At 55.0% G+C, this 141,392-nt stretch overlaps 1 protein-coding gene across 1 annotated transcript; it reads right to left on the bottom strand.

The window, feature by feature from the left end:
* Window positions 1-37,619: 37,619 nt before the first annotated feature.
* Sez6l (seizure related 6 homolog like) lies at window positions 37,620-96,649 on the bottom strand. The gene is made up of 17 exons (XM_077110105.1): window positions 96,614-96,649; window positions 89,935-90,679; window positions 88,645-88,778; window positions 86,039-86,231; window positions 84,099-84,284; window positions 78,161-78,326; window positions 75,498-75,664; window positions 74,560-74,754; window positions 73,597-73,735; window positions 61,650-61,846; window positions 56,319-56,513; window positions 53,944-54,135; window positions 43,587-43,781; window positions 42,235-42,267; window positions 40,103-40,214; window positions 39,093-39,195; window positions 37,620-37,649 (listed from the first exon to the last, which is right to left on the bottom strand). The coding sequence occupies exons 1-17, from the start codon at window positions 96,647-96,649 to the stop codon at window positions 37,620-37,622; spliced, it is 3,018 nt and encodes a 1,005-aa protein (XP_076966220.1).
* Window positions 96,650-141,392: the final 44,743 nt, after the last annotated feature.

Below are 141,392 nucleotides of genomic sequence, written 5' to 3'. Positions count from 1 at the left end.
CTTTTTATTTTTTATTTAGAGACAGGGTCTCACTGAGTTGCTTAGGTGCTCTCTAAGTTGCTGAGGCTGGCCTCCAACTTTTGATCCTTCTACCTCAGCCTCCCGAGCTGCTGGAATTACAGGTGTGCACCACTACACTCAGCTTTACCATTTGCTTTTGAGCTTCCCTGCAGCCCAAGCAAAAATGGAAGTATAAGCAGTCATATGATTGACCACTTCCCCAGGTAGAAACAAACCAGATGCTCAGGAATCAAGGGAGGAAATGTGCTCTTAGGACACTGGAGCTTCCACTCCTGCAGAAGCCCATCTCTACCCGTGCCGCAGTCTGGCTGGGCCCCAAATCACCGAGCCACCACAAAGCCTTGTAGATTCAAACAGCAACTCTTTATTCCCCAACTCTCACCGACACTCTACCCACACTTCCTGTGAACACCCTGCCTCCACCCGGCTCTGCGCACCAATTCTCTCAGAACCCCGCGAGAACTCAAAGGAGCAGGCGCCTGAGGCAGAGGATATGCCCTAATCCCGGCAGGATCCAGGTACTAAGAAAACAATTTTCTGAACAATTTACATTATCCTGAACAGAATTATTAAATATAATGAAAAGGAAAGGTGAAAGTAAACAAACAGATCTGTTAACCTCCTTATTTGTTCCCATATTAAAACAATCTTCAACAGCTGTTTACCCAATTAAAATTAAGCCATTAAAATCATGTGAATAAAAAAAATATTTGGATCCATTTTTTCATGAGCACTCCTCATATATGATATATGGACATACGCACACACAGACATACAACACAAAACACAAGTGTGTACACAAACGTACAACACATAAGACAATAGTAAAGACCTTGTTGCTTTACACAGGTGAAATCTCCATTGCAATGTTTAAAAATTCCATAGTCAAAAAATAAAACTGATCAGAAAAACATTAGCCTAGGTCTGTATGAGCTCAAAAAATAAAATAGAACTTTATGATGTGGGAAAAGGCAATAATAAAATAGATATTAAAAAAAGCATCCTGGTTAATCACTGTCGCAGATGTAAGAATAGCCAAGCTGGAGCTCTGGATATCAGCTGTTATGGATTTGAGTCAAATCATCTTCTTTTTGGTCTGTAGAAATTGCTTTGGTTAGTCTCTCTGGAATCCAAATCGGCTGCTGTTCTTCCTGTGGAAACACACAAACAGAACCCCGACTCCAGACAATCACTGGGTCAGGACCTTTCCATTGTCCTGTTAGAATGTCTTTCCAAAGTACCTTAGGCTTATGTACATTTTTTTGGACACATATGCCTTTCCGCAGCACTAAGTCCTGATGAATCCAAATTTAAAAAGTTTAGAGCAAAAAGGGTTATTTTAAGTTTATCTTTGGGGGATATATACCCCTTTCCAATTCCCTCTTTTTGTTTTAATAAGTACATTTTAATAATTTGATGAGCTCTTTCAACTATGCCTTGTCCCTGTGGATTGTATGGGATTCCTGTTAAGTAAAACATTAACTGATTTTTCTTTAGGGATGATGTTCCAAAATATCCTATATGCATCCTTTGGAAATTTAAAGATCCTTTTAAATTCAAGTCTTCCAAAAGCATTTTGCCTTAGTTTTTAGAATTACTTTAGTCCTTTTAATTTTTTGATGTGGTTTTAAACCAATTTCCTTCTAGTTTAATGTTTTCTAAATTGGCTCTTGTCTATAAATTTTAACACCCTCATCTGAGACTTCTAATGTCTGCACCACCAGAAATTAAAGTTGTTCGGCTTTTTGAAAAAATTACTAATAATTTTCTTGTTCTTCTATTTTATCCAATATTTGACTTTAAACTTCTCTCTTCTACCTTTTTTTATCTTGAACATCTGTATCTAATAGTTGTCTTAGCTTTTTGCATTTTTTATCTGAAATACCTTTATTTGACATTTTTAACCATTTTATCTTGTTTTTATCTTCTAGTTTTCTTTTAAGGTTTTATATTTACCCTTAGTTGATTTTTTTCCTTCTAATTATTTTTTCTTCCTATTTTGTGGGTTTAAAATTCTTGTCTTCCTACATCTTTTTTTATTTTCCTATATCTTCTCTATCTTTTTTAACCTTTCTGTACTTTTGTCTTTAAAGTTTTCCACTTTAAATTTTTAATTTTCTTTATCCAAATTGCTTTTATCCTATTATCTTTCCATTTTCATGGGGTTTTTTAAGTAATGTTTTTAAGATTAACTAGGCTTCAAATGATGCAATCTTTCCTCCTCCATGAAGGCATCTTAACCACCTTTAATTTAACCTTTTAAAGCCTTTTGCAACTTACTTAGACATTTTACAACTTTTTACTTTATCACACAAAGATTATCTCATCTAAAAACATTTCTTTTTTCTTCAGCTTTCATATTAAAACATATTTCCACATCTTGAATCTTTTTATATATCTCTTTTTTAGCTGTTAACCCTTTTTTTAAATTCACGTTCTGAAACAACCCTTATAAAATTTCTGAATTTAGACAAATTACTTCACTTTAATAAGATGAAATACTTTCATGTTTTTTATGGTACTATAATACTATAATTGAAACCCAACTGAAACTTCTTCTGCTCTTTGTATATAAATTACACCTGATAGAATCTTAACTCTTAGTATCCTTGTTTCAGCAAAGACACAGACACAAAGCAATATTAAACTTTTTTTTTTTTCATTTACCAATTTATGAAAACACACATAATGTTTAAATATATTACCTTATGGAACTTAATAAGTAAAGAGTACTTGATTTTATATTTAGTGGTTGATGTTTCAACACTTTAGCTTTGTAAATTAATCAGATGTCTGTAAAAACCAAGATCTTAGACAAGTATAGTAAACAGAATTAGCCATCTTTTTCTTGTTGAAGAAAAATCTTTCTACAGGATTGCATGATGGTCCCATTGTGATATTTTTAACAACTCCTCTTTAAAAAGCCATGGGCTACATTTTTGTATTGTACCAACATATGTCCTAACTGTTCTTGGTCTTACTGGGGTGCCTCCTTCCTCTAACAATTTCTCTTCCTCGAAGGCAAATAACTTCAAACCTTGAGTCAATCATTTTCCCCAGTTTGCCTGAGAAAGTTCTAGGGACAGGCAACTTGAAATAAAAACAAAATAAATCAAAACAAGAACACATTGTTTTTTGAAATGGTCACCCATTCTTTCGCTCTTCCTCAGGGGCGAGCAATTTCACTTACCTCCAAGCTTCAGGCGTTCCCTGTACGGGCCACCAAATGCCGCAGTCTGGCTGGGCTCAAAATAACCGAGCCACCACAAAGCCTTGTAGATTCAAACAGCAACTCTTTATTCCCGAACTCTCACCGACACTCTACCCACATTTCCCGTGAACACCCTGCCTCCACCTGGCTCTGCGCACCAATTCTCTCAGAACCCCGAGAGAACTCAACGGGAACTCCAAAGGAGCGGGCGCCTGAGGCAGCAGGATCCGCCCTAATCCTGGAGCCACCCTATTCCCAGCAGGATCCACCCTAAACCCGGAGCCACCCTAGTCCCTGAGCAGGGTCACCTTTCAACCCAAAATGCCATGCGTCATTCCTACTTGGCTATGGCTCTCAGCATACCCACTCAGAGTCCCCCGGGCAGAAGCCAGGCATCTGCATTGGCCAGCTGCTCAGCTGGCTCTGGTGCAGATGTTTTGAGAACAGGACCTTTCTGGGGAAGTGGCGGCTTCTCCTGATACTGTCTCCCTTCTCTCTGGACTTCTCCTTGTACCTCAGGGTCACATTGTCACACCTCAGCACACCATCTCTGGCTCTTCACGTCCTCATAGGTCCCCTTGGCGAGCTCCCCCAAACACAGTGATGGAAAGAAAGAGAGAAACTTCTCCAAACATCTCCAACCAAAAAATGACTCTCTGGGCCTCCCAGAACACTCCTTCCAGAACATTCTACCTGCCTGCACACCGTAAAAATATTTTTTTGCCTTAAGGTATGTGTCGTTCATGGTCTAAAAGTCTCTTGCCTCTTATTTCTAAATGATCCTCTGTGTTTGCGTAGCTCACTTTAGAGAGTAAACTTCAGGGACAGGGACCGTGACTTCTATTTTGGGGCCAGCTGTTCTATGAAGGGTCTTAACTCATTGACTAATTAACAGCCCCAGCTGGGCCCGTGTAGGTGCTTGACGTGGGGAAATGATTCAACTAGATAGCCACAGCGGCTTGTTGGAAATGCAGCCTCAGGTTTCCCCCCTCTCCAAGACCCAGGCCTGTAGAGAGAGGAGTTCTCCTAGTTGTGTGGCTCTCACTTTCCTTCCACTCTTGTCTTCTTTCCTTATCTGTCAGCATTGTCTGTGCTTGAAGGAACTGATTCAGCTCAACTCGTGATGGGCTGGCCACTGTCCCTGCTCAGGTGCACACAGAGGTGGGGGGACTGCAGGGGGAGCAAAAGGAGGAGCAGACACTATCCAATCCAGTGAACCTCGCTCCTCCCTCTACTCCTCCCTCCCCCCATCCACCTATTGTGAATCAGCATCTGCATGTCAAGGAGGACATTCAGCCTTGGTTCTCTGGGGATTGACTTATTTCACTTATCATGATATTCTTCAGTTCCATCCATTTACTGGCAAATGGCATAATTTCATTCTTCTTTATGGCTCAGTAATATTCCACTGTGTATATGTACTACATTTTCTTGATCCGTTCATCTGCTGAAGGGCACCTAGGTTGGTTCCATAGCTTAGCTATAATGAATTGAGCTGCTATAAACACTGACGTGGCTACAATCACTATAGTATGCTGAGGTATATACTGAGGAGCGGGATAGCTAGGTCAAATGGTGGTCCAATTCCAAGTTTTCTGAGGAATCCCCATACTGCTTTCCAGAGTGGTTGCACCAATTTGCAGTCCCACCGGCAATGGATGAGTGTGCCTTTTCCCCACATCTTCGCCAACACTCATTGCTAATTGTATTGACAATTGCCATTCTGACTGGAGTGAGAGAATCTCAGTGTAGTTTTGATTCTCTTTTCTCTAATTGCTAGAGATGATGAACATTTTCTCATATATTTGTTGACCGATTGTATTTCTTCTTCTTTGAGGTGTCTGTTCAGTTCCTTGGCACACTTACTGACTGGGCCACTTATTCTTTGGGGGTTGGGTTTTCTGAGGTCTTTATACATCTGGGGATCAGCGCTCTCTCTGAGGTGCAGGAGGCAGAGGCTCTCCCCACGCGGATGGCTCTCTCTTCCCGTCTATGAACCAGCCCAACCCAGTCCTGTGCCGTGGTGCTCACCCAAGTCTAGACTTGACGAGGAGGAGCAGAGCCTTCATGCCTCTGGTGTGGTCATGAACTTGGGGCCAAGACGCCCCAGCTCCTGAGGAGGCAGGACAGAGAAGGCTGTGCCTGGACCCAGCCTGACCTGGGGTGGGGAGGCCAGCAGTGAAGCAGTAGAGGCCTTGGCTCTAAAGTGGTGTCCGGGATTTCCAGGGGGGAGAGCGTCCATTGTGACGGACACAGTCCACCCCTTGAGCTCCCCAGCTATCTCTGTGGCTTCACATGGTGTCCAGCTTCCGTACTGTAACACCTGGCCTCGTCTTTTTACATGGAGGATGGACCTGAGGAAGGTCAGTTCAGCAGCCGAGAGATTAGCTACTGCAATGGTCTTTGCAGGAGTGATGACCGTCCTCCTAGGACAGTGGTAGTGGCAAAGGAAAGGAGCCGGAGAACTTGAGAGACATCTGGGGGGTAAACCAGCAAGGTCCGGTGACTGACAGATGCTGAAGTTTAGAAACGGTTTGTCTCCCAAGTTCCTGTTGATCTTCCGTCCCCATGGTTGACTATTCGGAGGGTAAAAACTTGATCTTATTCTGGTGTCTAGAGGTGGGCCTTTGGAGATGATGAGGGTTAGACAAGGTCATTAGGGTGGAGCCCCCAGGATCAAATCCTGTGTTTGTATAAGGAGAGAAAGACCAGACAGACAGACATACTCATGGGCACCTGCTCTCTCTTGCCATGAGCATTCTCTACCGTCTCAGGATGCTGACAGAAAGAAGCCCATCACCAGATGAGGTCTCTAGACTTTGTACCTCCAGAACCACATGCAAGAATAAACCTCTTTAAAAAAATAAACTAGCCTGCCTCAGGTATTTTGTCATAGTAACAAAAATGAGCTAATACAATAGAGCTAAGATTGATGCCCAGATTTCTAGCCTGGAAGGGAGGATGGGATTTCAACAACTGAAAACACAAATCAGAGGTTTTGCACCAACTCTCTGCATCATGGCAAGACCCCACAGATAAGGCCACAGTTTTCTAATGGCCCAAACAGAACTCATAGCCGAGGCCAGAAGAGAAGGATGTAGCGGACACGTTTTTACATCGTAACAGAAACTTTTTTTTTTTTTTAAATCACATTTGTCTATTTTTTGAATCCACTCTTTAAAAATAGAGCATCTTCTTTAGTTGTCTTTTAAAATTCCTTCTTATGATATGCTAATCTGACAGCCCTTAGACGAAGCTATTATTTTTCACTTTGCATTACTGCCTTACAGAGGAGATTGGATAAAAAAAAAACACATATATAATCAGATGAGCTGAGCAGCGCTTTTCAACCTGGCGAGTAGGAGTGTGACTGTCACGCGGGGGGCTCGGGGCATACAGTAAGCGCATTAGCAGTTGGTTGCTGTGATGTCCTGTCAAGGTTTGAATACTGGGGACAGCACTGTGTCCGAGGACCTGCTTTCCCAGCTGTGTCCCTGGAGCTTAGTTTGACAGGACGGAATCCGGACGGGAGGCTGGGACCTGGGATCATGTTAAGCTGCCCGAGGGCTATGCGTCCCTTTATCCTCTCTGCGACCTTGGGCTCCTGTTTCCCTTTCAAATCAGGTCTCGGAAATCGCTGCATGAGTCCTTTTGGACATCTTGACTTGAATTTTCCAGCAGCTCTTCCAGAAAGAGCTTTTCAGTTCCCATGGAAACCGGCGATGTTTTGAGGAGGGCTCAGCACAGAGGCGCGGCCCGGGGAGCGCACGTCCTTCTGTCTGTCTGTTGAGGTGACTGGTGCCATCGCCCCGTTCTGGGTCTTTCTCTGACAGGGACCACTTGACCTTGTAAAGGAAGAGAAGCAGATCGGGGTGACAGTCCCTCCGTCTCCCGGCTGCCAGCCCTCGGAGTCCGCGTCCTGACCTTCTGCACGTCACCAAGTCATTGCTCCAAGTTGGGTTTGGCATTTGTGCTTTGAGGCCACCACTGGGACGTGGCTAAGTGGCTCCTGGGATCCTGGGCCAGGGGGCAGATTGGGCAAGGGAGGCCACTTCCCCATTGTCCTGTCTCCTGTCTTGTAGGAGTTTTTCTCAGTGGGATTGATTCTCAGGAGCTCCATCTTTTTTGCTAGAACAGTTTGGGTAGGGAGTTGCTTTGGAATTGTGACCTCTCTTCCTTCGAGTGTGAGGGGACAGGACAGCATGTGCGTTTCATAACCCTGGGGCTCTGCTGGGAGGCCTTCCTGGTTGACCCAGGGGGTGGGACGGACCTGCTTATCTTGTGGACCAGGAATGGGCCACCAGCAGCCGGGCAGCCCTGACTGTGCACTCTGCCACCTAAAGAGCTGGGTGTGGCGTATATTTAAAAAAGACACAAACCAAACACTTTGACACTGCTTTTTTTTTTTTTTTTTTTTTGGTACTGGGAATTGTGAGAAATATGAAGTTGAATGGTCTGTTTTCAGAATACAGCATCTGGGTTTAAATGTAAAATTCCTGGGAATATAAGACAAACAGCTAGATGGGAAATACAGCCGAGCGGTTGTCAGCCCTTAACTCACCCAGTAGCACGGCAGCCTGCCGAGGTGGTGGAGCGGAGTTCATGCTCCTGAACAGCCCTGGACAGACAGGAGGGAAGGGGCCAGCCCGATCAACAGGCAGAAATATCTGTTAAGAAATAGTACACCAGCGAGCTGGTGCACACCTGTCATCCCAGCGGCTGGGGAGGCTGAGGCAGGAGGATCATGAGTTCAAAGCCAGCCTCAGCAACAGCGGGGCCCTAAGCAACTCAGTGAGACCCTGTCTCTAGATAAAATGCAAAACAGGGCTGGGGATGGGGCTCAGGGGTCGAGGGCCCCTGAGTTCAATCCCTGGTACAACCCCATGCCCCCAAATAGTAAGAAGCCCTGGTGCTCTGCTGGGCTACCCACAAGCTCCAGTACACTCTCCCCAGGGGGTGTCCCCTCCCCCACAAGGGGGATAACCTGATGCTGCAGTCTGGCTGGGCACAAATCACCAGCCACTGAAGCAGGAACAAACTTTATTTCTGAACTCCACTAGCACACTCCATGCACGCTCCCCGGGAACTCTCCCGCAAGCCACGCGGCTCCTCCAGGAACCACCAACCGGAAATCCCTCCTCTGGAAATCCCTCCTGTCGCACTTCCCCAACCAATGGGAACTCTCCGGGAGTCCTGCAGAGCTCCAAAGTAGCAGGCCAGGCGGACAGCAGGGGTCTAATATCCAGTTGAATGCAGATCTCAACATAATCATTATCATCTCAATGGCTTGCTGGGGTCACCTTTCAACCAAAAATGCCATGCGTGTTCCTACTCTGGCTATGGCTCTTAGCAACCTGATAGGGGACAGTAAGACCTAGGTGATGTCAGGGAAGACCACTACCCCACAGTGCTCAGCCAGCAAGGAACTGGGAGGGACCTTGTGCTCTGGGGCATAAAGTACTGATGGCAGCCACTCTGGGTGTCCTGAGCACCAGATTCCAGATCTTGCAAGACTGTCATTAGGCGCCACACCCGCTGCAGTCCATTCTTTGGACTTGGGCAGGTGAGCGTGTTTCTCACAGGATGGAATCCAGAGGGACTGACCACTAAGCCGCACCCCCAGCCGGTGTGTACCCACATATATATTTATCTAGCAGGGTCTTGCTGAGTTGCTGAGGCTGGTCTTGAACTCATGATCCTCCTGCCTCTGACTCCTGAGCCCCTGGGATGACAGACGTGCACCTGGAACTTTGCTGCTGCTCTAAGGGTGACAGGAATTGCCCCTCCACCCTCCAACGGTCGGACCATTGATTATTAAGTCGGCAGAAATAACCTGACAATAGGCAGATTAACAGGAGAAAAAGCTCCGAGTTTATTACAGTCATGGGGTGTCCATGAAGGAAGTGAGTCCCCAATCACCCCGGGAGTTTTGGAAACTATGTACCTGCTTCACAGGGAGGAGGGAGGTGGGCAGTGGAGGCGATTTTAGAGGAACAGTAAGTGATTTAGGGGGTGGGAAGGAAAGACCCAAAGGACAGCCAGTAGCCCAGGGCACAGTTCCTCTGAGCTCTGGCCTTGGGGTCCCCTTTAGAGCTCATCTCTTTGGGTTGATGAGATTATAAGGAGGGGGCTCAAGAAAATGTCCTCCTGCAGGAACTTGCCTGAGGCAGAAAGGAGAACGGGAGACCCTGGGCCTCGGGCCGTCCTGAGCAGGCGAGGCCCTGGGCCCTGGTGTCTTGCTCTCTGAGCCCACAGTTCTCACAAGTGCCAGAGGAGACCCTCAGCTCCCACGGTCCAGGTCACATGGCTGCAGAAGAAGGACCTGTGTCCTGCCCTGTGCTCTCACTGGGATCTGCACGGGGCCACTGTCCTCCTGCCCTGGGTCCCTGCCCTGGAGGACTGGTCAGAATTGTCAGGGAGGAAACGCACTCTGGGCCCAGTCCTTATCCACCTATTGACGGGGACGCAGGGACAAACATCTCCACCCTCGCTGCTTGGAACGGGGAGGCTGGGCTGGGCATTCCACTCTGGCTCTCAGGGATCCCCAGGAGTAAGTTACTTCCTGTACATTTCATCGCTTGGCTCCCCTGCCCTCGTGGTGACGGGCATATTTTTTTTGTTGTTGTTGTTCTGGGGATTGAAACTAGGGGTGCTTAACCACGGAGCCACATCCTCAGCCCTTTTATTTGTATTTCTAAAATTTTGAGATATTGTTTTGCTAAGTTACCTAGAGCCTCACTAAGATGCTGAGGCAGGCCTTGAACTTGAGATCCTCCTGCCTCAGCCTCCTGAGCTGCTGGGATGACAGATAGGTGCCACCACATGGGGAGGGCTTTTTATATTTATCTTTATTTCATTTTCCATTTTTTTTATTGGTGTGAAATTCATGTACATAAAGCCACCCACCATGCATGGACAATTTAGCAGCATTTACTATATCTGTGATATTGGACACTCCTTTCCCTGTTGATACCAAAATATTTTCATCACCTCAAAAGGAAACCTGTACCACTGAGCAGTCACCCCTCTTCTCTCCTCCCTCCATCCTGGCAACTAGCTCTGGGCTTCCTGTTCTGTGGACTGATCTGTTCTGAGCAATGTATTCAAGTGGAGCCATAACACTGTGGGGACTTTTAACTCTGGATTCTTTAGCTCAGGATAATGTTTTCAAGGTCGTCCATGTTGACCATGAGTTAAAGCTTCATGCTTTTTATAACTGAATACTAGTCCACTGAATGGATATACCACAACTTATCCATTTGTCTATTAATAGATATTTGGGTTATTTCCACATTTTAGCAATTATAAAATAGTGCTGCCTTGAATATCTGTGCACAATTATTTAATTATCTATTTCTGCAATTCATTTGATTAACTACATGGAAGAGGAATCACAGCATCCTAGGGCAATTTAATCTCCTTGAAGAATCATCCATTTGCACAGTAGCAATGCTAGTTCTCCAGCTTCTTCTCATCATTGGGTTCATAGCTTCTCAAACTTGGCAAGACACTGTCTCAGGGGCACTTAAGCACTGAGCTGTATCCCCAGCACTTTTTTTAAAAAATATTTTATATATTTTATATTTTATTTAGAAACAAGGCCTCTCTAAGTTGCTGAGGCTGGCTTTGAACTTGTAATCCTCCTGCCTCAGCCTCCCTAGCTGCTGGGATGACAAGTGTGCACCACCAGGCCCAGCTTCTTGCACTATGGATTAGTGATGTTTAGCATCAATATCTTTGCTTGTTCTAATATTTTTTATTTTGAAAAAATTCAAATACAGTGAAAAGTAAAAAAAAAAAAAAAAAAAAAAAAAAAAAAAAAAAAAAAAGACACAGAATAATGCCAGCATTCCCTCCACTTGGATTTGTCTGTGTGGTTCCTGGTAGGCATCATTTAACCTGTTCTTTGAATTAGGTATTTCCTGTAAATTGGAAATTTGGTCTGGAGATTCAAATACATTCAGGTGAAACTTTTCAACTTAACATCTATTATGCTAATAGCAGGTGAGATACTGAGGGCTTTCTGTGGGCCACTGTCTCACACGTAATCTCATCAAATCTCACAATGACCCTGGTAGAGGGTGAAGCAATCGTGTCCGTCTGCCCAGAATCCACAGCCTTCTCTTCTGGTAATATCTCTTTGATTCTCTTCTTAGAAACCACCAGTCCCGTGGCCAGTCACCTGCTTAGGCAAGGCTCACCCCCACTGCCAACCCCAGAGGTGCGTGTGACTAAGGCATTACAATCAGAGCCACAGTGATTGGTCAGGGAGAGACACGTGGTCCAAGCTGTGGTCCAATAAGAGCCAGCCCTGCCGCTGCCACAGGTCGTTGCACAGAAGGCTCCGTCTTCTTTTACGAACACTAAAGAAAGTACTACCAAGTCAAAAAGTAGCTCAGAATACTGATTTAAGAATTTCTCACGTGAAAAGAGAAGCAGCGGCTTAGGTTGCTGGAGGCCCCTCCCCTGACCTGGGGGCGAGCCCCTCTGGAGAGGGCAGCGGGTTTCCTGGGAGATTTCTCCAGCTCCACACCTTCCGGCCTCTTCTCCAGGGCCCAGACCCAGGCGCCCGGAGGCCCTGGCCGGAGCTCAGGGTGCTCGGCAAGCCGACCCAGCCTGCCCCACGACTTCCTGAAGGTGGCCCGCCCTCACTTACCCCGGTTCCCCCACAACCAGGTCTTCTGGTTTCTTGAATTTGCACAACGGTGGAGCTCCATTGCGCAGTCAGCTCCCGAGGTAGCTCCACCATCCCCAGAGGTGGCTCTGTGAGGGGTGAGAAATTCCCCTGAGTATCAAAGGCGGTGAGGGCACTGGCCGCGAGGTCCCAGGAAACAGCACCTCACGCCCCCAAACTCCAGGCATGGGGCTCAGACCTGGGACTGATTGAAGGGTAACTCCTTAGCTGTGTGGTACTGGGTGGATTGCTCAGCCTCTCTGAGCCCCAGCTTCCTTATCTATACGGGTTTGTTCTTCCAAGGGCTTGTTTCCAAGGGCTTCTCATAGGGCCCTGCACACGTGAGCACTAGGTAGGGGTCACTCTGCCCACAGTTAGCCAGTCCTGAAGTGTCCAGGGGGTCTCCGACTCCTGCTGTGCTCTCACCCCGCCCCCAAGATCTTTTTACAGCTGCATCCCCTCCCCACCCCCACTGTCACTCTCTGCAGCTCACAGCTAAGTGGTGACACAGGAAGGATTTGTGACAGGGCTCCGCAGGATTAGGAAGCCACAGCTGCTGCAGGCCCCAGAGCCAGTCTCCTCAGCCCCACTCACTCCGGGGTCGGGGTGGGGCTGCAGGGCCCCCTGGGGACACCCTGAGGGCCACAGCCTCCCACTGGGTGTCCCAGGTGCTGCTGTTCCCTGAGGCCATTCTCCGTCCTTTTTATTTGACTCTCAAAGGTCAAAAGATTTTTCTTTTTTTTTTCCAAAGACTTTTTTCTTTTCTTCTTTCTTTCTTTTCTTTTCTTTTTTCTTTTTTTTTTTTTAGCAGAGGTGGATGTGGGAGAAACCCAGCCACGGGGATGTGTGGCCGCCTGTGAGCAGCCTGATAACGCAGAGGGGGCTGGTGGGGGTGAGGGGTGGTGGGGGCACAGACAGAGCCCCAAAGAGCCAGAGGAGGATGGCCCAGGGGGAAACAGACCCAGAGCGTGTGAGAGAGAGGCCAAGAGACAGAGCACCAGGGCGGGTCTGCTATGGTGCTGCACACTTGGAGGCCCGGCTCCTGGGGAGGCTGAGGCAAGAGGGCCACCTGAGCACAGGAGTTAAAGGCCAGTCCAGGCCACACAGCGAGCCCCATGGTGGGGGGGAGCAGACTCTATAATCAGCCAGAATTCAGAAAGGGGCATCTCATTTGCAGGGTAAAGGAAAATCCACCACCCCATGTTCAAAAGCATTAAGAATACCAAGGCAAACTGGGAGCAGGGTGCAGGCCTGCGATCCCAGAAGCTCTGGAGGCTGAGGCAGGAGGATCGCAAGTCCGAGGCTGGCCTCAGCAACTTAGCGAGGCCCTGGGCAATTAGTGAGACCCTGTCTCAAAAAAAAAAAAAAAAAAAAAAAAATAATAATAATAATAAAAAGGGCTGGGGATGTGGCTCAGTTGTTAAGCGCCTCTGGGATCAATCCCTGGTACCAAATCAATCAATAATCAATCAATCAAGACAAGGCAGACTTTAAGCCGAGAGGGGGCGTCTTTGGCACCACCCTACTTTTCTGTTGCTCTTGTTCATTTCCTCTCATTCAGCAAGTGCCTTAGGTGGCATCGAAGACCTCCTTGTCCCAAGCCTTTCCCCTGGCACTGCTCGAAGCACGGACCTGTGCCATTGCCCTTCGTCGTCATTACTGTCCCCTTGGAGCCATGGATGGGGTTGCCAGCCTCACTTTACAGACGAGGAGGCTGAGGCGATTCCTCCTGCCGGCCTCAGAGAGGGAAGGGAGGCAGGGAGGCCGGGAGGCCGGGCCCTGCTTCAGGCCCTCTTCTCCTGCCGGGAGGTCAGAGGGAGCCCGAGGCCAAGTAAGACTTGGGGAGGCCGGTCCACACCAGTAGAGGACTTGGGACCCCTGGGCAGGGGCAGAACCAGCAGGACAGTAAACCATGCTCCTGAAGGCGCAGGTGGCCGCGGCCCAGGATTGGAGACCCCTTCATGCCGTGGGACCTCAGGCCGGGAGGTTACGGGGTTCCAGGTAAGAAGCTTGCATCCTAGCAGCCGTCCAGTCCCCTCGTCAGGCGGCTTTGCAGTGAGTGCGGTGGGCGGATGGGGTCCCCTGGAATAGGGCTTCTCCATCGGGAGCTCAGGCTCTGGTGGCCTGGGCCGTCCTGAGCCTGGGCGTGGCTTTCCTGGTCCCAGTTCCCTGAAAGCAGAGCTCAAGGCCAGGATCCTGCGGGAGGCCGTCTGCTGGGAGGTGGACCCAGGTGGCTGGGCTGGGCTCGGAAAGGAAGGCGGACAGCAAGAAGGGGTTGTTCAGGGGGTGGGCAGTGGGGTTCAGTCCTGGGGCGCTGACCCGGGCTGTCCTCCAGGGAGTTGACCCCACATGGGAAGGGCGCTGGGTAAGTCCCCAACCCCAGCCCTCTGGGGCTGAAGGTGCTCCCAGGCATCTCGTCTGGGGCTTTCAAATGCCCTGTGGGCCACCAACATGGACAATGTAGTTCCTGCCTGTGGGCCTTGACTCATTAGGGCACCAGGGGAGACGGCGCATTACACAAACAGTGCTGCCTTCCACCTGGATTCAGTAGCCCCGTCATCCTGGGGGATATGTTCTAAGATGTTCCACAGATGCCTGAACCCTATGTATACAGTCTTGTGTCACCTAACAACAGGACAGATTCCGAGAGAAGCATCCCTAGGTGACGTCGTCACCGTGTGAACACCGTAGAGTGTGCTTTCACAAACCAAGATGACCTTGGTGTCACTAGGGGCCACCATTGAACGCGTAATCCATTGTCAACCAAAATGTCTTCTCCTTTTTTAATTTGTTCTTTTTAGTTACACATGACGCTAGAGTATATTTTGACTTATTTATGCAAGCATGGATTACATTTTATGCTAATTAGGATTGCAGTCTTGTGGTTGTATGTGATGTGGAGATGCACTGTGGTGTATTCATGTATGAACACAGGAAAGTCAGGTCAGAATCATTCCACCGTCTCTCCTATACCCACCCCCCACTTCCCTTCATCGACCTTTGTCTGATCTCTGAACTTCTATTCTTTCCTCCCCACTTCATTGTGTGTTCATATCCACATATCAGAGAGAGAACATTTGACCTTTGTTTTTTTGAGATTGGCTTATTTGGCTTAGCATAATAATCTGCCATTTTCCGGCAGATGTCATAAAGTTGTTCTTTTTCATGGCTGAATAATATTTTAAATGTTTTTATTCAGCACCTGACCTGCTGTAGTCTCCTATACAATGATAAAGTTTAAATTATAAATCATAAATTAAGCATAGTAAGAGATTAGCAATAATAACTAATAATAACAAATAATAAGATAGAATAATTAAAACAATATGCTGTAATAAAAGTTGTTTAAACTTATGAGTAGTTTATTTCTGTAGTTTTCCACTTAATATTTTTGGACCATGGTTGACCACGGGCAGATAAGGGAGTGCCACCACATAGATGTTTTGTGAGAAAGACTATTGTTTCCTTCCCTCCCTCCTTCCCTTTCTTCTGGGCATTGAATCTGCTACCATATGCAAGTTAGGCCAGTGCTCTCCCAGGGAGCTACATCTCCATGTGCAGAAAGACTAAATTCTTTTTTGGGGGGCAGGGGCAGTACCAGGGATTGAACTCAGGGCACTGGACCCCTGAGCCCCATCCCCAGCCCTGTTTGGTATTTCATTTAGAGACAGGGACTCACGGATTTGCTTAGGGCCTCGCCTTTGCTGAGGCTGGCTTTGAACTCGGGATCCTCCTGCCTCAGCCTCCGGAGCCGCTGGGATGACAGGTTGGCGCCACTGCGCCTGGACAGACTGAGTTCCGAACAGCTCTGCGTTGTGTGAGGCTGGGGCGAGGCTGCGTCTTCTCATTACTGAATGGTGTTCTATTTCCGAGGCCTCTTTTCCTTTCAGGGGACAGAAACGTCACACACTTTGTCCTCAAGAACACGCTTCGTCCACGGGATGGAAAGTGAGAGGTGGAGTGCTCGGATTTTCAGCGCGGCCGGTTCTGAGAGCCTCCCAAGTCCCCCGGATCTGTCTGTCCCCCTTGCTGGGCTCTGTCTGTCCCAGCCTCTGTCGGCAGGCAGCTCGCCCCAGCTGCAGCGCAGCGCCCCCTGCGGAGCTGGGCCGCGCCCACGGAAGGGAGGAGTCAGCTCCCCATTGGCCTAGCCCAGGTCACGTGGCCTCCTCCAAGCACATCACGGCACTTCTGATTGGCTGGACCGCGGAGGGTACTGTGACGTCTGCCCGCGAGCTCCTCCAGAGCACGTGCGCTGAGAGGGCTGCTCTGTGCCGAGGCCCCAGCTACCGAGGGCCCCCAAGAGCAGGGAGCCTGGGTCTCCTTTGTCACTGGCCTGTGGGTCCCCACATGAAAAAGGAGCCCCTGGTGTGGGCAATGGCGGAATCGAGGCCCCATTGTGGAGATCCAAGCCAACATGTACCAGGGTCCTCCTGAAGAATGATACGGTCACTTGGCCGTGACGTCTGTCCTTTCATGATTTGGTGAAATCATTTGGATTCCATAAATCTCTCCGAAAATTCTCCCATAGAAAATGGCCGCAAGTCAGGACGGAGGTACTGCGTGTGGGCCGGAGGCTGGGAGGCTGGAGAGGAGGCCCAGGTGGAGGCAGAAGTCCCCTCCAGGTGGCCTCCAGGACTGCGCGGCTGGTGAGGAAGGAAAACATTCCAGAGTCACCGGGGACCCTGTGAGGTCAACAAGCAGGCGACGCCCTACTGGCTGCCCTTCACGATCTTTTTAGCTTTTTGACGCTATGCTCAAGAGAACAACTTGGAACAAAAATCTTAACCCCAAGTGCTTTGTATCTCTGCGCAATAAGGGGAAGAAACTATGAGGCTGCACGGAAGGACCGTGACCAGCTGTCAGAACGGCGAGCTGAGCCTGGAGCAGGCGACTGCAGGCATTTCATCTGTTATAGGTGTCCTGCCCCGTCCCCCCATAAATTCCAGATAGGTAGCTATAGATGGGTAGAATGGCCACAGGTATGCCAGCGGAAAACACAAGGGGCATAGTGGCTTCTTTCCACACGGCAGAGTCACACAGATGTGGTTTTAAGAGTGAGGGAAGAGATGTGGAGGGCTGTACCCAAACGCTACTGGGACCAGGTCGCAGGTGGGGCACTTAACCGGGCGCACCTGTCATCCCAGAGGCTCAGGAGGCTGAGGCAGGAGGATTGGAGTTTAAAGCCAGCCTCAGCCACAGGCTGTATCTAAAATACAAAATAGGGCTGGGGATGTGGCTCACTGGTCGAGTGCCCCTGAGTTCAATCCCTGGCGCAAAAAAAAAAAAAAAAAAAAAAGAAAAAAAAAAAAAAGAAAAAAAAAAAAAAGAATTGGTTTACAAGTCCTATGTGCTGTTTGAATCATTGTAATCAGCCCGTGGGATCCTTATAGATGTATTTCATACATTAAAAAATGTAAAGAAGGAGTAAAAAACACATCTCATTGGTGAACAACCTCAAGATCCTAAACTTGATGGATTCATACCTTCTGTTGGCTCTGTTCTGAGAAGGGGTGGCTAGGAAGACAGGATGGGGAAGAGAGGAAGATGGGAGGCCAGGGGTCCCCCTGCGCAGGGCGCAAAGCAGATAGCACCAGGGAGGACGAGGGTGGGGTAGGGGCATTTCCAGTCCTCCGGCGATCCCACCCACACCAAACCTGTCACATTAATGACATTAGGAAATTTGCATATCAAATGGTTCATCAGGGTAGCAGGATACTACACTTGGGAGTAAGATCCTACACAGGATGAATAGTAATTTTTTTTTCTTTTAAAAAACTTTGAATGGGGTTGCCCTCTTCACATTTTCAAGGGTGCAAGACACTTGGCATCCAGAGGCACAGGGCTCTGTGGAAGAGCTCTGGAGCTCCTTGGTCTTGACCTTGCATTTACAGAAGAAGGCGGGAGGTGGTCAGGTTGCAGGTGAACTGCGGGCACCCAGAGAATGTGAGTGGGTTCCTTCCCTCCCTCCCGCACCGGGGGTTGAACCCAGGGGTGCTCTGCCTCCGAGCTACAACCCCAGTCCTTGCTATTTTTTATTTTTATCTTGAGACAAGCATCCCCTAAGTGGCTCAGGCTGAACGTGAACTTGAGATCCTCCTGCCCCAGCCTCCTGAGACGCTGAGATTACAGTGGTCACCTTACCAGGCTTACATGTGAGTTCTAGGTAAATAAGAAATAATCGTTTAGTGTTGGTTTATCCCCGATGCTGTCTTTTCTCATGAACCCAGCTTGGGTGGTGTGACCGCCTCTGGGCTAACTGTGAGAACCTGACGGACCAGACCTGGCCAGGTGCCCCATCGATTCAGCGTTCATCCTAAAGATTTGAGTGTTTTTAAAAAATGGATTTTCAAATTTAACTGGCATCACAGAGTTTTGGTTTGGGATGAGGGGTTTAGGGAGAGTTTCAAGGAACATGGCTCTGTGTCTAGGAATGAATCTGAATTTGGGGTGGGGGAGAGGTTGGGACAAGTCCCCAAAATGTGTGACTCTTGGGGAAAGAAACGGTTACAGAAGATTTTGAAGCAATTTCCCTGTGAGATGTACCTGGTCCTGTGCCTCCCACGTGGTCCCCCTTAGAACATCCGTGGAAGATTGTTTTAACATGTCTTGTGGACTTGCAGTGGAGCCCTGGGTCCAAGGGGACCCCGTGTTTGAAGTCCCCAGTACTCAGCCTTGGGCCCAGTTCTTGGGCAACAGTGAGATAACAGTGGCGTGGGTTTCACTTTCTTGAGTGAAGGGCGCTGGGTAATTCTCCAAAGCGAGCCTGGTGCGCAACGGTTTCTGCAGGATGCTGGATGCCTTCAGCTAGTCAGGCGGAGGATGCCATCTGCTGGCTCCCAGGGACTCGGCTCACCAGTAACCCTGCCCACACTTGGGGCTTCTTCAAAAACATTTAAGAGCACCTGTTAAGTGCCAGCTGCGGTGATAGCCCCTCAGCAGTAGTAAGAACAGCATCACCTTAAGATGGTCATTTTTTTGGGGGGGGAGGGGTGGAACTGAGGAGGGAACCCAGGGGCTCCCAGGGGCTCTACCACTAAGCTGCATCCCAAGCCCCTCGAAGGTCATGTCTTCATTGAGTGTGATTAAAAGTGTATATTGGAAATGTAAGGAAGTACAAAGTAGGTTTTTTTTGGAAACTAAGAAAAATTTATTTTTCCGTGTTCACCCTGTTCACATTCACCTCGTTTACTCGTTCTTATCCATCCTGTCTAAATGCTCAAGGAAAGATTAGGAGTATTGAATCAGGGTGGCCAGCCACGATCGAGGTGTCCCTGCTCACCATGTTCACAGCAGGTGGATGTCAGTTATCACATACGCCCAAACCATGAAGCTCACACATAAGAATTCAGACAGAAGCAAAGTTCATAGGACTTTTCTTTTAAGCTCTTCACTTCCTAGCTTCAAAAAACCCTCGGTAGTTAAAGATGTGAAGCCATGGAGACAATGTCAGGCTGAGTTCTTCTACATACGTCGACTTTCAGTGCAAAGGATTGGTCCATCTTGGAGCATATGGACAGGGAGAGAAAGGAGGGATGGGGAGAGAGGGACTTGGTCCAAGATCTGAAAAGTTGGTACAACTTTCTGGAAATTGCATCTGTGTGTTAAGATTTGGACCTTCAGTGGTGCACGCCTGTCATCTCAGTGGCTCAGAAGGCTGAGGCAGGAGGATTGCAAGTTCAAGGCCAGCCTCAGCAAATTAGTGAGGCCCTAAGCAACTTAGCAAGACCCTGTCTCTAAATAAAACATTAAAAAAGGCTGGGGATGGGGCTCAGTGGTTAAGCACCCCTGGGTTCAATCCCTAATAACCGCCCCCCAAACAAAAGTCCTCCAGACATTCATGTATTGAAATCTTGGTGAGCAGCTCAGCAATGTTCAGAGGTGGGGCTCCAACTGGATTATGAGGCTCTGACCTCCTCCATGGATTGATCTATTGATGGGCTTGTAGCTCATGGCATTGGGGGAAGTGGTGGAAACTAGGAGGTGGGACCTAGTTGAAGGACTTGGGTCCTCAGGGGCATGCTTTTGGGGACCGTATCTTGTCCCCAGCTTCCTTTGCTCTCTCTTCTGCTTCCCTGCTGCCCTTGGCTGAGCAGCTGTCCTCCCCAACACCCTTCCGCCATGATGTCCTGTCTTACCCCACACCCACCGTGGCCAAGAAACTGTGGACTGAAACCTCTGAAGCTGTGAACCAAAATGAACCTTTCCTCCTTAAAGTTGCTTTTCTCAGGCATTTTGTCATAGCAACACAAAGCTGACTTACACACTGTGTTCTTAGGTTCCACTTGGGTGGGATGTTTTCTCTGTTTACGCGGTTGCAAGACACATAGATTTCACACGTGACGTGGCTGGTTTAATGAATCGTTTTGCTTTATGCTGGTGTCAAGAGGCAGCCTCAGAGACCCAGGGGAGATGGGTTTCTTGTATCCTCAGGCCAATCACCTCCACTACCAAATGATGACTGCGGTCGTCCTGACTGGGTTCAAGGTTGGAAGAGAGGGTGATAGGGCTGGAGCAGCTGTGCTGTCCCCTTAATCAGGAGAGCAGACACTTTCTTTGACCAGAGCCCGTCCCCCACCCTCTAAGTCAATGCCTTCTGAGGCCCTTTGACCACAGGACCAACCCCAGCATCAGGGGAGGCTGGGGCATGAGCAGCAGGTTATTGTAAGTGAAACAATGATCTGTCATCTGAGGCTGGGCTCATTATGGGCCCAAAATGAGATTGGGGCAGGGCACTGTGGCACACGCCTATAATTCCAGCAGCCCTGGCGGCTGAGGCAGGAGGATCGTGAGTTCAAAGCCAGCCTCAGCAACTTGGTGAGGCCTCAGCAGCTCAGTGAGACCCTGTCTCTAAATAAAATACAAAATAGGGCTGGGGATGGGGCTCAGGTTTAAGGTGTCACTGGGTTCAATCCCCAGTACCAACAAACAACAACAACCCCCCCCCCAAAAAAAACAAAAAACCCACCACCACATCAACCAATGAGACTGGGATTCTGTTGGTAAACACAAGGGGCAGACAGTTTTAGGGGCCGTCCCAGCATTCTCTCCTTCTCATTGCTACTTAGGGTGGGTAGCAACTCTCCCTCTCCCTCTGTGTTGGGAGGTCCAGGCTCCATCTACAGGAGCTCTGCGGTGATGAAGGCATCTGTCCCCACCAGGTGTCCTCTCCCCCAAAAGTGTTCATCATTTGCTATATTTTGGGTCTTTAAAGGCCTAAGTATTAAAGGCTGGATCCCCTGGGTAGTACTGCAGGGAGGAGATGGGGCCAATTGAATGTGGACTGGAACCACTCAAACTGCAGCCAAAACAAACCTTTTATCTTTATAAGTTGTTATCCCAGGCATTTTGTTATAGCAACAGTAATCTAATACATCACTGATTGATCTAAGATTCAACTCTGAGTTCCAGCTCTTAGCAGCTGCCCACCTAACCCCTTCTGAGCACCTCCTGGGACAGAAGCTAAATAGGGCAGGGCCCTGTATTCAGGGGATTCAGGTGTTAACAGAGCCTGCCTTGGTTCTGAGTACTCTGGGAGGAAGTGGCTATGCCATGGCTGGCTGCCAGTTATTTCTGCCTTGGACATCAACCAGGAGCCCCTGGGTCCCGTTTCCTTGTGTTATCAGCTGTGTGAATGTAGGCAAGTCACTTAGCCTCTCTGAGCCTTGTAAGGCAAGATTCCACATCTGTAAAAGAAGGCTAAGGATAATTTTTTTTACTCCACAGGAATAAATGGGGTATTAAAGTACTTCGAATAACTCAGACATCTAAAGACTAATCTAAAATAAAAAAGTGTACTTAAACATAAGACACAAAAGAAGAAAGAACTAGCAAGCAGTGAACAAGTACCAGATGTTATAACGGTCACTGCCATTGTCATGACCACAATCCCCTTATCCAAGGGGACTTTCTAAGACTCCCAGGGGGTGCCTGAAGCCGCGGGCAGGGCCTCCCGTAGACTGTGCTTTCCCGCTCATACCTGTGATAGAGTCTGACTTACAAATTGGGCAAGTGAGAGATTGACAAGAGATAACAAAATAAAGACTAATAGTAATATACTGTAATACAGGTTTAAAAAAACTACGGATCGTTTACTTTTGGAATTTTCCATTTAATTTTTGGACTGTGGTCAACTGCAGGTGGCTGAAACTGCTGGTCGTGAGGGATGGTCGTGGGGGACTGCCGTGTGTTCTCCTGGCAGGGATCTCCTTGGGTCCCATCTCTCCTGGCTTGGGTCCCCCTCCTGAGGCACAGGTGACCCTAGGGGACCTGTGCTTCTCCACTACTGTTGTAACCCGGGAGGGCAGCCGGGCAGGGCAGGCAGAGTCTCAGGTTCTGACTGCATCCGGGGCACACTCTGACCTTTCCATCTTCTTTTTATTATATAATTTTAAAAACATTGGTGCATTATAATCACACACAACCGAGAGCGTCACTGTAGCGTACCTGTACACGCTCAGAACATGACTTGCTCCATCTCATTATCTGGTACCTCTCCTTCTCTGGGTGGTATCCCTTCTGCCACTGTCTCTCCCGCCTTGTTCTCCTCCTGGGATCCAGAGCCTGGCAGGTGGCAGGCGAGTGTCCTACCACTAAGCTACATCCCCTGCCCGTCCTCTTTTCCACTTTGAAACAGGGTCTCCCTAAGTCACGGAGGCTGGCCTTGAACTTGGTATCCTCCTGCCTCAGCCTCCTGAGGAGCTGGGATTATAGGCATGCCACACCACATCGGGCTTCCGCTTCCATATTCTTTCTGTACCCCATTTGCCGGACCTTGGAAACCCAGTTCCTGCGCCGATTGAGTGACAGGCCCATCAGGATGCTTCCCGCTTCCTCCCCGACTTCTGCAAGAGTCCACCAGGAGGCGAACCTGGAGCATGGCAGCGGCTGAGAACCAGCGACTCAGGTGGAATTCCCCCCGTGGCCGCCAGAGGGCGCACTGCGCACGGAGTCCTCGTCTCCTCCCCACTTCCCCGTGGAGAGCCTCTGCGGGCCAGCCCCTCTCCCACGCTGCCACCCCTGTCCCCACCCTCCAGCCCCGCGCTGTACCTTGGGCTCCTGCCGTGCTCCTTCCATAGACTCCCTCTGCCTTGAAACTTGCTTCTTTCCTGCTAAACCCACATTTAATAACATCAGAATTATGAACCTAAGTGGTCTGGCTGGGGAATCTGTGCTTGGCGCACACACACACACACACACGCACGCACACACACACACACACACACACACGCACACACGCACACACACACACACGCGCGCGCACACACACACACGCGCGCGCACACACACGCACACACGCACACACGCGCGCGCGCGCACACACACACACGCGCACACACACACAGAGTCATCTCTGGTCATCCGTGGGCCGTTGGCTCAAGGACCCCTCATGACTGACGTCCTTCCTCTATAAGGACATAGCATTTGCAGAGGACCCACATCTCCAGACTCCACGGGATACCGTGTCGATGGGTGTCAATAGTCACACTATGGTTTGGGAATAACAACAAACAAATAAAGCTCTGAACATACTTGGAACAAATATGATTTTGTTTTCTTTCCAAAAATGAAAAGATGAAATTGAAGAGTTGAAAAATCAAGAAAAAAAACCCCCGTTTTCTTTCCAGGAGCTTTTGGTCTGAGGTTGGTTGAGCCCTGGGGTGTGGCAGCTGTATGTGTGTGTGTGAGCTCTGAGGCTCATTGAAGGTCTGACCTTGAACAAGTGCCTCAGACTCAGGCTGCTTGTGTCCTGGTCTGTAAGGTGGGGACACGGGGGCTGTGGTGGGCATGTGATGAGCTCACCTCCATCCTGGCTTCAGACAGCCAGCTACTTTCTCAACGTTCGTAGTGTTTTGCTTTGCTCCTGGAGATTGAACCCAGGGCTGCTAACTAACACTGAGCCACATCCCAGCCCTTTTTATTTTTTATTTTGAGATAGGGTCTGGCTGAGTTGTTCAGGGACTCGCTATGTTGCTGAGGCTGGCCTTGAACTTGAGATCCTCCTGCCTCAGCCTCCTAAGCGGCTGGGAATACAGACATGCACCACGGTGCCCAGCACTTCCTGGGATTGTTAAGGTCACCTCAGTCCACAAGTAGCCATTAAAACACTGGGGAATAAAAGCCGCTGTTCATCTGACCCTCCAGAGGTCGACCGCCATGAAGCCGTGAGACCAACTCTTCTCCCAGGAAGGACTCATTTCATTCTGAAATTTAAACAGTCTGGGTATTTTTGTGCCCCCAGATCTCTGATGGTTTGGGGTTTAAAAGAAATGCTGTGCTTTTGTTTCTTTTAACTTAACCACCTTGTTCTCCTTGTTAGGTTGAGCTCCTTGATCTCTCGGGCCTTTCGACCTGAAGTGGCTGTAGATGTCCAGTAAGCAGTCGCTGAGTGAATCCGTGTGATCTAGACTGTGATCTCTACTCACGGGAGCCTGACGTCGCCCAGCTTCCGACGGAGAACTTAATATCTTTTCTGATCTCTGTTTCATAACCGATTCAGCTACAGGACCTAACCGTTTTCCCACTTGTTTTGCTACATGTACTCAATATTTTCTGACATCTCGGGTCAGAGGAAAAACGTGCGGAGATGGAGCCCTCTTCCTGTGTCCATTCCCCGGCCCCCGGCCTTCTGCCTAATCACTGGGCCAAGAGAGGGAAGGAGGGATCCAGAAACAGCCATCTTGTTGCCACAGTTTGGTCAACTTGCCTGCTTTGGGCTGAATTTCCCATCAGTAAACATTTTCTCTTTCCCTGCGGGCTCCGTCTGGAGACTCGTTTGGTCAACGGGGACAGGCCTAGGGCCTAGGTGGAGGCTGAAAGGACACCCCATTTCACTCTCTTCATCCTGATCTCCAGAAATGCCCCAAGGTGACACTTTGGATGGCCGGCTCTAAATCCTGTTATGTGCAGGGAACATTTTATGGTACACAGAGACTCCAGGACCAGGGACGGTGGCCCCAAAGGCACTGGCTCTTGCCCAAGGACAGCACTGCTCTGAAAAACCTTGCTTTAGTCGGTCGATGCATTTTTTTTTTAAGACTTGGAAAACAATCTCTGACGAAGCCGGTGTAGAGGATGAATCATCCTGCAAAACTGCTGCACAAGAGCATGCATTTATGTGGCACCGCGGATTTGCCTGGGTCATGTGAGCAAACAGAGACTCTCACTCATGATGGGGAGGTAAAAGGAGCAGCTCCAACTTCTTAGGGACCTTGTGGAACACTCTCCGCTACATAGAATTACAAGAGAAAGAGGTGCCTGGCGTAGACGCTCTCTGGGCCCAGATGAAGGGTTGCTTAGCAACAAAAAATTCAAGTACCGTTAAAATCCTTAGAATGCACCATTTTTTTCCTCGCCAATCTCACGGATGACCATAGTTTTGCCACTTCAAGTTTTCAAACTTCGGGACAGTTCAACACCGATGCTCTTCACTGTTAACTTGCCCACTTGCCTAACTGAAGGGGGACATTAACAGAAGGTGGACCACCAACCTCACCAAGGCTGAAGAAGACCGTCACCGTGTGTGGCCCCGTTCTCCGTCCTTCCCCAGGCTCCTGACATGCCCCTTCTTCTCGTAACCTCTCTTCCTAGACATCATTTTTTTTTTTTTTTTTTTAGTATTTGGATCTGGAATGTTCCTGAAAGGCCCGTGTTGAGGCACGGACACTTAGTTTGGTGCTTTTGGGACGTGGTGGAATAGTAAGAGGTGAAACGTAGAGGGAGGAAATGAATCATTGGGCGTGGGTCCTGGAACAGCACTTGGGACCCAGACTCCTTCCTGTCTCTCCCTTTCCTTCCCATGGCCACAAAGTGAGCAGTTTCCTCTGCCACGTGCTCCCGCCATGACCCTGTGCTTTGCTACAGGCCCAAAGAAAACAGCATCCAGTGATGATGGGCTGATATCTCTGAAGCCATGAGCTGAAATACAACTTTCCTCTTTTTAGGTTGATTTTCTCAGGTGTTTTGTCACAGTGCTGGAGAACAGACTGATACAGTACTAGAGGTGATATATTTAAGCTTGAAGGAGAATCAAGCAGAATTTTGTCACCCAGATTTGAGGAACCATCCAATGCTCAAATATATTTCTGCATCCCCTGGGTGACAGAGGAAACCTACTGGATTCAGACATATTAATTAGCTGAACGTTTTATAATCTTTAGAAACCTTTTCAAAAAAGAAATGATCTAGTTGTGCCTTCTTTTGAAAACACTGCTTGCACCCGCATGTTACCTGAGTGGACTGTTATCCTCAGTAGGAGAAGGTGTTATCTTCATGGAGATCTATTTTCAGTCTTTAGTCTTTTAAGTTTCTGCCCCCCTTCCTTCAGTTCTGTTTTCTAGGCTTCCTTTTCTGACTTTGATCAAGTTCCAAGGTGTGGACGGCACCATGAGCTTCACAGAGTGGATGTGAGCCGTCTGCTATGAGCTGATGGGAGGCTGACTTGGGCAAGGGCAGTTACTAGGGGAAGGCACCCGCTCTACCTGGATGGTTTCCACCTGCAGCAGATACCACCCGCAGTGGTGGGGGAGGGCCAGGGGTCAGGCCTCCCGGGAACTCTTGATCAACAACACCTGGGAATCGGTGGTGGCCACGGCTCCCTCATCCCCCAGGAGGAAGCGCTCTGAGGGATGTAGAGTCCCCCATGGGCCTGCACCCAGAGGCCTCAGACGCCCTTCTTGGCCGACGCTGCTCCTCCTCCTCCTCAGTGCTGATGGCGGAACCGGTGCCCACACGCGCTGGGTGAGCTCCGCCCCTGAGCCCCTCCCGAGTCCCCAGACAGTGCCCTGGGCCTTGGCACATTGCCCCTCCAGTCCCTCTCTCCCCCGCCTACTGGAACGCTGTGGAGTCACCCAGACAATGACCCACGTGCCCTTGAGCCCTTGTTTCTAGTGTTCCTTGGGGATCACAGCCTGGGAACCTGGGAGGTTAAATCGTCTTCCCCTGAGGACGTCTGAAGAGTCCTTGGGTCTCTCTCTGAGAAGTGATGCAGTCACCACGAGACTGCAGGATGGAGGTCACAGCTCCCCACTCCCAGAGGGGTCCCCCGTGTCGACAGGGCTTCCAGAAGTGTGACGTCAGCTTTAGAGAACTCGCGTGGGCCACGGGATGCCCAGATGTTTGCCCAGACGTTCTGCATAAAGTCTCAGCGTGTGTGTGTATGGGTATGTGTGTGTGTGTGTGTGTGTATGGGTGTGTACATGGGTGGTATGGGGGTGTGTGGGGGAGTATGAGTATGTTGTGGGGGTATGTGTGTGTGTGTATGTATGGGTGTGTGTGTATAGGTGTGTGTGTATGTGTGTGTGTATGACTGTGTGTGTGGATGTGTGTATGACTGTGTGTGTGTGGGTGTGTGTATGACTGTGTGTGTGGATGTGTGTATGACTGTGTGTGTGTGGGTGTGTGTGTGGGTGTGTGTATGGCTGTGTGTGTGTATGTGTGTATGACTGTGTGTGTGTGGGTGTGTGTGTGTGTTATGGGTGTGTATGAGTGTGGGTGTATATGTGTGTATTGTTGTGTGTGTGTGTGTGTGTGGGTGTATGTATATGGCTCTGTGTGTGTGTATGATTCTGTGTGTGGATGTGTGTATGACTGTGTGTGTATGGGTCTGTGTGTGGGTGTGTATGTGAGTGTATGTATATGGCTCTGTGTGTGTGAGTGTATGTATATGGCTCTGTGTGTGTGTATGACTGTGTTTGTGGGTGTGTGTATGACTGTGTGTGTGTGGGTGTGTGTATGACTGTGTGTGTGTATGACTGTGTGTGTGTGGGTGTGTTTATGACTGTGTGTGTGTATGACTGTGTGTGTGTATGTGTGTATGACTGTGTGTGTGTGGGTGTGTGTATGACTGTTTTTTTTTGTGTGTGTATGACTGTGTGTGTGGCTGTGTGTGTGGGTGTGTGTATGGCTGTGTGTGTGTATGTGTGTGTATATTGCTGTGTGTGTGTATGACTGTGTGTGTATGGGTATGTGTGTGTGTTATGGGTGTGTATGAGTGTGGGTGTATATGTGTGTATTGTTGTGTGTGTGGGTGTGTGTGTGGGTGTATGTATATGGCTCTGTGTGTGTGTATGACTGTGTGTGTGTATGTGTGTATGACTGTGTGTGTGTGGGTGTGTGTATGACTGTTTTTTTTTTGTGTGTGTATGACTGTGTGTGTGGCTGTGTGTGTGGGTGTGTGTATGGCTGTGTGTGTGTATGTGTGTGTATATTGCTGTGTGTGTGTATGACTGTGTGTGTATGGGTATGTGTGTGTGTTATGGGTGTGTATGAGTGTGGGTGTATATGTGTGTATTGTTGTGTGTGTGGGTGTATGTATATGGCTCTGTGTGTGTATGACTGTGTGTGTGTGGGTGTGTGTATGACTGTGTGTGTGGATGTGTGTATGACTGTGTGTGTGTGGGTGTGTGTGTGGGTGTGTGTATGGCTGTGTGTGTGTATGTGTGTATGACTGTGTGTGTGTGGGTGTGTGTATGTGTGTATGACTGTGTGTGTATGGGTATGTGTGTGTGTTATGGGTGTGTATGAGTGTGGGTGTATATGTGTGTATTGTTGTGTGTGTGTGTGTGTGTGGGTGTATGTATATGGCTCTGTGTGTGTGTATGATTCTGTGTGTGGATGTGTGTATGACTGTGTGTGTATGGGTCTGTGTGTGGGTGTGTATGTGAGTGTATGTATATGGCTCTGTGTGTGTGAGTGTATGTATATGGCTCTGTGTGTGTGTATGACTGTGTTTGTGGGTGTGTGTATGACTGTGTGTGTGTGGGTGTGTGTATGACTGTGTGTGTGTATGACTGTGTGTGTGTGGGTGTGTTTATGACTGTGTGTGTGTATGACTGTGTGTGTGTATGTGTGTATGACTGTGTGTGTGGGTGTGTGTATGACTGTTTTTTTTGTGTGTGTGTATGACTGTGTGTGTGGCTGTGTGTGTGGGTGTGTGTATGGCTGTGTGTGTGTATGTGTGTGTATATTGCTGTGTGTGTGTATGACTGTGTGTGTATGGGTATGTGTGTGTGTTATGGGTGTGTATGAGTGTGGGTGTATATGTGTGTATTGTTGTGTGTGTGGGTGTGTGTGTGGGTGTATGTATATGGCTCTGTGTGTGTGTATGACTGTGTGTGTGTATGTGTGTATGACTGTGTGTGTGTGGGTGTGTGTATGACTGTGTGTGTGTATGACTGTGTGTGTGTGGGTGTGTTTATGACTGTGTGTGTGTATGACTGTGTGTGTGTATGTGTGTATGACTGTGTGTGTGGGTGTGTGTATGACTGTTTTTTTTGTGTGTGTGTATGACTGTGTGTGTGGCTGTGTGTGTGGGTGTGTGTATGGCTGTGTGTGTGTATGTGTGTGTATATTGCTGTGTGTGTGTATGACTGTGTGTGTATGGGTATGTGTGTGTGTTATGGGTGTGTATGAGTGTGGGTGTATATGTGTGTATTGTTGTGTGTGTGTGTGTGTGTGTGTGTATGGGTGTGTACATGGGTGGTATGGGGGTGTGTGGGGGAGTATGAGTATGTTGTGGGGGTATGTGTGTGTGTGTATGTATGGGTGTGTGTGTATAGGTGTGTGTGTATGTGTGTGTGTATGACTGTGTGTGTGGATGTGTGTATGACTGTGTGTGTGTGGGTGTGTGTATGACTGTGTGTGTGGATGTGTGTATGACTGTGTGTGTGTGGGTGTGTGTGTGGGTGTGTGTATGGCTGTGTGTGTGTGGGTGTGTGTATGTGTGTATGACTGTGTGTGTATGGGTATGTGTGTGTGTTATGGGTGTGTATGAGTGTGGGTGTATATGTGTGTATTGTTGTGTGTGTGTGTGTGTGTGGGTGTATGTATATGGCTCTGTGTGTGTGTATGATTCTGTGTGTGGATGTGTGTATGACTGTGTGTGTATGGGTCTGTGTGTGGGTGTGTATGTGAGTGTATGTATATGGCTCTGTGTGTGTGAGTGTATGTATATGGCTCTGTGTGTGTGTATGACTGTGTTTGTGGGTGTGTGTATGACTGTGTGTGTGTGGGTGTGTGTATGACTGTGTGTGTGTATGACTGTGTGTGTGTGGGTGTGTTTATGACTGTGTGTGTGTATGACTGTGTGTGTGTATGTGTGTATGACTGTGTGTGTGTGGGTGTGTGTATGACTGTTTTTTTTTGTGTGTGTATGACTGTGTGTGTGGCTGTGTGTGTGGGTGTGTGTATGGCTGTGTGTGTGTATGTGTGTGTATATTGCTGTGTGTGTGTATGACTGTGTGTGTATGGGTATGTGTGTGTGTTATGGGTGTGTATGAGTGTGGGTGTATATGTGTGTATTGTTGTGTGTGTGGGTGTGTGTGTGGGTGTATGTATATGGCTCTGTGTGTGTGTATGACTGTGTGTGTGTATGTGTGTATGACTGTGTGTGTGTGGGTGTGTGTATGACTGTTTTTTTTTTGTGTGTGTATGACTGTGTGTGTGGCTGTGTGTGTGGGTGTGTGTATGGCTGTGTGTGTGTATGTGTGTGTATATTGCTGTGTGTGTGTATGACTGTGTGTGTATGGGTATGTGTGTGTGTTATGGGTGTGTATGAGTGTGGGTGTATATGTGTGTATTGTTGTGTGTGTGGGTGTATGTATATGGCTCTGTGTGTGTATGACTGTGTGTGTGTGGGTGTGTGTATGACTGTGTGTGTGGATGTGTGTATGACTGTGTGTGTGTGGGTGTGTGTGTGGGTGTGTGTATGGCTGTGTGTGTGTATGTGTGTATGACTGTGTGTGTGTGGGTGTGTGTATGTGTGTATGACTGTGTGTGTATGGGTATGTGTGTGTGTTATGGGTGTGTATGAGTGTGGGTGTATATGTGTGTATTGTTGTGTGTGTGTGTGTGTGTGGGTGTATGTATATGGCTCTGTGTGTGTGTATGATTCTGTGTGTGGATGTGTGTATGACTGTGTGTGTATGGGTCTGTGTGTGGGTGTGTATGTGAGTGTATGTATATGGCTCTGTGTGTGTGAGTGTATGTATATGGCTCTGTGTGTGTGTATGACTGTGTTTGTGGGTGTGTGTATGACTGTGTGTGTGTGGGTGTGTGTATGACTGTGTGTGTGTATGACTGTGTGTGTGTGGGTGTGTTTATGACTGTGTGTGTGTATGACTGTGTGTGTGTATGTGTGTATGACTGTGTGTGTGGGTGTGTGTATGACTGTTTTTTTTGTGTGTGTGTATGACTGTGTGTGTGGCTGTGTGTGTGGGTGTGTGTATGGCTGTGTGTGTGTATGTGTGTGTATATTGCTGTGTGTGTGTATGACTGTGTGTGTATGGGTATGTGTGTGTGTTATGGGTGTGTATGAGTGTGGGTGTATATGTGTGTATTGTTGTGTGTGTGGGTGTATGTATATGGCTCTGTGTGTGTATGACTGTGTGTGTGTGGGTGTGTGTATGACTGTGTTTTTTTTGTGTGTGTGTATGACTGTGTGTGTATGGCTCTGTGTGTGTGTTAATGAGGTGAATGTGGCTGACAGAGTTGGGCAAAGCAGATGTGAGTGGCCCTCACAGTCCACGGAAGGCCCAGGCGGAGTGGGAAGCCTGACCCCCCTGGAGGAGGGCGCCTCCCGCGAGGCTGTTTTGAGCTAGGACCTTGGTCCTTTATGGTCTTTGAACTGGAGCTGGACTGTCTGTTCCCACTGTCCCCAGTCTCAAGCCACCCAGCTTTCAGCCGGGGACTCACACCACGGCTTCTCCTGGGTCTCAGGCCTGGGCACTTGGCCTGGAGCCATGCATCAGCTCTGCAGCAGGCCAAGGGCAAATCTCGGGACTCTTCAGCCTCCATAATGACACGATCCAACTCCTTATTTTATTTTATTTTTGTACCAGGGATTGAATCAGGGACACTCGGCCCACTGAGCCCCATCCCCAGCCCTATTTTGTATTTTATTTGGAGACAGGGTCTCACTGAGTTGCTGAGGGCCTTGCTTCTGCTGAGGCTGGCTTTGAATCTGCAATCCTCCTGCCTTAGCCTCCCAAACTGCTGGGATGACAGGTGGGTGCCATTTAATCCAGCTCCTATTCCTTGTGATCGATTCTGGTGTGTTCCAGCTGCAAGGGTGACCCTGTGTGGTGCCTCAGACACACCCCTACCTACACCCCTACAGATTTATGATAGGAGGTTGGTTCAGGCAGTGCGTACATACATGCACTTCACACACACACACACACACACACACACACACACACACACACATTTTTATTTCTGTTCCTCGGGAGAATTCTGACCAACATTGGAACTGAGAGATGGGTTGGTGCTGCTGTGGCTGGTGCCCAGCAATGTGGAAGTGGCTTTGGAGCGGGGTCATGTCTGACGGCTGGAAGGGCTCCGAGAGGTCCATTCAACCTCCCTGGCCGTGAACCTGAAGGCTGGTAGGCCACGGGCGCTGAAGGCCATCCTGAGGAACTCTCAGACAGAAATGAGGGATACGCCTTGGATACTGGAGGAAAGGAGTCCCGATCATAAGTGGAAAGGAACCCAGCGGGACTTCTCCTAGTGCCTTTGGAAGGTAGAACTCGAGGGAGGTGACGTGGATATTCTGCTGGGGAGATTTCTAAGCCAAAAGTTGGAGGAGTGGCCTGTGAGGTCCAACGTGAAAGGAGAGAGGTGGACAGAAGAAGGAATTGTTAAGGGAAAGGAGCTAGAACCTGAAGATCTGGGGAGTTCACAGCCTTTCCATATTGAAAAAAAAAAAATGAGTCCATCTCAGTGGCCCCCGCCTGTCATCCCAGTGTCTGAGGAGGCTGAGGCAGGAGGGTCTCAAGTTCAAGGCCAGCCTCAGCCACAGCGAGGTCCTAAGCAGCTCAGTGAGACCCTGTCTCTAAATAAAACACAACATGGGGCTGGGGTGGGGCTCAGGGGTCGAGGGCCCTGAGTTCAATCCCTGATACCTCCCACCCCCGGAAAGAGGAACATTGCTTCGTAGGGCCTGCCTGAACCACCTTGTGATAGCGAGACGGCGGGCTCTTCGAGGACTTCTGCGGCCTTCTTAGCAGATGCAGGAGCAGAGATGCCATCACAGCGTCTCTAGACAGGACGGAGGGGAGGAGGGCTGTCCAGCCTTCCCGGACTCCCGGGACCACAGACCTCTCCAGCCGTGGACGTGAGCTGTTCTTTAAGGAAGGGGAAGAGTGACCTCAGAGGAGACCGGGAGTCCATCAGAGCTGTCCCACCACAGGCCCGTGGCCAAGGCTGCTTCCTCCTCTGTTCCCAGGGGATGCATCTCCAGTCGGCCAGGCTCAGGGAGGGCAGGTGGGACAGCCCTGAGGAATCTGAAGGGCTGCTCCTGAGGCTCACGAGCTCATTTGTCAGTGCCTGAGGACCTGGTCCCCTTCTTTCTGGGTTCTCCCCTGGAGTGGGAGCGCCTGACCTCCGCCTGGGGCACCGTTGTGTTTTGGAAGCTCCTGAAGGTGACAGGTGAGTTTCACAGATGGAGGTTCACAGGTCACAGGTTCACAGGTCAAGGTTCACAGGTCACAGGTCAAGGTTCACAGGTCAAGGTTCACAGGTCACAGGTTCACAGGTCACAGGTTCACAGACCGGGAGAGATTCTGCCTCGGGAAGAGTCACACCTACAGCCTTACCCATTTCCGATTTCAGTGATGTTGAGGTGGGACTTTGGGTGTCGGACTTCAGAGTGGATGTGGGGATGGGCTCACTCTTTGGGACTCTTGGGGGTGGAACAAGTGTATTTTGCGTTCGAGAATGACATGGATTGCTGGTGGGGCCAGGGAAGAACGCTATGGATCGAATTGTGTCTCTTCAAAATCTGCAGGTTGAAAGCCTAGCCTCCGTGGAGACTGTGGGTCCTTGGTAGGTAATTAAGGTTCAAGAGGCTCAGAGGGTGGGACCCGAGTCTGATATGACTGTGACCTTTTTGGGGGTGGTACCGGGGATTGAACTCAGGGGCCCTCCACACTGAGCCCCACCCCCAGCCCTATTCTGTATTTAGAGACAGGGTCTCACTGAGCTGCTTAGGGCCTTGCTGTTGTTGAAGCTGGCTTTGAACTCACGATCCTCCTGCCTCAGCCTCTGGAGTGGCCAGGATGGCAGGCGTGGGCCACCCTGCTGGCTGACTGTGGCCCTTGAAGAGAGGGAGCTGTTTACTTTCTCTTTCCGCGTCCCCTCTGCTGAGCCGAGACCCTGCGGGACCGCCATCTACAAGCCTGAGGAGCCCCTCCAGGAGCTGAACTGTCCGGCAGGCTGACTGTGGACTTCTAAGCCTCTAGAACTTTGAACACAAATCTGTTGGAGTAGCCCCGGATCTTTGGTTAGGACAGCCTGAGCCTGGGGGTGTGGGGGGTGAGGGGTGCATGTCTGATGCTGGGAGACCCCTGACAACTGTCCTGCTCCAGACATTCCTTTAGCGATCCCAGGACCATTCCAGAGTGGGACAGTCCTGTCCTGGCCTTAAAAACACCAGCCGGTGTTACGCCACCTGGATCCCCAGAAACTGGAAATATCCCCCACCATGCCATCCCGGGGCTCTGGTACAGAAATCCCAGAGCTCTTGTTTTTTTTCACTTGTTTTATTAGCATCAATATATACAAAGTGGAAAATGACTTCATCTCATTATTCTAGCTTACAAAGTTGGTTTCGATTTTTTTATTCTGTTTGATGATAAAATGAAAATGAAAATCTCCCGGGAGAAAGCCCACCTCTGAGGGTCCCAAACACTCTCAACAGCTGACCTCAAGTGACCCCATGTCTCCTCAAGGACATAGGAAGGTCAGGCCCTTTGACTGTGTCCCCCATGGAAACACTGTCTGAGCCCAAGGCTCCTGTCTCTGCCTAAACCTACCCCATCCCCCTCCCAAAGTGCCCCCCTTTTATCACCATCCCGAAGTCACCGCCACTGCTCTCCCTTTTGGGCTGCTTGGCAGTCTTTAGAGCCATGGGCCTGACGCTCTGTAAGCTCTCCAAGGAGCTGACTTCAAAGGGTCCCACTTGTAACACATCATGGCATCAAGGAAAGACGGAGGCTCGTCGGAATGCTTGTGTCGGTTCAATAATCCTATCAAAAAACCAAAACCCAACACCGGGAAAGGTCTGCTGTAAGCTGCAGAGGGCGGAGGGTGGGCATTTGAAAGCACAGGGTATTAGCGGCCAGAGACAGGGACGGCCTGCACGGATCAGCTGGTCATCGATGCCGCCACGTGCATCCGCAGAAGCTGGCGGGCTCCGTCAACGTGTGGCCCCACTGGGAAGAAGCCTCAGTGGGTCCTCGAGTTTCCCAAGAGCGTACCCTGGTCAGAAGTATTTAATCCCAATGGGTTTTTAGTTTTGATCTTATAAAAACAGACGTAGGCGAACGGCGAATGAGCGGCCTGGTGCGCATTTGGCACCGTGAGTGACGTCTCCCCCCACAGGACAGGGACACGTTCACATGTTTCCAAAAGAGAAAAAAGAAGACATCAACCTGTCTTTTTGGTCGTGCTGGACATGGTGGAGCTCACAGGACCCACCTCTGGGCTAAGCTAAGAGGAACTGGGGACCTGGTGACAGAGGCTGAACGAATCCAGGGCAAAGACATTGGCCTTCTGGACGGAAAGGGTCAGCGTCTTCTCTACCCTCCAACAGCCAAGAGGAGACCTGCCTGCTCCCGGGGCAGGAGCAGCCTAGAAGTTTATAGGTAGTCCATCTTTACAGAAGGCGGATGTCCAGCTCTGGCCCAGCCGTGGTCTGCTCTGAAGTCAGTCAGCCCGTTCTTTACTGCCGGGTCCCGGGGCTCAGGTTAGAATAAGCATCAGATCGAAAGACGAGCAAGGACTGGACTCTGCCTCTTTAAAAAGGGGACACCAGTTGTATTGCTGTCTTTCTCCAAAGGGGACACTGCTCACTACAAGTCTGGATGGTCTCCTGGGGGTCTTTCGCAGTCAGGGTGGGCCCTGGGCTTGGGCAGGGGCTGTGGTCTCTCGCAGGCGTCCACTGTGGGGAGCACCTAGGCAGGATTCTCTTCTGGCAGAAGGAAAACCTTGCCACCTCCGATCCCCACCCTGTCCCCCTGGATGAAGGTCTGGGCTCCTGCTGGGGGAGGACCAGCCCGCTCAGACCCGGCTCCCGTCCCCCTCCGGACGTCTCCAAAGCAACTGTCCAAAGATGGACTCCCAGCTGTTCTCTGTGGGGCGCGGCAGCCGGGAAGGACTTTTTCTTTCCTTGTTTGAAAACCAGCAGATTTAAGAGAGCATGGGAGGGCGTCAAAGCCACCGAGCCGCGGGCTGCCTGTCGGAGTCACATGATCACCGCCTGGTGCCCAGGAGCTGGCTGCTTCTGGGTGGTTCCTTCCGGGCTGCAGCACAAAGACCGGATTCGACTCAGTGGCACGACCTGAACGTCCTCCTCCCGTCCTCCTGGACGTCCAGATGGGTCCGGGCCGAAGTCGTCCTTCCCTCTGTGCACTTGGCCCTGGCTCCTGTTCCCACGCTCCAGGCCCCTCCACCCTGCGGCGATACTTAAGAGCCAGCGCGTCCTCCAGGTAGCTCCTTCTGTCCTTCGCAGAGCTATGCAGTCCGCCCTCTCCCGTTTCAAAGGCCGAGATGCTGCAGCACCCCCACAAGAGAAGCGCTCCCCCTGGATTTCCAGCTGCCCGCCCCCCCCCCCCCCCCCTGCAGACTCTGCCTGTCCTCCTGAGCCCGTGGATTTATTATCACAGCCTGAGACTGGCCCTGCCAAACAAGGTGATCGATTCTGGCACTTGTAGTGTAAATGACCTGCTCTTTTATCATTGAAGGAGTGTCAAAGGAAAGGACATTTTATTAACTCAGTTCCCTCGCTCAATCTTCCCCTCACCCAGTGTTTCATTGGGGCTCTCAAATCTCACGTCTTCTCTGAAAATTTTCCTCCGTCATTTATCACCTTTCTAGAAAGAAAACATTTTCTTATTTTGCCAGTGCCCAGTAAGGCCAGGGTGGCACAAGAGGATACTTAGGTGACATCTTTATTTTATTTTTTTGGTGCCAGGGATTGAACTCGGGATCTTGGACCACTGAGCCCCACCCCAGCCCTATTTTGCATTTAGAGACAGGGTCTCACTGAGTTGCTTAGGGCCTCCCTGTGGCTGAGGCTGGCTTTGAACTCACGATCCTCCTGCCTTAGCCTCCCCTGAGCTGCTGGGATGGCAGGCGTGGGCCGCTGTGCCTGGCTTAGGGGACATCTTTGCTGCCTTCCGAAGGCCCGTGGGAGGCAGGTGATGAGGGCGAGAGCATTAGAAGCTGGTAAGATGGGAAGAGACGAGCAAACCCAGAATGGGTGTCAGCCCCGTGCTAAAGTCCAAGGCGAGGTAACCCAAGGAGAAAGACCCTTTTTGGACTGATCTTGGGACTTGGGTTTGGAGCCCACCTCTGTGGGCGTGGGTGTCCGAGACGCATGCAGTCCGATGCAGCCGTAGCATTTTTGATTGGGGGGGGTTACTTTTCCTTCTTCTGCTGCCCTTGGCCGCCCTGCAAACCTCCCACCGGACTTCAGGGTCGAGCCGGTCACTTGAACTCGGCTGCAGCTGCGAGACCTGGAACCACACCTATTTCAATTTTAAATATAATAAATACAGTGAAGAAAACAGTAAATCTCCAATGAAGAGTCTAAAGAAAAGACAGCGGGCGCGTGGGGGGAGGGGCTTCCATCAAATGCCACGTGGTCTCTGGATGGGCCACTCCGGGGGGGCGCGGCTGAGGCGACGTCCGCAGGCTCCCTTCTCAGGTGCGGCTCCTTCAGATAGAAACCTCGTACTCTCTGGTCTCCTGCAAGAGGGAGAGAGCGGCACAGGTTTGAGAAGCCCTGGGTGGGAGAGTGAGACCTGATGGTGCCAGTTCTTAGGAATTCCTGTGTCCGTGCCCTTGACCTCGTGACCCCCACTTGCTTCTTGGGAAGGATCATCAGCCCAAGGCCCGCAGCAGGCGCGCGGACTGTGCTGTGTGCGTCTGCTCGTGTCTCCTCCTCTGCCCTTACCGGGGACGGGGCATGTCCCGGAGGCCTCTGGACCCCACTGGCTGATAAAGGACATGGGCAGCAGAATGAGCCCCGCAGAGGACAAGCAGCCCCTCCTAGGGTCGCCAGCCAGCTGGGACCAGCCTGAAACCCTGCTGAGCAAATCCATGTTGGTGGCTTTGAGCCACCGAGTTGGGGGTGGTTTTCTGCTGAGTATCCTGTTCGCTCCACAGGTCGGCGATACACCCTGCTCATCCATATGCGGGATCCAGTCTCTAAAACGCCGTGTCCAGGGTGGCGTCAGTCTCAAAAGCTTCTTCCCAGCAGAGGAAGCAAACAGGAAGGTGCGAGGGAGCCTTCAGCTTTGCCCCCTGCACCTCAGACGGAGCACTGATCTCCAGGGGGTACAAAGGCCTCAAGAAACTTCACACCCCACACCAAATAACCCCACCCAGAAATGGGCCAAGGAACTGAACAGGCACCTCACAGAAGAAGAAATACAACCGGTCAACATGGAAGCCACACTCCACGTCTGTCTGATGTGTCAGAACACACTCTACTGTCGTGTGTAACCAACCAGAGCAAATAAGAAAATCATCAACACCTAAAAACCAGTCAACTAAAGTGCCACTGGCACGGGCCTGGCCTTTCTCTGGGATCTGGAAGAAGATGCAGAGGGTCCAAATCAGCCTCTGCCCCTTCTTGGTGGGATGGGGATGTGCCCATCTGGGATGGCTGCAGCCTGGGGTAGCAACCAAGTCAATCTCTCCAATGTTCATGGAGCGTGCGGAGCGGATCCCAGGCCCCGGTGAGGAGCAGGGGGCTGGAAGTCACAGGCTCAGCTTGGCAGTGGTCACGGCGTTGGTGGAAGCCTCTGGTCCCTGCTGGGCCCACACTAGTGAACACCACATCTACACTTGGGGCAGGATCTAAGGTGGCCCCCACTGTGCCCACCTGGTGGTGTTCGTGCCCCTGTGTGGTCCCCTTCTCTGCCGGTGGGTGGTCTTCCCTCCTGTGTTGACAGTGGGCAGGACTGTGACTCCGTCGTGGTAGGAGGGACACTCCTGCTGTGAGCTGCTGGAGGGGAGCCCTCCCCCCATGCCTGTCCCTCCCCAGGCCTCTCTTTGGCTCTGGTCACTTGCAGACAGAGCTGGTCAGCTCAGCAGGGGACTTGGCGGGAACGGGACAAGGCCACTGGATGTGCCTCTGCCAGTTTCAGGTGCGGGGACAGGAGGCGGGAAGGACGAGCAACTCACCCCGGTCTCATAAATGGGGTTGTCAAACTCGGTCTCCACGGTGATCTGGCTGTAGGGGTGGGAGTACATGAGAGGCAGGCGGAGGCTCGAGTAATAGCGGCACCTGCGGAGGAGACGGCGGTCACTTCTCTCCCGCGGAGACCCAGACACGGAACAGCTGGCGCCCCTCTGCGACTGACAAGGGGTGTGTGGAAACCGCCTCTCCCAGGTGGCTCACCTTAGCTGTCATTTATTTGTCTGCAGTCTCCCCCCATCCCCACCTTGAGCTCCGCTTGGGTGGGCACGGTGCACCTTAGACGCTGGCTCGCTGCGTGGCTGCCTCGGGGCCTTTGCACGTGCCGCTCTCTCTGCCTGCATCCGCCCCTCCCACAGACCGGCTGGTCTGCTCCTGATCACACCCTCAAATTCTTGGTCAAGTGCCCTCTCAGTGGGGCCTCTGCTGCCGACTCCTTAAAAACCATCTCGACCCCAGAGCCCTTTTCTCCCTTCCCAGTTCCTCTTCTGTCCCAACGCACTGCATGCTTCTCTGATGCGCTCCGCCTGCTGTCCCCCTCGCCCGCTCGCCGAGGACCCTGATCCCAGAAGGCAAAGACTCTGCTTTGTGCCGCCCAGAGGCTGCCTGGCACAGACTAGGCGCGCCCCGGCTTGATGACTGGACCACGTGCGGGGGAATATCTTCCCTCTCCACCAAGTGCAGGTAGCGGCCACCAGCACCAGGGACAATGGCTGGTCCCGATCTGATGACCACTGTGTCATTGTGGAATAAGCGAGCGAGCGAGTGGATGGTGGGAAGGGTGAGTCAGTGCACCGCGGTGGTACTGTCCATGTCCCCTAAGTCCCTGAGTTCTCTGGTGTCAGGGATGGTGTCTGTCCCCTTTGCTGCCCATCTGGAGGCTGGGCAGGTGCCCGGGAGGCTATGTCTGCCTCAGGGTTGCACCCGCTCTGCCACCGCAGGTGCCTCTGCCCCCAGCAGCAGGTGGGATGCGGAGCGCCGCCCCTCCCCCTCTTACCTGGTGACGTAGATGTAGGCTCCGCCCAGCAGCAAGGAGATGAGGAGGACCGGGATGAAGATGGCCAGGGCCACGTTCCCGCCTTCCAGCGACGACTCTGCTGCCGCTTCTGCTACTGAACAAGGAAGCCACTGAGGCCCGTCTCACGCCCCCCACCCCGGGTGCCCGCTCTCGGGCGACCCCGTCCTCCCGGTGCTGCGGTCCCCAAGAGGCCGACGCCCCAGAGCCCCAGACCCCGGAGGGCAGAGGCAGACACCAGGGGCCCCGGAGCCCAGGCTCGTTCTGCGGTGGCAGGGCCAGAAGGGCCACCAGAATGGCAGCTGGGATCCCGATCATCTCCGTGCCATTGGGGGCTGGCCACAGGTGCACTTGGGCTAGAATCCGATGCAAGGGAAATCAGAGAAGTGGAAAAAATCCCAGAGGCGATGGACAGGAGGGCAGGCTCCCTGGACAGTCCATGGGGTGCAGAGGAGAGAAAAGATGGGCTGGCTGTGACCCTGGGTTCAACCTCATGTGACAAAAAGACAAAAGCCAAACCCGTGCCCGGGGTCAGCCACGGGGTCTCTCCCGGGAGCTTCCAACCCTGGAGCCAGCCCGGGACCTCGTCACCCCCAGCTGGGGTCCCTGCCAGCACCACTCAGGGACATTTCAGCCCAGGGAGGGTGGGAGCTGCAGGTGGAGGACACCCCGACTGTGAAGACCCTGGGCTTCCTCCAGAACCTCCGCTGCCCATTCCTGGGCCATCCTCTGGGTGTCACCTGGGGGCTCCCACAGCGAGGGTGGTGGCCATGGCAAGGACCAGGGCAGCTCTTTGGGGCATTTCCCAGCACGGCTTGGCGGGGACCCAGGTGGCTTGAGAGCCTAGGCTGCAGGGCCTCTCCGCCTGCTGCACGTCACGTCCAGCAGAGCCGAGCTGTCCTCCAATCTATAACCCATTAACTGCCACTTTACAGGGTCTGAAAAAATCAATCCTAATACAACAAGAAGTGCGCGAGCACAGAACGTTACAAGGTGCTCACCCCCGGGGACTGTCACGGTTCGCTGGCTGGCGAAAGGCAGGCCCGGAGCCCCGCCCGGGAATAACAGCGAGACGTGCCCCTTATTTTCCAGGTGGAGGGACCCACACACCCTCCTCCCGTCCCTTATGGTGGAACCCTGGCTCTGCCTGCTTGGATCAGGATGGGGTCTGTTGCAAGGAACAGCAGCTCATGACACGGCATCCGCAGAGCCCCAGACACTAGGTGACCTCATTATTGTCCCAGAGCAAACGGTGGCTCCAGAAAGAACAGCAGCAGCCGCGTAACTGGTGGAGACATCTACAGAAATGCGACAACAGAGGTTTTCCTAGGGCTGGAGTGGGAGGTGTTTGTACCCAGTTGAACAGAGGCAGAGGAAAGAGAGGGACCGCAAGGGAAAAGGGCCCAGCACCCTGCACGGTTCTCGACATCTGCTCCACATTAACAAAGCTCACTTGGGGATTTGTAATGAAAGGACAGGGAGAGGGAGGGGAGTGTTGGGGAAGAGACAGAATGAAAGGGAGAACAGACCCTGGGTCTGTCCCTGAGCTTCCCCCTCCCTGCCGAGGGCAGGGGGTGCTTGGCTCAGCAGGCAACAGGGCTGACAGGTCATAACGGGGGCTTAGGGCTGGGGTCGCTCAGTGTGGAATTGAATTTAATATCTTTGCCTTGTTATTGTCACGCTGAGAACTGACAATAGGTCCCTCCAGGTTGCGTTCAGGCTAAGTTGCAATTCTAATATTTGCTTTACTTTATACATTTTTTCTATTTTTTTTGGTACTGGGGATTGAACCCCGGGGTGCTTAAGCCACCAGCAGTTTTTTAAACTATTTTATTTAGAGACAGGGTCGGAGTTGCTCAGGGCCTCCCTGTGGCTGAGGCTGGCTTTGAACTCGAGATCCTCTGGCCTCAGCCTCCCGAGCCGCTGGGATGACAGGCGGGCCCCACGGCCCCGGTTCCTGTTTCGGAATCACCTTTGGCAGAGTGAAGGCGGAATCAGTGATCACGTTTGTAAGTATCCGGATAGAGATATTCACAGACCTGCCCCGGTTTTCTGCTATTAGCTTGACGTATTGAGTGTTTTTTTTTTCTTTCTCATACTGGAATTGAACTCACCTTCTAAAGCGTGTTCAAAACTGTCTTGATTAACTGCAAGAGAAATTGGGAGGCATCAGTCAACGTCAGGCAGATTGGCTCTGATTGCATAAAAGGAAACCAAAAAAAATCAGACATGAGAGTCTGCTCTCATCTATCTTGGGCTTCTGCACGCAGGGGAGCACTTCCTTAATTTCCAAGGGAAGACGAGACAGAGCAAAGACATTAGCCCGATAATAGTGATAATGAACAATTACTCCTCGCCCTGTGTCTGGTATTGTGCCAAGAGCTGTCCACACGGTGCCTAAGTTGACCCTTACAGCGGCCCCACTAGGTAGATAACTGCTACGCCACCATCTTACACGAGAGTCGAGTTTCAGAGATGTGCAGTGATTTCTCTGACGTCACACAGCGTCTAAGAGATGGTGGTGTGATTTCAACCTGGACTGCTGGGCTGTCTCTTCCCTGTGCTCTCAACTACGTGGTGAGGGCTCTTGCATGGCTTTCATGAGACGTGGTGAGCTTGAGGCCCTTAGGTGACAGCCAGCGGCCGTTTCCCTGCTTGACATGCTCATCTGAGTCAGCCCAGCCCACCTCCTTTTCATCCCGCGTGTAGGGAGGAGGCTTGGCCAGCCATGGAGACTGCTTCCAGCTGCTTTATTCCTAGAGCACCTGGCGGCCCAGGAGGCGGAGACGGCCCCCACGTGCCCTAGCCTAAAGGAACGTGGGAGCTGAGCCCCCCAATTCTCCATCCAGGGTGCAGCACCCCAGAGGTGAGGGGCTTCAGGGTTCAAGACTGCAGTGGTAGGGGACGGCAGGCCAGCAGAGGCCGCGGGCTGGGTGACAGGCACGTCCTACCGGATCCCGGGACCCCCCGAGGAGGGGTGGGCCAGAGTCCTCATTCCACGGCAGCCCCAAGACCAGCGGAAAAGCTGACTGGTAACTGGCCAGCGCTCTGACTTGGGTGTGTCCCAGCAGCTCACTTGGTTGAAAGCCAGTCCTCATGCCTGTCTCCTGGTGTATTGGGGGTGGCCTTTGGAGATAATTAGGTTAGTTGAGGCCTAGAGGGTGGCCCTCCCTGTGGCATTGTGGCTTTGTGGGAAGAGGAGGAGAGACCGGAGCTGGCACACATCCCTATCTCACCACGGGATGCTCTGGCCAGAGGCTGAGCAGATGTGGTACCAAGCTCACGGACCTCCCAGCATCAGAACCACAAGCCAAATAATAGATTTCTATTCTTAATAAGGTTCCCTGCCTCAGGCCTCTTGTTACAGCAACAGAAAACGGATGAAAACAGGTGGCCTGCTGGATTTCACCAGGGACAGCTGCCCGCCCCTTCAGAGCAGCTTCAGGGCCCCAGGACTCTTCTTTACCTTTACAGACAGGCAGGGGCCCGTTCCAGTGGGATGGCTGTCCCAGGATGCACCGGATGGTCACTTCGCCCATGAGCTCAAAGCCTTCGTAGCACATGAAGGTGAGGGACTCTCCGGGCAGGTAGAGTCGCTTGTACAGGATCTGGTATCCATTTTCAGGCAACCCTGGGTTGTCACATGCCAGGGACTCCTCCGCTGAAACGCAAGCCACGGGGGGCGCTGATGAAACGGTGTGAAACAAAGGTGGGGACACCCACCCCGAGCCCCCAGGGCCCAGCTTCCACCTGGTGGCAGGCCCTCTCCAGTCCACCTCACATTGAACGGTCACTCGTTCCTCAGGCTTATCCTTCTCTCTCCCACCTCTGGGAACAAACTAAGCATGGGCACGGGGTTGTGAGTCTGGATTGAACTCTGGTTCTTTTTCTTATTAGCTGTGTGACCTGCAGCAAGTGGCATAACCTCTCTGATCCTCAGTTTCCTTATCAGCTCAACTGGGAATAATAGTACCCATCTCATAGGGGTTTGGAGGATTAAATGAGATGTAAAGTGCTCGGGATGTTCGCCATTCAGTAAGCAGCAGGTGGCAGTGGTGGGTAATGAAGGGATTATCTTGCTTCTCCTCTTACACCTGACCCACCCACCTAGAGCATCCAGGTCTTGTCTTTCAATACTCAGTCCTCATTGCTCCTCCTCTAGGAAACCTTCCTTCCTCCCTCCACCTAGTCTCCGGTATTAACGATTGATTATGGTATTGATTATTGATTATGGTATTGATTATTGATCATGGTATTGATCATTGATTATACTGTTGATTATCCAGTGAAGTGTCTGCTTCCCTTCCTGGACACGAGTTTGTCACACTGTGTTGGAAGCTCAAGGCTGGGATACAGTAGGAGTTCAATAATGGCCTCAGCTAACAAGCTCCCGCTAGCGCCTGTGTCTGTTCTCTCCAGCTGCAGACACGCGGTCCCGGGTGGCCCGAGAGTTGAGCCTGCAGGTGTCGCCCACCCCAGGCCCAGCAGGGGACGCACTCCTTCTTTACCCCCAGGTGGGTGGACGATCAGCAAACCCGCCCCATGCCTAGGACTACAGGACGTTTCAGTCACAGCAAAATCCCCACAGCATGAGAGTCACCATCTTGGCCACTGAGTGTTGGGGACATTCTCAGTGACGCATGAGCCATCTCCAGAGCTTTCATCCTGCACACCTGGAGCTCTGCATCCGACGACTCCCGGCTCCCCTCCCGGCCCCGGCCCCTCCCTTCCGCTTTCTTCTCTGTGGACTTGACGGCCTCAGGGACTGCAGGGACAAGGTGTCACACGGCAGTTGTCTTTTGGGGACTGGCTTACTTCTCTGAGCGTCATGTCCTCAGGTTCGTCCATTCTGTAGCCCATGTCACAGTTTTCATCTTTTTGGGGGGGTCCTGGGGGCCCTCCACCACTGAGCCCCATCCCCAGCCCTATTTGGGATTTTACTTAACGGCAGGGGCTCACTGAGTTCTTCAGCATCTCACTGTGGCTGAGGCTGCCTTTGAACTCCATCCTCCTGCCTCAGCCTCCCCCGAGCTGCTGGAATGACAGGCGTGCACCACGGTGCCTGGCTGGCCAGGTTCTGTCCTTTTAAAGGCTGAATACCGCTCCGCTCCGTGTGTGGATGGCCCACATGTGGTGTGTCCCCCAGCCTGGGGACCCTGGGTGCTTCCTCTCGGCTCACGTGAACGATGCTGCTGCTGAAAGACCTGTGTGTCCTGCCTTCTTGTATGCACCCACAGTAGACCTGTTGGTCCATGTGGATCCCACTCTTACTCTTCCCGAGGACCTGCCGGATCCACCCCCACGGGGGTCCCATGCTCTACCTCCCCAGCCTGTGCTCCGGGGTCCTGGTCTCTCCACGCCGGATCCTGCGCAGCTCCTCCTTGGCGGGGGCCTTGCTCTGACTCGGGACCTGCCATCTAGCGGCACCTGGCACCTGCCATCACCGATTCGGAAAGATGAGGCGGAAAGGTCTCCCACCAGTGCCTTCGGATCGCCCCTGGTAGCGCCACTCAAGAGAGAAGGTTCTAGAAGTCTCCTGCAGCGTCTGAGTGATTTGTAGGCAATTCCTGGGGTCTCACCCCTGCAGACGCCCGGTGCAGATGGAGCAGGGGCCATTCCCACCCCACCTGATGACCCTGCAGGTTCAGCCCCTCCTCCTCCCACCTCCTGCTCTGCGTCTCCTGGAACCAGTTGCGTTTTGCCTACTGGATGCGCCACCTACCCCTGAGCGTAGCCTGGGGGGCCCCCTCCCTGGCGCGCCCTCTCTCCTCCTATGCACAGGTGACATGGGGGACCCACGCCTAGACAGCCCTGCAGGTCCCCGTCTCCTGTAACATCTCCATCTCTTTAAGGGTGGGTAGGACCCGGACCTGCTTTTAACCCAAAGAACATGTCGGAGGCTCTGGGATATCATTGCACGCCGTGGCTGTGAGACGGTCACTCTGCCTAGGAGGTCCTTTCTACTGTCCTGGGTGAAGCACCTGGCTGTGCAGGTGGCCTCTGGCCAACAGCTTGTAAGGAAGGGAATCCTTCATCCCCAGAGGACGGAGGTGGGGCCCTCCCTGCTCCACCCTTGGGGGAGACCCCAGCCCCAGGGACCGTCCTGTGAGAGATTCCGAACCCCAAGACCTGGTTCAGCCATTCCAGGCTCCTCGTCCCCAGGACCGTAAGATCTCACACGTGCGTTGCTTGAGGCGACTTATTTGGCAAGATGAATCTCAAGGATCCCCTCGAGACCCAGGTCTGTCCACCACGGCACAGATCCCAGCGTCCTTGGAGCTCTGCCCTGTAATGGGCACAGGCCTCCATCTGTCTGTTCCCACAGTCTTTGGCCCTCTCTGCGCCTCTTTCCCGTGTTCACGCCAGGAGTCCCAGGGCCCAGGACAACATCGGCTCACAGCAAGCTCTCATCCGCCCAGTCAGCAGGTGTTTACTGAGCAGCTGTTACTTGCCGCCAGCCCGTGGGGCCGACCAGAGCACGGAGGGGCACAGAGGGACTTAACCCAGGGCCCTGGAACCTGTGGGTGGGAGACGCGCTGTACACAGGCCCGATGGGATCTTCTCCCTGTGACTGTGACCTGCACGCTCACTCTTCAACGTGTGGGATATAAATCCAGTAGTTACGGAGCTTTTGCAAACCAGGATGTTTCACGTGATAACCCAGATCTCTGGCTTCTTCTGAAGCGTCAGGGGATCAGGCGATCCTGGGCACGCACGGCCTCTGGCAGTGGTTGGCTGGGGCTGAGGAGCGGCCCCCTGTTGCCCCCTGTTGATCCTGATGGACACTCAGCCCATCCCCTTCCAAAGGAGGAGTCGACAAACGGGCGGGTGTTGTAACAGCAGTCGTCACCACTAAGGAAGGATTTGGGCTTTGCTCTCCTGGGTGGGTGGGGCTGGGGCCTGCTTGCACCCTGACCTGATAGGTTTTCTTTTCTACTCCGAAGACTGGCGCCACCGGGAGCCAGGAGGTATTTTATTCTCACTCTCAAGATCCAGGATCCTGGGCTGCTGGAGGTGTGTCCGGCATGATACGGAGGATGGGCCCCTCAGGGATTCATGCGCTGATGCAGAATGTATTTCACACACACTGACCGCAGGCCGGGAAGTCCTGTAGAGGGGCTGAGGTCAGAACGCTCCTGTCCTGTGGAGCGCAGGGTCCAATCAATGTGCAAACAATTTGATTAAAAAAGCAAAAGGCTTGTGCTGTTGGCCAGACTCAGGAGACCCTGGTGTCAGCAGGAGACCCCTGGCTTAGCTGGGGGAGTGGCTAAGGGAGGGGAGGCGAGCAAGGGTCAGGATGTTGCAGGTCCTCTTTGGATAAGACTCCTGGGCCTGCAGGGCCTGGCAAGGGGTCAGCAGCCCTGCAGAGTGCACCTGGGCCACGGGTTGTGGGATGGAAGAAAAGTTTTCTTATGGCCTCCCATAGAGTCCTGATACGCCATTTCATAAGCAGGTGGGCTGTGTCCTTTTATACTGAACGACGGCAGGATCGGGCCAGCTCCTGTCCTAATGATTCCCCTACAAATCCTCTGGGAAAACCCCTGAGCCCCAGACCAGCTGGGCTCACTGCTGTATCTTCAGCAGCCTGGCATACAGTAGGTGCCACATCAATGTCTTTTTTTTTTTCTTTTTGGTACCAGGGTTGAACCCGTGGCACATCCCAGTCCTTTTTATTTAGAGAGAGGGTCTCACTAAGTTGCACAGGGCTTTGTTAAGTTGCTGAGGCTGGCCTCAAACTTTCGATCCTCCTGCTTCAGCCTCTCGAGCTGCTGGGATTACAGGTGTGGGCCACTGCGCCCGGCTCCAATCAGTGTTTCTTGAATGATCTTATGTGAACTCAATTCAAGGAGGGTTCTAGAGTAAACGTGCTTCAGATCCAGTGTCCATGACCCACTGGGCAGTATGCACCGCAGTGTTGAGGAGTCAGAGTCCCTGCATGACACTATCAAGTGCATAGATCTATGAAGTCAAGGATTATCTTTCTGGGTTTCTTTTTCAGTCCTACTATGACTCTGCACCTACTATGTGCCAGACCTGCGCTGGGAGCCCGGTGGAGAGTGGGGAGTCGGAGAAGGAAGGTTTCTGTTATCCCAGAACTCAGCCTAATGGAGAAGAGCCAGCAGTCATCATTGCGATCCAGTGTGGTGGCATCTCTGCTGAGGGGCCGGCACAGGGGTGCCTCCTCCTCCTCTTCCTCCCTCTGGGCTGCAGGATGCTTCCTCTTGAGACCCCCGGAGAAGGAGAATCCTGTAGCACCTGCAGTGCGGAGAGTGACCAGCAGGTGGCAGTGTGACCCAGCAGATTTCCAGGCACCTTTCCCTGGAATTCTCTTTCGTGAAGTCACGGAGATTAATGAACACAGCAAATATTTATTGAGCACCTTCTATGTGCCAGGCACTGTTCTTGTCCCAGAGCATGCGATGATGAGCGAGGCAGACATGGCTGCACCTTTATGTAATTTTAACAAAAATTCATTCGCGAATGTATTGTATGAGTTGATCCCGGGTGTGACGAAGGGTGAGTGATCAGTCCTGGATGTGGAGGGGGAAATGGTAGTAGGCCCAGGCGAGGCGAGGCCGTGGGTCCCACGGCTCCCCTGGCTGAGCGCCAGAATCTCCCGACTTACCCAGGACCCGGCTCTGCCCCCGAGGTCAATTAACCAGGCCCCAGGGCTCAGAACTGCGGCTTTGTGTCTGGGCCTGGCGGATCCATTCATTAATCATTTAATGAATTCATTTCTGAAACATCGGGACATCCATCCCGTGTGCGATGACTCGCGGAGATCACCTCTCACCCCCCTCGCCTCCCCAGAGGTGGGGACAGTCCTGGCCAGAGTAGCCACGCTCACCGAGAGCGTCCTAGGGACCAGACACCATTGGGAATCTCCCATCGAGGCCCTCAATTCATGATCACAGGGACCCCGAGACAAGGCCGATACCTCATCCTCGTCTTAGACCGGAGGACACGAAGCTCAGAACCGCTGGTCATCTGCCAGAGGCCCGGACCAGTGACTGGCCGAGCCAGGTTTACGGGCACCTGGAATCTGTTGTTCCTGCACCGTGCACCCATTTGACAGACGAGGCTACTGAGGTTCTGGGGACCCATGTGTGAAGTCTCCAAGAAGGTGGTGACTCAGCTGTGAGTCCAGGATTCCGGGCCTCTCAAGTCAGTCTGATTCAGCTTGGATCCCAGTGCAAGTGAGAGTGTGAGAAGAGCTTCAAGTGGACTCACTCCCGGGTAGAAGCAGCTCTCTCTGAGTGTGCACCTTCAGAGCCCCGGAGGTGGCAGGAGAGGGATCCAGAAAGTGGCCTGAATTTAAAACTGGAGACCTGGATCTGCTGTGTGACCTTGGATGAGTCACTTTCTGTCTCTGGTCTCCGTTTTTCCCATGGGTTCAGTAGACGGAGCTGGGCCAACACCCGGAGCTTAGCAGAATCGTGGGTGGGCAGTAGTATGTCCCCACACCCTGAAATGAGGTCATCCCAGGTGGGTTTTCTCCATCTTGACATGATTGGCATTTGGGGCCGGGTCCTTCTTTGTGGTGGGGGCTGTGACCCCCCTTTTCCACCACCAAGGATTCTCTAGAAATTGCAGGACCAGGGTTCTCTGAACACCACGGTCTAAGGGTCTGACACCTCTACTGTAACGGGAGTGACGTCATCCTGCGCTCTCTGGGGAACCCGCTGATGTCTGGCAGACAGAAGCTCCAGCCGGCCCCCTTCTTCTGCTTTTCCTGCAGTTTCCCTCTCTGTAGCGAACAGATGCTCCTCTTTAGAGGACACTGGAACAAATGCTCAAGATGAAGCCGAGACTGTCACGACTGGTTTGTAGAAGACCCCGTGAGTCGTGCAGCACTGGAACTCAGTGGGAACGGGCACCCAGCGTTCATTGAGCATCTACTGCATGCTGGGCATGCCGCTGTGAGCTTTCAGGCCGGTGCTGGCCATGCTCAGCTCTTAATCCTCTGGAGGAGGAAACCGGCTTGTCTGAAGCCACATAACACCACCGGTAAGCAGCAGGGCTGGGATGTCACCGGGACCCGCTGTGCTCTGTGTCCTGTGTGAGTAACGGTTTTCTCTAATGAGGAGCCCGTCTTGTGCTTAACCCCCCCAGGGTCTTCCCGAGATTCTCTGGGCTTTGCTTTCTCAGAGCCCAGTATTTTTCTAAATGAAGATTGACGTTCAGCAGCCTCCACTTGCTGGCCAAGGGAGGCCGATGGGGGAAGCTTGTCCATGAGCCCTGACCGCGGCCGCAGTCTGGCCACTGCAGATGGGGGATCGGCCCAGATGTGACATCCTTATACCCTGAGTTCAGGGCGCTCTGTGAAGGGCCTGGGAAGTTTGAATGTCATCCCAGTAAGTGACTTGAGCTCTCAACAGATGGCTGCGATAAGCCATAGCATGTGCCGTGAGAGATGATCTCTAGGTTCTGTGGGAAACACGGTCCAGTCCTGGGGTCAAGGAGGACTTCCTGGAGGAGATGGGTTGCTATTTCCCTCCTAGGCCTGTTTCTCCTCCCTGGTTCCCGCAGGTTCTGGCTCCGTGACAGTGTGGATCATGTCTGCTTGGCCATTGCCGTGTGTCCAGGGGCTAGCACCGAGGTTTCCAAACTTTTCCCCAGGGCACCCTGGGGTGCCACCAGGCACTCACAGGAGGGCGATGAGGGCTTTCAAAACTTTTGAGGGAACACAGGGACATCCGTCAGACCCTTGGGAACTGCTCCACGAGCCCAAGGTCATCTCCAAAGTTCACCCAGGGACAGACTCCGGGCAGAGAGGAGGGGCCCAGGAGGACGCATCCCTCCAGACCACCCCCACCAACCTCGCCAGCCTTGCCCACCTGCCCCCGTCACCCCCCAGGCCGTGCCAACCAGGAAGAACAGCTGCGGTCACAGCTCTCAGGACCCGTCCTGTACCTCTGGACGTTCCTGCGGGAGCCCAGGAGCCTCTGGGCACCTCAGATCCCAGGTGTAGCACCACCAACACGCAGGAGGTCGCGATGTTGTTCGCACCAACTGCCACCGGGTGTGTGGGCCCGGGACTCGGGTCACCAGGGCGTCAAGCGTGGGGGCCTCGGTTTTGATGTGGCTGCATACAGGAGGCGCCTATTGAGCAAAGGAGCTGCTGCCATTATCCACTGTGTATCTCAAGGGTTCCCGGAAGCCCACAGTCAGGGCTTGGTCCCACCTTGGTGCTGTTGGGGGGCGGGAACCGTGAAGAGGCGGGGCTTGGCAGGAGGCTTTAGGTCATGGGGGCGTGCCCCTGGAAGGGGGCGTGCCCCTGGAAGGGGGCGTGCCCCTGGAAGGGGGCGTGCCCCTGGAAGGGGGCGTGCCCCTGGAAGGGGGCGTGCCCCTGGAAGGGGCGTGCCCCTGGAAGGGGCGTGCCCCTGGAAGGGGCGTGCCCCTGGAAGGGGCGTGCCCCTGGAAGGGGCGTGCCCCTGGAAGGGGCGGGCCCACAGCCTCCTTTGCTCTCGCGTCCTCGTGCTGGGGTAAGGAGTTTTGTTCCACCAGGTAATGCTGCTGGAATGTGCTGCCACAGGCTCCCAATGAGGGGGCCAATCCATCATGGACAGGGTCATCCAAGACCCTAACATAACGGAAGCATACCCTGCTCTACAGTCAGTATGACTTCTTTTCACAAAGGCTCTGAGGCCAGAGAGTTCAAGTTACTTGCCCAAAGTCACCCAGCAGAGCTGGGGGTGTGTCCAAAAACCTGTCACAGGCCCCTGTCATCCCCCGTCACCCTCACCTGCTGCCTGCAACCCAGCTGCCACCACAGGGCAGCTTCTCCCCGCCCCTGGGAGCCCAGCGAGCCTCCTGACACCCTTGGCTGGCGGGCTCGTTAGCGTCTTTTTTTGTCGGGGAGCCTCTAAGTGCCTGCAGATGGGGCCCCAGGGAGGAAGGCCGGGCAGCCCGGGAGGGTCTGGGGAGGCTGCGACTCATGAGCGGAATCCCTTTTCCTTTTTAATCAAGGGCAGCTCCGCTTGCTGTGCTCCAAACACTCTTTTGTGTTTAGCGGCTCATCCCTGGGCTCTGACGCTGAGCTGCTACTGCGGCTTCTGGGGACTCTTGGGGTGGCCATGGGGAAGGGAGAACGTCATCCCCTTCCTGATGCGGCTCAGAACCACAGCTGCTGGTGGGCTCTGGAGGACGGAAGGCAGAAATCAAGGTGGCAACAGGACCGTGCCCTGAGACCCGTGGGGAGCGACCTTCCCGGCCTCTCTGCTTCCAGTAGAGGCCAGCAAGGTCTGGAGCTCCTGTCTCTGTCTCTGTCCCTGCGTGGCCTGGCCCAGGCTGAGTCTTCACGTGCACACAGTTTCCCAGCCCCTTCCCCTGCCTCCTTTTGGGACAGGGCCTTACTAGGTTGCCCAGGCTGACCTCAAACTCCTGTGCTCAAGTGATCCTCCTGCCTCAGCCTCCCCAGCAGCTGAAACCACAGGCCCCACCCCAGTGCTTGGGTCTCTCATAAGACACCCCTCACTGGATTAGCACCCCCCCCAATATAATAGGACCACATCTTAATTTGTCACACCTGCAAAGAAATGCCCCCCTCTTTTTGGACCCAGTATTGAACTCAGGGGCCCTCCACCACTGAGCCCCGTCCCCAGCCCTATTTTGTATTTAGAGACAGGGTCTGAATGAGTTGCTTAGCGCCTTGCTTTGGCTGAGGCTGGCTTTGAACTCGCTATCCTCCTGCCTCACCCTCCCGGGCTGCTGGGATGACAGGCGTGGGCCACCGCGCCCAGCAGGCCCTGATCTTGATAAAGGTCACAGTTAGGGGGTCAGGACCCTAACCCAGCTCTTTTGAGGAATACCACTCAACCCATAACAGAGCCGAAGGGTGTGGATTCCCTTCCAAGGTTGGGACTGCGGAAGGAGGTGTGGCCGAGGCTCAGGGGCAGGGTCACAGGCTGAAGTCTCACTGGGATGCCGCCTGTGAGTTTGTGCCCAGCCGTCAGCCAAGGCAAAGCGAGGTCGGGTTAGGGCTGGCGTGAGCGGTGGTGGGCGTGGAGGGGAGAGTCCCAAGTCTGAATCTGAGGGAGCTTTGTGACCTCCACCACGTCCCCCTGGGCCTCAGATGCTTTCACAGATGCGCACACGCACACGCACACACACACACACGACATCTACGCACACACATGCACAATCACAGCATATGGGTGACACGTGTCCCATGCTTTCTGTGCACGGTGACTGTCATGATCTGCCTTCCTCTCTGTCACAGCTTGGAGGCTGACTGTGCCCCCAAGGCCCAGGTGATGTGGGCTGGTCCCCAGGGGCTGCTGTGGGCGGGGAGGGTCCCTGTGCAGTCACTTGACTGTGACCTGGCTGTGTCTATAGTGGGGCTGTTCGCAGCACCCTATGTAAAAATAGCAGCATCACTGGCAATGTCTACCCCACGACTACTGGGGGAGCCCCGCCCCTTCTACATGACCCGGTGCTTTCTTCAAGCAATGTCGTGACTCCTGAGAGCCCAGCAGGGTCCCTAGGAAAAGCTTTAAAGAGCTCTGAGTTTATATCTGACCTCCACTGGTAACTCGCTGTGTGACCCCAGGTAGACAATCACCCTCTCTGAACTTCAGCATCCTATTCTTCAAATGAAGACAGCAGTGCTACTTGAGGAAGAAGAGAGGGGGACTGGGTGGGTACTCTGTATCTTTACCATAAATGTCACAGTCCAAGGTCCCCGGTCCCCATTGGCCACGGTGGGGTGGTGGCCATGAGGATAAAGACCCTCCCTACAGCAGAATGCCACCCCCCAGCCCTTGGTGAGAAGCAGCCAGTCTGCAGCTGCGCAGGAGGCGGCAGGAGCCCCCGGGACTCACAGACGCAGTGGGGCAGGCGGGAGGTCCAGATGGGCGTCCCGGTCTCGCGGCTGTAGCAGGTGAGGAGCGAGCTGCCGTCCAGCACGAAGCCCGGGTTGCAGGTGTACTGGATGGTGGTGCCCACCAGCAGCACGGGGTCCGAGATCAGGCGGGTCGAGTGGTCCACCTCCCCCGGGTCGGTGCAGTACATGACTGCGCGAGAGCACATCAGACCGAGAGGCGTCAGATCGCGGCTTGCCCAGAGTTACAGAATGTTCTAGAAAATTTCCGAAAGGGGCATCTCTCGTTGAGCTAAAGGAGGCTGGAGGCTGGGCCAGGAGGAGGGAGACCAGGGTGTAAGGCCTCTTTTAGGAACCTGTCTTAGGATCTGCACGGGCCTCAAAGGTCTATGGGTAAGGTCATATGTCCCCCCATTACTTGTTTAAAAAGGAGGTGAAGCAAATCTTTTATTTTTGTACCAGGGATTGAACCCAGATGCTTAACCACTGAGCCACTCCTCCAACCTCTTTTAAAAATATATATATATATTTTTAGATACAGGGTCTCACAAAGTTGCTTAGGGCCTCACTAAGTTGCTGAGGCTGGCCTCAAACTTGCCATCCTCCCACCTCAGCCTCCGGAGCCACTGGGATCCTAGATGTGCCCCATCTTGCCTGGCAGCCGTGCAGATCTTTTAACAAGGGAAGTGCTAAATATGGGCAGCCACCTCAGGAGGTCCTGGGCCACCACTGACGGGAACAAAGCAGGGTAACTCCTCTTCCCAGGGTTGGATTAAGATAAAGCAAGAATCCAGTACTTCTTTAATCAAAGAATCAATACAGAGGAAAGTAAAACAATAAACCAATTAAGAAGGAATGAGGTAGGCAGTAGGTACGGTGTGGAAATATCTCCATTTTTCTGAGTTAAAAAAAAGAAAACCCAGGACAGTTGCTGGGCAGTTGGTACAAATCCCTCCACAATAGAATGTCTTTGTAGCTATTGATTCTCTCTCTCTGTCCCCTTTCTCTTTCTCTGTTTTCCTTCCTTCCTTCCCTCTTCTCTACCCGCCCCATCCATTGCCAGAGAGCCAGGTCATAAGGGACCATCCCCTTCTCTTTGTGACCACCCCACCTGTCCAGCCTGCTTTGCCAGTGGGTGCCCACCGTGTGGCTCTGGGCACTGCCAACGTCAGGAGGGTCGCTGGCCCCAGAAGGCCTTCCTAGGGGCGCCCACTGTTCCGGGGGCTCCCTGGGCCTCATTTCTCTGGAAGGGAGGCGGGCTCAGGCCACTTGGTGGGTGTCCTCCGCTCGGGTGGGACCTGGAGGGCTGGCAGAACCACTCAAATACAGACTCCAGGATTTTAGAAATGAAAAATCTTAGATTTCAAGTAATTTAAAAATTTCTTGACTCGGACTGGGGACTTTTCTCAGCAAAGAGGAAGGCGAGGAAGAAGGTGCTTCTACCGAGGGCTGGTCAGGTGCTTCGGGGGGCGGCGGGGCCGTGGACCTCGCTCACGAGCTGGTCCAGGGGAGCTCGTTCCTCACTGCTTTAACTTTTGTCCACATGCACACGCGTGTGCGCGCACGCACACACACACACACACACACACACAGTTACAGGACACCCAGAACGACCCACCACTCGCTGGTTCTGTGGCCTCCCGCAGCGTGGGCTCTGCCCCTGCAGTAAGGACACTTTCTGGAAGCGTCTATGATAGGGAGTTTATAGGGGACCCCACGTCCCTTCCCGATACCCTTTCCCTCTGCCAACCCCATTTCTAGGGTGCTCCTCTGATTCCAGTCAGGTCCAAGACATGCTGCTCTATCTGTGTCCCCAGGAGTCCCGGCAGGAGGGCTGGGGACCAGAGCTTGACTGAGGAGGTGGGAAGCCAGTGGCAGGGGAGGGGCTCCCCCAGTCTAGCTCCCCCCTCTGCGAACCAGACATTAAGGCAGAGGCCAGGAGCCCTATCTTTTCCTAAGCCCCCCCCCTTCCAGACCCCAGAGTCAGCCACGGTCACCTGCCTGGTCACTGTCCTGCGGAGGCAGGGATGGTGAGTGGGGGAAGGAGTCAGGAGCCCCGGAGCCCGGGAGTCAGGCTCTGGAGGCAGTCAGCTCCATGAGACGCGGGGTTAGGACGGGGGGCCCCTGACCTGTGTTTGGGTGCTGGTTCTGAACAGGCCACATGCTCCTCTCACCGCAGTCCCCACCACTCCCTACTGCCTCACCTCCAACCCATTCCACTCATTTGCACATCTTCCAGGCTTCTGAGGGCCGAGCCTGAGCGCTCACCAGGACCCACAGATCAGCATTAGTGGAGGGGAGGGGGCGGCTGAGCCCATAAACAGGGCAGGACTCGCCACCCACCGACTTAGGGGAAGGAGACGAGGGGATTCTTACTTTTTTCACAGAATGGGGGGTCACTGCTCCAGCTGAGGTCCCACTGACAGATGAGGGTGTCGCTGCCCACAATGTCGTAGCCCGGGTCACACTGGTACGTGATTCTGGCCCCCCTCACCAGCTCCGTGTGGGACGTGGTCTTCCAGCCGTTCTGAATCTCGGGCAGGTCTGAGCAGGAGTCGTTCCTTGAGACCTCTTCAAAACAGAAACAGCATCCTGAGAGGGGACGGGGCCTTTCCGGCTCGGGATACCCGTGTCAGTGTTGGAAGAAAGAGCAGATCGAAGGGAAACCCTCACGAAAGCAGCAACACCTGTCCCAATCCCCAGAGAGGCGGCCACTCTTTTCCTAGGGAGATTTCACCACGATCCCTCCCACAGGCCCCAGGACTGGCTGGTGTAAGCTCTTGGTTTGATAAAACCAGCTCAGGATGCGGAGCCACGCCGAGCCTAGTGCTGCCGCTCCTCCCCGGGTGCCCAGTTCCCACAGCCACCAGGGAGCAGCCGGGCAGAGGCCGGGATTCCAGGACTGCTCCTTCCCAGAATGCATTCTCTGTGGTCCCCACCTGAACTGAACGGCCCATTGCAAAGGTGACCAGGTGGGGCTGGGACATTCACAGAGGACCCCTGGCTCTGGAGCGAGCAGCTGCCCCGTGAAGGTGCCCAAGCAGCCCTCTGGAGCAGTCCCCATGGGAGCAACTGAGGCCTCGCACCCACTGGCCCGTCACGTGTCTGAGCCATTGGGAAGCAGGTCATCCGGCCCCTCTGGAATGACCAGGACCCTTCCTGACCTCACGAAGACCTCCAGGCAGGGCCAGCCAGCTCAGACTGCTCTTCATTCCACAGACTTTTTGAGATCATGCCTCTTGAGGGCTAATTTGGGGTAGAATCTATTACACAGAAATTGATTAGCAATACATTCAACTTCTTCCTCTCTGGCAATCGGTGCATTTGGCGAATCACTAAGACCTGTACTGAGGGTTTTTTTTGGGGGGGTACTGGGAATTGAACCCAGTGGTGCTCACCCACTGAGCCACATCCCCAGCCCTTTTTATTATTTTTTTTTTAGAGACAGGGTCTCGCTGAGTTGCTGAGGCTGGCTTTGAACTTGCGATCCTCTGGCCTCAGCCTCCTGAGTTGCTGGGATGACAGGCGAGCACCACCGTGCCCAGCTACCTTAAGATAATACACATTAAGATAAATGCTCATCTATGCAAACAGAAAGGATTATTAGTATATTCTTCATGTCACATTGCATGTCACCAGGGAGCACTAACCATGCTCTGGGAAATGCCACCGAGAGCTTATCCGTTCTCGTCCTCCCTTGAACCCTTGTTCCTACGGTAGCGGTCCAGAGCCCATTATTACTATCCTTGCGTCATCGCGCACACCGCCAGCCTCGGAGAAGGGAGCCGTTATGCCGTGTAATTAATCTGAAGTTTCTCTGTGCTTCTGGGGCAAGCGAGGCGTCCCCATTGTCTGTGGAGAGCCGTCCCGAGGAGCGGGCTGTTCCTGGGATTTCATCACGGCTGCATTTGGAGAGCGGAGATCTGGATCTCGTGGGTGTCTGCTGGAGGGAGGGGCAGGGAAATGGCTTCTAGAATGGCCTGGTGGGGGGACAGGGGCCTCTATTTTTAGGCCTTTGAAGAATCAGCGGAGCCCTGCATTTGGAACACAGCTGCAGAGGCTGGGTGACGCGGAAGGAGACCCGGGCAGAGACAGGGACGTGCCTTTCCTTGGATCAGATGCTTTGCGGCCGGGAAACCTGGGCTTCTCTGGCGTCTCAGCGTGAGCCCTGTGCCCACGCCCTCTGCAGGCCCCCCTCCTCCTCCCTGGCCTTTGTCACATAGGTCACTTATGCAGTTGCTGCCACCGTAATGCAGAGCTGGGACCCGAATCTCGGCTCCTCTGTTTACTAACTGGGTGGCCTGGGTTTGGACACTTCCCTTTCTTTGGTTCCCAGATGGTAGCCAGGGACCCGGGTTCAGGAATCTGCTGGTTACTCCACCCACCCACCTTCCATGGAGGTTCTAGAAAGATCCGTCCCTGGTTATAAGAATGAGAAATGGAAACCCTCTCTCTCGGTCCTCTTTCCTTGAGAAGCTGCGTGGCTCCTGCCACATCCATCACCCGCTGTGGGCGTCACTGTTGTCATCGGTAGGGCAAGAGCCACGACCCGTCTACCCCAAGGACAAGGTGAGCTGGCTCCGGGGACAGGCACGACTGTGCAGTGTGTGCCCTAAGGTGAGCCTTGTGTCTCCATCTACCTGTCGGACTAAGGTCCTGTGGGCACCTTAACATGGTCAAGATGAGCACCGAGAAGCGGTGGCCCAGTCACCACATACGCACCACTGCACCCCTGCCCCCAGCCCCTTGTTCCTGGCAGACATCACTAATTGATCCTCTGTTAGCGTCAGACCCAGACCCGCCCATCTTCAGTCCCGCGCTCCAGACAGCGGCTGCCGTGTGGTCGCAGTTGGCCGACAGCATAGGGCTGGTTTCTCCCCCGATGGTTTGAGGAATCAACAGGTCCCAAGTGACCAACGTCTCCTTAAAGAGCACTGCTCCTTCCTCCGCGCTTTTGTATTCCTTGGCCACAGGCACTGGGCAGAGATCCGTCTGCGCCAGGGAGGATTGGGAGGTCAGAGCACGCAGCCCCGGGGTCTTTCTGGAAGCATCCATAGCAGATTAAGTCTTGGCCACCTCCCAGAGCTGGGGTTAGGACTTTAGGTAAGACGGGGGGCTTCAGTACTCTCTAGAGCCCCCAGATCCCTAGAGGCCGCCAGACCCCTCCCCTGGTTGCGAGCTGTGTCCATGTTGGTTAGATCTAGACCCAGGGAGCAGAGGCCTCTCCCGCCCCGTGACAGGCATCACCAATCCATTGCGGCATCCTTTCCCCTGGCTTCAGAGGGGACTCTTCGGAGGGCTTCTCAACAGGGTCTTCAACTGAAGCAGTCACTGATCAGCATGAGAACGGGACAGAGCTCTGTAGACCATTCCTGGGAGGTTAATGGTGTTTCTTTAACAGAAACAAGAACCGTGGAAACTCTTCTCTCTCCACCCGCCCCCTCTCGGGTTACCCGTCAGGCTGTGTCTCCTGGGAAGCATCCCCACCCTCCGTGCTAGCCCCTTCTGTGCTTGACCTTGACATTGGGGTTAATGGGACCACCTCTCCTTCGGGGCAGGAGAGGATCCTACTCATTCCCAGATCCGGGTGCCCAGCGAGGAGCCAGCATACGGGAGGTTTCAAGAGATTTTGATGAGCAAAACTCTCAGGAAATCAGAGACACCACATGTCCTGTGAAATAAAACTGTGTGTCTGCGTGTGTGTCCAGTTGTCAACTGTACAATGTCACACAAGTCTAAGTTTCAAGTTCAGCCAGACTGCCTCCTTGACTTCCATCAGCCTGCGATAGAGGGGACGTGTGCCATCAGGCTGACCGTGGTTCCAGAGGGTGGACTCCGCACCCCAGGGGAGGTGGGCACAGACACCAGCGCATCTTTCAGCCGGTCGGGGGGAGCTCTAAGGAGGCAGCCTGAACCCAGCCTCCAGCTGCCCCCCCAGCTGGCCCGAGGGCACCTGGCCCGACAGCCACGTGAGCCCTCCCCTGATGCGCCGGAGCGGGGACTCACAGGGCTAGTTGCAGTAGCACTCTGACAATATTTAGCAGCGCAATCAAGGCCAACAGGACCCTGGAGAAGCGTCACAAAGGATCGATACTTGTGTTAGCGTCTTTGAGTCGGGACATGTAGCAGGCGAGAATGAAAAATGTCTCCCAGCCGGGAAGGATGAAAGCAGGGACCTTATTTTAGCGCACACGAGGCTTTGAGGTGGTCAGGGGAGCGGCTTGTACTTCAGAGGCCAGGAATGGTGCAGGGGAGGCCACATAGGTGAGAGAGGGTGGGCGAGTCCCCAGGCCAAGGGGGCGAAGGAACTCCAGACGTGGACACTCGCTCCAGCCAGAGGGTCCCTGGTGACGGTGGTGGTGGACGGGGCAAGGTGGGAAGGACCCTCCTCTCCCATGCACTCTGGGAATGACCATGCCACTGTGGTTCTGGGAGGGACCAGCCCTAGCTCTGGTCACTGGCTGGATCCTGCCTGCTGAAACCTGCAGGTGCGACCCACCGCCCTCCGGGTGTCCACGGAGGTCAGGTTCTGATTAACCCCGTGGCCCAGGTTTGCAGCTGTGCCTGGATGGGGGAGTCCCTCGTCCTCCCCGCTCCGGGGCTGTGTGACACCACACTCTTGGGCCAGATCTTCTGTGCTCCTCCAAGTCCCTCCCAGGGCCAGGCTCACTGGGACCTCGTGGAGACTCAGCTTCCACTGCCGGGAGGAGGGCAGGCGGTAGGTGGGAGCCGTGGAGAGGTGTGGGGTGGCGCCTGGGTCTGAGCCACATTGAGGAGTTGAGCAGTGGGTGGACGTGGGGGACAGGAAGAGGAGCCAGCCCAAGAAGCAAGGTCCCCTCTCCCGGAATGGGAACGCCGTGCCTGGTGGTGGTGGTGGTGGGTAAGGAGCGAAACCCTTCCCTCCGGCCACCTTAGGTCTGAGCCCAGGAGACGTTGGAGAGATTAGGTCACAGGGAGCCGTTTGGTCAAGTTCACAGTCAAGGCAGGAAGTGCCAACCACAGGTCCCTGGAACATGGTGCTGTTTACACCTGGGGGCAGCACAGACAGGAGAGGACGGAGGCCAGGATGGAGCCCGGGTTTAGAGGCTGAGCTGGGATTGAGGATGGAGTCACTGAGGAGGGAGGGCGGGTGACGGGGGACGGACAAGGGTGGTCCCATGGCACATAGCTTGAATGGTACGGCAGAGGGCTTCTTGGCTTTGATTCAAGATGAGCAGGAGAGGAAGGGCAGGCAGCCCCGCTGAGGATCAAGGCAGACGCCTCCCGCATCTCTAGGGCCCAAAGTACATGAAGTGGGAGACATAGAACTGTCCCTGTCTGACAGGGTGGCAGGGGAGAAAAATCCTAGGGGGAGCTGAGCCTCAAATTCCGGCAAGAAGCTGAAGCGTGTGTTTTGAGAAGGTACAGATATGGGAGCAGGGCTGTTGAGATGCACAATCTCAGCTGACTACAGACGAAACCCGGTAACCACTCTTCCCATGTTCCCAGATGACAAAAAGGGGGGGCTCAGAGAGGGTCAGTAACTTGCCCATGGTCACACAGCCATTGACGACAGTACTGAGACTCAAACCCTAGCCCAGATTCTTAAAAAGCATACATATTGACCGTACCAATATAGTGACAATCTCCTTGGCACAAAACTTTCTAACAGGTATATCTAGGGAAACCATTATTAAAGGAAAAAAAAAAAAAACCCGAGACACCTACCTATGTAGTTCATGATAAATCCCTGGCCCTTTCCAAAGATGAGGCCGGCAGGGTCCGAGTGGAACTGGATGGTCAGATCCGGTGTGGAGGAGTAGAGTTTCTGGGGGCCAGTGTTCCCAAGGTACTGCCCCAGGATGTGGGGCGTGACCTCGTCGCCATCGTAGATGGTCAGGATGTCACTGTTGCTGAGGTTCAGGCTGCGAGGGCAGAGACGGGGCAGTCCATGAGCACTCGGTTGATTTTTTAAGGGAACAGGTAATTTCTTAAGATGTGCTCCACGTCAGGCCCCAGACTGCGAGGCGGGGGTGACACAGGCGCAGACCGCAGAGGGGACCAGGACATGCAATTCCCTCCCCCAACCCCGCCCACAGATCTGTGGGTTCCTTTCTTTTTACTCTGCTTTTTCTGTTCTCTCTTCCATCATTCTTCTCTCCCTGTCCCCTCCTTAACATTCTCTGAGCACCTACTACGTGCTAGGCACCGTGTGCTGCCCCCAGAGGCATCCTGGGTATATCTCAACTTATAAGCCCGGGATTCCGGGCAGGAGTTAGGATCCCTGGGAGAGCAGAGGAGGGCGGCTAATTGGGATTGGGGGCATCCCGGGGGCCTTCCTGGGGGAGGCGATGCTTGCTCCAAACCTACAAGAGAAGAAGAAGAGAGCTGGGGGTTGGGAGCCTGTGGGCGGGAGAAGCCCAAGCAGCGGGCAGGGAGGAGCCGGCCGGGTGAGGGTCCTGGTGGAGCTTGCCCGGGGTGGGGCGCAGCGCGGAGCCCGCAGGGTTCCGCGGAGCTCAGATGGCAGGCAAAGGGTTTCCGGAGCCCCGCTCGGGCCCTTGGGGCTGAAGGGATCTAGAAGGGGTGAGCGTGGCCACGCAGTTCCCTGCAGGCTCCCGGGACAGGCGCAGGGAGACAGACAGACAGCCGCTGAGCCCCGCCACCCTGCTTCATGGCAGGGTTTGCCTCCAGGCTGGGACGGGGAGGAGGGCGACAGGCACCTGCGCTGGTGCTGCAAGTGGCCGGAAGACAGCAGAAACCCAAGGACCCTGCCAAAGGTCTGCTTTGGGGAGCAGGGGTGTGTTTTTCTCACCCCAAACCCTCCTCTAGCACCTCAGAATCCCTCAGGAGGACTTCCCCCAGCCCGGGGAACGCTCTCTGTCCTTTGTTCTGTGCCCCCGCCAGGGCGACCTCCTGTAAGAGCCCTCTGTCGGCCTCGGAACTCCGCCCCTGGACCCCGCTGGCCCAGCCCGTGTTCACCTAGACGGCAGCCCCTGACCCTGCTGTGTTGAAATGCTGGAGTCACCACCTTCCGGCACACAGTAGGTGCTCAAGAAATGCCTTGATAGGAAAGAGCTGAGGGCAGAACTGTGGCTCCGGGCACCACGAGCACCCAGTCCCGGGGAGATGCTGGATTCGGCCAGGGCCGCCGGCGATGGGAGAGGCTCTCCTCTAAGCCGACAGCAGCCGATGGTGGCTAGCAGTGCGGTCAGGGGTGTCCTTGGCTCCATTCTGTCATCCCTTCAATGACCTAAATGCAGCAGCGCACCCTCAAGGGTGCCAGTGGCTTGCATTGAGGCCCTACTACCGCTCCGTCTCCTCCACCAAAGAGGAAGGGGCAGCGGGCTGGAGGGCACCTGGCTCGGGGACCAGGAGGCCCGGGTGGACCCTCCGCTTCCTCACTGTGATGGCGGCATGCGGCCTTCCCAAAGTTCCCTTCATATGATGGGCCTTTCCACTGCTAGGTGGGGAGGAGGAAAGGAGCCAGAGGGTCGTGGGTCAAGTTCCAGGTTCCCTGTTAGCACCTGGGCCTGTGTGACCAGGTCATCTGAGTGTTAGGTCATTACGTTCTAGTTCCCTTATGGACACCTTTATCACAATCACCTCCACCATCATTATCACCACTGTCACCGCCATCACCGCCACCATCATTACCACCACCACCATCACCATCACCATCACCACCACCATCATTACCACCACCATCACCATCACCATCATCATCACCATCACCACCACCATCATTACCACCACCATCATCACCATCACCACCACCATCACCATCACCATCACCACCACCATCACCACCACCATCACCACCACCATCACCATCACCACCACCATCACCACCATCATCATTACCATCACCACCATCATCATTACCATCACCACCACCATCACCATCACCATCACCACCACCATCACCACCATCATCATCACCATCACCACCACCATCACCACCACCATCACCATCATCACCACCACCACCACCATTATCATCACCATCACTAACATGACTATGATCATCATCACCATGACCAGGACCATCACCATCACCATCATCCCCATCACTACCATCATCATCATTGCTTTCACCACCATCACCACCATGACCATCACCATACCCATCATCACTATCACCATGACCATCACTATCACCATGGTTATCATCACCATCACTACCATGACCATCACCATGACCATGACCATCACCATCATCACTGTCACCACCACCATCCCCATTGCATTCCCATCCTCCTCATCACCATCACATGACCACTATCACCATCACCACCGCCATCACCACCACTATTCTTCCCTCTTTAGATCACTGTTTATGTCGAGTGACATCAGATGAGTCATGTCAGTGTCGTCACGTGGAGTAGTTTTTTCCCCAGGAGACACTTGGTGATGTCTGGAGACACGGTGTCCTTACAGATGGGCACCGTTGCTGAGTTGAGCCCAGGGACATCATTAAACATCCTCCAATGCACAGGACCGTCCCCTACTGTCATACAGAATGAGCTAATCCAGGAGGTCAATAGAGAGACCCGACCCATGCGAATGCCCTCCGTCCACAGCAGCGTCCAACTGCGTGGCGATGTGCTCCTGCCGTCCCGGAGCTCAGCAGTGGTGCCTCAGCCAAGAGCAGGCTGCGGGGGTGAGCATCTCCACCTCCTAAGGAGCAACTTGGCTGTGGATTTTCCTGGGGGCAGAATCCGAGCCAAGACTTGTGCTCCCTGGGCCTTGGCTGATCCTGGAGCCACGCGGGAGGAGCCGCTGCCCAGTGCCTGAACGGGCAGTTCCCACCCGTGCACGGGGCTCCGTCCTGCAGGAATTTGGGAGGTGGAGAGGACACAGCCGGGGAGGGGGCGCTGGGGTGTCACCCTCCCTCTCCATCCCTGGCTGGGTCCCGAGTCCCCAGCACGCTGACTTGTCCCTGTGGTGCCAGAGAAAGCCTCAGGAGGTGACAGGGATGGGGACATCACTAGGAGGTCATCATGGGACATGGTGGCCAGGTCCACAGGGCTTGGAAGGGCAGCAATGGCCTCCTTTACCACCATTCAGGCTTCTCTTCAGTGACAGCCTCCCCCGTCACTAGCTTCCGAAGGGGAAGCCGGAGAATTCGCTGGTCCACTGAAGGGACAGGCTGCTGGGCTACATCCACGTCCCCCGGGTCTAGCTGAGCACCCTCGACCCCCTCACAGCAGAGGGAGAAGCCCCAGCGCCCCCATCCCTCAGACTAACAGCCCGTCAAGAGAGCGCCTGTCCCCTCCCCTGGGAAGAGAGCCGCCGGCCTTCCTCATGTCCAGTTGGAGAACCCCTGCCGAGGAGGGGGATTCTAAAGATGAGTCACACTTGCCGTCACACCATTATTAGACTCAGTGGCACTTAGGGTGGCCAGAAGATCTACAGAAACGCAGCGCTGTCCCCCGGAGGTAAGGGAGAGCGCCCACCCAGCGGCCGCGGAGGGAGGAGCTGGGCTCTGCTGTTGGCTTCCGCACCTTTCCCACAGGGGCCCTCACCACTGCGCCACGTCCCCAGCCCTATGTTGTGTTTTATTTAGAGACGGGGTCTCACTGAGCTGCTTAGGGCCTCCCTTTTGCTGAGGCTGGCCTTGAACTCACGATCCTCCTGCCTCAGCCTCCCCTGCCCCTGGGATGACCGGTGTGCACCCCCACGCCTGGCTAATTTAATGATTTTTGTCTGGTTTATATTCTTATCTTGGGTGTGCCTAGGAATGGATAAAGTCAGTATTAAACTTGTTCTCTGTCTAGGTGACTTTATTTTGGTGGACAAGCGATTCTTCTGTTTTTTGAACCGTTTGAAAAAGAGTCGGGGAAAGACACATAAGAAATTAGCTGGGTGGGCGCCTCCAGGGAGGGGAACCGCAGAGGGGGGCTTTGGTTGGGGGAGAGTGGAAAACTGAATTTTTACACAAGACTCTTTTGTACCTTTGAATTTGGAATCGTGTGGATGCATTACCTCTTCAAAGACGATAGGAACAGCCCAAGGGACCTTCATTATTGCTTGCACTGCGGTCTCCAGCGCGGCAAGATGAGAATCGAATGCAAATCGACATCGGCCAGACCCCTCTCCAGTGACGCAATGCTCCACGTTGCCTGCAGAGGGCAGTGTGCGCCCGGCGCCCCACAGACCCACCTGCCCCGCAGCAGGTGGAACAGCGCCTGTCACCAACCAGGAGCCTGGAGCTGGGGCCAGGCGGCAGGCGAGGTTCCTTAACCAGGAGCTGGACTCGTTAGTCCACGGAGAGCGTGGAGGAAACCAGGATCAGACCCGCCTGCCTTTCTTGACTCCTTCCAAACACACCTTGACCCCTGCTTGGCGCTCTTGCCTGTAAAAGGTCTTGGCGGTGGACTCACGGTCGGGCTCCGTGCAGACCATCACGTTCTAGAACATCCGATGGGTCTGCATTCGTTTGAATGCGAATGCACAAAACGTATAAATAGCTGCCTTTCACATCAAACTTATAATTTCATGGACATTATTTTGCTCAGAGTAAGCCGAGCGTAAAAGGCAAACCAATTTATTTGCAGTTTTTTTTTTTAAGGGGCAGGGGAATTAGTCGGTAATAGAATTTGGACTGTGGACCGAGGGAGAGTCCGCCCACAGAATCGCGCCCAGCGTCTGGGCCTTCTCTCCCAGGAGGTCACAGCGGGGTCGGCCCCTTCCCAGACATCTGCAGATCGGGCAGCTCCTGGCTCTGGCTCTGGGCGTCTATGCCCAATGCAGGCCCCTCTCCCTGGGGCGCTGTCTCCCCACTTCTCCACTTGAGAGGTCTTCCTATTTTTTCAGGGTCACTCTGGGCCCCCCCGCCCCACCCTGCATCGGCAGCCAGAGACTAACCAGCCACAGTCTTCCCAAATCCAAGGCTCCTGGAACACCAGCGTGAGGCCACGGTGGACAATCCCACTCAGGTGATGATGAGTCACGGCCAAAATCCAGATAAAGTATAAAGATGCGATATGAACCCCCTCAGCCCACGTGTGAGAGTGTGCATGAAACAAACGGGTGTCCCCTAAGACATCTCTCCATGTCCGCCTTCAGATACTCCGAAACCTGATTCCGCGAGACTCTCAGGTGAGGGAGGCCTATTGCCACCCCCCACAGGCACACAGAAGCACTCCTGAATGTGCCAGAATTTTTCTGAGTTCTAGCAAAGCCAGAGCAACCAACCACCAGACCCCATCTGCCTGTGTTAGCGTCCACAGAGGCCCTTCACCCCGTGCCCCGGGAGCAGCTCAGGGCTTGGCACCGGGGAGAGAAATGCCATTTAAATGAATGAAGATGGGTGGATTTATCTCCATTTTCCAGAAGAAGAGACTGAGGTTCAGAGAACTTGAATAATTTTCTTACCAACACCATCTTGCACTGCAGGCAGGATCTCTATGGGGCTGCGGAGACGATGATCAAATAACTTTCAGATTTAAGTTAGGGGGAAAAAGAGAACCCAAACACATGAATGAAGACCTTCACAGATCTGTTTAGGGTTCCTTTGTGTCTACTTTCTCCTCGCCAATGGGGTGAGGGGTGATGAGTGGCGTGGGCACCGCATCACACAGCCGGGAGCCGTCCACCCCTGGAGATCACCCAGCAGTGGACCCCCATAGGCTGTTCCCGTATTGACCCGTAGGAGGTGATGTCCTCTCCTGGCCTGATGTCGCCGCCCGGTGCCTGCCCCTCCGTGGGGTCTCAGAGATCCCGGGGCCAGTCAGCGCACGCGGCTCAGGAAACCAGCGGCGACAGCTGCCGATACCGCAGGTGTCAGTGCGTCCGGGTGCCTTGGACGATTAAATTATTGGGTGGGTAGAAGGCATCAGGCCTTGCAGGCGCTTCTGCATTTGGTTGTCATTACCTCCTTTCAGGGACTCTCAGATAAGAACCTGAGGCTCAGAGAAGTCAAGTGACTTATCCAAGGTCACACAGTCAGTAAAAGTATTGGAACATGAACCAGGACTTCCATGGGCAAAGGCCTTTTCTTCTCTCTGGATCTTCCCAGAGTGTTCCCAACGTGTTCAAAGCATCATGTACGTGATGAGCCCCGTCTGAGCCTTCTGTATACGAGCTCCCAGGCCCTGGGCGCATCTTGCCTCCCTCATTTCCTAGCCGTGGGTAGTAGTCCAGCCCTTGGGCTCTCTGAGCCTCAGTCCTCATCCACACCCGGGGGATCATGGGGCCTGATTTGTAGGGCCATTGTAGGCGGCGATGCCATCCAAGCTTGATGAGAGCCAGGGGTCCGAGTCCTGAGCCCTACTCCCCATTCTTCAGTGGCTCATGGTGTCTTGCGGAGGCACAGCCCACGGCCGGCCCCTGTCTGTCGTGAGAGGTGGGTGCTCCCCGGGCAGCTGGCTGGCCCTGGCCTTTGGACGTGCTGCAGGGGCGGCAGACCCCGTGCTGGGCCAGTGCCTGGTCCAGGCCGCAGAGGCCTTGACCGCTTCCGCGTGCTCCTCTGGAGACTCGTGTACCACAGGGGCCACCGGCTCCTGGGCCAGCTTAGACCATCTGGACGTCAGCTCCCCTCCAGGCTCCTGGGAAAGGCCAGCCCAAACTAACCCCCCGGCCAACCAGTCGCTGCCCCCAGAGCGAAGCCAAGGACCCCCTGCTGACCTGTGGGCTCATGAGCAATGGCACACACTTGCTATTCTAGGGCCCTGACTCTGGGGCCGCTTGTTACGTGGGGAGAGGGAGAAGGCCACTTGTCAGCCAGGGAGAAGTCACAGTGGCATGACATAGACACCGTCCAGGGTACTGGCACCATGTGGGAGCGTTGAATGAGATAATGCAGGGAACTCACGTAGTGACTGGCACATGGCACACCCTTGGGGCACGCGAGGCCCTGATTTTTGTGGCCATCATTCCCATGAATGGCGTAACGCATGCTGAGTATTAGCATAAATCCCGCAGAGGGGGGGTGAAGACAGTGGCTGTGCTTATTATCTGCCTGCTTTATGCCTCCAAACAGAACCGCCATCTCTCTTGTTCAACAGGTGTTCACGGTGGGCTGCCAGTCATGGGGTCAGTTGGATAAGATATCCCACTGGGAGGAGGACAGCGGCTCCGTCTGCAGAACCTGCCCAAGGCCACAAAGCCAGTGGGCAGCAGGATCGAGACTCAAAGGCAGCTCTTTTGACTCTAGTAACTTGGTCTCCCTAGCCATGTGGCTTCTCCGAGCTTGGGGCCCCTATGCTGAGCTTTTGCAGCCACATCAGGTTGTCTTTCTGGTCCTAACTCTAACTTGCTGTGTGATGCTTGGGGAGTTACCTCCCCTCTCTGGGCACTTCCCAGATTTTCCATTCTATGATGTTTTTACCAATAATTCCTTAGTTCCTTATTCTCCTTCCTTTGTTTGAGAGAGAGAGAGAGAGAGAGAGAGAGAGAGAGAGAGAGAAGAGAGAGAATGAATTATGAAATCCTTCAGTATTGGCAAGGTTCAGGTCCCCTTTGGGCAACAGACATCTTCCTGATGGAGCTGGGAGGTCCATGATGGGGTAGGGAGGTGTGAGGAGGGTCTATCCTGGGGGGCTCTGGCTTATCCAAGACCATGAACCCCCTTCCCACCTCCAACACTAATCGGAGGCAGGTGATTCTAATAAACGCTGCCACTCAGGGCACCTGCCCCACGCTGTGGTCTGTGTCTGGCTTTACCTCTTTCCTGAACTCTGAATTCCTTGCAGGCCAAGAACCTACCTGCATCACCCCTGGAACAGGGTGCTAGGCCCCCGACAGCCTGTCTGGTCTGAATGCAAAGGCCATGGTGTGCACTGCCTTTCCTAGCTGTGTGACCCACAGGAGTCACTTCACCTCTCTGTGCTATCATTGCCCAACCCATAAAGTGATAAAGATAATATCTGCCGTTCTCCAGGGTCCTCCACATTCAGTCTCCAGAGACGACACGCCGAGAACTTGCCGGAGGCGGTAGGACATGCTGCTCAGACTCCACGTCTGACTTGGGAAATCAGCCTCTGCAGTTAGCTGCACTCACATCAGCTCTGATCCACGGAATTGCCACCTCTACGGGTTGGCGTTCCCGTTCACCACAGCTCACGGACGTAAAGCGTGCATCTCGGGGCCTCGCGCATGGTAGGTCCTTGATAAATAGTGACGGATCATGACTGAAGTACAGGCACTGATGGCCACTGTCCACGACCAGGGGGGCCACCTGGGCCCCGTCCCCTGTCCCCTGTGGCGTGCATCCTCTGACGGGGACCCTCCCCGGCTCTGTCTGCAGCTCTCTCTCCCCCACCCCTCGTCCATGTGATAAATGAAGACTGCAGATCTCAGGGGTGTGGAGGCCCGAGGACAGCACATCTTTTCTCTCAGATCCAGCTGGTTCACCAAGACGTCAGCAGGAGCCAAGCGAAGAGGTCGGCCCGGCGCCCGGCCCGCGGAGCTGGCGGGGGAGCTGCTGTTTTGCTCCCTGTGAGGAGGGAGGAGGTGCGTGTCCAGATGCCCCCCCACCAAGAGGGGGCCCGACGGGCCAGAGAGAGCCTGGGCTGGCTACCTGAGGACCCGGGTCCCTTCTGCATGGGGTTGATCCCTTTAATGCTTGAAACTCTTCCCTGCCGCCCAATTAGGGGAAGTCGGACTCCTTAGCGCAGCCTTCAAACCCCTGCTTGATCCCAGCGGCCTCCTGGAGGCCCTACTTCGTACGCCTCGCTGAGTTCCAGACACGCTGGGCTCCCTTCAGCTCCATTTAAGGCCCTGGGGACATGGCCAAAGTGGGGGTTCAAATCCAAGCCCTACCAGTTCCTAGCTATGTGATCACAGTCACCTCTTCAGTCTCTCCGAGCTGCAGTTTACTCATCTGTGAAATGGAGATGATAACAGAATCTTCTGCCTGTGCCAGCTGTGAAGATATTTGGGATGTACTGAGCACTCAGCACCTGGGATGTACTAAGGGCTCAGCACCCGGGATGTACTAAGGGCTCAGCACCTGGGATGTACCAAGCATTCAGCACCTGAGGTGTACTGAGGACTCAGCACCTGGGATGTACTGATTGCTTAACAAAGTTCAACATCATGACATATAAGAATAGCATATGCTATTTTAGGGTGGAGCACTGTTCTCCTTTGTCTTTGCTCCTCTTGCCTCTGTCCTGCAAGACTCAGCACATCCAAGGATTTCTCAACTTCAGCACTTGTGGACATTTTGGGTCAGCTCATTCTTTGCGGTGGGGACTGTCCCGTGCAGTGCAGGATGCTGAGCAGCATCCCTGGTCTCCACCCCCTGGAAGCCGGGGGCATCTCCCAATATCATGACTGGGAGCCTCCAGGCCTTGGCCAGGGTGCCATGGGTGAATCTGGAGCCCTGAGGGCGCAGGTCAGGTCCCGAGTTGAGGAGGACACGGGATCAGGACGTCGAGGGAGGGGCTCGGGGTGCTTTCTCCCAGCCAATGCTCACGTCCAGGGTTGCCCGGATAATCCAGAGAGAAGGTCTGCAAGGGGTTGGTGCGGCTCTGCCCGTGGCTGGCTTTGGAGAGGACCCCGGCTGCAATGCTCAAGGCCCCCGTGGTGCACGTGCGCAGTGGACATAAACCCACCCGGGGTCGAGCCGAAGGTTAACTGAACGTTTGATGCCCAGCCGGGCTGAAGGTGGGATTCCCATTTTCCTGTTTCCCCATTCAGGCCTCCAACACGTGAGCCAGTCTGAATTAGGGAAAACCACGCATCTGGGAGGCCTCCTGAGGGACAGTGTGGCCGAACCAAGCAGAAAGGACAGGCTTCCGAGAGTTCCTGGGGCGGGGTGGGATCCTCTTCAAGGAAACCTAAGAACCCGGGAACTGAGTAGAGCTCTTCTGTCTGAAGACCTGGGTGGCTCACCCAGGAACTTCCCAGGACAGGGAGAAGTTCATAAACCAGAACCATAAATTCATAGTCACCATGAGGGCAATAGGGAGCCACAGCAGGCTCTTGAGAGAAAGCAGCTTTAGATTGCTGTTTTCTATCTGGATCTTCGGCTAAGAAGACCCCGGGGCTTTCCTTGGATGCTTTCTCTCTGTAACCGCCACCAACTTCCAGAGTCACTACGTGGCCACACCCTTTCTCACTTCTGGCCTTTGCAGATGTCCCTGGCATCTGGGGGACATTTCCTTTCCCTCACCACCTGCCAGGTCGACCTGTCACACAGCCGCCAGCATCCAGTCCCCTCGCGCCCAGAGAGACAGTCCAGCCCACTCTGCTCAACGGAAGCCTTCCTGCTGAAGGGACAACCGCGGGGACCGTCTTGGCACCTGCTGTTGTGGTGGTTCCGAGCAGACACAGAACGTGCCTCAGCTGGGTGGGTGGGCGTCCCGTTCCAGACCCTCGAGCCCGGGGACGAGGTGGGGCTGGCCTGGAGCCGTGGGCTCTGATAGCCACAGCCCGAGGTCCCAAGGTCCCCACGACGGCGGGAAGCACAGAGGCGCAGGGAGGGCCCAGGGTCTTGCGGTGGGAAGTGAAGGACGGGGATTCGCCCCCGGGTTGCCCCGGCCCCAGGTCCATGGGGGTCAACTTCGCGGGTCTTTGCCTCGGCTGGAGTCGGAGGTCCAGAGACGGCCCCGGGGACCCGTCTACAGCCTCCAAGAGCGGCTTCCAGACAGTCGACGGTGATCTGCCCACCAGTGTCCCCTCCTCCTGCCCCTGCTCTGCGAGACAGTGCCCCCCCGGCCCCCGCCGTCCCCCACCTGGCCTGTCGGGAGGTCTTCCTCTTGGGCTTCCTGTGGACACGGCCGTCTGGGCCTGTCCCCCCACAGGGCAGTGGGAAGCGCAGGGCCGAGAATCCACCAGAGCTTGGCTCTCAGCTCTGCTCCTTGCCAGCTCGGGGCTCCCTGGACTCAGGAGCCTGGTCCAGCAACGGGCTGGGCATCTCCAGGCAGGTTTCTTTGTGAGACCGAGAGCTATCTCTAGAGCCATTGCCAACTGTGTCTTCACAGGGTGGGGGTTTCCTGGCTCCCCGCAGGGGTGGGGACAACATTCTGGATGGAGCATCTAGTGGTCACCCCATGGAGTCTAGGAAGTGGACTCGAGGTCAAGAAGCCCATTCAGTAAACACTCTTCTACTCAGCAATCGTTTCCTGAGCACCTATTACATAGCCAGTCCTGCATTAGACTCTAGAAACAGAGAGAAGTCAGACCAGACCCCTGACAGAGAGGATCTGGAAGGAGACAGACAGGAAATTAAAGCACGGAAGGACACTGAACATGTGGTATAGTGTCCTCCTCTCTCTGCCCACACAGACCATTTAGTCCTTTGAACATAATAGGCCTGATCCTGCCACAGGGCCTTTGCACAGTCTGTTTCCTTCCTATTCATCCTTCAGTTCTGAGTTTTCCTGTCGGATCCCTGGGGAAGCTTTTTCTGACCTTCATCTTTATATCAACTCCCAACATAGACCCTCATAGAACCTTTCCTTATGTCGCTTATGAGGGTCACAGTGTGCAATTTTTTGTGCCTGGTTCACTTAAAGTATCTGTTTCCTTGGTAGCCTGACCTTCCTGGGGACAGGGACTCCGCATGCGCACACTGCTGTTCCTGTCAGGGGAGTCTCCCCGTGGGGACGCCTGTCCTTCGCACAGTCCCCGGCGCATGACAGATACTTCGTTAGTAAGGGTTGAAAGCGCTCGCTCCCCAGCTCCCCCATTTGGCTGGATGGGTCCCCGTCACCGTGACACTCACAACTGGATGTCCAGGAAGACGCGCTTCTCTTCCCCCACGTGGATCTTCCAGACACAGTCTTCGCCCTCCGCGTAGGGCTCTGGCCAGTTTGGAGACAGCACCACCCCAGCCATGGCTGAGAGCTCCCCACCACACATGGCTGCAAAGACAGACGGACGGACTGTGTGAGGAGCCAGCGCGGTGGGGCGCTGTAGAGTGGGGGCTAGCGGGTCACCCAGCGGGGGGTTTGTCCCTCACAGCCCGGCTCCAGCTGTCCCCCGACGTGGGTGGAGTGACGCAGTGACAGCTGCCTCCGCCTCCTCTTTGCTGGAGGCTGGTGCGCATCAGGCCAGCAGTGCAGGGGCCCCTTCAGCACCAAGGACAGAGCTAGAAGGCCCTGGTGCATCATAGCTCCTCCCCCTAAGCACCGGGAGGAGCAAGATGGAGCAGTCTGTCATCCCAGCAGCTCGGGAGGCTGAGGAAGGAGGATGGTGAGTTCAAAGCCAGCCTCAGCAAAAGTGAGGCCCTAAGCAAGTCAGTGAGACCCTGTCTCTAAATGAAACACAAAATAGGGCTGGGAATGGGGCTCAGGGGTTAAGTACTCTCCTGGGGCTCCGGTCTTATGGGATCATAGTGCACATGCAGCCCTTGGCAGAGCACCTGTGACATGACTGCTGCACACCAACTATCATTATCGTTATTATTGAGATTCTGGGTTGCCCTGTACTGTTGGTGGGCTGTGCACTGCACAAGCAGAGAGAGTTCTTGGAGCTCAGATCCATGCAGCAATGTGCCCAGCACACCATGAGCTGTGGGTCCTGTGCCTGGAGGGAGGGGCACTCTCCCTGAATGTATTCATCTTGTAATTTTCCAAGGACTAGCAGCAAAGACCAGTGGGCTCCGGAAAGGATTTCGATCCTGAAATTGGTACGGAATCAAGGCCATGCCTCTGAGCCGGGGCCTGGGTCTCCGGGCCCCCCTCACCTCGGCACAGGGGCTCCGTGTCATTCCAGTAGGGGTCTCGCACGTTGATGCACTCGATGATGGCGGGCCCCTGCTCCAGGGAGTGGCCAGGGTCGCAGCTGAACTCCACCACGGTGCCGATGTTGTAGGTGGGGTCGGACGTGGTGAAGTTCCCGTTCTGCAGGTAGGGCTCGTAGCAGTGGCCCTTCTCGAAGGCTGGGTGGGGCACAAGGGGGCCGCTCGGGTGAGCTGGGGCCACCCCACACTCGGGGATGGTCCCCTGCTGCTGATGAGGGCCCGAGCGCACGTGGGCGCCCTTCCAGCCGCCTGCTCGGAGCCCCGCAGTGAACTCGGGCTCCCCGGCTGCCTTCGCTTCCCACGTGAAACCCAAGCGAGAACGCTGCCCTCCGGGTCCCACGAGCCCCTCCCTGGGCCCCAGAGTCTCCTTCCCAGGGCCCGTCACATCTGCATCCTGATTTCTGCCATCAGAGACCATAAAGAGGGCCCCACGACCAAGACCAGGGCTGGGGGACACCGGGTGGGCAGGGGCCGCAGGGCACGGGACGGCCCAGAGCATCCTGCGCCCCGGGGCCGGGCGCCCTGGCTAGCTCTTCCCGGAGGAGCGGGTGGCTGGATTCTAAGAGGTCCCACTGGGTGGGACAGAGCCATGTTTAAGGACAAAATTCTCAGCTGCAGTCTTCCTAGGTGCTGGCCTCGGGAAGAGTCCCCCGAGTTCCTGGGGCGAGTGGAGACCTCTCATCTGCAGCGGAGGTGAGACCCGTGCACTCAGGGGGCGGGACCGCCCGGGAACGCACCTGCGCAAGGGGCCGGCCTCCGGGAACCCCAGGGGAGGCTGGCCTCCGGGTCCGGACTTCTCCCTCCCAGATCCTCCGCCCCAGCGCCCTGCCCTGGTCCCAGGCCGCCACCCGGGGGAAGGGGAGGCCCCCGGGGAGGCTCACCCTCAAAGCGGATGTTGAAGGCGGTGGCCGCGGGTCCCCGGTGGGACGTGAACTCGATGCGGATGCTGTTGGCGAGGCTCAGCAAGCCCTCGAAGGGGACGCTCTCGCTGCGCAGGGAGTCGAAGAGGAGGGCCGAGGCGTTGGTTGGCCCGCTGTAGACGGTCATCCTGGGGGCGAGAAGGGACGGGGGAGCCCGCCCTGAAGGACCAAGCCATGCTCCCTGGGCACTCGGTCCCCGCGGAGCTCCGCCTGGGCCTCACTTCCTCAGGTGGGGGCTCAGGGGTCCCCAGCGCCAGTCAGCAGCTGTGGAGGGAGGGGTCCCAGAGTCCCTCCCAGACCCCCTTACAGGTGGGCTGTGAGGATAGGCCAACAGAGAGTGCCCCCAACAGAGCGGGTTCGGACAAAAAGTCGGGATTCGTTTTTATGGTCATTTAGAACCACTTGGCACCTGACGCCCGCTAGTCTGAGAGCTTTGAAAACACATTATGCCAACGCAGGGCAGGAAAGCGGCTTGCAAATTAGGTAAATTTCTTTTATGGAGTCGTAAACACGCATTTTTAGTCCTTTGAGTGGTTTTTTTTTTTACTATGACTCATAAAAACGCTTTATTTGATGCTGCCCGGATGGATTTCTAATGTCACCAAGACGCACACCGGTGGGGGCTGTCGTTTGTTCCTTTGCCACGTGTTCAGGATGGTGGCGCTGGGGAGAGGGGCCATGGTCCAGGCCAGGGGCCACCCAGGACCTGGGAGGGCGTTTGTACAGTCCTCCGATCCTGTTGACCCTGTCATCTCGGGGCGCTGTGGGCCAGGAGTCCTCTTTCAAGGGATCTTAGGCAAAATGGGCTGCAATGGAGGGAAACCCTGGGATCTCAGAATCCATTCATCTTCTGAACACAGCCCCTGTCTAGGGTCTGCAATGGGAGGGCGTTTGTCTCAAAGCCTTATGGAGTCTGTGGTTGGGTGGTCCGGGGAACGCTGGGTTAAGCCAAAACAAAGCTTTTTTTCTTCCTGCAGAACTTATCAGAGCCTTTGTTGGCTGATGTGTATCAGGACCTTCCAAGACAGGAGAGGCGGGCACGCAGTGTCTCCCAAGTGTGTTTGTGGGCTACGTAGGGCGGGGTTGGAGTTTACGAAGACATCATTAGGGGAAGGTCATCTAAAATGTTCCTCATGTCTTTCCTCCCGGGGCCCCCAGTGCCCTACAGAAGTAGCTGGACTCTCTGAGGCTGTTGGTAGATGACCGTGACTTATCTGCCCAGCCTATGGGCTCCTCCTGTGAGAGTCTCAGCCACATCCCCTCCCAACACACTGCTAATTCCTTCCTTGGTTCCCCCTGCCCACCCCTGAGTTGTTCATGCTTGAAACACTCTTTTCTCTGTTATTCTGAATTTCCTCAATCAAATCTCTTTTCAAGGTTTAGCTCAAATTCCCAATTTTTGTTTTCTTTTTTTGGTACCAGGGATTGAACTCAGGGACCCACGACCCCTGAGCCCATCCCCAGCCCTACTTTGTATTTTATTTAGAAACAGGGTCTCTGCTTTGGCATAATGTATTTTCAAAACACTCAGACTAGAGTTGCTTAGGGCCTCACTTTTACTGAGGCTGCCTTTGAACTCGCCATCCTCCTGCCTCAGCCTCCTGAGCTGCTGGGATGACAGGCTGGTGCCGCCGCACCAGGCTGAAAGTCCCATTTCTTAAGTTGAGCTTTACTGACCTCTGAGTTCTTGCAACTAGTAAATATTGTGGTATTTTAGCTATTTTTCTCATAAAATTGGAAAATCCCCTGAGCTCCTATTGCCCCTGAAAGTTCTGCTGGCTTCCCACCCACCCAGCGCCTATGAGACTTTGCCAGCCCTGCTCAGAGGATGGCAGGCAGGGCTGGTCCCTCAGGCCCAGGGGCTGGTCCCTCCAGCAGGACCGCTCTGGGGGTGCTCCGGGCTGCTCCCCGCAGGTCCCCCGTGTTCAGAACCCAGCTGTCACCAGCCAGGCTTCTCCCCTCACTTTCCCAGTCCCTGTGAGCCCCACAGCGTCACCTCCCAGGTAGGCGACTTCCCCGCATCCTGCCTGCTGCCCGCAGAGCCCCGCCTAAGACCCACGTCTAAGCCCTGGAGGTCCCAGTCTTCCACAAAGTCCTAGAACACGTGCCAGAGCACGCGGGTGTTCAGACCTGACTCTGTGCCTGGCTTCTCCTGGCTGTCCCCTTGAACTTCCCCCTGCTCTGTGGTGTGCTCACACCTAGTTGTCCCTCCCCACCCCCCTGTGAACCCAGGCACCACTTCTCTCTGCTTTTGGCCTGTTCTCCCTGGAGCCGACCACGGCTGGGCACGGGGCAGGGGCTGGGGAGACGGTCCCCACCTTGTTCCACTGCGAAAGGGGGCAGGAGAAGGGACGGTGGCGGGTGGGGGACCTTGAGTCCCTTCCTCCCCTCCCCCGCCTGCTGCGTGACCTGGGCTCGTCCCTCCCCCCTCCTGCCATGCCCCCCCCACATGTTGTTCACTTTATGTGGGAGAGGAAGAGATGGCAGCCGATGGCCCCTGAGGTCTCTGCCACTGTCCCCAGCGCTCACTTCCTCCAACTCCGTGAGCCAAAGCCTCTGTCCACTTGGGGACCCCCAATCCCAGCGCCAGGAGGCACGGGGCAGGGTGCCGGCCTCCCACGTACCTGTCCTTGTCATGCAGCGAGAGCCTTTCGAAGTGCAAGTGCAGCTTCTGGCCCTCAGGGGCCTCGATGGTCCACACGCAGAACTGGCTTCCGTTGGCGCTGGCCGGGTGACTCGGGGAGAGGACGCGGCCAATGGTGGCGTTGTGCACGGCTCCTCCGCAGGGGGCTGGTCCACGTGGGCGGGCAGAGAGCAGAGAGAGGGAGGCCGTGGGTGTCCCTCCTCCCAGTCCCACCCCTACCCCTCAGCCTGGGTGGAGAGTGGGAGACCCCGTGGAGGAGTTGGGGTGCCTGTGGGGACGCTTGGAAGCTTCCAGGAGGCTTCATCCTGTTGGGTGGACCCCACTCCACGCCCGGACCCCAACATGAGTGTGTCATGAGAGGGAATGACTAGGATCTGGGCACTCTTCCACGGAGCTGGCTGTGCCCCAACTTCTAATTATACAACGTTCATCCAGCGGGTGCGGGGCCCACGCCTGCCATCCCAGTGGCTCAGGAGGCTGAGGCAGGAGGACGGCGAGTTCAAGGCCAGCTTCAGCAAAAGTGAGATGCTAAGCAGCTCAGGGAGACCCTGTCTCTAAATAAAACACAAAATAGGGCTGGGGATGGGGCTCTGGGTGGAGGGTACCCCTCCCTCTTCCGACAAACATAAACAAAAACAACAAAAACCCCAACAAATCCACCAGCAACCACAAAAAACAAAATCAATGTTAATGGAGAAGGACACAAAAAGTTCACAAGATAAGACATCCAGCTCAGTAACTCAGGACGCACAACAGCATCCAGGCTCACTAACAATAACAGGATGCAGTCTAAACTCTGCGATCCACCTAATTGGTCAAGATAAAAACCCAGAGATGGTAAAGGTCATGAGAAAGGCCACTCTCATCCTTGACTAGTGACGATGAAAACGTTAGGACCTTTCAGACGGGCAATGAGGCGGGAAGGCGGGAGAGTGGGTTCAAGTGCTCTGACCTTGGAATTGCAGCTCTGGGAACGGATCCTACGAAAGGTTTGGAGGTTTGTGCGTGGATTTAAGAAGGAGGGCGCACCTGACCGCTTCGAGAAACCAAGACACAACGCAGACTCCTCTCACAAGGGTTTGGTGGAATGAATACACTCTCTCTGGGTGGTTATCAAAGGCCGTGTTTTCAAAGAACACTTACGAACATAAGAAAATGCTCACTATTTTTTAAGTGAAAAAAAAAGCAAGACAGAAAATATTCTGTCGTGCATATTTCAATGAGCTGTTGGCCAGGATCGGTTGAGACCATGAATATAAAAGTGATTTGCTTCTATCTTCTACACTTTTGAATTTCTTGAAATTTTTTTTAGCAGAACCATATATTACTTTTATCATAAAAATGTAATAAAGAAACATTAAAAAGTGATTTGTGCCCTAGAAAGAGGTACACAGCTCTCTCAGTTCACAGATGAGGAGCCATTCTGACTCTTATGCCCAGGAGATGTTGGGGTCTTAGAAAATTGTTTTGTCATGTGCTGTCTGGGGAGCTGTTTCTCCATTCTGCATTTTTGCCTCTGTAAGATGTGGGTTTCAGCAGGGAGTGGTGGCCCTCACCTGTCATTCCAGCAGCTAGGGAGGCTGAGGCAGGAGGATTACGAGTTCAAAGCCAGCCTCAGCAAGGGTGAAGCTCTAAGCAACTCAGTGAGACCCTGTCTCTAAATAAAACACAGAATAGGGCTGGGGTGGGGCTCAGGGGTTGAGGGCCCCTGAGTTCAATCCATCATCATTATTATTTTGGCTTTTCTTGTACACTGGCACCCGGATGAGTTCACGGTGTGTAGTATGTGCTCAATAAATATTGAATAAACAACAACCATTCCTTTTGTAAAAGAAGAAAAAGTAGTCCAGAGGTGGTAAGCCACTAGCCCAAGGACACAGGGCTAGGAAAGAGGAGTAGATGAGACTCAAACTCATGATGCTTGACTCTGGAATCTGTTACTGAAGCTCCTCCTCCATCCCATTTCTAATTCATGGTGATATTCTACAGATCTCAGGGCGCATGGAGTATATTGGGCACTTTATAAATGTTGTTGAATGAGAAATTAATCTTTCTTTTTTTCTTCTGGACATATAGCAAATGCTCATTGAGTATTTGTTGAATGACTATGTGACTGAATAGGCTTTTCTTGGTGGGGGGAATGTCCCAGGGATTGAACACAGGAGTGTTTAACTACTGAGCCACATCCTCACCCCTTCTTTATTTTTTATTTTGAGATAAGGTCTCACTAAGTGGCTGAGGGCCTTGCTAAATTGCTGAGGCTGGCCTTGAGATGGTGATCCTCCTGCCTCAGCCTCCTGAGCGGCTGGGATTACAGATGTGCGCCACTGCACTCAGCTCTGGATACTGTTTCAGCAGAAGAGCTGAGTGGGTGGGTAGGTCTCCTCTCTGCTCTGGACTTTGCTGTGATAGGCACCAAAGAAGTTAACAGAAAGGTCCACACGTCCTTCAGGACCATGGACAGAGCACAGAGGTCTCCTTTCTCTGCCCAGTCTGCCTTCCTGTCCCATCCTGGAGAGATTGTCCCCCAGCCTTGGATTCGAGGCCACTTCCCTGCTGTGGAGGGCACGTGAGGCTCTGAACCTGGGTCTCCCTGCTGTGATAATGACAGTGATCACTCCACCCTCCTCATAGGACCATGGAGGGAAGTCACTGAGTTGATCTCTATAGATAGGGCTTGGTGCCGTGCCTGGCTCAGAGAAGGCGCCCCAAACCTTGCCAGCGTCACTCCAGTGTGGTTTGGAGACAGAGATGGAGGACACTGTCCCCGGTGGGGGGTGGCACCATCTGTTCTCTGGGCTGCTTTTCCCGGGACGCCCCTTGGTTCCCCTTTTTGCCTTGTGAAGCCGACGGATGGCTCTGTGGGCCTTGGATTTGCCAGACACAGCTCCCCATCCATCCTCCTCAGCACAGACTGAGGCTCGATTCCTCTCGCTTTCACACATAGATAAAAATTAACACGAGGGCCGCGGGCACACTAACTGCCCTGTGCTTCGGATTTTCCCTCCTTTGTTTAAAAAAGAGAAACAGGCCTCGGGACAACACCGCAGCAATGAAATCTCATAACCATCACCACTCTCATTTGCTGTTTTGGATTCCACTTGACCGCGAGCGCTAGAATCCTGCCGTTTGGTGCCTGGCGTTCACCTCGTACTTGGCTCATGGCCTGGCACGTAGTAGGTGCTCAGCCAATAGGGGTCATCTGTGTTGCCCCCCCCCCCCAGGACTCTTGAGGTTCTACAAGGGGTTTTGCTCTCTGCTCTGGACTTTGCTGTGATAGGCACCAAATGAGTTGCCAGAAAGGTCCACATGTCCTTCAGGACCACGGACAGAGCCCAGTCTGAAGGCGGTCAAGGCTGTGCCCGCGGGTGCAGGGTCAGTGTGACACAGCCGGTGCTTCCCGCGAGCCACCCGAGGGGCGTGTGAAATGCAGATTCTGACTCGGCTGGTTTTGCACGGGGCTCAGACGGTGCATTAAGGGCCTCGCTGCGAGGACAGAATGTGTAAAGGGCGCGCTCCGGCCTCAGCCCACACTTGCAGCCTGGTACCTCCGCTCCAGGCCTCCCTCACTGAGGGGCGGAGCGCCACCTGGTGGCCACGGAGGCCCTCGGAGCATCTCCGGCCATCTGTGTGCCACACAGCGGCCCGGGCGCTTCTTCCTGGGCCTGAATCCACGCCGGTGTCCGCCGCTTGTGCACCCATGTCGCACCCGAGGACCTTGAGCCACGTGGGTGCTGCCCCTGGCCCTGCCTCTCCGCAGCTTAGCCGACTGGTCCCGGTTTACTTTGTCAGACTCAATGGCTTCCTCCCCCCGCCCCCCCCCCCCCAAGGCCTCTGCACTTGCTGCTTCACCTGCCTGGAGTGACCGTCCCCGGGCTTTAGCCCAGTTCTCTCCCAACGCTCCAGATGCTGGTTTGGAGGCGTTCCCTGGGGCTCCTCCCTGGGACTCCGTCCCCATCCTCACCCCTCACTCCCACCTTCCCGCCTCCTCCCCGCACACCCTTCCTGTGGCCACCCCTCTGGTCCTGATTTCTGATGTCTCTCTGGTCCCCACTCATCTGCATGGGTCCATCCGGGGAGTTCATTTCCTGGCACTTGTCACAGTCTCTAAGTAACGTTACCTTTGGTCCCTGCTGGCCCATTCGCACACTGCATTGTGCACTCGGTTGGAGACCCCCAGAGCCAGGGCTGGGGACAGGCCCTCTGCAGTCGGCCAGGCACTGGGGCGGCACCCTGCACACAGAGGTGCTGCCGGAAGTCTGTGGAGTGACCAGCGGATAGGAACGGCTCTGGGCGACAAAGAGCCTCATGCGCGTGGGATTCCTCTGAGTCTTGAAGTCTTAGCTGCTGTCTGCAGAGGGCAGGACCCACAGGGTCCACTCCCCTTGGCTGGAGGGTGCCAGGCTGTGGGCAGGCTACCTTCCCCAGCTGCCTGGTGACTTTAGGCAAGTCACCTCACCTCCGTGAGACTTGTCATGAAATGGGGGCAGTGTTTCCCAGGAGGTGGGATTAACTACAGCCTCTGGCAGGATGCTCAGTGCATATGAGCTCAACTAAAAAGAAAAAAATGGCGGCAGTCATGCCCCAAACACAAGCAACAAAGAACAATAGATAAATGAGACATCATCAAAATTAAAAATGTATTTTTCCCTCCATCAAATGGCACTATCAAGAAGTGAAAAGACAAACCCACAGAAGAGGAGGAAATATTTGTAAATCCTATGTATTCTAAGGGCTTAGTATCCAGAATATATAAAGAACTCTTAGTATTCAACAAGAAAAAAAAATCAAATAGTCATTAAACCCTGGGCAAAGGACTGGAGCGGAGGTTTCTTTAAAGAAAATATACATGACCGACAAGTGTGCAAGAAGATGCCGGACGTCATTAGTTACCAGGGAACTGTGGGAACCACCACGAAGGCTGGGATGGGCTCAGTGGTACGCACATGCCTAGCACGCGGGAGGCTCTGGGTTCAATTCCCAGCACCGCAAAACAAGACCAAACAGCACCTTCACACCGGCTATGACCGCTATGACAACAGCATGGGGGTATAACAAGAGGAGAAATGGGTGTCCTCGAACATGGCTCTTGGAAATATAAAACCACTGCATGGGAAAATTCCATTTTTTGGATACCTAAGAGACATGAGAACCATGTCCACGTGAAGACTTGCATACAAATGCTCACTGCAGCCTCATTTACAGCAGCAAAAAGTGGAGGCCACTCCAATGTCCATGGTCAGAAATGCAAAAGCTGGTAGAATCATGCAATGCATATTATACAGCCATGAAAAGGAACAGAGCTCTCATACAATCTGAAATCTGAAAGAACCTTGCCTATGTCATGGCCACTGAGAGAAGCCGGTCACAGAAATCGCATGAGATATGATCCCGTGGACATGAATTTCCACCATGAGCCGATCCCCGGGGAACAGAAAGGAGCCTGGTGGTTGCTAGGGATTGCGGGAGGAGGATGGGGAGGAACTTCTCAGGAGTAGAGGGTTTCCGTTTGGATAAAGATGTCCTGGAACTAGACTGTGGTGATGGTGACACAATATTGTGAATATACTAAATGTTTCTGGCGGTAAATTTTGTGTAGTACGTGTTTTACCCCAGTTAAGAGGTAAGCCCTCAGGGCAGTCTCCTCTGGGTGGCGGCTGGCCCTGAGCTGCTTCTGAGGTTCTGGGTTGGAGGGCAGGGCCTGGATGGGCCGGGCTGGGTGGACCTGGTGGGGCAGGGTGGGGCGGGGCTGGGCAGGGCCCGGGGGGCGTGGCTGGGCGGGCGTGGCTGGGGCGGGGCCTACCCGAGTGGGCGGGCCTACCAGAGCTGGGCGGGGCCTACCGAGCTGGGCGGGGCCTACCGAGCTGGGCGGGGCCTACCAGAGCTGGGCGGGGCCTACCCGACTGGGCGGGGCCTACCTGAGCAGACGGGCTCCGGGCTGCTCCAGTGGGGCTTGGAGGCGTTGATGCAGGTCAGCGTCTTGGCGCCCTGCAGCTCATAGCCCAGGTGGCAGTGGAAGTGGGCCACCCCGCCCGAGTGCAGGTCCATCACGGTGACGTCCCCGGAGTCGGGCCGGCGGGGGAAGTTGCAGCTGAGCATGAAGGCTGGGGAGAAGGGCAAGGACAGAGGCCGTCACCCCATCCCGCCAAGGGGGTGACCAGGACGCAACCCACATCCCAGGGGCCCATCTGTGCTGAGGAGAAATGACAAGGCCCTGGGACGCAGGAGGGGTTGTGAGTCTCACTGATTGCGGGGTACCGAAGTTCCCCCAGTGGCACTGTCTCGGGGCTCAAAACTCCGCGCTCCGCCTAGCTAGTGACAGCAGCTTTGGGGTTAAAAACAACTCCCTGCCTCACTGAGTCTCTCTCTCTCACACAGGAGGGCAGGTGCCGCCTGTGCACCTCCCTTGCTGGTTTAGATGTGAGAAATGCAGCCTCTGCAGGACATGCCCCGTATGAGAAGCCTGTCCTCCAGCGTCTTGGGAGGCTGAGGCAGGAGGATTGAGAGTTCAAGGCCAGCCTCAGCAACCGCGAGGCCCTAAGCAACTCAGGGAGACCCTGTCTCTAAATAAAACACAGAATAGGGCTGGGGAGGTGGAACATGGGTGGGCCCTGGGGGGACACACGTGTGGTCCCCGTCCTTACTCTCTCACTTGGAACCCTGTGGCCCTGAGACTCAGATTAAACAAGATCATGCTGGGGGAGGGCGGCTGAGCACAGGGCTGGCGCGCAGTAGGCTTTCAGGTGGTGGGGTGCTGGTGGGGCCTGAGCCATGTGCAGTGCCTGATGTCAAGGTCATGCTGACCCCACTCCTAGATGGCGGTTGGGCATAGAGCACCTGTGTCTTCGCTCCCAGTGTGTCTGGGGGAGGAAGTTCAAGTTCTCTCTTGTTTTGGGTCCATGACAACAGTACAGGGTGGTCTCAATATCAACAGGTGTGAGGAGGTGAACCCCTCTGTCTACGGCCCTCCCGCTGGTCCAGAGCCCTCTAGGGAAAAGTCAGAAATGATTTGTTCTTCCAGTGGTCTGGTCCATCAGATGTACATGGACATGGTTCCCCAAATCCAGACGTGTGGCCAAGGGCTTCACTGTCCAGGTGGGTATGTTGGTGACTGGCAAATATCCAAGGAGGGGCTCTTAGTTAAGGGAAGGGACATTTGACATCATGGAGCAGCCAGGAGGTGAGAAAATGGGGGGAGAGGAGAAGGGAGGAAGGAGAGAGGGAGAGGAAGGAAAAGAGGGAGACATAAAGGGAGCCAGAAAGGAAGGGATGGAGGAGAGAGGACGAGGCGAGAGGGAGAGAATCAGGCAGGAAGCAAGTGGGGGAGACCTGGAGACAGAGGGCTGCTGGGGCCACAGGCTCTTCTTTGGGAGTCCAAGGGAGCCTCAGAGGGGACCCAGGGCCATGGACTTGAGCAGGGGGAGTGGCAGCTTATTTTCATCAGCCCCTAGCTGGTCTCGGGGACACCTGTCCCTCACGGCTGCAGGCAGCACAGGGTTAGCGTATTAGCGGAGCCTGCGAGTCTCCTAAGAGCAGCCGCGGATCATTTTATAGCATAAGGTATATCTTGACACGTTTCCCTGAAGTCGCAGTCATTACCAGAAACGTTAGGGGATGTTATCTAATGTAGGGATACAGAAGCTCGCGGATTATGGCAATATTTTGACAACCGTGACTCAACGGGACCGGCTCCTTGGGGGACCGCAGGCTCCCGCTGCTGCTGGAGACACTATCCCGAGAAGGACTGTCACCTAACTCAACCTCCCGAAGGCTCCCTGGCACAGGTGAAGCTTGTGACTCAGTGGGGCCAGAGGGACACGGAGGCGGGCGCTCCGTCTGGTGGCCTGGCCTGGCGTACCCTGGTAGTGCAGCTGGAAGGTCCCGAGCCCGCCGTCCTGGAAGGTCCGGAAGTAGACGGAGATGGTGTTGGTGGGGCTTCGGATCACCTGCCCCTCCACCAGGAGCGTCTGGTTGGCCAGGACGGTCAGGGTGGAGCCGTCCACGCCGCGGATGGACAGCAGCTCCCCCTCAGACAGGTTCACGCTCTTCACCTGGGGACGGTAGGGACAGACAGACAGAAACGCTGATCCTTGTTTGACAGGGCCCTCCCAGGCTGCAAGGACATCAGTGTGGCACCCCAGCTGGCCCAGACACTGCCAATGAGGTACTTCCACCAGCCCTTGGTCAATGGGACCCCCAGGCCCCAAGCCCCAGCCCACAGGAGCCTGGAGCTGTCTGTCCTCTCAGTTCCCCAAAGACCAAGGGGACAGGGTAAAACCAAGCTGGAGGGAAGAGGCCGTGCAAGGGTCCTGTGGTCTGAGAGGCACCCATGGCTGTCCTTGATAGAGGCTCCTGGGTGCTGGTGGGTTGGACAGACTCTCCTGGAGCTGGTGGGCTGGAGGCAGGGGTCTGGCCAACCTGTGCTTGAGGCCCACTTCCAGGAGACAGGAGAGGACATCTCACCAGTGTCAACTCTGAGAGGGTGTGGATTCTCCATGCTGCTCAGGGACCCCCCCCCCCATGCCTGGAACAGTGCCTGGTTCTAGTAGGTGCTCAATAAACACTTAGGGGGTGATCGAGCACATTCTCCTGCTCCGTGTGAATTGGCAGGTGAGGGCTGGGGTCTCGTTTCTAGGGTATCCCCAGGCCCCTGCACATGTCCTCCTAACTGGTGGCTCTGTCTGCAGGGTCACCAACCCTCTTCCAAAGAACCGTGCTCTTGCTTGGTCTTTCCCACTTTCTAGGACTGGAGGAGGGAGAAGGGAGAAACTGCAGTGGTTTCACAGTGAGGATGAACAGAGTGTGTGCGTGTGCGTGTGAGTCCACCCTGCCTGGCCCAAGACTGAGGCGTCAGAGCAGGGCTGGGGACAGAGCCCCTCTGCCCTTTGTCTAAGCAGAGCGAGTCTCTCCCAGGAGCCCTTCCTTCTTCAGGCCAGGCATCCTTCTCTTTGATGAACCCCACCATCCTCTACAGCACCCCCAACTCACCCACGGGAGTCCTCGCCCAGGGGTGTCTTGTGTGTTTCTGTTTTGACCTTGAACTCTTTTAGGTCAGGCACTGAATCTGTCTGTGTGCCGCCAGGCCCCCGTGTTGGCCACTCTGCCTGGCGTCAAGGAATGAGGAGTCCTACTGTGTGCACACTGTGTTAGATACACAGTGGGTCCCTTTGAGATACGGAGGAGAGGGCTCAGTAAGCCCCGGTTCCGAGGGACTGAGGTTTTCTCCAGTTTGTTTTATTCCACGGATATCGAGTAACGACCCGCGACGGACCCCTGAGAACGCTCCACTCTGGGGGCCGCAAAGACCCCTGGTTAGGAGGGGCTTAGTTCTGCACGTCCCGTACAGGTCCAGACGCCTCCCTAGAGTCTCGTTCTGGTGAGGACATCCAAAGACCCCAGCTCAGAAATGGTTCTGTAATTAATTAATTCATTAATTTTGGTGTCAGGGTTTGAACTCAGGGCCCTCGACCCCTGAGCCCCACCCCCAGCCCTGTTCTGTGTTTTATTTAGAGACAGGGTCTCACTGAGCTGCTTAGGGCCTCGCTGTGGCTGAGGCTGGCTTTGAACTCACGATCCTCCTGCCTCAGCCTCCCCAGCCGCTGGATGACAGGCGTGGGCCACCACACCTGGCTCTTTATTATCCTTATCGATGTCTTTTTATGGTCTATTAGAAAAAGGAACACATCCAAATTCCTAACCTTGGCCCCAAAGGGTCTGAGGCCACAGGGTGTGGGGCCCTTTTTCCGACCCCACCTTCTTCCTTTCCTCTGTGGGACCGTTTGCTGGACAGCACCCCACCCCCAGGCCTGCCTCCTGGGTTCCTTAACCCTAACCCCAACCCCTAACCCTAACCCTAATCCTAACCCCTAACCCTAACCCTAACCCTGACTTCAAGAGATGGGGCGGCCTCCCGGGAAGGCTGGATCCAGGTGCTGGGAGTGCTGAGGGCAGAGGACAATGCGTCCTGAGCATCGTGTCCTGTGTCTGGGGGCTCTGGCCAAGGGCTCTGTGCTCTCTCGGGATTGCTGTGTTTAGTCCTCCTTCAAACCAGTCACAGTACTGCTATTTTACGGAAGGGGAAGCTGAGGTTCAGAGAGGTGAAGATCTTTCCCAGGGCTGCACAGCTTGGACAGAGCTGAGACTTAACACATGGATGTGTGAGCTCCGTGCTGTCCTTTTCATTCACAGAGAAATGTTTAAGAATCCCATGAACCAGGTGGGGCTTCCCCGTGGGTGTGTGCTGAGCAGCAGGATACCAAGGGCCTTCCTCCTGGGGAAAGCGCCCCACCATGTCCCACCATCCATGATACTCCGGGGGCTCTCAGTTAGGGACTCCTACTCGCTTGACAAAACCCAGCTCAAATAGCCCTGGTTGGAGAGGAAGAGAACCAAACTGCTCAGGTGACAGCACGAGGCCTGGCGAAGACCACCCTCCGGAGAGGTCCCGCGGGAGGAGGCGGTTACCTGGAGCTCCACCCCGTAGCCGGTGTAGACGGTCACGTTGTAGGTGCACTCGAGGAAGCTGCTGAAGGGCAGCGGTGGGTAGTCGCTGGAGTCGATGTAGCCCTCGGGGTCGGAGAAGCTCACGCTGCAGAGGGCTGAGGGGAGCACTGGATCAGGACACGGGGCCACACACGGGGGCTCAAAGCCCACGGTGGGCTGCGGGGGCCGGGGGGACAGGGCTTCTAGGGGAACCGCCTTTCCTGTCCCTCCTGCTGCTGTTGACTCTCCTTAGCTCTAGAACGGATATGATCATCAAAGTGGCAATAAAATACCCAAACCAAGCCACTGAGTGCTGCTGGATGCCTTTGTAACCAGCCTGCAGGGCTGACCCACTTATCCCCATAGTATCCTCAGATCCATTTTAGAACCAGGTCAACAAGAGCTCAGAGAGGGTTCGTGGGTGGCCAAGCTCACACAGCAAACTCGAGTCAGACCAAGAGGTTACACTCTTCAAGGAGACCCCACCTTGCGGGCTGTTGGGGGCCCCTCTCCCACAGGTGAAGGACTCAGTGCAGAAGTGCAGAGTCCCCCCATCTAGAGGAACACACGCAGAGCCGCCCCTGGACATTACCAAAGGTTCGCTCCAGAACTTCCTCAGATATCAAAGTCTGTGCATGCACGAGTCCCTTAGGAGAAAGGGTGTCCTATTTTCAGAAGAACCTGTGACCCTTTACCTACTTCATTTAGATTATTATATTTTCATGTCATTATTTATGATCCTGGCTACCGTCTGAATGCTGGGCAAATAGTCATCCTAGAGCATGGATTAGGATAAGGATGGGAAAGAGTTTGTACATGATTAGTGCAGGTGCAAATTTTCTCTCTTTCTCTTTTTGTACCTGGGATTGAACCCAGGGTCACTTAACCACGGAGCCACATCCCCGGCCCTTTTAATATTTTATTTAGAGACAGGGTCTGGCTGAGTTGCTTAGGGCCTCGCTGTGGCCGAGGCTGGCTTTGAGCTCACCATCCTCCTGCCTCAGCCTCCCGAGCTGCTGGGATGACAGACAAGTGCCACCAGGCCCCACAGATACCGAGGACAAGGTCATGATGAAAGGAAGTTTCCCTGGGGCTGCTGGGGACGTGGCTCAAAGTGGGGGCTCACTTGGCACATGGAGGCCCTGGGTTCAGAGCCCAGCTCTGCAAAAAGTGGGGTGGGCGGCTCTGGAAAGGCCAGAAGGCCCCTCGGGGGGCCAGCGTCGCTGCCCCGGAGCCGGGACCTGCGCTGGGCGGCAGCCGCGGGCTGAGTACCTGGCGCCTGCTCGGTGGTGATGACCGTGGTGGTGACGATGGTGGACGTGGTGGTCTCCTGGCTGTCCTCGGAGGCCGAGCCTGTCAGCTCGTTGTCGCCTTTGTCCATCAGAGTCACGGTGCTGGCGTCGTCGGGGGTGGCCTCGTGGGCGTCCTGGGGCGCAGCGGGCTCCTGGGGGCCGGGCCCCTGCGCGAGCGTGTGCGCCACCCAGGGCTGCGAGGTGAAGGGTGCCAGCTGCGGCGGCGCGGGCGTGGTGGGGACCGTCCCCTCCTCCCGCTCCGGCCAGCCGCGCACCTCGGAGGACGGTTCGGAGGCCACCACAGGGTCCAGGTCCCCCGGTGGACGGGGCTCCTCAGTGGCGGAGGAGAGGAGGGCCGGGCGCGCGGGGTGGGACCCTGCGCTGGGGACCGCCGCTGCCCAGGTGGCCGGTGGCCGCAGGTGCCCCTGCCTGATGGCCGGCGGCTTCCTCCGCGGCGGGACCCTGTGCTCGGGGCCGGTCTCCTCGGGAAGCAGCGGCGACAGAGCCGGGGGCTGGGGATGCGCCGAGGGTCCTGTTCCTTCCAGCTCCGGGCCCCCGAGCTCCTCCCCCGACTGCGCGGGGGTCGCGGGGACCGTCGAGACCCCTTCCTCGGGGCTCTCTTTGCTCAGGCTGCCGCCGTCCAGCGCGTCGGAGGGCAGCAGGTAAGGGTCGGAAGGACCCAAGGCGCCCTCTGGTCCCGCATCTTGGGAAGAGAGGACAAGACACTGTCAGCTTGGGTCAGCAGGGGTAGAGGGTCCCCAAGGCTTGCAGGCTGCCCTTTAGGTCCTCCCCTCCAGTCCCCACCCCTCCTCTGCTCTCTTCCTGTCCTCCCTTTTCCTGGAAGATTTGGGGTGGCTCATGCTGGGACCCAGTTAAGCATCAGGACGGTAGGAACCAAGGCCACAGTGATAAGGTCTAGCTGGGTATGCGCTAGATGGCCGGCGGTGGTGGACAGGAAAATAGAGACAATCATATTTCTAAGCAGTAACAGTTAGAGATGGAGAAGTTTGTGTGCTAACAGGACAGAGAGGACAGGGTCCTCACACAGTCTGCCATATACGGTTGCACATGTTGTCCACCACACAAGGACACCTGACTAAGAGGAGGATATGTGAAGACCCATGAAGGCCCAATATGAAAGAGGACATGGAAGGGAGCTGGAGGCACAGGTGGAGGGTGATTGGGGACAGCCCTGGTTATGTAGGGAAGCAGGGGCCAGGACCTGGTGGGTCTTCTTGCTTTGCAACGTTTGTGACTCATTTTATCTCTTTGCTTTTTTAAATATAGTTTTTAGTTGTTGACGGACCTTTATTTTATTCATTTATTTGTATGTGGTGCTGAGACTCGAACCCAGTGCCTCACACATGCGAGGCAAGCACGCTGCCACTGAGCCCCAGCCCCAGCCTTCATGTTTATCTTGAAAGTAAAACCATCTACAGATGCTCCTCCAACTCTGCTGCATGACACCATTGCAAATTGAAAACACCGGAAATTGGAAACCTGCTGGGGACATCTGACCTACCCAGGGTAGGGATGGTCCGAACTGTCCATTAGGTGGCGCCCCAGAGCTGCGGCCCCGCCCCCGCCCCGCCTCACAGGGGAAGATGGTACCATATGTTGCCTGTCTGGAAAAAGACCCAGATTCCAAATCCCAGGCGCAGTTTCTACTGAAGGCATATTGCTGGTATGGCATCATAGAGCCAAAAAGTCCTGAGGGAGCTGAGCCCGGTGGCGCGCACCTGCCATCCCAGCAGCTTGGGAGGCTGAGGCAGGAGGATCATGAGTTCCCAGCCAGCCTCAACAACAGCGAGGCCCTAAGCAACTCAGTGAGACCCTGTCTCTAAGTAAAATACAGAATACGGCTCGGGTGGGGCTCAGTGGTCGAGTCTCCCCGAGTTCAATCCCTGGTACCACCCCCTCACTCCTCCCCCAAACAAAAATTCCTAAGGGGACTTGGGGACTCGGAGAACCACTGAGAGATACTTTGTAAAGGGCCTTCCTGGCCTGAATCCTGCTTGCAAAGAGCTTCGTGGACCCTCCTCGGCCCCAGCTCTTCCAGGTGCCGGTCAGTGGCTTCCCCTCTGCGAGCCTCAGTTGTCCTGCCTGTCAAATGGGGCTGCTGTTCCGGTCTCCCCTCAGCACAGGGGCAGCGGCTCTGTCGCAGGTGGGCTCTGTCACTGCCAGCCACTGTCGCCATTCCTTCCGTCCCCGGCCAGGACGTGAGGATCTCGAGATGGAGAGAAATAAAGCGGTGGCTTTTACCAAAGGATTGATGGTGACAGTCTCTATAGACTGTGGAGTGAGGAGAGGGTGACCAGACAGAGCTGGTGGAGGTGGCGGGTTGGGACACCCAGCTCTGGGGCCCAGCTGTGGTGGATGCCAACAGCTTGGTGCAGCCAGGCTCGGGGGTCCCCAGGGGTCGCCCTGTCTGGGCCACCACTCACCAGCACCGATGCTCCTGGGTCTCTCTAGGTGTCAAATATGCAGCCTGATGAGCGTGACAGAAGGACCCATCTAGCTGTGACATTGCTTTTGGCACAAACAAGCGATTGACAATTATTTTCAGAGCCCTTGTTAACCCTGCTCCGCTGGGCGGAGTCCCCAGCCGGCTGATGGGCTCTGTTTGGTCGTGTGGTCGGCTTCCCAGACTCTGCCCTCCGTCACCAGGGGCAGGAGGAGACGAGGGAGGGAGACGGTCAGCAGAGTAAGTCTTGTCATCTGCACATCCAAAGCCACCAAGAGCAGGACACCACACCTGCCCGTGGCAATAGTGATGTTTGGAACACTGTACTGTGCTGGCGGGGTGCCAGGAATGCACAACTGCGTCACACCCATTGCCTCATTCAGTTCTTTCTCAACCTTGCAAGGGAGAAATTATCACTCCCGTTTTACAGACGAGGCTTTGGGATCCCAAGTAATTTTCCTTTTTTTTTGGTACCAGGGATTGAACTCAGGGGCCCTCGACCACTGAGCCCCATTCCCAGCCCTAGTTTGTGTTTTATTTAGAGACAGGGTCTCACTGAGCTGCTTAGGGCCTCGATGAGTTGCTGAGGCTGGCTTTGACCTCGTGATCCTCCTGCCTCAGTCTCCTGAGCTGCTGGGATGACAGGCGTGCGCCACTGCACCTGGCTCTAAATAAATCTGCAGTCCACCCAGCATTTCTTTCTTGATTTCAGACTGTGCGGCTGGCTCTGTTAGGAAATTCTGGTGTTGCTTGGTATTCTCCTCAGCTTGGACAGCACCTTCTTTGTTCCCTCCCAGACTCTCATTTTGTGGCGCTGGGTTCTAGAGTTTTCTCCAGGATGATCCTGCCTGCCCCCAGATTCAGACCCACCAAATCTCCATCTCTAGGAATGAGTCCTAGGGAGCTCAGGTTGCCAAAACCCCTCTGGCAATTAAAAGATTTTGTCAATGGACACGATTATTTGGAGCTACTTGGGGGAGTCCGATATGATACCTCAGTACATGCTAAAACACGTGATGATCCAATCAGGGTAACTAGCACCTCCCTCTACCTAAGCCGTTATCCTTTCTGTGTGCTGGGAACCTCTGGGCTCTCCTTTCTTGGTATTCTGACATAAATCAGGTGGTCCCCATCAGACCCCAGTTGCTCTCCTGTGCTGCGGGAAAAATCAAACTAGTTATTCTATGATTTCACTCTGTGCTCACTTCCTGACCCTCCCTAGACTCCAGGGATTACATTCTACATTTTATTTTTCCATGAGAAGTGCATTTTCAGTTTCCCAGATGGATGAGATCACATGATATCTGCCGTTCTGTGCCTGGCTCATTTCACTTAACATGAAGTTCCTCCGTTCCAGCTGTGTTGCCTGCAAATGACAGATCCCTCCCTTTTCCAGGCTGTATAGTATTCCACTGTGTACGAGCACCACCTTTTCCTTATCGGTTCACTTGTCAGTGGACATCTCAGTTGGTTCCATAATGTGGCTCTTTTGAACAGTGCTGCAAGGGCAGATGCCTCTGTCGTATCTTGGTTCTATGTCCTTGGAGTATGTGCCCAGGAGTGGGACAGCTGGAGCACATGGTAGGTTCATTTCTAGTGTTCGGAAGAACCTCCATACGTGGCTCTCCATTATGGCTGCGCTGTGCTACGTTTCCAGTAGCCACGTAGGAGAGCTGGCTTTTGTCCCCGTCCTGGCCAGCATCTGTATATTTTTTTGGTGTGTGATAACGGCCACTCTGACTGGGGTGAGGAGCCACGTCGGGGTGGTTCTGGTTTGCGGTCAGCTGGGAACCGGGGTCTGGCTGACTTGCTGCGTGGTCCTCCTTCAGTTTGCCCTCTAGGTGCAGGCGTCAAGAAGCAGGTATGGGTTTGAGGGACAGGGGGTGACTCTGTGTCTTTCCAAGGCCTGTGACCTCCCTTGGCGATCTCAGTCCTCCAAGACCTGAATATCACCGACGGAAGCGGAAGGAAACACAGGGGGCAGATTTCACCATCACTCCCCCGCAGCCCGGGGTCCCCAGGGTGGTGGCTGTGAGCCGGAGCTCACTGGAAGGACTAGAGAGCCTGCAGCTGGGGACAGGCAGCCTCTTCCCGTGAAAGCCAGCCAGTGCAGGGGACTTTGGTGCCGGGGGATCTGGCAACTCCATAACTCGCTCTAATGGGCTGCTTTTTCCTGGGGGCCCCGTGGCCATTAAGTTAAATTCGGTCCTTTTCCTCGGAGCCATTAAAACCGTCAATCCCCGCCGTCACACTTGGCGGCTGCTTCCTTCCTGATGGTGCGCATCCAGGGCTCTGGCAGATGCTGTCAGTCAATCCGCGGGCCACCTCCAGCCTTTCTCTCCGGCGGACCCTGGGCACTCTCAGAGATGCCGGGGACCCAGGGAGACAGACGCAGACCCATGGCCACCTAGAGCTCGGGACCGGATGGAGTCTTAATGAAGTGCGCATCCAAGTCGCTCTCTCCAGGGACCGTCCAGACGCAGGAGGCAGCTGGGCATCTCTCCTGCCGTCCACGTCGGGAGGGGCGCCCTCCTCTCTCCCCTTTTCTAACTTTGATGGAGGAGGCGGGCTTCCACGGACGGGAGGCTCCGCTGTATCAATGCCCGGGAGCAGCCGCGGGCCGGGGAAGGGGCGGGTGCCCGCCACAGTGCGTGGCAGGACAGGGAGGCGACAGGGCGTCCCCGCCCCAGGGCAGGTGAAGGGAGGAGATATAAAACCCTATGGCGTGTGCGAAATGGGCGGGAAACCGCCGAGTGAAACAAACGGCAATGCCCAGAGTCGCGTTTTGATTTGAAGATGTCGTGATGGCGAGCCTCGGTGCCTGGGACCAGTGGTGGCCTCTTCCGTCCTCCGGCTTTTGGCATTTTTTGTTGCTGTTGTAACAAACCTCGGTGTAACATGCATTTAATACTTTCTTTAATGTGAAAAATATATATTTACAAAAACACTGAGGCTTTTTTTGGGGGGGGTGGGGGGTACCAGGGACTGAACTCAGGGGCCCTCGACCACTGAGCCCCTCCCCAGCCCTGTTGTGTGTTTTATTTAGAGACAGGGTCTCACTGAGCTGCTTAGGGACTCCCTGTGGCTGAGGCTGGCTTGGAACTTGCGATCCTCCTGCCTCAGCCTCCCGAGTCACTGGGATGACAGAGTGTGTTTGTGAGCCTGGCTAAGGGCTGAGGCTTGGTGCTGGCTTTAGCACCGACTGGTTGAAGGCAGTTTGTAATGACGGGAGCCCTCTACTCACTGAGTCAGGAGCCCCCTTGGGATGCAATTTCCTGGTAGGGACGATGGTGATCCTTCCCTCGTAGGACTGTTTACTGAGACTGTTTTTAGGAGCCAGAACTGGTGGGTGAATCAATGGATGTATTTTGGGGAAGTGCACTATAAAGATGTGAGTCACTGTTCTAAACATCGTCATGAACACCCGACGTGTAGTTATTTCTGGGGCCTTCCCATTCCATAATAAGGACTCGCCGAGCCTGCCCTGGTTGGGGGGTGGGAGCACACCCAAGAAGCCAAGATCACATCTTAAAGACAAGAGGCTCCCAGAGATCAAGGTCCCAGACTACCCAGAGAAGACACTTCAGGTTCAGAGAGGGGGCATAGCTGCCTAGAGTCACACAGCATGTGAGTGCAATAACCACACGAGGTTGTCTGGGACTTGGGAAACCCCAGCAAAGCACCTCAAACAACACCACTGCACCCCCGGGAACACCCGGCCACCCTGAAGGCCGACAGTTGGCTTTATGCCTTCAACATCTGAGCTGGATTGTTTCCTGATTCCAGAGCTGGCCGGCTCCGTTGGGCTTGGTCACTGGATTTCATAGCATTGGAGCAAGCCTTGGCTGAGCCCTCGTTTTAAAGATAAGGCAGTTGGATTGAGGGAGACTACAGTCCCCTCGTTCATGTGTGTTTGGTTGTCATTTCACCCACCCTCCACCCACCCACTTGCCGTCCACTCGTCCACCAGTCCTTACTCTGTGCCAGTCACAGGCCACGGGCCCCCCAGGTCTACTTGGGCAATGAACAGACAGAGCTGGTGGACACAGTTCTGGCTTCTTGGAGCCCATGCAGTGGGGTCACCTTCCTAACCCAGCCCTGTGGGAACAGGGACCCTCAGGTGATCGGGCGCTGATCTCCCTGGACTCTGTGGGATGAAGAGCAGCGGGGGTGGCTGGGACGGGGGTCAGCTCACCTGTGGACTAGCCGAGCCCTCCACCTGCAGCCCCATGCTCGCAGTCCTGGCCTCCTGAGGTGACCTGCCCTCCACCAGGACAGTCCCATTTACGGTCTCACTGCGATCCCAGGCAATCCTGAGGTGGGCATTTTGCTCCCCCATTTTATAGATAAAAAAATCCAGGCTCAGAGAAGGGAGGTGACCTGTGGAAGGTCACGGAGCAGGTTGGCTGGAGTCACACACTCTCTGACCTGTTTCTTATGCTCTTTCACTTTCCCTGCATCCTCAAATATTTTTTATCCCCAGAAAATAGCTTTTTATTAAAAAAAAAAAAGCAAAAATACCCCAAAAGTAGGAAATTGAAAGTAATCAGCACGGCTTCCCCCACTGCCCTGGGCATCCACCTGCCCTCCCAGGACGCCCGTATTGAAGGGTCTTGTTGAGTCTCTAAAGCAGTGCACTGCAGTGACGATGATGATTGGGTCACACCTTCTTGGTGCCACAGCCCCCGGGAGCCTGGGGCTGGCTCGGGATTGTTCATGTTCTAGACTCAGCTCTTGCTGACGGGCAGTGGCATTTCCCTCCTGGGGACCCAGCTGTCCTCGTCTGTACAACGGGCTGCCCCAGCCGGGTCTGGGAGGCTCATTACCATGGAGCCAGGGCTCCCACGCAGCCTGGGAACCTCGCCAGCGCTGCAGCCCACCAGTCCACCCAGAGCTCAGTAAGCTCTGCCGCTTACGGAGGAGAGTATCCAGAACCATCCGTCATCCAGAGAGCTCCAGACTGAGCGCAGGAAGGCCCGTGTGGGAACACCTGCTTAAGAAGTGCAGGCCACGAATAATTATGCACGCCCCCCCCCACTTTCCTCCTGGAATTAAGTATATTTCTAATTTAGTGTTCAGCACTCTCATTTATTACATGCATTTTATTATTATTGTTGTTTATGGTCTGCATTTATTTATTATGGAGATCAATACTTCTGAACTTTATATGGCATTAAGGGGCATGTTTTAAGACTTTATATAAATACTACCAGACCCTGTGAATTTTCCTGAAAACTGCTTTTTTGTTTTTGGTTTGGCATTCTGTGGGATTCACCCATGTTGATAAAGGTTTACTGTTGACCCATTTTCTCTGCTGTCTAGTATTCCATTACATTAGTGTTCTGCTACCAACTCTTCACCTAGACTCCAGCATGGATACCTTTTCATGTTCACACACAGATGATCACTTCATTCTTTTAAGAGGCCTACATTAAAATATCAACATCTGTGTTGCCAAACCAGTCTCCTGTTGATTAGTATCTGAGTTGTTGTCCTGGTCCTCATCTCTCTCTGTAAAGCAGAGAAATTAGTGCATATTGTCCCTAAATCTGTCCAGGTAATTTCTGCAGGCAATGCCCCTACCTGTTGCATTTCTCAGCTGAGAAATCTACATATTTAAAATTTTGATTGACGTTGAAAATTTGAAAAATCACCTTGCCGAGTGACCTGAGGCTACTGACCCACCACCCACAGCTTTGGGGACAGTGAGGCTTCCTCCAGCTTTGTCACTCTGAGCACTGCTCTTGGTGACTCTGAGCTAGACCAGCTAACTTGGAGTCTGGGGCAGCTGGATGTCACATGGTGCCCCACTGACCCTGCGGTGTCCTCTGGTTCTCTCTCCGTAGCCGCTTCCCCCGGGGCCCCACATTTGTCCCCACCCGTCTCCTACCTCACCCCACGTTTGCTCGAGAGCAGCCAGGGACCCCAATCCAGGCTCTTCTGGGGTGTGTTAGGCCACCCACGGGGCAGAGCGGATGCAGCAGCCCAGGCTCGGGTCCCTGCACAGGAGGGCGCAGGAACCCAGGTCTCCAGAGCAAGAGAGGCTCCGGAAGTGGCGGTTTCCAGGCTCCGCCTGGGTGTGTCCCCAAGCAGAGGGACGTTTATGGTCGTTGACACCTGCTCAGATGGCGCAAAATGTCACCACAGAGAGCGCTGATCGCAGAAGCCCGAACCTAGAGGAGCTGACGCGTCTGTGGGGACCAGGAGAAGACGGGGGGTCGCACCCGGACAGCCGTCTGCAGGGCCCAGGGCCTTGACAAGGACAGTCTTTGTCCCCTCGACTCCGAGGTCCCCACGGGGACACTAGTGCCACAGAGAAACCTGTTTCCAGGTGCAAAACTTCAAGGGCAAAGGGTCTAGCCAGGCCGGGCTGCGGGAGCAGGAGGAGACCTGCATCCAGGCCAAGTCACCGCCAGCAAGAGGCTGCCCTTATGGACCCCCAGGGGACAGCCATGCAGCTGCAAGAAGAGTGGACGCCCTCTGGGGATCCTGGCTTCTGTCACACCAAAGAGCAAGGCGCAGTGGGATCCCAAGGAGCCCCGCCCACAGAGCAGAGAGGCAAGGTGGCCCAGGGCCGGCGGGGTTTTGGTCAAAGGATGCGCATTTCAGCTGGAGGCCAGGAAGGAGACCCAGAGACCTATGTGCAACAGGCTGAGCACCTTGCTGCAGTCAGCAACCGTGCATTTCCTACTTGCAAACTGCTAAGAGAGTGGACCTTAACCTTCTCACTACAAAATGATGAGCGCATTATGGGCTGGATTTAGCCATTCCACAGCCTATGCATGTTTCAAAACATGGTGCTGCACATGGTCAACACACACAGGTCCGATTGGTTAAGGGGAAACTGACAGGAAGGGGGAGTGACAGGAATTCCTAAGAGCTTATGAAGACACAGCATCAAATCCCACCATGGTGTACCGCTAGGATGCACCAATGAAAGCTCAACCAGCCAGGGGCAGTGGCGCTCACGTGTCATCCTAGCAGCTGGGGAGGCTGAGGCGGGAGGATGGAGAGTTCAAAGCCAGCCTCAGCAACAGTGAGGCCCTGAGCAACTCAGACAGACCCTGTCTCTAAATAAAATATAGAATAGGGCTGGGATGGGGCTCAGGGACCCAGTGCCCCTGAGTTTAGTCCCCAGTACCTCCCAAATTTTTTTTGGAAAAAGTATATTTAAAAAAATGTATTAAATTAAAAAGTCATCCTTATTCCCTTAATGATAAGTCAGAGCACCGTCCTCACTGCTGAAGCCATCCTGCTCCCTCCAGGATTGGGTTTTTCATGCCCAGGGTCCCGCCTACTCACCATCACTGTCTCCTTAGAACCTACTGATGACTGTGGACCTGACACATAGTAGGTACCTAAAAAACTATCTATTTTATGAATTGCAAATATGCCTGCAGTGTGGAGGGGAGGACTCGGCATGTCACACAAAACTCACGACCTCTTCAAGTGACAGATTGTAAGCTGTAGACAGCGTATGCTCCAGGTTGAGCGTTGCTTCAAAACTCAAAACATGCTCCAAATTCCAGAACTTTTCAAGTGTAAACAGGAAACCACAAATGGAAAAATTTCACACTACAAAAATTTCATGCCGGGGCGTGGTGGCCCACGCCTGCCATCCCAGCGGCTCAGGAGGCTGAGGCAGGAGGATCTCAGTTCAAAGCCAGCCTCAGCCACAGTGAGGCCCTAAGCAACTCTGTGAGACCCTGCCTCTAAATAAAACACAAAATGGGGCTGAAGATGTGCCCCTCAGTTCAATCCCTGGTAACCCCCCTCCAAAAAAAGAAAAAAAAAAAACCCAAACCAAAAACCTCTGTTTCACGCACAAACTTATTAAACTTATTATTACCTGTAGCCTACGTGTGTAAGGTACACCTGATACATAAATGCACATATATTCATTAACGTAAATGAATTCTGTGTTTAGACTTGGGTTCCGTCCCCAGGATAGCTCATGATGTATGTTCCAAAATCCTAAAAGACCTGAAACCCAAGACACTTCTGATCGCCAGCATTTTGGACAAGGGATCCTCGCCCCACCCTAGTGATCCTAAAGTCCGTCAGCTCCAGCCTCGTTCCCCACGCGGCAGCTTACAAGCAGAGTGCCTGAAGTCAGCCTGTCCCCCCACATCATGCAGCCTCCTGGAGCACTGGGGGACAGAGGGAAGCCCCGCTGGTGGATTCGCTCGGGGGTCTTTTCCTTTCTCCGGCCTCCGCGATCGGACAGAGACGTTCTGGTGCAGCAGAGGCGCCACCCAAAATACCACAGCAGGGTGCCCGTGAGCTGGACACCCCAGCTCCCCTCCCTCAGGCTGCTGCAGAGGCCCCGGGCTGCGGGGCTTGCAGCTGGTGTGTGTGTGGGAGCTGGTCAGGCAAGAAAGGACTCTCTCAGGGTTTCAGCCACGAGTCATTATCTGATAGGCGACCTCTGGGCGCCGCCCCCCCACCAGCGCATCTCCTCCGTGATGCACGTGGGCTTCAGAAAGCCTCGAACACCCTTTTATGTCGTGTTCCATCTCATCAGCGCATCGCAGGGTGCTGCCTCCGTCTGTCCTCCCCCAGACGGAGCCCAGGAGCGGTTGGCCGGCAGCTAACTCGCCCTCATCTCTAACAGTCGGATTAACTGGGGCTGACAGGGTGCCAGGTGGCTAGCATTCCAACCTCCCTGTCCCTTCCCACCTGTCCCCCACCACCCCCACTCCATCCGTACCTCACGGTGCCACTGGGATCTTTGGACAGGGGCGACGGTGGGGGAGAGGGTGATTTATTGGAGTACAGAAAGTCAGCGAGTCCCTGAGGCAGGGAGACGTTGACACACAGCCCCGAGGAAGCCCTGTCCGTCATCTACGCACTCACGAGGCAGCGGGATACCTGGGAATGACTCCAGTTTGCAAGAGAGCCGAGAAGATGGCCTATGGAGTCCTCCCCGGCCGTCGGCTCAGACCCACAGACAGGGAGAGGAGACTGTGAAGTGCTCCCAAGGACCCGGTCATCTGGAATGTCAGGAGACCCCCATTCAAGGGCTGCTTTTTGCCCCTGGGTTGCTATATGACCTTGAGCAAATTCCATCTTTCAAAGCCTCCGTTTCCTGCTTGGTCAAGTGGGGACAGTGACCTCTGCCTCGTCCCCCTTGAGGAACCGCTGGGGCCAGGCCAGGGGCGACAGGTGCAAGGTGGAGTTTTAACATGTCAGAGGCAGTTCTGCAAACGTGAGGCTGAAGGCGGCTCTGCAGAGATGGGGCTAGTCTTGACTGTGGCTCTTGAAGGCCACCTCTTTTTTTGGGGGGGGCAAATACCAGGGATTGAACTCAGGGTCCCTCAATCCCTGAACCCCACCCCAGCCCTGTTTTGCATTTTATTTAGAGACAGGGTCTCACTGAGTTGCTTAGGGCCTCACTGTTGCTGAGGCTGGCCTTGAACTGAGATCCTCCTGCCTCAGCCTCCTGAATTACTTGGATGACAGGCGGGTGCCACTGTTACCTTTGGCCCTTGCTGTGTGCTGTCAGATAAGACTTTTGGAAGCTACCTGGGGGCCTTGGCCATGTCGGATAGTTGCTGCTGACCAAGGTCGGCCACCCGGGAGGTCCACCGTGCCTGTGTGCAAACCCTCAGTGAAAACCCTGGGCACCAGGGGCAGGCGGGCCTCCTTGGTTGGCAGGATCCCAGAGTGGCCACGGCTTCATTGAGGGAGAAGCAGGCGCTGTGCAGGACTCCCCAGGAGAGGAGGACAGAGCTTGCCCTGGACCCTCTGGCCATCCTCCTGCACACCTCTGCCCCGGGCTATTTCAGACCAGGTCTGATGGCTTCTGAGTTCTGCGAGTCCTTCTAGCAAATCACTGAACCTGAGGGTGGCCTCGGGGATCACTGGTCCTCAATAACCAGCAAACTCTGGGAACACCTGGGCTGGATCAGGTGTGGGCTCCGGAGGCACCAGGACCCTCACCACGGGCATGAAGAATGTTAACAGAGAGACGTGCTGACTGGGAGCCAGGTCCCCAGGTCACCGCTGCTACACGAGGTTTCCTCTGCTGTCACCCCGATGTGAGGCAGGTGACAGAAACGCTCCCACTTTACAGAGGAGGAAGCCCAGAGCAACCAGTCGTTGGCAGCGCTGGGATTCAAACATGATTGCAAAGCGCTGGGCAGGACAGTCTAACGTCCTTCCAGAACTGGCGGCTCTCAGGCAGTGATTTTAAGGGGAGATTCTCTTTGGGGGCAAAGAAGGCCGGGACGGGACTGGGTAGCTTCTGCTGTTCCCCTTTCCCCCTGCTGTCTCAGGTGACTTTGTCTCTGCCTGGCCAGCCCCTGGGGACTTCTAGGTCAGCTACAGGAAGGTCTCAGCCCCAAGCAGGGGAAGAGCGCGCCCTGCGTCTCTGCTCTATTCATGGCATCCCTCTGCTCCCCACCCCCACGGGTCTCGCCCCTCCTGTCCCCTCACCCCTCCTCCAGCCCCATCCCGTCTCATCAGGTCCATCCCAACCCACCCCGTCCGCACGCACTGGGCACCTGCTCTGTGAGGGGGACCCCGCCATCTCCGGGCTGGACCCGCGAGTGCACCCTGGGGCGCGGGGGCACCTTTGCCTCCGGTCTGACTCCCGGGCCTTGGAGTCCAGCCAGCCTCTGCCCCGCGCTAATGAGCTCCCGCAGCCCAGGGGACAAGGGCGCACACTGCAGCCCTTCTCTCCCACCCTGCGGCGCAGGTGCTGGGGGCGGGTCCGGGGGCGCGGAAGGGGCCTCACAGAGAGCCCCAGTGCCCGGCGCCCGCCCGCCCCCTTCGTGGGCCCTGTGCCCGCACTTGGTGGCGCTGGGCCATCCGCCTGGGGCCGGCTAGGATAGGCCCTTATTCACTCAGATGCCAGCCCTGACGGGGTTGGCTCCGCGCATGTGGCCAGTGACCCAGGGAAGGGAGGATGGGGCAGAGAGGGAGCAGGACAGGCCTTAGTCTCCCTTTCCCACGGTCGGTACCTGGAGCGTCCTGCGCGGTTCTATTCATACTTACGTATTTATCCGGCAGCACTGGTACGGCTCTCCGAACCTGGGGATGTGCTAAGTGTTTTACTTGCATTGTCTTATTTAGTCCTGGGAGCGAGGCTGTGGTGTGGGGACAGTTGCATTCACCCTTCTGCAGATGAGGAAACTGAGGTTCAGAGGGGGAAATTCACTTAGCGGAGAACACACTGGGAGGGGCTGGGGGAGCTGGGATTCAAACCCAGGTCGGTCTGAGGTAGGACCCTTGATGATGAGCCCTTTCTTAGGGGCTGTTCAAAGTACTCTAAATCCATTATTTCATTTGCACCCTGGCGATTCAGTCTTCCACTTACTCATTCATGCACACCCTCAGATGGTCACTCAACAAACATTTCTTGACAATCTGACGGCTGCTGGGCACTTTGCTGAGCAATGTGGAAGAAGGTGCTGGAACCAGTTCTGGTTCTTGGCGGAGGGGGGGGGTCGGGAGGGGTCGGGGGTGGGGTGGGGTGGGGGGGGTGGAGGTGGTGAGATGAAGGTGACCCAGCCCCAGAGCCCTGCCCTTCCCTTTCTAGGGCACCCACACCCTCCTGAGGAGCCTGCCCCATCTGCCCTCAGGTGAGTCCCTCGCCCCTGTCCCCACAGCCTGGGTCTCCACTTGGTGTGAGTTTAACAGATGCATCTTGGGCCCCACACAAGCCTGGAGTTTGGGCAGCCGACACCCGCGATGGAGACCACCAGGGAGACTATTCAGAGCGTCTTGGTCCTAAACGTCTCTTTATTGTTTTTCATGGACATTGACGGAAGCCAACGTGCACCTGGGAGTCCTCCTCACTGTCAGAGTGGAGTTTGAGGAACAGCCGCCAGCTGACCACCTGGGTCACTAGCAAATCAGATCGAGAGGCAGCCACTGGCAGCACACGGGCTAGGCAAGTGCTCTGCCACGGAGCCACCACCCCAGCCCCCGCCACGTCTCTGTGCTGGCCTTTTGCCTCGGGTGGCACAAGAAGGAATCGCGTGTGATTCTCATGCACTTATTCATGCAGGGAGCACGGTCCTGTCCGTCGCCCTGTTTGATCCCACAGTAAAATCCTTGAAGAAGAGAAGCTGTCCCCATCCTGTGGAGGGGTAAACTGAGGCCCAGGGAGGCAAAGGGTCCTGCCAAGGCTTCGCACCCAGTGAACGAACCCGTCACCATTTGCTCTGAACCCCCTCTGAGCTCTCCTTGCCCCCAGGGTTTTCTGAAGGCCAGGGCTTCCCCACTGGGGGCGGTTCTGCCCACCAGGGACCTGGGGCAGGGGTGCTCCTGGCAGCTGGTGGGCAGAGGCCAAGGATGCTGCTCCTCATCCTGCAACGCACAGGTTAGCTCCCAGCCGGGGCTGACCACCCTCGCGTCGGGGAGCAGAGGCGGAGAGGCCTGGTTGGTGTGCACCCTGCTCCTCCCGTGGATCCCTTTCCACGTCCATCGGCGGGCTCCGGGGCCTTTGACGCACAAGCAGCCTGTGGCGGGACTCGAGGAGGGGACCCTCTGGCTACTGAAGGGAGAGGGATCGTCCTGCAGAAGGGCTGACACCCAGGCCAGCTAAGGAAGAGCGCTTGGTGACTGAGTGGCCCTGACCAAGCTGGCCCTCTTGAGGGAGCCTCAGTGGCCCCCAGGGCACAGAGGGGCGGGGGACCAGGCCCCCAGGACTCCCCCGACTGCTCTAAGCGGTGCTGTGATCTAGCTCCAGCGAGTGTCTGTTCGCACGGGTGACCTCCTTTGGAAGGGGAGGCTGGTCGCAGAGGCTGGCTCCGAGCGAGACAACTCCCAAGGCAGAGGAGGCTTTGGAAGGAAATTGATGGGAACGTAGTTGGTGGCCTGGGCCACACGCCACGGGTATGAAGTGCCCCGAGAGGAGCCCGTTGGTCCCCACGGAAGCAACACGGCCTTGTCTGCTCAGTCCCACGTGCGACTTCACCCTCTCCCCACTGGGCCTGCCGGGAACGCGGGCTGCTTCGATGCCAAGGCCAGACGCGGGCAGGACCCCCTTCATGCACCTCCCGTCTGAGGGTCTTGAGTTCAGCCTCTAACTCCCTCCTGCCTCTGACTCCCCCGGCCTCTTCCCCTGCCGTCCTGGCAGCCCCCTCCTCCCCGGTCACACCCTGCCTGATCCCCCTGACGTCCCTGCCAGCAACCCCCAAGTTCACTGTTCTGTGCACAGTTGGGAAGGATGACACCCAAACAAGCTGTAGACACTTTATCCTTGTCTCAGACGATGGCAGTGCCATCGGGCAGATCCCCTGACAACTCAGGGGGCGCTGACCTACAGATGGCAGTTCAAGATCTTTTATTTATTTTGGTCCTGAGGATTGAACTAGGGGCCTCAACCCCTGAGCCCCACCCCCAGCCCTATTTTGTGTTTTATTTAGAGACAGGGTCTCACTGAGCGGCTTCGCTTTTGCTGAGGGCCTCGCTGTGGCTGAGGCTGGCTTTGAACTCGTGATCCTCCAGCCTCAGCCTCCTGAGCTGCTGGGATGACAGGCGTGGGCCACTGCACTCGGCTGGAAGTTCAAGATCTTGAGCCTAGCGTTTGTGAGGTTCCTCACAGAGGGGTCTTTGTCTCCATTTCCAACGCCAAGTCCAATCTTCCCACCCTCACTTCACAGCTGTCTCCAACCCCTTGTCCCTTTCCAAACTTCATATTTTAGAAAGCAGGTAGGAAAAACCCACTGGTTCCAGCCACACTCAGAGTCACAGAATCCACTGAAAAATGTCCCCCCCTACCCACCATTTCCTAATAGTGAGAGTTAAGAGAGTTCACCTCTCTGACCACAGTCTCTTCATCTGTGAAATGGGTAGGAGCAGCCCCTCAAGGGTGGTCGTAGGAACCACAATGGCAGATGCACAGAAAGAGCGTAGAACACAGAAGACACTCGGTGAGCATCAGCTCTGGGGTCACTTCTGTCAACATGACCTTGAACATGCCCTTCCCTTGGCTGCAGCCCCTTCTCCCTCATGGGTCATTGGGGAACCTCCAGCTCATCCTAAATGCCTCGGCCCTGACACCATCTCTCTGCAGACATCATCACACCCCTGGGGAGAGACAGGAGCTCTCCTGCACCGTGCCCGCAGCCCCGACCAGCCACTCACTCACTGTCCTGGCAATGGCTGTGATTTGGATGGAGCCCCTCCCTCCGGCCCGCCCCTCTGCCAGTGGTGGCCACAGCGGAGGCAGGGCTGACTCCGTCTCTGCCCCGGGCCTAGAGGGAAAGCCAGGCATGGAGCAAACACTGTCACAGATAATGAGTTGTGACCAGCAGGACAGCCACGAGGACACTTTGGGGGCCCTGTGGCTTCTGTGGTCTAGTAGGTTGCATTTTAATAACTGTCTTCAGGCACAAGGTCCTCCCTGGCCTGGGAGCTCTTTCGGGGAGCAGGAGTAAGTACCTGCCCCGTGGAAGGGGCCATTGAGATGTTTACTGAATCGGGGGGGGGGGGGCCCGCGGCAGACGGGCTGGGGCTGACCCTCCTCTCCCTGCCTCCTTAGCCAGCCACGCCAGCCAGGTAATGGGACATTAAAGACAGCGCCTACCACCCCCAGCCCTCCTTAGGGAGAAGAGAGAATGACCTGGTTTATTCTATTTGAAGAACTCAGAGTTCCCAGCACCCTGGGTGCCTCTTGGAGCTCCATTTTTATATCTTAAAGAAAAATAATAAACCGGGTTAGCTCTAGAGAAGATGAATTGGAACCGAGGCGGGCTAATGGGCGGTCTGCATCTCTCCAAGGTGCTTTCCTTGCCGGTTCCGGCGAGAGGGAGAGAGAAAAAGACACCATTCTTCAAATAGCTCTTCTCTTTTTGAGGAATATGTAATCGTCTCAATTAAAACACAGACCAGAATATTTAATGGCATGGAAATTGATTTTGATGCTATTTAAATAATCTGCCCCTAGAGAAGACGGGTATTACTTGGCCTAATTTGGTGGAAGCATTCATTTCCTTCCCAGCCCAGAATTTGCACGCACGAGTGTCTGTTCAGGCAGGGCGGATCCCCATGCGTACGAGGCGGAGCTCGAGCTAAGGGGACCCAGGTCAGGAAGCTGTGCACAGGGCGACTCGAGGGCTCTTGTCTGAGCAGCACCATCTCCATCTCCTCCCACGGGGATGTCTGCAGGAGGACCAGCCTCAGGGAGGGCATGCGGGACCCTGAAGTGCTGTCCATGATGTCATCGAGAGTGGGGGACAGACAGAGGAAGGGTCAGCCGCAGGTGGTCCTGCCTGTACGCTTCCTCCACCCTCAAACACAGCCAGTGCAATAGGAATGCACCACGACCTGTGAGATCTGGTGCATTGTGGCTGTCTCCAAGTTGTCCTTCTTGGAAGAGGATAGGAGGAAAGGAGGGAGGGACACTGTCTCATTTCCTGGTAGCTACTGTCCTGGGTACTCCATGGACATCCTAAACTTCACATCCCTGCCATTCCCCTTTCCTTTGGACCACAGAAAGTCCAGGGATTTAAAGTAGGAATTGGCAAACTATAGCCCACGGCTCACATTTGGCCCTCCACTTGGTTTTGTAAATAAAGCTTTATTGGGACACAGCCATGCATTTTTTTTTTTCTTTTAGGTATTGTCTCTGGCTGCTTCCAAGCTACAAGGATGGAGTTCAATAGTCACCTCAGAGACTGAATAACCCCCAGAGCCTCAAATATTTACTATCTGATTCTTTAGAGAAAAGTCTACCAACCTGCAGTTTGATGTATCATGCAATGACTATTTTCATAGGTTAAAAGGAGAAAAAGGTCATGTAGGTGATTTCATCTGGTTCATTCTAATGCCCTATTTTGGTGTTAAACCTTAGAAGATGTGCAGCCTGTTTTGTCCATCTTCTTCATTTGTCTTTGTATACAAATAACCAGAACTGAAGTTCAGAGAGGTTAGTTGGCTTGTACAATGTCACACAGCCAAAGAGCAAAAAGAACAAGACACCAGCCCAAGGGCCTGAGTCCAACGTAACTCTTCTTGCTTCTGGTGCTTCCTTCCCACCAGCTCGGGTGGAGTCTGTGTCCTGCTGTCCTCTTCCATGCCCTGGCCGTCATCAGATATTAACTCCACCCCTGCAGTGCCTGCCCTAGCAAATGCATCTCAGCTGGCCAAGAATCCAAAATTGGAACGGCCCCGGGTTTGTTCTTTGTGTTCCTCGCTGTCCATTTTGTGATTAGAATTCTTGCCCTGGGAGAGAGCCAACAGTGGTCCACGTGGAAGGGTTCGGATGTGTCTCCAGGGCCCCGGGGGCAGATTTAAACATGGCGGCAGAGGTGACCTGACCAGGTTATAAAGACCCCTCTGCTCTCAGGCTGGAACTTGGACAGTGGGAGAGCCGGAAACCGAGAGAGGAGTCCAGGGGAGAGACGACGAGTCCAGGGGTCTCCAGGGGAATGGAATGTGGGAGAGATTGGAGTCGCCAAGTCCCGGGACCAGGCTGGGTGTGGGCGGGGCCAAAGCTGACCCCCAGGACTCTGGGGGGGGGTGGCTATTTCAGACGGTGGTCGGGGAGGGGGAGAGAGATGTTGTGCAGGGCTGACCTGTCCCTGAGTGTCCTCAGTGCATGGTTGAAGGGGATGAAAGGGACCAGCGACCGTACCGCAGCAGCGTGGGGACAAGGTGGCGTCTGGACTCAGAGAGGCTCCAGCCAAACCCACAGGTCTCCGCTCACTCTCCATGTGACCTTCAGTACCTTACATCATTTACCCGAGTCATGGTGACATGGAGACAGGGGTGAGGGGGAAATGCCCCCAGTGGTGGACTTGAACATTCCCTTCAATCCTCACTGCACCTGGACAGGTAGGGGTTACTACCAGCCTTGCCTTTCAGATGAAGATAACAAGGATCAGAGAGGGTACACACCTGCCTCAGGTCACACAGTAAGCAGTGGAGCAAGATTTGGAATCGAATTGTGGACCCTGAGTAGTTATATATCAGGGTGAGAACATCAGCCTCCAATGTAGTTGTGGGATGAGACTGAGGGAAGGGCTACATCATGTGGCATCCAGCAGCCAGGAGACCAGGGGCAGCATGGGAGTGCTGGCTGGCACCCGGAGTTCTTGCTATAGGAGCTTAAGGGAGCCAGAAGATGGTGCCCAGGGAGGCTTCCTAGAGGAGATGGCTTTAGTGACACAGAGGAGTCATCAGTGTAGCAGGGCAAGATCATGGGAAGGAGGGTGAAGGGACATGGCCACTCAGTTTTGAGCTGGTTGCGTCATTTTGAGTTGGATTTGCATTGAGATTCTCATGACCTCATGCTGGACTCTCCCTGGGGACTGAGCCTTGTCTTGACAAGTCACTTGAACTCCGTGTCTTGGACTTGGAGCACCAACCCGCCCATGTTGGTCCTCCTGGGGACGAGCGGCAGCTCCTTACTCAGGCTTCAGGCTCTCTGTTTGAACGCCACCTTCCCAGATTTCTAGACTATCTCAGCCCCTGCCCCATGTCCCCTGAGTGCTCTGACCTCTGGTCCCACTCGGCCTCCACATCTGTCTTTCCGACCAGGGAGGAAGCTTCAGAGTGGCTTGGTATCTGTGTGTACCTAACCAGTGGCCGCAGCTCTGATGTCCGTGCATAGAAGAGGCTAAAGAAACACTTGAAGAAATGGATGGAGGATGGATGGATGGGTGTTTTGAATTGCATCCTGGTTCCCTGCCACATCCGGCTCAGTGTCTCCCCCTCCATCCCTGGGTATATCTGCAGATCCACAGGAGGAGAGATGTGGTTGGGTCTCACACCTACCACACATGTTCTCCCAAGAAGGATCTCAAATTTCCATCAAAAAAAAGATCTTGATCTTCCATCTGTAGGTCAGTGCCTCCTGAGTTCCATATGTACCCCTTCCACCCCTCGTCACCAGATTATTGCTCTCAGAATTCCTCTCTTAGGTAGAGTACAACTGGAGACAAAATCCAGATGATTTGACGAGGTTTTCGAGAACCTCTGGAGCTGAGTTGGACACACCTCTCCAATCGTATTTCCCTCTGATTCTCGATCATCCTGGACCACTCTTCCTCACCTCTAGGGCACTCACTTGACTGAAATCCACTGTTCTCTGTGTTGGTCCTCTGACAAGTGGCACTTTTTCCTCAAAACCATTTCCAGTCACCCCAATCCAGGCTGATGTCTCTGAAATGCCCTATCTCTGAAAGACCACTATCCTCCAGGTCTGGCCCACTCTCTCTGTTGCTATGCCTGTGTCTACACCACATTTGCAACTATATTCTTTTAATGGAGAGACATCATCTTGGTCAACGGGCCAATTTCATATCTTTTTATTTGGGGGTAACAGGATTGAACTCAGGGGCCCTCGACCACTGAGCCCCATCCCCAGCCCTATTTTGTATTTTATTTAGAGACAGGGTCTCACTGAGCTGCTTAGGGCCTCGCTGTGGCTGAGGCTGGCTCTGAACCCGCAATCCTCCTGCCTCAGCCTCTTGAGCCACTGGGATGACAGGTGTGCCACTGCATCTGGTCCCAATTTCATATTCTCGTAGCACATCTGCCTTATGCCTAGTAGGCACACACCACTAGTCTCCTATGTGCAAAAATATTTTCTCCTGTAACTCATTGCTCAATGTCTGTCTTCCCCATTAGGCTGTAAGTTTCATGAGAGCAGGGACCACAGTCCATTTCTATGCCCTTCCTTCCTGATTCCTTGAAGTACAAAATGTGATCAAGAAATGTTTGTTAGTTGAACACACTGAACACATGCCCCAAGCTGATGTCCATCTTTGGATAGTGAATCATTTAATTTTTCATTACATCCATAATGACCTTAAGCATGCCCAACCAGGATATAGGGAAAGATTTTCTCCCAAGTTTCCAAAGGTAAAATACTTTTGAAATTATTGGAAACAAAATCAGATGTTGATAAATGTAGATGCCTACCTAGTCACACCTAAGTCATGGCTCAGTTTTTTTCTCCAATAGTTCAGGAATCACAAACTTTTCATCAAGAGATTAAAAGAAATGATAAGCCCTGGGAGAGATGGGGCAGATATACTCCACCTCAGCATTCCAGGATTAGAAGACACTTTAAGTAGCTTGGAGCACAAAGAGATTTCAGGACAATGGACAGCAGCTCACATGGGCACTTCCTATAAATGCTTCAGGCATTTCTGTGCTGGACAGCGACCTCACAGATGGTGCCCTTAAAAGCTCCTACAGCTGTGTAAATAACCTGAGGGTCTCTCTGTCTCCAAGTCCAGTCTCCTTCTTTTCCCTCTTAACCTCTTATTTTGTCATACTCTCACTTGCGTTTTCAGTACTTGTACTCAGTTTTTGCCTCTTCTTCTGACCCCTCTGGATCTGGGCTTTTGTTCTTTCTTGGCAGGCTAAGTCTGCTACTAGCAGCAGAGTCTTCCAGCTGTGAGTCCATGGGTTCCTCCTCTTTCTTTGCTCCTCAGTTTTCCTTCAAGGCAAAACTCTATGTTGAGATCATGACTGTAGATATAGAATATTTGCCCCCATTCTTTTAAGATTATTAGTGTAGATAACAAGAATGACTACCCTGCCTGTCTTGGTGAAAGCCATTTCATCTTCACATGATAGCCCCCAAATTACCCCTAAGTGCTTTTCTTTTACTCTTTTTGGATGAAAAGAGAATTTTCTTCTCATTTCAGCTATTGTGATCATCTTATTTGAAGCCACAAGTCTGCAAATATCCCTTCCTGCTCCCTCTGTAACCACTCAATCACAAAATTGCATTCATTTTCTCAACTTCCTTTACCTGTGTTCTAAGTTATTTTCATCTCTAGCCTGGATTCTTGCCTCCCCATTGACTGCCCTGACTCCAATCTCTCTCTCTCCAGAAGATCCACCTTCCATGATTTTTCTAAAATTCAAATATGACCATATTACTCCTTTGCTTAAAATTGTTCAGAATTTACCCTCAGAATAAGGTCTGACTCTTTTTGCTTACTAGAGATTGAACCCAAAAGCATTCTACCACTGAGTTAGATCCCCAGCACTTTTTATTTTTGAGACAGGGTCTTGCTAAGTTGCTAAGGATGGCCCTGAACTTGAGATCCTCTTACTTCAGCCTCCCAAGTAGCTGGGATTACAGCTTACATCACTTAGTCCTACATAAAGTTTGCCACTGGGCTTGAGGTTCCTCAATTCCAGTCCAGGCTTGCATTTATAGCCTAAGCTCTCCTCCTTACTTCTGAAATTTTACAATTCAATTATCCAAGTATAAAGCATTATATATAATTTCCTAGAAAGACTCATTACATAGCACAATTGTTAGAAACATAGGTCGGACCTTAAGGCTGTCTGGGTTTGGATCCAATTCTACAATTTGATAGTTACATGTATGTCCTTCTATTCCATTTTCCTCTTGTAAAAATAGGAAAAAGTACAGTTGTGCCTGTACCAGAGGTCGTGGTAGTTTAAATGAGGTAGTTCCCACCAAGGCCTTAACACCATGCCAGTTTGTTTTTCTTAGCCCCAAATGTGCTCTGCTGTCTGTGCATGGCTCCTGCTGGTGCCTTGGTCTCCTTCCTGCACCTGGTTGACCCCTAATTCCTCTCAGGTATCATCTCTTCCAGGAGGACCCTTGGGACTCTTGGGCTGGGTTGATGACTCCCTATTCTATTGTCATGCTTCTTTGTAAACATTGGCACATAGGGCACGTGCCATGTGAGTGTGGGCTGGGGTCTTTGACTTCGGCATCCTCAGTGCCTGGTACAGCGGGTCTGCTCAGGTGGCATCTGTTGAATGAATGGATGTGTAAAAAAATCCACTCCTGGGAGCCCATGCAGCTTTCAAAGGCTGAGCTTCCTCTCCACCCCCTGGTCCCTGCAACTCTCCACCCAGACCCAGACCGAGTGGATGCTCACAAAAGACTTTTTTAAGTTGAAATGAATTGAAAACGACAGACTGATTTCAGGAGTCCTCGCGTGGCCAACGTGATGGAAGGCAAAGGGCAGCTGGCTGGCAGGAGCAGGCAGATAAAGTGGGCCAGAGCTGGTATAAGCCATTTATTCTCCCGAAAGAACTCAAGCTAATCTTTCATGAGCAGTCTGGTCGGATTCTCGTTTCTAATACAGATGGTATCAGAGTCTCAGATGCGATAAACTCCCCGGGGCTGCTGTAAGGCTCTGGATCCCGGCTGCAGTTAAATGTCTGTTTCCCTCCAGATCAGTGAGCAGTGGATGCTGTGCTGTGGGGAAAAGCCAGGTTCTTCCTGAAGGCTGCAGTCCCAGGGATGGGGTGGACCCTGCACCGTCCCCACCCCCTCCCCAGGACCCTCATCCCGGATCTCAGTACAACTGTCACCTCCTCACCGCAACATCTTCTCCAGCCACCTGTGATTAAGAAGTCCTGCTAATGACACTGATGTCATGTTTACAGTGGGCTCCGTGAGGACAGGGGTCATCTGCCTGGTCTGCCATGGGTTATGTCCTTCCTGTCACCATGGGACTTTGGACCCAGGATATCTTTAGTAAATCTGTATGGAATAGGAGTGGGATCAGGAAGGGATTTCCTCTCTCTGGCTTGTCTCATTGTCTATAAACTGAGGGTGTTGGACAGGATCCTGTGGGGTCCCTTCCAGTTTCATCATATGATTTCAGGAAGGCCGGGAACAAAGCAAGTCCCATCAGGGGCTTCCCTGCTGAGATTCCAGTGTCCCCGTGTCCATGGACCTAGCTTGGTGTCGTTGGCAGGACTTCTTAATCTCAGGTGACTGGAGAAGGTGTCTGTGCCCAGGAGGCGACGTTCATACCTCGATCCGGGTTAAGCGGGGAGGTCCTGGGGAGGGGGGAGGGGCGGAGCAGGGTCCACCCCATCCTGTCCAGTCCAGCCTTCAAGAAGAGCCTGGCTATTGGAATTGAATCTGGAGAAATCTTTGGGGTGGGGGGTGCCCCTGTGTGTAGCATGTTCAATGGTGTCTCCAATGCCAGTAGTGCGCCTCTTTCAAACTCCGTCCTGGAAATAAAAAGTGGCTCCAGACGTCACCCGATGTCCCTCAGGCGCTCAATTACTCCCTACCCCTTTGAGAACCACTGGACTAGAACAGGCTGGCTCTGTCACTCCAGGGACTCTGTACTTTGAGTCTAACCTTCGATTTCTCTGCTGTAACTGGAGAATGCGTCCCCTCTAGGAAGGGTGTCAGACCTGGGTGAGCATCAGACCCACCTGGAGGACTGGTTCAGACCCGGATGGCTGGCACCTCCCTCATGCTCCCAATTCAGTCCGTGTGGTGGTTTGAATGTGTCCCTCTAAGTCCATGTGCTGTAAAAATAGTCCCAAGGCTGGTGTTGGGGGGCGGGCCTTGAAGAGCCGCTGGGGTCAGGGGTGAATGCGGGGATGGCAGGGTGGGCGTGGCTGGAGCTTGGCGCGCGTTCTCTTTCCCTTCCGCCTTCCGCCATGGGATGAAACGGCGCGGAGCTCTTCCACCCGGGACTCCCAGCCTGCCAGAAGATGGGCCCAACAATTCCTGTTCATTATGAATTAATTAGCAGTCCGTGGGGGCTGTAATGGATTAATACAGTGGCCTGGGGAGGGGTCTGAGACCTTGTGTCTCTAACAAGACACGGTCCCAGGTGAGGCTGTGGACCAGGCCCCTGACTGTGGAGCGGGTCCCTTACTCCAGTCATTCTTGGCCTTGTAACTGCGCGGAGCCACACAGGGACCTTTCAACAAGCTGCGTGCCTGGGCCACACCCGAGCCTGCTAGAGGTGACCCCGAGGCCCAGGGTCGCTCAGGCTTCTCCGTCGCTGCAGCCCAGGTGCGAACTGTAGCTCACCCCACCCAGCGAGCCGGGAGGTCTCTTGCGTACGTACTTGTACATTCCATTCCTGCCAACCGGACCCTCTGGCCATTCTGGCCACCGAGAGATGTTACCAGGGAGGAAACCTGCTTTTTATTCGCTTGCTGCTTTCTTCCCGCTCTCTCGGCTTATCGCCTACTCCCCACGTCCCCGTGTCCACGGACTCTTCCGCGCACGTTTCTCTTTCATCCTTGAATGTCGCGTCTGCTTATCGGCCGCCCACTCTCCACCTGGGCTCTTATTTGTTTCTTCACCTCCTTGTTCATCCTCCTCCCTGTTTTTGTCTTGCCTCCTTCATTTTCCTGTCTCCTTTGTGAGCAGGGATGGCAGGGGTGGACCACTAGGACCACAGGCTTTTCTTCACACGTGGGACTCTTACTCCCGCTCCCTCCTCTCCTAGACCTCCTTTGAACTCCAGCTTAACCTCAGCTCTCTGGATGCCCTGCCCTGGCCCCAACCCCTCGGGGACAACACCATAGCTCTCAGGTGCAAGTTTACACCATTTGACCCACACGGCTGTGTGCGCGACGAGGGCAGGTCCCTGTTTCTTCCTGGATTCCTAGTGTCTGGGTGCTGCCCACCTTGCACGGGTTTGCAGGATGCTCCTGCTGAATGCATACCGTGAGATGCAGACACCTGCTGCGGGTGGCTCTCACCGGTCTGCCTCTGGCAAGGCCCTTGTGCTGGGGACGTGGACACACCAGAGTGCTTTGTGAGGTTTTGGCCTCTCAGGCTGACGTCATCCGGTGGCATCTGACCCAAGCTCACAAAGCACCCAGAGAGTCCTTCTCTTCCACGTCCTGGGCGGGGGAGCTCTGTCCTGTCTGGGGGCATTGCTCAAACTTTGGAATCCCAAGGGTCCAGCGTTCTCTGCAGTGAAGCCTGCAGCCCTCCCCAGGTGGGGAGCTGGGGGGCAGGTAACGCAGTCGGGATGGGGGGGCGCGTTTCTAAGTGCAGCCCCTCTGCTGGCTTCATGGCCGATGAGCACCCGCGCACAGCTCCGCTACCATCCAGTCCAAACTCCCTGGGTTGGATTCCTTTGGTCAAAGGGCACGAAGATCCTCCTGCATTCGCTGGGCAGAAACGCAGGCCACTGTCCTAAGGGATCGTGCAAGCCACAAAACAGCCGAGCCTACCGGTGTCATTGTCACCAGAGCCAGCGGCACCGGTTTCGACATTTTAAGCTGATTTCTGTCATGTAACGTGGTCTCCCCGGGTCCTCTCAGCGGCTGTACTTGACCTCCACGGAGGGTGAGCGTTCCCATGAGGCTTCCGCTGGCCTGGTGAACCATTTAATCGAGTCTTCTATTTGTGTTTGTGATCTGGGTTTTTTAAATTTAATTTTGAATGAATTCTATTATGAACCTGTGTATCAAATCTTTTTTTTTTAATATTATTATCACTCACTGGGGAGCCCTTTTAGATCTTTTTTTTTCCCTGAAAATTGAATACTGCAGATATTCTGTAGATGCACAGAATGTAGATCTGAGCGTTACACACGCAGGCAGCCAAGAACCAGCCCCTCGGGAGGAAATAACGCCCCCACTGGGCAGGTAAGCCATAAATTAAGTCCAACCAAACAGTTCAGTGAAGTGGTAATGAGCTACTGGTGATGGGCTATATCATAATTGAGCTACATAAATAAAGGAAATTTGACCAAAGTTTACTAGGCACCTACTATATGCAAACAAGAAGCCCGGACACTGAGGATTCAAAAATAAAGAAGCTAAAGGTCCTGAGGTCTTTTCTTATGGTATTTTCAATGCAGCCTGAAGAAAAGTCTGGGGACAGTTGAAATAAACAAACAGTAACCCCACAAAGGATGGGGGGGAGGGGTGAGCAGATGTGTTTCATATAAGAGCAGAGAGCTGGAACCAAGGATTATGTTGGCTATGTTTCTGGTGCATCAAGATGAGTTCCCTTGTGGCCAAAGAGAGGCTTGTTAACAGAAGGACCTGCTGCAGGCCCAGCTTGTAACTCACTGGCCACGTGGCTCTGGGCTGGCAATACTACCTCCAATTCCAGACCTAGAGATGGGGGAGGATAATGATGCCCTCCTCTCCAGGAAGGTGTGAGGATTAAGTGAGATAATGCTTCTTAAGCTGTCCATCACTCCCTGTCCATTTCAAGGAAATTGAGAGTGGTCAGATATATGGGGCTGAAGGGTTGTATTGGTCAGCTGTCCATCACTATAGTGAACTACCTGAGGAAAAATAGCTTATAAACAGAAAAGGTTTGTTTTGGCTCAAAGCTTTGGAGCTTCTGGTCCAAGATCAGCAGATGCATTGCTTTGGGCCACTGGTGATTGTGCTGAATGTCCTTGTGAGGGGCACATGGTAGGGCTGATCTGCTCACCTCATCAGCTGGGAAGCAGAGGGAAGAGAGAGAGCAAGAGAAGAAGAGACTGGGGTCCCACAACCCCCTTCAAGGACACACCTAAAGACTCCCACCAGGCCCTGCCTCTTAAAGAACCCATTGCCTCCCAATTGCACCACCTGGGGGATTAAGCCGTTAACACAGGGACTTTGGGGGTCATCCAGCATCCCAAGCATAGCAGGGACAATTCTGGCCAAAGGTTTTTCAAGGATCTCAAGTGGAGTGTGACCTTCAGACGTGAAATCCAAAATAAGCACAGACATCACGCGGCTGCCTTCCCAGTGTCCCTCCCACCCCAGCGCTTTCCTGATGCTCGGCCTGTGCTGCCTGAACTTGGATGTGCCCAGGCGTCTGGGGAGCTTGCTAAAATGCAGATTTGGATTCCGCGGCCCTGGGATGGGGTCCAAGAGTCTGCGGTTCTGAGGAGCTCCCAGGAGATGCTGCTGCTGGGTGGCCGGTGGCCCGTCAGCCTCAGAGATCCATGGGGGAGGGGTGGGCCGGTGGGGGACGGGGGGGGGGGGAGTGGACAGCAGGGCCCACCTCCTGCTGCGGGAGGGTAGCAGTCTGTCCACCCCTTGGCTCCGAGGATGCCATCTGAATGTGTGTCTGGAGACAGGTCCGGCCCCCACCCTCAGCTCGGGACCTGTGAGCCCCCTGGCCCCGGATGAGATGGGCACCACTGAGGTGTCCCGGAAATGACAGAGGGGCCCGCTTCAAGGGGCACAGAGGAAGAGCAGGTGCCTGGCTTTCCTAAGAAGGGGTCGCCCACAGTCTACCCGCCCTGCAGCCGGGCTCTCCTGCCAGGCTGCGGTGGGGTCCCTCCTGCAGGACCCTTGGCGGCATGCCCGGGTCCTTTCTCGCTCGCTGATGGACACCAGGTGAGGTGGACTCAGCGTCTTATATAACATCTGCCTAATCTCAGGCTTGAAAACTCACCCCCACCAACCCAGCCATCCCAGCTCCTTACAGGAGGCAGGAGCAGTGACCTTCCTCTCCAGAGACGAGAGGCAGGAGATCCAAGTCTGTATCCCACTTCCAAATCCTGGGTCAATTGCTTCTTTGGGGCTGTGCAACCTGGAGCCAGTTACTTGATCTCTCTGTGCCTCAGTTTCTCAAGTGTGAAAAAGAGATCATTACAAAATACCAGTGGTAGTTCTTACTAAGCAATGGTGTGCAAGGCCTTATGTTTCCCCAGGGGATCCTCCTCCGGGCTCCTCTGAGGCAGTTTTGCAGGTGAGGACATTGAGCTTGGAGACAGTACTGTGGCACTGACCCTGCAGGTGCTCTGGGTGCTGGATGTCTTGGGTACTGAGTGCTTGGCGCACAGTAGGTCCAGGAGCTAGGTGGTCACCGTGTCTTGGCCCAGGTCTTGCTGCTCTCACTCCTTCTCATCCTGCCATCCTGGGGACACACGGTGGTCACTGTCCAGGATGGCCACGGAGGCAGAGATGGAGTCCAGGCCTCTTCATGGGAGTCTGGCGGCTGTGTGGGCACTCTGGAGGCTGCAGACGAGGCCTCAGTGGGAGACTCTGCTGGTCCAGGCTGACCGTGGTGTGGTCATCAGGGGACTGTGCGTGCGTCTGCTCTCTTCCAGGAGTTTCACCTGGGTCCTCTCACGGGATCTGACCCAGAGGCCGAGCGTCTGCCCACTGGCCCCCATTTACAGAAACCGAGGCCCAGTGAGGGCGCGTTGGTGCTCTAGGTTGGCGTGAAGACTGACCAGCAGCTGGGCGGCTTGAAACAGCAGAACTTCAGCCTCTCGCAGCTCAGCGGGTGAGGGGTCCCAGATGAAGGGCGCTGGCCTCTCCCAGGTCCTGGTGGCCCCTATGTCCTTGGCCTTCCCTGGCTCTCAGCCGGGTCATCTGTGTCACATGATGCTCTTCCCCGAGTGCCTCTTTCTGTACCGTCACACGACCCGGGAAGGATGTCAGTCCTGGGTAGGTCCCTCCCTCATGCACTATGGCCTCCTGTTAGTCAACTGCACCTGCAGGCCCCCACTTTCCAGACGGGGTACACGCCACGGTCCCAGGGAGACGTGGATCTGGTGCATGTGGGCGCCTGGGTCTTCCTACAGATGAGGCGGAGCTCTCGCCACCTCTCAGCTCGGAGAACCAAAGCTCCATGTCTGCCAGGCCCTCACCATCGCACCCTGTTCACACCAGACTCCCCTTTGTCTGATGGGAAAATCGAGACCCAGACGGTATCCTGAGGAGATGGAAAGTGCACTGTAAGTTCCAAAGGGCTGTGTCCCTGCAGGGAGGTCTTAATAACCCCAACCAAGAGCCGCCACCACGCTCACAACTGCTCCCAGGACAGATTAACTCTAGGCAGCAGCATTCCCAGGCAGAGCGTAAATACTCAGAAAACATTATCTCATTTAATTCAATTAACAGCCACAGACCAGGAGAAAGGTTGTAGGATTAATTGACTCCGTTGTAAGGGAGCGCACTAGCAGCTTGCAAACTCTGATACTCTTGCACATTAGAAATGCTATTGCATTTTCTGCCTCTGGGCATTGGTGAGAAAAAGAAAAAAAGTCTGGGGTCAGAGTGGGAATGAAGATGATCTTTTCTACTAAAAGAGACAGGGAGGGTCTGCTTCTGTCTGAACGGTGTAGGGCTCCTAGTAATCGCGATAATGACAACCATGTGATTAATAATAAGGGTGACAGTGGACCCTTCTGATGAATGGCAGGGAGGGGCGGGGCTCGGAAAGTGACCAAACTCCACTCTTCTCTCTGCCGTTTCCCCTTCCCTCCTTTTCTTGCTGGTGGTGAATATGAGTGCCTACTGTGCGCCCAACACTCAGACTGGGCTGAGCCAGGGCCGGGAGTGCCGGGGTGGACCGACCCTGGTTGGGGTCAGTGTTCTCCCGCGGGGAAGGACGCTGTCCTGTAAGGCTCTGAACTGGGGAACCCCATTCACTGAGGATCCTGTAGGAGAGTCCTCCAGCCAGATCCCCATGCAGAGGGGAGATTTTGCAGGAGCCATCCTGCCCTGGTGCGGGGGTGACATGGCCTGGGATTTCACTAGCTCTGTCCCCAGAACTATGTCTCAGAAGGGAAGAGAAAGGGGACTGCCGGGCGGCTTTGGCCCGGGGGCTTGGTCTTCTCCACCGCGGAGGGTTGTTCCCGCGCCTCCTCTTTGCAGCAGGGATCAACGGCACAGAGGGTCCTGATAAAGGTGACAGTAGCAGCATGGTGACAATCAGGGTGAGGCTCTGTGGGGCTCAGGAGGGTGACACATCAGCACGGAGAGGTGGAGAGATGGACATGACTGTCCCAAGGTCACACGCCCATCGGCGCTTGGCCGGAGAGGGGGACTGGGGTCCCGAAACCAGGTCAGCATCCCTCATAGCGATGCCAGGGAGAGGAGCTGGCATCCTGACCCCCTGCCCGGGGCCAGGCGTCGTGAGGGGGCTGGGAAGTGGTCACTGGGTCAGCCCGTCCTCCAGATGGCCCGAGCCCGGGGCGCAGGGTGCCTGCCCAGAGGGTCGAGGGCTCCCTGGAGACGCACCCACTCCCAGCAGCTGTTTGGACCCCCTTTCTGCCCCCCTGAGCCCGGGCTCTCCACCGCGGGGGGCGGGGGGTGCGGGCTCCAGGTTGGGGACGCAGCCTGGGGAATCTGCATAGCTACCGAGGCTGCGGGCAAGCACAGGTTGCCATGGAAACCATCTCTTCCCAGACCTGCAGCCTGTGTGCCTCCCCATGCTCCATCCGCACCCCCACCCCACAGGGGCCCCGGACACCGAGCCTCACGGGGCGGTGCTCCCAGGGCCTCCTTGGGGTGCAAACCTGCCTCCCCGCCCCTGGCCGGTGGCCCCAGGGACGAGCCCCTGCCTGGTGCCCACCGGGCGGTCCTCACAGCTCCCCACAGCCTGCAGGAGCAGCAAGTCCCTCTCCTCCTCCTGCTCAGGCAGGAGAGTCCCAGGGGCTGGGGCTGCGGGAGGACATGCAGGTCCGATCACGGCGATTCCCCTCCTGCCTGCCCCTGGGGGGAAAGACCAAGGAGGAGGAGGAGGGGGACCAGCTGACTCCCCGGCAAGACCCCTGGGCTTCCAGGCCCCGAGACAGGCGGGAGTTGGATAATTGGATCTTCCTCTTCTTCCTGCTGCCAGATCCTCTCCGTGGTAGACGTCCAGCTCAGACCCGCCTCCTCCAGGAAGCCCTCCCAGGGGCTCTGTGTTCTGGTCACCTTCCCTCTCCGCTGTGAGCACCCATGTGTCCGAAGCCCGCTTCTCGGTTCCCAGTGGCCAGGGCTTAAGGCCACAGGGTGCGCAGGACGTTGGAATTCATGCTCATCCAAAGCTCCCGCTGGGTGTCCATCTTCCGGGGCTTTGTCCACGGGCCCAACGTTTGGCAAAGTTCAGTGACTTTAGAATACACACAGCTTGAGTGAACTTCACCTTGCTGGGAGTTTCTTGGGTTAAGTTAAAACACCAGACCACAGAGTTTGGAAGAACGTCAACAATCCCTTCTTTTAGTTTCCCCGTTTCTACCCGTGGCCTCTACAATCTGCTCTCCCCGTGGATCCTTATAAAACATCGACCCTGACAAGGTCATTCTATGGCTCAAAACCCGCCAGTGGTAGCCCTTTCTTTTGGAGTAACTGTCAAAGATGATTGCCCAGCTCCTCTCCTCCCTCCCCTCGGTCATTCAGCCCTGGCCCATCCTAAGCACGGCCCTGCTGCAGGACCTTTGCACCTGCTCTTTCAACTTTGATGCCCTTCCCCCAGTTACCTGTACGGCTTGTGTCCTCCTTCATTCATCTCTCTGTCCTCAATGTCGCCTCCTCACAGAAGACTGCTCTGCTCATCCATTGCTGGAAATTCCCTTTAACCCTGCTTAGCTTTCTCTGCAGTAGCTGCCACCTTCTGACAGATGGTATGACCTTCCCGATCTGGCCGTAGGTCAAACCCGCTTCCCTGCAACCCCCTTCTGACGGAGCTGAGCCTTTGCAGATAGAGTCAGGTTAAGGGGGGCTCAGGCAGGTCCACAGTGGGCCCTAACCCAAGGACGGGGAATCCGGGCACAGAGACGGGGAGGAGAAGGCCGCGGGGCAGGGTGGACACGAGGGCCACGCCTCTCCAAGCAGGGACGCCGAGGAGCGTCCGCAACTGCAGGAGCCCCCAGCCCAGAGGGAGCCGAGCTGGGCTGTCTGGCCCCTTGATGTCGGGCCTGCCACCTCCAGAGGGTGGGAGGGCCATTTCCACCGTCTGGAGCTTCCCTGGCGTGTGGCTGTGACGGCAGCCCGGGGACAGCAGCACCCTGGGACGTCACTCAGAGGCCAGGCCCCTGGGGACTCCAGCTCGACCTCAGGCACCTGGACCCAGGGCAGTGGCTGTTCCTTCAGGTCTTTTTAGGTGAATGAACGGGGTCATTTTGCAGGTCTTCACTGGCCCGTGCCTGTCCAGGGCGCACGGCCTCCCGGGCATCCGAGGGCGTGCCCCCCGCTTCTCCTCCTCCAGCTCTGGACCCACAGCCTCCGTCCCTGGCCCACACTTGCGGGTTCTCGAGAGCCTGTGGCCCCCGGGATGGCGCATGGCCCTTGCCAACAAGCCGTCAAGCTGGAGAGGTACTTGCTGTCATCGTCCCCGCCTTCCCCTGAGGCAGCAAAGGCTCCGAGAGGAGTGCAAGTTGTCCCACGTCACCTGACCAGGAGGGTCCCGGCCGCCCCTTACAGAAGGAGACGTGTCTCCGGGAGATGTCAGCGGAGGAGGGGCCTCAGCCGCAGCACTAGGAGTGTTTGCAGAGTGCCTACTGTATGCACTCACCTGCTGGTTGGGGATGGCGTGTGCCCATGCACAGAGGTGGATGTGGGGGACCCTGTGCTCTGGCCCCACCCACACGCTCTCCCAGGACGTCTGAATGCCAGCTGCAGGGAGAACCATGGGACTGGCCAAGGGACAATCCACCCAAGAAGTGCATGTCCTACCTGAGAAATCATGAGACAGTCCTTATCAACATGTACCCAGTCCTTCCACCAGGGTCCACCACGGTATCTCTCTTTTTTGGGGGGTACCAGGGATTGAACTCAGGTACATTTAACCCCTGAGCCCCACCCCAGCCCTATTTTGCATTTTATTTAGAGACAGGGTCTCACTGAGTTGCTTAGGGCCTCGCTGTGGCTAAGGCTGGCTTTGAACTCGCCATCCTCCTGCCTCAGCCTCCCGAGCCACTGGGGTGACAGGATGACATCTGATTTTTAACAATTCTTGAGGAAACTGCCAGGTGTCCCTTGCTCCCAGACACATGTGGAGTTCAAAACCCGTGACATTGATGGAGAGGAACAGGAGGCTGCAGCAGGAGGCCAGAGTTCCTCTTAAGATAAGCCAGGAGCCCGAGAGCCCAGAAGCTGTTCTGGAGGAGCCCTGGAGGGTCTGTGTTTGAACTATCAGGCAGTGCTACCACCAGCTTGATTTCTTTCCCTCCTGCCTTTTCCCAACAGGTGCAGGGAGATTAGGGGTGATTTAGAAAGCAGGAGCCTCTGTGTCGACTTCCCGCTAATGAGCAAAACACACCGTGTCATTGTGCTGTATCCAAGGAGGCGACAATGGGCTTCTGAGGCGGTTTAGCAGGGGGCTGGGCTCAGCAGATGTCCCAAGACAGGCGCCAAGCCCAGGGGACACTTGGACGCCTTCCTCTCCTTCATCCAGGGCTGGTCCCCCAGGGGACTGAAGGCAAAGCCGGTGGGGCTGGACTCCAGGGGACAGAGCTGAGGCAGGTCCTGCCACCCGGCTGGGGCACAGCCTGTGCTGCTGTGTCCCACTGGGCCACCAGCTCCCAGGGCACCTCAAGCTCCCCATTCTGTGTGGTTTCCGCCCAGCCAGGGCTGGCTCTTGACTTTGTCATCTCTTAGGTGGGGTCAGCTGTATCCAACGCACTCCACGAGGTCCCCCTGCCTGGATGCTCCGTCAGCCTGTCCCCACGGTCACCCCCCATGACGGGGTATGGACAGCCCTCCAGGTGGCCCTCCCTCCTCTGTCTGACTCTGGCCAGGTCCTTTGTGCTGGGATTGGTGGACCTGGGGGGGTCAAGCATCACTGTTAGCGGGGACCGTCCCAGGTCACCTGTTTCCTGTTCCCTTCTCAGCACTGGTGACTTCCGAGGCTGCATTTTAGGTTTGCTAACAACTGTGCCTTGTTCTTACATAAGCTCCAGAAGGACAAGGATCTCTGAAAGGTCTTTTTCTTTCTGCCCGTGAGTCCCAGGTACCTAGGACAGTGCCTGGCACATAATAATTCTTCCACAAACATTGAACCAATGACGCACATAGAACACTTTGATTAATGCCCCCAAACACAGTAGTAGCTCAATAAACAGCAGCATATATGGTATTGTTTAAGTGACCTCAGTTACAACATTTTCACATTGAATTCAACGTCCCCTGCCTGCCGCGGGCATGGATGGAGTCAGTCCTTCCAGCCACCAAGTGAGGCGGGTGCCATTTGACGGAGACTCAGGGAGATGACGTGACCTGCCCAGGCGCATGCATTTGACAGGGAGCAGGGGCTGATTCTGCATCACCGTGCCTGCGTCCCCAGTCCTCGTCTCGGGGCCAGCCCTGTCCACCTGGTAAGTGGGTGGAGAAAGCATCAGATGAGTGGGACTTGCCCTCCTTCAGGGAGAATCCTCCTGTGGCCGGAGCCTGTGCAAAAGGGAATCCGACACAAGCGGAGCCGGGGGTGTGGGAGGCGGAGGGGAAGCGTGAACAACAGTGTGGGTGCACTGGATGGACTTCTTGTGCACCTACTGTGTGCCCAGCCCTAGGCGAGATGCAATGAGAGGGGTACTCGCAGAGATCCTCCCCTGCCTTGGCGGGGACAGGAGGGAAAGCAGCATCCATGAACGATAAAAGGAAAAAAATGAATTCTGCAATTTAAGGAAGGATTGCAGCTCCCCAGCCCCAATCCTGCGGCGGGCAGCTGGACCCCCCTGGGCTGAGCTGGGGGCTGCAGGTGAGGGTGGGGGAGGCAGGGGTGGGAGGGAAGAGAAAGAGGTGAAAGGGTGCTCGTGGAATTGGGGTCTGCACTTGGCAGCCCAAGGCCAAGGTCCTGGGTTCAGGGTGCATTTTGCCCGTGGGAAAGTGGGAAGAGAAGGTCATAGCACCCAGTGGCTCTGGGGGCCAGCAAACCACAGGGGTTCCCTGCTGGAAAGGGACCAGCGTGGCACAAAGTGCCCCCTGGATCTGAGCAAGAGGCAGCACTGGGAGCTAGAAAGGTTTGGGGTCTGAGTCTGGGCTCCTGAAGCAGCATTGCGGAGGCTCCAAGGTCAAGGGGAAGAATGCGGGATTCCGAGTTCTGGGGACTCGGGTTTAAGTCTCAGTTTCCTCCTTAAAGTGAGGATCCTTCCCATCCTCCACGGACTCAGTGGGTGGAACATGCCTTGTGAGAGACAGGGAAAGAGGTGCCCAACTGCCCCAGAGGCTCCAAAGACCTTGTCAGTCAACTAGGAAGTGCTCATTGACCACCTACTATGCGCAAACCCTAGGGCATGTGTTTGTTGACCACCTACTGTATAAACGTCCTAGGGCTTATGTTTGTTGACCACCTACTATGTGCAAGCCCTGGTATATGTGTTCACTGACCACCTACTATGTGTAAACATTGGAGCATGTGTTCATTGACCACCTACTATGTGTAAACATTGAGACATGTGTTCATTCACCACCTACTATATGTAAACACTGGGGCATGTGTTCATTGACCACCTACTATGTGTAAACATTGAGACATATGTTCATTGACCACCTACTATGTGCAAGCCCTGGGGCATGCTTGTTGACCACCTACTATGTGCAAACACTAGGACCTGTGCTAAGAAAAGGGATCTAAAGTCACTCAAGGGCACATCCCACTGCACTTACAGGAGTCCTGCTGGCCTTCCTGTAGCTCCAATCCTGCAGTTTAAACTTGGCGTTTCGTTGTGTGGAGAGGGGGAGCCCCTGCAGGGTCCAGCGAGAGCCGGTTAGAACCTGGAGTCCTTCCTAGCTGCGGGGTCTCAGCCAGTGGCTCTCCCCGTCTGTGCCTTAGACTCGCCGTCTGCAAGCGAAGGTGAAAGCAGGCCTCTCCGTGCCAAGCTGGTGAGGCTGGGCGAGGACTGAGGACCAGTTCCTGCCTGGCTCACCAGTCCTGCCTGTCCCCGCCCATCCCCAGCAGGAGGTACTCTCTGGGCTGGCTGTCCCTGTAGCTGCTCCTGTTGTTTCTGCGCTTCTCTCTGTGGCCTCCAGGCTGCCGCCTCCCGGGGAGCAGAGCTGCCTCTGGCTCTAGCTGCGTCCGTAGGGGGCAGGTGCCGTGCCCCTCCTGGGCGCTAATGAACAGCTCTGCGGTAAATGAGGGGGAGGCTGAGTGACGCCACCTTGTCACAGGGCCATCTCGTCAACTCTCAGCACCTTCCAGATGGAGCATGTTTTCCTTTTTAGCCCTTCCCCGTCCTCCTGGGTCTCCTCTCCTGAGTTCGCTCCACAGCAGCGCACAGTGGGTGCTTGTGAGGTACCAGATGGTGCGCTAGTCATCCTGTCCAGGGCGCGACGGTGATAGTACGCATGGGGCCCAGAGCCAGCCCCAGCCCTGCGCCTCTCCTGCCCCGACCCCCTCCCTGCCTCCGTCACTGATGACGGGACACAGACGGCCCCAGCTCCTGCTCTGGCCACCCCTGTCCTGGAATCAGGAACGCCCCTCCTCCTCCTCCTCCTCCGGAGCCCTTCCAAGCTCAGGCCTGCTGCAGGAGAAGGAATATTCTGGCTGATTTTCAGCTTCCAGATTGATTGGGGACAGCGGGACGCGCCTCCCTCAACCGATCATCCAGGGCAGCCGGCTGTGACAGCACACACTCAGCAGCCGGCGAGGGAAATGGCGGCCCGCGCTCGCTCTGCCCAGTAGGAAAAAGCCCAGATCCTGCCTCTCCAGGGTCCTGGGCGCCAGGGCTGGGTGGGCGGGCGCCAGATGGGGCCGCCTTAGCAGCTGTCAGCGGTCCATCAGTGACAGTCCGCGTCCTCCTGGGCATGGCGCGCTGTGCTGCATTAGCCAAGTAATAAATCATCCCTGTCCCTCATTTTCTCAATCAAATACCCAGAGTGACGCTGTGTGGTGTTTACTTTGTAACCAGCGCGTTACACACGTGAACTCCGGCCGACAAGGCCACCCGGGGCCACCTGGGAGGCACCGCTGGGACACACAGGAGCCATCGGAGGCCCAGAGAGGTGGAGACACTTGCCCAGGGTCGCACAGCTCTTCAGGGGCTCCGATTTCCTCTCCGACTTTAGACTCTTTCATGCAAATAATTATGGAGAGTCTCCTACCTGTTAAGCGTTACCCCAGAATCTGAGGATGGGGGACCAAAGGCCGGCTCCCCGCCCCCTTTGAGAAGCTGCGGGAGGCAGACTTGAAACAGTGGCTGAGGTTCATTGGGAGCACTTCAGTCCCCTCAGGGCTAAGAGCCTTCATCGCGATGACCCTGTTGGATTCTCATGATGGCAACGTGAGGCGGGAACTTGGTTGTCGTGGACGCTGGGGAAACTGAGGCTCAGGGAGCTGCATCATGCAGTAAACTCGGCCTGGATATAAACCCCGGTCCCACTACCTCGAGGGACCTTGGCCTCTGATCTGGCCTGGGGGTCAGTGGTCACTCACCAGGAGCAGAGGCTGGGTGAGGGGGGATGAAAGAGGAGCTGAGAAGGTGTTGATAGAAGGTTCTGGAAGTGCGGGGGCCTGTAAGCCTGGGGGCTTGTGTGCACAGGCAGAAGGCAGGGGGAAGCTGGCGGGGACCACGCCACCCTGGGCCCCAGAGGTGCATTCAGGGTGCCCTGAGCCGGGGTGCGGGACTCGAAGCTGGGAAACCCTGGGCTGTTGGTGGGCAGGCCCCGCCTTCGTCTTGCTAAGCGTCTGGTCCCCGGCCAGGCCTTGGACACCCTCGGCCTCTCGTCCACCTGGTCACCCCTTCCGAGGTCAGCTGAGGCGTGCACCCTCAGGCCCTTCCCGGGTGGTCTCGTGTGCGGGTTCCGTGTGGAGGGGCCCCGGGGAGGGGCAGAGCCCAGGCAGGGCCAATGCCAGGGGGCCTCCGTGTCCCCAGAGCCCCTTCCAGGCCACTCAGCCAACAGATTGGGCAGCTTTAGGTGGCTTCCCTGCCGACCACAATCAGAGTTCTTCTCTTATTTAGTTGAATCACTTTCTTGCTTCTCTGTTTGAATGTCCCACGTCTCTCTGTGGCCCTCAGGGTGGAGTGACACGCAAGCCCCCTACCCAGGATCCTCCTGCTCTGGCCCTGGGCAGACCTGAGCTCCAGGTGTGCAGAACTGTGCACCCCACGCCCAGCAGGGCCAGGGTGGCCCACCCTGGTGGCCTTTGCTCCGACTCCTATCACCTGGCTCGTGTCTCTGTCTCCTTCTCCAGGACGCCCGCCAGGACTACACCCCTCTCTCAGCTGCTGCCACCCACAAGCCTCAGTGCCTCTCAGCACCACTCTGTCTCTCTGCTGCATCATCAACGTCACTGAAGAGTGGACGAAGACACGGAGGTTCTGCGCAGTGGCTTCCAGCCAAAGACAGGGAGACTTGCCAGTGTTCAGGGACACTTCTGTTGGCCACAGCTCAGGACTGGGGAAGTGGTCCTGAGGGGGAGGGAGGGGCATGAGCCCCTCCCCCAGCAAGTGTGCCCGCTGGTGAGACGCACGGGGTAACACCGGAGGAGACCCCAGGAGACAGGGCAGGGGTGCTCACTGAATGTCCCCACTGTCACCCATCCCGGCATCACCCCTCCAGGTGGCCTTCCCGATGGCCCACCAGGCTCAGCGGCCGCTGTCCTGTAATTATCTGTGGATGGGACCTCCCGCCCTCCCATCTGGGGACAGGGGCTGTGTCCTATTCGTCACGATTTCTCGGGTGCCCGAGAACGTCAGAAACAGGCCCCTTGTGGCCTTGAAGCCTGCAGCCGGGGCCACCTCCTCCTGGCTCGTGGGAGCCCCTGTCAGGGCCGCTCTGCGGAGATGCCGCCCTGGGGACAGCCAACCCGTGTGACCTCCCACGCAGGAGGAGGACGGCCCGTTCCGAGCTGTCAGGACTTTGTCATTGACTTGGCTGCCAAGCCAGAGAGCAAGGCACCCTCCCAGTGAGCCCGTCGACTCCGCGAGCTATAAATTAAAAAGGAAAAAAAAAAAAGGAGCTGCTAATTCCAACCCACTCTATTTTTTCCTCCCAGCTGCTCGGAGGGCGGCACTGTGACTCTCGGAGGGAACATTTCTTTGGCGCAAGCTCCCCTTTCCCTGCCCGCCCGCCATTCCCTCCTCCGGGGTCCAGCCTGGTGCCACACGGCTTTGGGCTCACACAGACCTGGGTTCAAATCCTGGCGCTGTTACTTCTTAACCTTGTGTCTCTGAGCCTCCGCATCTGCCCCCGTTAGACCCCAACGTGGGGAGGCGCGGGGTCCTGGGATGTGAGGTCCTCCCAGGTGTCTGCAGGAGGGTCACTAGAAGCCACCCTGAAGGTTGCCTGTCCCCGAGGGAAACAGCTTCCGATTCTTGGCAAGGGGATTCCCATCCCCACCCCTTTCCCTGAGGTTCCTTTTCTATCTTCTGAGAATATGAACGTGCTGATCCACCAAGAGGACAGCTTCACACGTACCTAGCCACACAACTGCCCCCTGCACACAGGAGGAGACTGAGGCGCCACGGGGGGGGGGGGGGGGGGCGGGGACCTCAGGCGGGCCTCACAGAGCGGGATGCAGAGGCGCCAGCCCTCCCCACCTCATCCGTGGCATCTGCCACTTCTTAAGAGCGTCCTCCTGGGCCAGCTGCTGAATTATCCTGACATTATATCAGGAAAAAAAGCCCCCATAGAAGGAAAACTGGGTCCGTTGAACCTCATTAAAAGGAGAACTTCAGCTCTTTGAAGATCCCGTTAAGAAAACGGAAAGACGAGCCCCAGGGTGGGACGGCCTTTGCAGACCGGAGCACCAAGACTAAAGGGACTAAAGGGACCCGGCACCCAAAGGATAGGTGGTCGTCCGCAGGCTCATGAGGTGCGCTCAGCCTCGCAGGGCAACACCCCCGAGCGCTCCCACAGCTGAGGTGCAGGTGGGAGCGGGGCTGCAGGAAGACGGTTCCCGCACCCCGGGGGGCAGGGGGGGCAACTGCCTTGGCAAAGGTTCGGGAAGGTCCTTAAAAAGTCACCCTGCCTCTGCTGAGACTCCGCTCCTGGGTGCCACCTAAAAGGAACAGAGATGTCCACGTGAAGCCCCAGCAGGACCGGTCACAGCAGCTGCTCGTGACAGACAAACAGCAGGACGGGTCCAGGGTCCATCTGGGGACAAGGCCATCCCCTCTCCAGGGCACATTCCCAAGATGGGTCAGTGCTCATCCTTCAAACTGGAGGGACCGTCCCCACCCACACCACAGACGAGCCTGGGAACACAGGGAGCCAAAGAAGCGGACCCCAACAAGGACGTCCCACCTGATGCAGTCCCTGGGGAGCCCTAGAAAATGCGGACCATGTGGAGGGACAATAGGTGGATTTGCAGAGGCCCGGGTGGTGCAGGGAGGGAAGGCTGGACGGGGAGTCTCTGGGGGACAGCTTCGAGGGTCACGGACACCTCCATTATCTTGACTGTGGGGATGGCTTCGTGGCTGTATATACCCATAATAGAGATCCACAGACGTATACTGAAATGTCTCGTCCTGGACGTGTCCAACATGGAGTTTATTAAAAGATATTAAAAAAAAAGGGCTGTCAAAAATACGTGGTGAATGCTGTGACCTTTTCCCTCCTACTTTATAGAAGAAGAAATTTAGGTCCAGAGAGGTTAGGACTCTTGTACAGGGTCACCCAGCAAGGAAGAGGGCAGAAGAGAGGACAGGGAGAGAGACAGTCACCAGCAGCAGGGGCCACAGGGTGGTCAGCTCCTGACACTCCTTGCCCCTGACCCCTCACAGCCGTCCTCCCCTTGGCAGGGACTGAGGCCACGGGTCCACTCTTCCCTGTGCCAGTGAACTGGGAAGCCCAGCTGCCCGGGGCCTGGACTCCCTGGTGATGGGTGGCCTCCTTCAAGCTTCCCGCAGCACCTACCCCATGTGCCTCACCTGGTGACCAGCGTTCAGCGCCCTGTCCTCTGTCCTCCTCGTCTGTCTCCCCGCCTCCCCGCCCTCTCCAGGACGGCACCCCTGTCTTTCCGTGGGTCGTCCTAGGCTGCAGCGGGCACCTGCCTGAGGTCCTGGGAGGAGCTTCCCTCACTCCTGGATACAGACACGTGCACCCGTCGGAGGGGTCCCCAGAGGTGTCAGGTCACTGACCCATGCCCCCGACCCTTGTCCTTCAGCTGCACTGAGTGCAAGATCAGACTCCTACAACACAGCCCCACGGGGACCGGCTCCTCTGGGCGCCCAGCCTGGCCCCGGGCACTCCTGACTCCATAGGGGCCACGCCCACGCAGGGCCACGCCCACGCAGGGCCACGCCCACGCAGGGCCACGCCCACGCAGGGCCACGCCCACCCAGGGCCACGCCCACTCGGGCGCCGCCCCCAGGCCCTCGTTTACATCCCCCATAGCCAGGGTCCCCTTGCTGATCTGCTCTGTTCAGGTCGGAGGCTGGAATTACCAAGTGCTCAGTAAACACAGCCAGCACTCCGCATGACGTCATTTTGGTCACCGGTGGGCTGCACCTACGTCCGTGATCCGGTTAAGATTTCACAGCCAGTGACGTCATAGCCCTTTCTGTGAGCGCTCTGTGGTGTCGGCAGCATCACAGAAAGCCTCCTAATGACACATTTTTCAGAGAGCATCCCTGTCATTAAGTGATGCGTGACCACGAATGTAGAATGAGGGAGTAGTTGTCCCACCCGCACATTCACCCTGAGCTTGGAGAATCAGGGACTGGAAAGACGCTGTGTGATCTTGGCGCAAGTGCTTGACTTCTCTGAGCTTTAAGTTCCAAATTGATGAAAGGGGCACAGCAAACGCCCCTTCCCCCTTGGTGTTGGGGACCTGCAGTGCTGAGAATATAGCCCTTCCTTGTGCGTGAAGGAGGGGAATGAGGACCAGGAAGCCACCCCAGGGTCCTTCTTGGTCCCCAGTCCCCACCAACATCCGCCTTTCGGCTGCGAGGAGGAGCAGAGCCCGGAGAATCCCCTCACCTGCGGGCGGTGGGCGGCTCCAGTCTGCCAGAGACAACAGGCCGGAGCCGGGACTCTCCAGACAATGTCTAATTTGTATTCACCACACAGCGCAGAAGGACACCGCATCTCTAAAGAGGGGACAATCGGAGATTAGGGACATCGCCGGAGAGGAGACCTTGTTTAAACCTATCACTGAACAAGACGGCTGCCAGCGCTGAGTGGGAAATTTGTGCTTCTCCCTGGGTCTGCGCCCATGGGGGCGCTGGGCGGAGGAGCCGTGTTCCCAAAGACCCTGCGACAGGCACCACGCTCCAGAGCCGCACAGCACCCCGATGCAGACGCTAAGATCACCCCCGGTTTACAGAGGAGGAGACTGAGATTCAGAGGGGCCCCGTAGTGTGGGCCAGGTCACATGGTCAGGGAAGGTGAGGCTGCCTGTTTCTGGTCCCTGCGCTGGTCCCTGCCTATGGGCTTGGTGGGAGGAAGGAATTCCCCTGGTACCCCCCCTCACTGAACCCAGGAGAGATGCGGAATCATAGTTAAATGAGCACATAGTAGGTGCCAGGCACTGTGTTCCCAGCCTCTCTGTGAGGTGCACGGCACTGGAAGGCTGCGGGTGGCTGGGGGAGACAGGCCCCTGGTACGTTCAGTCACCGCTCAGGGTGGTGGGGCGAGTGTGCCAGAGCCGGGACTGGAACCCAGACTGGCCACGGTGTGTCCTGGAGTGTTGTTTGGGGACAGGAGGACAAACCTGCTTCCCGGGGTCTTCCTTCTCCCTGGCGCTCACTTGGGTTGGGATTGGGATTCCTGAACTTGGCCCCGGGGTCCGAGGGATTCTGCATCCTGGGGGTGAGGCAGAGAGCCCAGGGGCCAGGCGGGGCTGGCGGTGGACACCCGTCTTGTGGCTTTTGACCGACAGTCATCTGCTTGGAGTCAGCTCTGAAGGGGAGTGACCACCCCTCTGGGCAGCGAGTCCACCCTCTGGGGCCATTCTTCCCTGGAGCAGACCTTCAGGGCACACTGACCCCGGGTCTCCCTGTCCTTGGCTCCCTGGAGACAAAAGCTCAGCTTGGACTTGGGGTGTGGGTCTGGCCCGCCAGGTCTCCTGGTCTCCGTCACCCTGGGTCTGGGGAGCTGGGCTGGCACGCTGCTCCTCCCAGGGGACTCTGGAGCCAGGGCCACGGCTCGGCTCGGCTCTGCCAGGCAGAGGTCCTCCTGGCAGCCAGGAGATCCGTCCAGGGCTCCCGCCACTGCGTCCTGCAGAGTCCTGCCGACCAGGATGCCCTGTGCACCGAGAACCGCTGCAGGGGCACAGAGCAGGGGCTTAATGTCGCAAGTGCGTCAGGGCCTGGCTCGCTCGGGGACACCGCAGAGCCCACCGCGCCCCCCCCCCTCCTGCGGATCAGCACCTGCACCGGCCCCCTGTGGCCACCGTAGGTGTTGATGACAGCTTCTGGGCTCCATGGTGGCTCTCAGTCCCACACCAAGTGTGACTCACCTGCAGGAACTGTCGGAAGGCCACCTGTTGCCGTTCTCACTCCCAGAAAGCCTGCTCTGGGGTGAGGTTCACTCTTTGGTGTCTTCTAGAAGCTTCTAGGTGAGGCTGCCCTGCAGCCCTAGGTAAGGACCTCTGGTGGGGCAGCGGAGAAGGACTCACCTGGAGCACCTCGTCAGACCACAGGTGGCTCTCTCCCGATGGCTGCCAGGTCTCCATCTCTTCTCTGAGCATCAGTCTCTCCACTAGGATGGTCCCTGCTCCCAACACTACTGGAATCATTAAAGGAGATGACCAGAGAGCACTCGGCTCAGAGTGGGCCCCCAGAGAGCAGTGGCTGCCATGGATGTCAGATCCACTTCTTCTCTGCTACCTTGGGGCTGGCTGGGAGGGGCAGCGGGGCCGGGAAGCTGTGTTAGATGGTCTCCTGTTGCTGATAACACAATGCCACAAACCGGGTAAGTTATAAAGAAAAGAGGTTCCTGGTTTGGGCTCACAGTTCTGGCCCTCCCACCCTGACTCTGTTTTTTTTTGGAGCGTGGTTTTTCCCTCAAAAACACCGACATCTCTTCTCTAGCTCATCTGTTCCTCTTCAGGGACTCAATTGTTCCTGCATTTGCTCATTTAATCCACTGTTCCAGCAGGTGACACATTCATCCAGTCCCTTGGGAGCTTCTGTGCAGCTACCCCAGCACTCGGTGGCCCCATGGCAGGTGATTGACAAGGGACTGGGGACCTGTGCGTCTTCTGGGGGCCACTGTCCCATCTTTACTAAGTGGCACCGCGAGTTCTCCATGCATCTGTGTTAATCTTGCCCACTGAGCTGCCCGGCCCTGGAGGGCAGAGGTCACTCTTGAGATCTTCGCGGCACCCATCCGAGCACCTGTCACCAAGCTGTCCACGTCATCCGTGCTCAGAATGGCAGTGTGAGTTGACAACCAGTCCCTCGTGACGGTGATGCCAGCCACTGTTTACGGAGCTTCCAGCCAGGCTCCGGCGCCACCTTCCACGAGTCACCTTGTCTGGTTCTCCCAAAGGTCCCTTGAGGGTGACGTCATGAGCCTCGTTTCACACTTCAGGAAACGGGGTTCAGGGAGGTCGTCACGGCTCTGACCTGCAGTGTCCCCCAGTGCTCCTGTTGACAGCGTGGTCCCCAGTGCAGCAAGGATCACAGGTGGGGACTTTAGAGAGTGATGGGATCGCGAGGACTCTGACCTCACGGTGGATTAATCCACCAAGTGGATTAATCCTTGGCCGGCTGAATGGACTCCGGGGAGACTGGATCTGGGTAGAGGAAGCCGGTCCCTGGGGTGAGCCCTGGGGCAGTCTCTCTGCCTCCTCCTGGTGTCACCAGCGGCCCTCCACCGCGCCCTTCCGCCTGGTGTTTCAGCCCAGAGCCCCTGACTGCAGACTGAGCCCACGGACCTGCGCCCACGTCAGCCTTTCCTCCTCTAAGTTGTCCTTGTCAGGAATTTTGGTCCCAGTGACACGGAGCTGACTAACAGAGGGACTGAGTGGCCACACAGCCGTGAGGGACAGGGCAGCCAGCTCAGCCAAAGATGACGCTCTCTGCGGCCGCGCCCTCAACCATGTTGGCTGAGCAGAGGGCACGCGTCAGCCACTTGGTGGGGACATTCAGGGGACAATAAGCACAGTTCACGTCCCTGTGGAGCTCACATTGGTTAGAATTTCACTCAGCGGCTCATGGCAGGGAAGCCTAAGCCAGTGGCTATAAAAGGTGCCTGGTGCCGGGCGCGGTGGTGCCCGCCTGTCATCCCAGCGGCTCAGGAGGCTGAGGCAGGAGGATCGCAAGTTCAAAGCCAGCCTCAGCCACAGGGAGGCCCTAAGCAACTTAGTGAGACTCTTTCTCTAAAAAAATACAAAAAAGGGCTGGAGATTTGACTCCGAGGTTGAGTGCCCCTGGGTTCAATCCCCAGAGCCTCCCCCATAAGAGAGGCGAGCTGGCCAGGTTGCCCGAGAGTGACAGGCCTCAGCCCCTTTCCTGTTCGTCCCCCCTTCTGATGGCTGGAGATGACCTCGGCCCCTCTCCTCATGGGCTCCACGTCTCAGGGAGGAGCTAAGGGGAAGCGGAGGGCCTCAGGCTGAGCCGTCCAGTCGGGAGCCTGGCCCACGAGGCTCACATTTCCCTGCAGGCAGCGTCCAGGGCCATCCCTGGGCACATAGGAGGCTGGGACATGGGTCGCCCAGCTAGTGGGGACAGGCTAGAGAGCTTGGGTGAGGCCCTGAGTAACTCAGCCATGGTCCCTGGGCCACAGGGGGTCACAGAGAAGTCCACACAGCCACAAGGACACTCTGTCTCGTTGGGAAGGAGAAGAGTGGGGTTCTCTGAGTCACCAGTGGACGGGGGCCCTGGTCACCAGTGGACGGGGGCCGGGCCACGGCGTGATGCTCTGCGTGGAGGCTTGAGTGGATCTCGAGGGACAAGGAGGTGACCTTGGAGAAGGCTGGAGGAAACCCGCTCCAGGCGGAGGGAGCCACTGGCGCATGGTGGCCAGGCGCCCAGGCCACGGGAATTGTGTCTGTACAACATCCAGCTGCGCGGTGGTCGGGGGTCCCAAACAGGGAGGCGGCCTTGGCAGATGCGCATTTGGAGAGATGGCGGCAGCGCACAGGGGAGTGCAGGTGAGGAGGAGGCGCGACGGAGGACGGTCCTCCAGGGAGGGATTGTCGCTGTTGGCCAGGGGCTGACAGGGGCTTGGGCCAGGATGGCCGTCCCAGGGACGCCGAGAGGGAGCGAGGGGTGATGGGTGGCATCCGGGCTTTGGTCTTGCTCAGTGACACTATGGTGGCTCCGATCTCCAAGGCAGCAGGTACTCAGACAGAGGACAGGTCTGCGGGGCCACCTGGGGCAGCCACCGGCTTGGCCCCATCACGCGCCCAGCCGCCCAGCTGCAGGTGAATTCCCTGACCAGCTTCCTGTCCAGGCTGCAAATTGCCCTTTGGGATGGCGGCCATGTCCCCTCAGGCACGTCCCAATCCCTCCTGCTGCCTGGGACCCGGGATGCCTTCCTCCAACGCGGCCAAGAGCGCCATTTTGGGGGTGTCTCCCTTCCTGAGCCACCTACTCCCCATTCTGGACCTGCACGTTGCCTGTTTTCTCTTCTACGTTTAGCTTGTCCTTGAAAAGAGTGTCCCCACCCCTGTCTCAAAGTCAGCCAGCGCCAGAGTCTGATGGCCTCCGTCCCAGGGAGTGATCCGGCTGCGCAGGCACAGGGACAGAGGCACAGACTGGCCTGGCGGGGGCTGGGCTCTTGGTGTTGGTGGATGGCACTGTGAGGGGCGAGAGCCAACCTCTCTGACTGAGTTGGCTTCCTGGCCAAGGACAGGCTCCTCCCGGGTTTGGCAGGACCAGCTCTCTGCCCGAGAATGCTCTTGCTACATGCACAAAAGCTAATCAGAAAACTGAAATCGCTCAAGCCTGGGGGACACGGGGCCCACGCCTCTCTCTCTGTGCCTTGAGCTGCAGGATGGCTGGGACATCAAGTTGCTTTGGAAAACTGTCACCACGCATTTCTACGACCAGCCCTTCTTCACCCTTTGTGCAGAATGGCTTCTTTTAGTCACTTTTTTTTTCCCATGGGCCAAAGCAAAATGTGTCTTTTGTAGAACTTTTGTAATAATAGCTAGTGGCATGTTTGAAGTCAGTTTCCTAATCTGAACCTGGTAGAACTGCAGATGACTGCAGGCTCACGCTATTGTAGTTCTGAGACCCTGACTGAGAGCTGTTTGTTACGCAGCATTATCCCAGAAATAGCTGACTGATGCTGATGTCAACAGTGAGGCCCTGAGCAACTCAGTGGGACCCTGTCTCTAAATAAAATACAGAATAGGGCTGGGGACGTGGATCGGTGGTTGAGGTTCCCTGAGTTCAATTCCTGGTACCAAAAAAAAAAGAGGTGGCATCTAGGGAAAGGTGTTGGGGTCCTTAGGGTCCCGAGCCTGGGATTACATAGGTCTCGGGGACCCTGGTTAGTCCTGAGACAGTCATTTGTGAAGGAGGAGCTTGGCCTCTGCCCTGCTCTGACCTTTCTTGCTCGGGGAGCGTTGAACCGATTCCCTAATTAATCCATAGGAGCGCATCTGTAGCCGCCGCATCCTGTTTCTCTGGAGAAGCCCGAATACGGTGCTTCTCGCCAACTTGACTCCTAAAACAGACCTTGGGCTCTGGTTGGAATGTGCCCCCCAATTTCATGTGTTGGAAACGTGACCCTCAGATCCATACGTCCGGGTATTGGAGAGCCGGGACCCCTGGGAGGAGGGCTCCACCTTCACCAATGACGTCCTGAGGTCCTGGATTCGCGGGCACAGCCTGCCCTGCCTGGCTGGGTGACGCCCTGTGCTGTCCTGGCACAGCAAGGAGACCCTTCTCAGAAGCCCTGCAGCCCGCCACCATCCCTTGGGCTCCCACCCTGCTGCTGTGGGCTGCCTGAGCCTCTGTGGTAATGCCCCTCAGTCCGTGATGTTCAGCTAGAGCAGCGGAACTGCCGGGAGACCCCACGTCCACGCGTCTCTCCTCCACCACCTCCACTGCCTCAGCCCCATGTCAGTCCCCTGTGGACATACACCCACCAGCTTGCCACTGCTCTCCCGCCTGCTGTTGGAGCAGGTTTTAACCGATCATGTTAGCCGGAGTTCGGTGGTGCACACCTCTCATCCCAGAGACTTGGGAGGCTGAGGCAGGAGGATTGCAAGTTGGAGGCCAGCCTCAGCAACTTAGTGAGGCCCTCAGCAACTTAGCAAGACCCTGTCTCTAAATATTATATAAAAAGGGCTGGGGATGGGGCTCAGTGGTTAAGCACCCCTTGGTTCTGTCCCCAGGACCAAAAAAAAAAAAAGATAAAAATAAACAATCCACCAAGCCACTCTCTGCCCCAATCCCAACAGAGACTTGCCAGGGTGAGGAGACAGCCCAAGCTCTTGGCCACGCCTCAGAGACACTGCTCCTCTGCTTCTAGCTCTTTCTCTTGTACCTGCAGCTCTGTCCCCTCCGCCAGTACACCTGGTCACCACAGGAGCTGGGCCAGGGCCTGCCGGTCGGACTTGCAGTCTGGCTCTCTTCTGTTCCGAAGCGTGATCCCTCCTTGGGGTCCCAGGCGTCCTCGAATCTCCCTGCCTCCCCCTTAGTTACAGAACTGCCACCCTCGTAGATGCTTCCGGGGGACGAGGCACAGTGTGACGTCCTGGGTGGCCCTCCTACCTGCCTCTGTCTGTGAAGCTCTCTCGTGACCTCTGGGCCCCGTGGGTTGAGTGTCAACAGCTGCCACTGTTGTTAGGGACTCTTCCATCGCACCCAGGATGGGGCATTAACTCAGCTTTATAAATCTTACCCTGAGACATTTACTCTGTGACGGTCACCCACGGAAGCTGCCATCGATCCCTCGGTGCTTCATAACCAGGCCACTTTCATCGTAATTAACTTCATGACTGAATATATTTTCGTGAACGGAGAAACGACAGGTCAGACTTACTGAGTTGAAACCGATCGGGTCCAGACTGCTCCAGCTCATGATTTTCAAAGGCTCAGCCGTCTCCAGACTCTCCGTTGCCCACCTTCTCCCTGTCCTGGGACCTTGACTATAAGGATGACGAGGTGCTCACGATGACAACTGTCAGCCATCCGTGAGGGCGATGCACGTCACAAACGCTATGCGAAGGGTTTCCAAGCCTTATCAGAGCTCAAACGCGTGGCAGTCTTCCCAACTGGATTCGTCCTCACCCCCAGGTCCCAGATGAGAGAACCGGGCCTCAGGGAGATGAACAGGCTTTGCGAGCACCTGTGGCTCATACGCAGCAGGGCCAGGGCTCAGACTCCGGCTGATGGTGAGATCTGCATCCTCCACCCTCAGGCACTTCTTGCCCTCAAGGGGAAACCGAAGAACTACAGGCCACCCTTCCGAGTAAGCAGGGGAAATGGAACACCCTCTAACTAAAACTCGTGTCTGATGCAAAGGAATTCAGAGGCTTATATTGCAGAATCTCAGCCCTGGGGGTTCGTCCACCAGGCGGGCGAGAGAGAGCGCGTGAGCTGGGTGAACTTTGGAGCAGACTTGGAGTCCAACACGGCTCTTAGCTCTTGCACCATCCGTCAGGGGACTTTGCTCCTGTATGACTGTTCTCTCTCTTCTCCACCCACTCCCGCTAATGCCACCCTAAGGCACCCATTTCGTGGATGGAAGGTGGGACCGTCAAGGAGAGTCCTGGGACTCCCAGGGAACTGGCCTGCACACTGCCCCCTAGTGGTGGAGGTGGGAGTAAAGATGGTGGGAAGTCTGGCTCCCTGGGTGCTGACCGGGCCACGGTGGCACTTGTGGGGCCAGAGGACTTGTGTCATGGGGCTATCCTGGCAGAGTGTCCTCTCCTCACTGTGTGCCCTTTGTGACAATCAAAAGACCTCCAGACATGGCCAGAGTTCTCCTCCCCACCCCCAGCTGGGAGCCATTTCTGTGGGTAAGATCCCAACAGTGGCAACGTGTTGCGGCTCATGGACAGGTTCCTTCTAGAGGAAGATCCAGCCGGGCAGCGAGGCCTCTGGCTTGTGTCCCAGCCTGCAGCTTCCTTGCTGTGTGACTTGGCACTGGTTGCTCACCCTCTCTGAGCCTCACTTGCTCCTGACTGTAAAGGGAGGAAGCTGGACAGAATCACTGAGGCCCCCCGTGCCTTGCCATGGGTCTTGTGGAGCCCATCATGGCTGTGAGTCCTTAACGGAGCTTGCAGGGAAATCACCGACGGAGCTGGTGGTCATACGGATTTGTGGACCCTGATCTGGTCAGTCGGGCTGGACTGGGGACGTTATTTCACTTGGCTTCTTCCCTCTGCCCCGGGAGTTTCTGAGGCAGGACGGGCTCCGGCCCAGCAGGGAGGTGGCCCCAGGGAGCCCGCCAGCCTGCAGGGAGTGGCCGGTTGCTGTGCCAGGTCCTCTGGTGTCCTCTAGCTCCTCTGGAAGGTCGCCTGGGAGAAGCCACAGCAAGACGGAGCCTTGCCCAGGGCGGGTCTTCAGCAAGGGGCTTCCTGGACGGGGGGGCGGGTGGACGGAGGCCGGTGTGTGCACAGCGTGCCCAGGCCGAGGACACTCAGGGACGCAGTGGCCTGGGCCAGCGGCTGCCGGGGCAGGGCTTCCTGAGCCCTCCTTCCTGGCGCCTCGGGCAGCACTGACCTGGACTCTACTGCACACCTGGGCCACGGAGGCCCCGGGGGTGGAGTGACTCTGGGTCACCTG

Source organism: Callospermophilus lateralis, chromosome 1 (genome assembly GCF_048772815.1).
Source record: "Callospermophilus lateralis isolate mCalLat2 chromosome 1, mCalLat2.hap1, whole genome shotgun sequence".
In the NCBI taxonomy this organism is placed as follows: Eukaryota; Metazoa; Chordata; class Mammalia; order Rodentia; family Sciuridae; genus Callospermophilus; species Callospermophilus lateralis.
The sequence above is the reverse complement of the archived record's forward strand: the minus strand, read 5'-3'. Positions and strand labels throughout refer to the sequence as shown.

What these genes read in the sequence shown, in the direction of transcription:
- Sez6l (XM_077110105.1), bottom strand. Translation starts at nt 96,649, where the DNA reads ATGGGGCTGCAGGTGGAGGGCTCGGCTAGTCCACAG. An exon ending in GCTACGGGGTGGAGCTCCAG is followed by an intron (nt 86,232 to 88,644) that starts GTAACCGCCTCC and finishes TACCGTCCCCAG; the next exon opens with GTGAAGAGCGTGAACCTGTC. An exon ending in CCCCCCATTCTGTGAAAAAA is followed by an intron (nt 54,136 to 56,318) that starts GTAAGAATCCCC and finishes GCTCTCGCGCAG; the next exon opens with TCATGTACTGCACCGACCCG.